At 40.5% G+C, this 144,179-nt stretch overlaps 9 protein-coding genes across 9 annotated transcripts; 5 read left to right on the top strand and 4 right to left on the bottom strand.

Moving 5' to 3' along the window:
* Positions 1-42,056: 42,056 nt before the first annotated feature.
* LOC307253968 (trace amine-associated receptor 1-like) lies at positions 42,057-43,841 on the bottom strand (the record flags this gene model as incomplete). The annotated part of the gene is made up of 3 exons (XM_080032191.1): positions 42,057-42,061; positions 42,630-43,285; positions 43,672-43,841. The coding sequence occupies 3 exons, from the start codon at positions 43,839-43,841 to the stop codon at positions 42,057-42,059; spliced, it is 831 nt and encodes a 276-aa protein (XP_079888317.1).
* A 4,446-nt stretch (positions 43,842-48,287) lies between these two features.
* On the top strand, positions 48,288-53,783 carry henmt1 (HEN methyltransferase 1; the record flags this gene model as incomplete). Its single annotated transcript, XM_080032190.1, has 9 exons — positions 48,288-48,377; positions 48,647-48,759; positions 49,223-49,357; positions 49,922-50,104; positions 50,432-50,618; positions 51,742-51,961; positions 52,365-52,488; positions 52,908-53,065; positions 53,674-53,783. 9 exons carry the CDS (start codon positions 48,288-48,290, stop codon positions 53,781-53,783), a joined length of 1,320 nt encoding a protein of 439 aa, XP_079888316.1.
* A 2,220-nt stretch (positions 53,784-56,003) lies between these two features.
* Positions 56,004-73,044, bottom strand: fam102bb (family with sequence similarity 102 member Bb; the record flags this gene model as incomplete). The annotated part of the gene is made up of 11 exons (XM_080033401.1): positions 56,004-57,716; positions 58,900-58,969; positions 59,785-59,921; positions 60,723-60,957; positions 62,061-62,171; positions 65,583-65,677; positions 66,415-66,461; positions 66,957-67,073; positions 67,444-67,473; positions 68,264-68,384; positions 72,899-73,044. 11 exons carry the CDS (start codon positions 73,042-73,044, stop codon positions 57,674-57,676), a joined length of 1,152 nt encoding a protein of 383 aa, XP_079889527.1. The 3' UTR covers positions 56,004-57,673.
* Positions 73,045-76,617: 3,573 nt separating this feature from the next.
* LOC307254857 (mitochondrial adenyl nucleotide antiporter SLC25A24-like) lies at positions 76,618-99,096 on the top strand. Its single transcript, XM_080033392.1, has 10 exons — positions 76,618-77,126; positions 78,394-78,520; positions 78,748-78,835; positions 80,626-80,737; positions 94,404-94,562; positions 94,964-95,116; positions 95,551-95,658; positions 96,377-96,544; positions 96,775-96,925; positions 97,244-99,096. Exons 1-10 carry the CDS (start codon positions 76,947-76,949, stop codon positions 97,420-97,422), a joined length of 1,425 nt encoding a protein of 474 aa, XP_079889518.1. The 5' UTR covers positions 76,618-76,946; the 3' UTR covers positions 97,423-99,096.
* A 232-nt stretch (positions 99,097-99,328) lies between these two features.
* LOC307254858 (transmembrane protein 69-like) lies at positions 99,329-101,843 on the bottom strand. Its single transcript, XM_080033393.1, has 3 exons — positions 101,748-101,843; positions 100,962-101,006; positions 99,329-100,862 (listed from the first exon to the last, which is right to left on the bottom strand). Exons 2-3 carry the CDS (start codon positions 101,004-101,006, stop codon positions 100,059-100,061), a joined length of 849 nt encoding a protein of 282 aa, XP_079889519.1. The 5' UTR covers positions 101,748-101,843; the 3' UTR covers positions 99,329-100,058.
* Positions 101,844-107,021: 5,178 nt separating this feature from the next.
* On the bottom strand, positions 107,022-110,416 carry tm4sf4 (transmembrane 4 L six family member 4; the record flags this gene model as incomplete). The annotated part of the gene is made up of 5 exons (XM_080032441.1): positions 107,022-107,148; positions 107,637-107,823; positions 108,381-108,529; positions 109,337-109,426; positions 110,246-110,416. The coding sequence occupies 5 exons, from the start codon at positions 110,414-110,416 to the stop codon at positions 107,131-107,133; spliced, it is 615 nt and encodes a 204-aa protein (XP_079888567.1). The 3' UTR covers positions 107,022-107,130.
* A 2,063-nt stretch (positions 110,417-112,479) lies between these two features.
* LOC307254802 (glutathione hydrolase-like YwrD proenzyme) lies at positions 112,480-121,742 on the top strand (the record flags this gene model as incomplete). The annotated part of the gene is made up of 12 exons (XM_080033316.1): positions 112,480-112,579; positions 113,583-113,736; positions 113,825-113,978; positions 114,965-115,162; positions 117,322-117,474; positions 117,563-117,650; positions 118,231-118,402; positions 119,347-119,503; positions 119,746-119,928; positions 120,094-120,178; positions 120,406-120,501; positions 121,247-121,742. The coding sequence occupies 12 exons, from the start codon at positions 112,480-112,482 to the stop codon at positions 121,390-121,392; spliced, it is 1,686 nt and encodes a 561-aa protein (XP_079889442.1). The 3' UTR covers positions 121,393-121,742.
* Positions 121,743-124,015: 2,273 nt separating this feature from the next.
* On the top strand, positions 124,016-131,835 carry tm4sf18 (transmembrane 4 L six family member 18). Its single transcript, XM_080032283.1, has 4 exons — positions 124,016-124,240; positions 128,960-129,028; positions 129,823-129,965; positions 130,550-131,835. The coding sequence occupies exons 1-4, from the start codon at positions 124,061-124,063 to the stop codon at positions 130,746-130,748; spliced, it is 591 nt and encodes a 196-aa protein (XP_079888409.1). The 5' UTR covers positions 124,016-124,060; the 3' UTR covers positions 130,749-131,835.
* Positions 131,836-133,017: 1,182 nt separating this feature from the next.
* On the top strand, positions 133,018-143,311 carry cp (ceruloplasmin; the record flags this gene model as incomplete). Its single annotated transcript, XM_080033273.1, has 24 exons — positions 133,018-133,178; positions 133,759-134,003; positions 134,271-134,483; positions 135,232-135,405; positions 135,623-135,714; positions 136,140-136,302; positions 136,425-136,563; positions 136,708-136,847; positions 137,062-137,202; positions 137,313-137,357; positions 138,226-138,440; positions 138,979-139,129; positions 139,267-139,479; positions 139,974-140,178; positions 140,292-140,431; positions 140,824-140,952; positions 141,165-141,271; positions 141,380-141,435; positions 141,643-141,714; positions 142,023-142,114; positions 142,220-142,359; positions 142,461-142,517; positions 143,077-143,182; positions 143,286-143,311. 24 exons carry the CDS (start codon positions 133,018-133,020, stop codon positions 143,309-143,311), a joined length of 3,222 nt encoding a protein of 1,073 aa, XP_079889399.1.
* Between the last annotated feature and the right edge of the window lie 868 nt (positions 143,312-144,179).

Genomic DNA, 144,179 nt, shown 5'->3' with positions numbered 1-144,179 from the left:
GTAATACTTTACAATAAGCATACATACATGCTTAGTTTATGCTATTAACGGTTAGGTAGTGATTATTAGGCACACACTAACTGTTAATGCTTAGTTATTAACAGTTCATTAATATACCCTTATTGTGTTACCAATTTTGTTAGTCAACTTTACCTTTGCCTAATTTCAGCTGCTTGCCCACCTAATAACATCACTTCTGCCCTGGACTGTGAAAATAATGAGGCTCTGATTTCGTGGGATGGCCATATGAACTCCTACACCGCCACCATGGTGGATGAAGAGGCTGGACTTCTCAGCTGCAGCTCCACTAACACCAGCTGCAGGATACCCAACTTGAAATGCAGCCAGAACTACACTGTCACTGTCCGCTACCATGATGGCATATGCCCCGGCCTGCGCTCCGAGGCCTCCTACATTGATTCTGGTAGGAGCACGTTCTGCTGGAAAAACACAAATCGAAGAATCACCTTAGAAGAGCAAAGTTATATAGACGGTTTAGGCTGCAAGACGGCAACGCAAGGCCAAAGAGGGCAGCTGCAGCGAGATAATTTCTTGATGCACAAGGGGTAAAGACAGTGCCATGGCCTGCTTGCCCCATTTTTAGTTGGAGCCCGAATACACAGTTTGCGAGGGTTAATTGTGGTTTAAATTTCGCTGTTATATGTTTGGATGAGATTGATCAATAACCTTTTGAGAAGATATGCACTTTATCTATCAAGAAAACATCATATTATCACAATAGTTTCAAGAGGTCAAAAATATTTCCTTCCAACTTTATGGGCGACCGTGTATCTATAACCTGATATATAGCCTACTGTCTCTCTTTTCAGTTGCTTGTGGACCCCAAGTAGACGCCGACTTTGACTGTCAGTCACAAGTACTGACCATCGGATGGAACGTGTCAAGTAACCCACAGGAGTACAGGACTGAGCTTTCAGTTGGATCTAATACATCAATCTACACCAGCCCAGCGCCTCCACTGAGGATCAACACACAGGAGTGCGGAGTCGATCACACACTGCAAGTCCGGGCCCTCAATAATGGCTGTCCCAGTCGACCCACCATATTACCTGTCTGGAAAAGTGAGTGAGCACTGAGACAAATGTTCTTTATTGTTAAGTCTTTTCGACTTACAGCTATTATTATTTTATACAGTTTATTTGCTTAATATCACAGCAGTTAAACTTGTTGAAGTTGTGTATGGTCCACATAATGTCACTTTTGGGTGCAATGGAATGTTGTAGACGAAAAAAGAAAGAAAATCTAAAGATATAATGCATTTTGATTTGAGTACAATTTCCTTAAACTGAACCAATCTGATATGAGCTTTTTCTCTTCCCTCAGTACCATGTGTGCCCACTAATGTGGTGGCGACGACAAACTGTGGCCAGAGCTTTGTGCAACTGACGTGGCGAGCGAGCAGCGGCGCCCTCTCCTACCAAGCATTTGCGGAGGACAAAGACGGCCAGCGCTTACTGTGCTCTTCCAATGACACGTCATGCAGGCTGCAGGGACTGATGTGTAGCCAGGTTTACAGGCTTCAGGTAGCTGCCAGGGGCAACGACTGCGTCAGCAATGCAAGCTCTGCGGAGATGCTTCTGACAGGTGAAAAAGGACAGAAATCAATGTTAATCAAGAAATAAGAAGAGGTGCATCTCAGAAAATTCGAATATCATGGAAAAGTTCATTCAAAAATGTAATATATTCTAGATTCATTACACAAGGTGAAATATGTCAGGCCTTCTTTTTAAAGTTTGATTATTCCGGTTTACAGCTCATGGAATAAAAAATCCATTATCTCAAAATGTATGAATATTACATAAATACTAGGGCTGTCAAGCGATTCAAAAAATTCCTCTAATTAATTACAGGATCTGTGATTAATTAATCTAATTTAATCGCATACTTATATGACACTTTTATGCCTGTTTATAAACAACTGTAGGCCTATAGGCCACCGTTCGTCTCTCTCTCTCTCTCTCGCCGTCTCTCGTAACTTCTGTCTCTTCCTCTCAGCCAGGCTTCTACATTAAATACATTTAGGAACTACTAGCGCCGAAAAAAAACACAAAAAAACAAGCAGGCTAAATGACGCACACACACACACACACACACACACACACACACACACACACACACACACACTACAGTGGTGTAGTCTACGTGATACGCAGGTATACGGCAGTATACCCACTAAGAAAGCTCCAGCATTTCCGTATGCCCACTAAGAAATGCGAAATGATACGTAACAATTTCGATAGTGACAGAACTCAACTGTCATACTTTCATTCATAAATTCAACCCGTGCGCTGTGTCCCTGTGGAAGTCGCAACGGACTAATAGATGCGGTACCAGGCATTACCCACGGCCCTTTTCATTACGGACTGTTGGGTAAAAGAAAGGGCGATGTCCAACCCGAAAATACTGGCAGTGCGACGCAACATTCAGCTCAGCAGTCCCCTCGGGAGACGCGCACGGTGCTGTCGGAGCACACCAAAAGCGCGCAGGGACTTATTTTCTCCCAATGAGGAAAAAGTAATATTCTCAGTTTGCATAACCGGGTTGAGATTCATATTAACTTTGGCGAGCACTTCAAGATCGGATCATCAGTGCAGTTTACATAGGCTTAGGTGGCGATTGATTCACCCCGTCAACTCATGCACTGAACATGAAAGAAAACCAGAGCCGGCCCGAGGCATAAGCGAACCAAGCGGTTTTTCATATTATGCAAACATAATGTATCATACAAAAACATTTGGAATAAAATGTCTCACTGCATTTAAATGCATTCACTATATTACAGCGAAATATTTCCATAAAAGAAAAGGAGCACCAAGCCCATCCCAGAGGACTCTGCATAATATTTTATTTTAAATTAATATTTCTATGGAAAATCCAAGTGTCTTTCTTCAATAGCTTCTAATTCACCTGACCCAGCGTCTCCAAGTTCTTTGTTCACACAATTATTCAGATTAAGCCTCTTAATTTTCCTCTCAAAGTGCACCAGATTCATGCATTTCACTTAAAAAAGGTTAAAAAGGATCCAACCCCCGGACCCCTCTAGAACAGACTTGTGTTTATCTATTGTAGAGTCACCAGAAGGTGGGAAACAATGTATTTTAATATAAAAAAAAATCTGGGGGAGCCCAATTTCATTTGGGAATAGAAATCCTAAACTTTGTGTTTCTAAAGGCAGGCTAAGGTATAAAATGTTTTTGCCTTTGCTGCACCTAATGCAGAAACAACAAAAGTGTAAACTAACCACCAGTGATGCCGGTAACGCGTTACTTAGTAACGCGTTACCGGCATCGGACCTCTTTTTTCAGTAACGAGTAATCTAACGCGTTACCATCTCCAAACCAGTAATCAGATTAAAGTTACTCATCAAAGTCACTGTGCGTTACTTTTTCTGTCATTTTCCTTGGTAAAACATTTTACATAACTGCACAAATGACTGCGATTATGATTTAATGTAAATAAATGTGCGCGCATGTGTCTCTAAACGCTCCAACTGCTCCAACCGCTCCTCTCGTCTTTTTGGTAGCGCCCCTCGTCTCTGACATGCAGTGTGTGTGTGTGTGTGTGTGTGTGTGTGCAGCAGCATTACGGTCGAGTCTAAGCTGAACTGTGGCGCAAAACAAACGTTTTCCCCCCATGAAATATAGCGTCTGCTATGGGGATATTTAGGATACGGGTACGGTGACGTTGAAGAGATAGGCCTAGTGATTAAAACTTGGAAACTTATAGTCACGTGGCGACCGGTGGCCGCACACACCCAGTCTATCAACACATGAGACATCGCAGAGAAAAGTCAAATTAATGCATGAGAGTGAAGGGCCAAGCACATTAAGTTTAAAGACACTACTGTCTTTGCACTTTGGAGGAATGCATTTATTTTCATGGGGGGAAAAACGTTTTTGTATTACATTTTTTAAACCATAATTTTTATTATTTTGAAAACAGTATGCCTATAGGCTACTAGCCTACAAGCTTTATTTTATATATTTTCTTTTTCAATTATGATTTTTTTTATTGTTTCCTTCATAGGCAATCAGACATTAATCAGCAGTGTTTTACATTTTGTTTACCAAAGAACGAAAACCTCAGCCTAAAAACACAACACCATCATGTGTTGATAAAATAAAATAAAAAAGGCAAGTCTACCTTCAATTAAATGAGCAAATGAGAAAATAAGAAAATAATCAGAGCAATATCAGTACATTGCACATACACATGTTGTATTCATACATTCAGACCCAAACACGCTGACAACATACGTATAACCTACATGGTAAACACTTTACCTAGAAGAAAACTATTTTCTCCCCCCCATAATTCCCTCCCCATCCCGCCCGCCCCGCCAGTCGAACATGGTGCACTGTAGGTTATTTTAAAATATAATGTACATCAGGTTTATTTTATATATTTTCAATGATTCTTAATATTTGCATGTTTTAAATTGAGATATATGGGTTTCAGAACCTGTAAAGTAACGTTTAAAGTAACTTGTAATCTAACTTAGTTACTTTTAACATCTAGTAATCAGTAAAGTAACTAAGTTACTATATTAAGGAGTAACTAGTAATCAGTAATCGGATTACTTTTTCAAAGTAACTGTGGCAACACTGCTAACCACGGTGTAAGCCATATGTTTAATGTACAAATGCTATGTTGCATATTCAAGAAGAGGCTAGGAGGGAATCATCACAGTATACCCACTACAAAAAGCTAGACTACACCACTGCACACACACACAAAGGAGGAAAAAAGACAGGCATATGCTAGGAAGAGTGAGAGGGGGCGGGTGTCCGTTTAGACGATCGCAACTAGCAAACAAAAGTGAGACACGGAGGAAGATTGAGAGACACTGCGGAGAATGACATAAGACGTATTCCTACCTTCATGCTTATTTGCCCGGAGCAGCCCATAACACATCCATAGAGCCCTCTCTGCTTCTTTCTTTACTCTTTAATCCTGTGCGGGTCGTGTCCGCAAGATACAGGTGCAGCTCTGCTATCATCTCACCCCTTTTGCACCGGGTCAAAGGGCAATATAGAAGTGCGATTAATCTGTGTTAATTTTTTTAATCGCGTTAATTTTTCTGTGATTAATTAATTGAAATTAACGCGTTAATTTGACAGCCCTAATAAAAACCAATCAAAAGAATGTTTTATAATACAGAAATTTCGACCATATGAAAAGTAGGTTTATTCAAGATTCATTTCACTTCATGTGTTGTAAATGATAGAATATATTAAAGTTTCACTTGAATTGAATTATGGAAAAGAACAATATTTTCATTGATATTTAAATTTTTTGAGATGCATCTGTATATCCTCCTCCAGTTCAACTCTAACCGTTGATCTGTTGTGTGTCCTTCCTGTGTGAAGGCCCCTGCCCTCCCTCTCAGCTCAACGTCACGGTGAACTGTGCGGATGACTCTGCCACATTAACCTGGAGCAGCAGCCCCAACGCAGTGTCCTACACTGGCAAGGCCGTGAGCGCAGACGGGCACACCGTCACCTGTGACGCAGGAATGAACCTGGGCTGCCAGTTGGATGATCTGGACTGTGGCAAAGAGTATAACTTCACCGTGTCGGCCTCAAACGGCCACTGTGAAAGTGTTGACAGCAAGTTGGTCACACGTACAACTGGTGAGAGGGAGCAGTGGCTTTGCTCTTTTCATATTACCTTTCTATCTTCCCTTTACTTGTGTCTCCAACTAAACCTAACAGCACTTCTTCATCTTCCTGTTATCATCCCCTCTTTTTGGTTCTTTCTGGACGGGTCACCTTCCTGCTTTACCTCCTCCTGTTGACAGAAACTCAATTCAATGGTGGACTCAGCGATTCTGGAGAGAGCTTGTTGTCAAAATCACTTTTCTTTCAAAGTTAATGTATATCCTCACAATCCGCTACCTGTACGGACTGTGTGTGCGCTGAAAACAATCCAGTGTTAATATACCTGTGTATTAACACCAGTATATTTTTATCAGCGCACTATTCATTGGTTTTAACAAAAAATAAAATTTACAAAAAACGTTCTATAGAATTTCTGACTCCACCTTAAGTTCAATCATTATCATATAATATAACTACTGTCAAACTACCACTGACTCTCACTCTTTGCCTCCTTTGTCAGCCCCATGTGCTGTTGAGGATGTGGTCAACAGTCTGAACTGTAGCACCAACACACTGACCGTCAGCTGGGCCCCTGGACCCATGCAAAACCTCTACAACGCCATCGCCCAGCCCCTAAATGGAACTTCAATCATCTGCGATACACAGGGTTCAAGTTGTTCGATGACTCTAGAGTGTGGAGAGCAGTACACAGTGACAGTTGTAGCTCTCAGCACATGTACTGGACACAGCAGTGTACCGGAAATAGTTAATTCTGGTAAGTTTGCCTGCACTCAACACAGCAGTGTGTAATACTAACCCTAACCCATGTTGAATGTGACACTATTCTACTTTAATCAATGCTTTTTACAACTATCTATTTATACTTAGTCCTCAAACTGTGATGCCCTAATGTTGTACTTTTTAAATGTATTTACTTCTCTATACCGTTTGGTTTTGCCTTACTTTTGCACTATTTAGAATGTATTCATTGTATATATTACTTATCTTTTTTTTTATCCTTTTTGTACGTATTGCACCTTGGGTCGGAGAAAAAAAAACGTATTTTCCATTTTCCTCTGTATGTCTGGCCCATAGTGCAAAAAATTAACAATAAAGTTGACTTGAACAAGGAAAAGGACATGATCTCACCTGATGGTTATCTCTTTATTTTCCCACTACATAATTTCCCTCTCAGTTCCTTGTGTCCCTGTGAATGTTCGCGGCTCCGTGGAGTGTTCCACTAACACGTTGCAGGCGTCCTGGGATGCTGCGGCCGGCGCTACGTCTTACATCTCCACGCTGAATGAAGCGGGCCTTGACTCTTCTTCGCGCCCTACAGCTGACCAGAGCTGCCTCTTCCCTGACCTGCAGTGTGCTAAGACCTTTATGTTCAGTGTGGTGGCCGTAAACGACAGGTGCAACAGCTCTGCGAGTGAAGTCATCTCAGCGACAACTGGTAAATATAGATTTTTTTAGATACAATGTGATACAAGCCTTTTATTTCGGGTATATGTACTGAAAACACTTCAAACAACAGACATTGATATCAATAGTTTTCTTATTTTCAACAAATCCAATTAAAAGACAAAAAAAATAAGAATGAGAAATTGATTATATTAACATGCATTTTACATGTAACTAATGCTTGTTATCTTGTTTTCTCCACCCCCCTCCAGCCCCCTGTGACCCTACAGATGTGTCCGCTGCCCTGAACTGCCTCTCTGGTGTAGTGAATGTGACCTGGGGGGCGAGCTTTGGGGCAATTTATTACACAGCCCTCACTGAGAACAATGGATTCATCCACTCCTGTAATTCCACCGGCACTTCCTGTGAGCTAACCCAGATGCGTTGTGGGGAGCATAACATTGTGACTGTGCTGGCAGGGGACGGGATCTGCAACAGCTCCATACTCGCCCAAACCAATGTAACGACAGGTAAAGAAACAATGGACATTTGACAATGCAATCAAACACAAACAGCTATCAGTGATTTTGAGCTTCACAAAGGTGGTGCTTGTATGCAAGGGGTAGCCAGGATTTTAGAAATGTTGATATCACAAATCCCTTTAAATGAACCCCTCATTACTCTCAGAATATTTTGACCAGCCATTATAAAGCCAGGTTGGCAAGTCAATTGTATGTATACAACACAATTCAGACATACTATTCAAAGTGCTAGACAAATGTTCAAAATGAAGACATAAGAAAAAATTTGAGATATGCATTCAAGAGATAATAAAACAAAGAGTTAAACCAGGCGGACAACATTGCTATAGGCTAAATGAAAATAAATTACAATTAAAAGACGATAAAAAAAGTGTGAAAAACATTTTTTTCTTACTGGTTAAAAGGGAAACAGAAAAGTCTTTAGATTGTAACGTGTGCTGATACCCTCCCCAGCCCCCTGCGCTCCAGTGATCCTGGATAACTCCCTGGACTGTGTCACCCACCACTTCACAGTCACCTGGGCTGAGGATGAAGATGCAGTGAGCGTCACCGTCAACGCAACCTCCAGTACGGGCCACAAGAGCTCCTGCAGCTCTTCCACCAACAGCAGCTGTGTCCTGGATGGGCTGCTGTGTGGAAACACCTACACCGCCCGGGCAGTGGCACAAGGAGTCCAGTGTTTGAGCAAACCAAGCGCTCCTTTTCAGATCGTCACAGGTACGTCATAACTTATCTTTGAGTGGAGGCTGTTGCTAGCTTGATAGTACTCTAGTACAAGTAAAAAGTCCTGCATTGAAAATGTTACACCAAGTACACAGAAAACTTGACTATTATATTTATTTATGTTTTATTTTATTTGTTGCCCAGTTAGTTATTTCCATAGTAACAACTATTCTTCCTTGGGTCCACACAAAAGATAAAACAATGTGTTATATTATTATTACATTATTATTACTTCTCATCATTTATTTAAAGCAGAATTTGTAGCTGGATGAGGTGGATTTTTATAGGACTGAAACTGATGATTATTTTCTTTATAGAGTAAACTTATTCATTTTCATTTATAAATTGATAGTTTGGTTTGTAAAAAAAAAGAAAAAAAAAGAGACAAGAATGAAAAGGAAAAGCCGCAAATCCATCAGATACCTTTGGGGACAATTGATTGGAAGGGTAGAATGTGTGTAAGGATGAGGCGTTCAGGTACTCTCTATTCCCCTTTCAACCAGCGCCCTGCACCCCTGCCAACGTGGGCTACACATACGACTGTGAGACGGGCATCGCCTTCCTGAGCTGGGACGAGACTCTGGGGAGGAGTAGCTTCTACGCGTCAGTCCATTCTGGAGATAACATGGCCTCCTGCAGCACCAGCCAGACCGACTGCTCCCTGCCCTCGCTGCTGTGTGGACACATGTACGACGTGCTTGTGTTGGCGGTGGCTGACCACTGTAACAGCAGTGTTCCTGGGGTCACACATATACAGACAGGTGAGAAACGAGTGGATGATGGTAAAGAGTAACTTTAACCTGAAGAGTTTCTTTAGGATCTGTGAAATTTCCCTTCTTAATTACAGAGTGCTGATGCATGTTTTGCGCGAAAATCAATTAGGAAAGCTTGTGTGTAATAGGGTTGTGAATTCTATTTTAAATTTTTGTCAGTGTGCATTGTTAATGCATATAAATAGCCGAAAAGTGTGACGTTTTATCTTTTAGCAATAATGTTTGCACACTTGATGGTACTCTTCAGACACATTTCAAAGACGTTTCAAGGGTGCATTAATAAATTTTATTTTTGTAAAGATAATTTCCTCATCATATGTACATTCTGGCACTGTGGCAAATCCTTGCTTTAGCTGATGGTCAGCTAATGTGTGTGCAACTTATAAAATGATAGCATGCAGAACTTTAAGCTAGCCAGTGACTGAGATTGTTGCTTAAAAGCTGACCACAAATATGGAATCAGGTGCAATTGAACACATTGTAATTCCACACTCACACAAAGACTCAACAGTGTTTCTCTCTTTGTTTCTCCCCATCAGCCCCTTGTCACCCCCAGAACCTCAGCGCATCTCTAATATGTGAAAACAACACGGCAGCGGTGAGCTGGGCGGCCAGTGCCGGCGCTGTTTCTTATGAAGTGATGGCAAGCGGCAGGGACGGCGATATCAAACAGTGCACCTCAAATGGCACAAGTTGTAACTTACCCAACATGCACTGCGCCGAGACCTACGTGATCACAGTCACCCCATTCTCTCAACGCTGCAAGGGCTTTGTCAGCTACCCATACACCTACATCGCAGGTAAGGCGGCACTGGAAGATTTTATATTTTGTATACTGTGATGAACTCCAAGCATAAATTAAATATTGTAATTCTCTTTTCAAAAACCTCCATTCTATTAGGGTAAAATACTTTATATAGAGTTGATAATTCATACTGAATGTTGATGCAGTCAAGCCACTAGATGCTGGTTTGCAATTTTGTTTTTTATATTTTCCACTGATGACAGCAAACAAGACCGTCAGTGCAAAGCTATTTTAATATATATATTTTTTAATGCCTTTGTCCGGGTATGCTCACCTAGGAACAACAACCGGCGTTGTACAAACACTACTGCTTTTGTCCAAAGGGGCTGCTAGAATCAACACACACTGAAAGTTCCTGGTAACCACTTTGAATGTTAAATCAAATTTGTTTTTGCCACGTATTCACTCTGCCCTTCTGCCCTTTCCCTCAGGCCCCTGCCCGCCCACCAACGTCCAAGTGTCCCTGCAGTGCATTGGTAACGTGGCTAACGTGACCTGGACCGCTGCCCTACAAGCAGATCTGTACGTTGCCACAGCCACACGTTCTGCCGTCGGTGTCCCAAACACCAACTGCACCTCCAACGGCACCAGCTGCTCCTTCACAGACCTGGGCTGTGGAGAGACCGCCGTCGTCACCGTGGTTACCGTAGAGAGGGGCTGTGTGAGCCAACCCAGCCCGCCTGTCCCTTTCCAGTCAGGTCAGGCAACAGTGAATGTACATAATGATGGAAAAAATTATGTTTTTGTTAAACTTTCTTGTTTGAGTTTTTTGTTTGAGCTCTAATAGTCTTCCCATTCTGCCTTTATTGCCTAGATGCAGCATGTTGGGTTGTGTGTCGATAAATACATATTAATACAATATTTTTTTAAATTAAATATCGATCTTCTCATCTACCTTTTCACAAGAAAGCAAATATTTATATTTGCTTTCAAAAAAAGCAATCTATTTTCCATTTTTATTTATAGTGTTTTATTGTCAATAAAAACCTAATGGTTAACTAAGGTCAAGGTTAAACTATAACGATTGTAATTACATAAACAATAATGCAACTTAAACTTTAATCAATTAATCTATATAATTCTGTTTCATGAGTCTTATTATCATCTTATTAATGTATTGAATAATACTTATTTTAATAATGTTTTTACATTGGTTTTAATTTATAAGAATATCTATTTAAAACCAGCGCCATTACAGCATTTTTTCAAAATGTCTGTCCCTTTGTCTCTCTTGTTCTCAGTCATCTGCCCACCGACCACCGTGACCGGAGTGACAACTTGCGCCAACAATGACATCACAGTGAGTTGGGACCCGAGTCCAGAGAGTGGCGCTCACTACTACGTCCACTCTCAAGTGGACGGAGGGGCCAGTGCCAACACCTCCACAGCCCAGACGTCTCACACACTCACCGGGCTGCAGTGTGGACAGCTGTATACGCTGACAGTCGCTGCTAGGGACGACGAGTGCACCAGCCTCCTAAGCCAGCCTATACAAACTGAAACAGGTTAATATCTCACAACAACGCATAGCTGTTACAGTGACAAAAAAGCAATCAGTGATCATCCATTTCTCCAGTACGGCAACGTATCATAAGTTTCATTATCAATTTTCCAATTATTATTTTCACAATTCCTTCGTCAATCAATTTGGTCTGTAAAACATTTGTGAAAAATGCCCACAACAAACTCTCAGAGCGCAAGATGACATCCTGAAAGTGCTCATTTTATATGAGCAACGGTCTAAAACTTGAAGATATTGATATGAAATTGAACAGTAATTTTACAGTAGATCTGCAGTGTTTATTCTTGGAATGGTTTCATGCTTTAAAGTAAGTAAATTAATGCATTTCTTAAAATGATGCGAATTAATATTTCATTAAACTATGGGAGTTGAAAATAACAACATTTACTCTGAGTTGGCTTCTCCACCTACATGTATACTTATTTCCTCCCATCTTTGCTTGTAAATACAGTTGCTTTGGTGTATCTATGAGAAGCTCATACTGAGTTTTTGATCCTACATCTCTTTCCTATCAGCTCCGTGTCCTCCCACCAACCTGACTGCCTCAGCCCACTGTGGGACCAACTTGGGGGAGCTGGTCTGGGCGGCGAGTGCCAATGCTATCTCCTACACTGCTACAATGACCGGTACCCACGGACATGTAGCCTCCTGCTCCTCCAACGCAACAACCGGTGGAGCCAGGCTGGACTGTGGACGTCAGTACACTGCAGTCGTGATTGCTTCCAGTGCGACATGCAACAGCAGCACAGGAGCAACGTTAACTTTCGACTCAGGTAAGCACCAAAGCAGAGTATTTGGCTGTAGCAGGTTTTATTGTAGCAACCATGCTTATTTTACGCAACTGGAAGAGCCGACACAAGCCATAAATGACAAATGGGCTCAAACCAATATAATGACAGAGACTTTTAAAAATATGATTGCCAGTTTGAATAATACCCGAGCCAAAGCTAGACAAATATGGCAAAACAATTTGGTCTAGATTAAAGTTGCTGTGCCTTGGACATGGCTATGTATGTATAAATATGTAATATGTATTTGTAATTCTGTAAAGGTATTTTCACAATAATTAAGATAGGGACTATTCGGGAGGACTGGGGGAGGGAGAGCTGCTTTCTTTTGATTTTATTATGTGTATTATGGCTTAATGAAAGAAAAAAAAACAATAAAAACTTAAAATAACTTTTGACTCAGGTACATTACAACTGTTCACACCTGCCGTTTACCAATAAATGACTGACTCAATCAATCATCTTCTCTTCTTGCTCCTTCCCTCAGCGCCCTGTCTGCCTGACCAGGTGGTGGCAGACCTGGACTGCGACGTCAACTCCTTTGCGGTGCGTTGGAGGGGAAGCATCGGAGACCTCGGCGATTACACCGCCATGGCCATCGGCAGTGACGACAGCCGCGAAACCTGTGACTCCTCCATCACAAACTGCACCATACAGAGTTTGAAGTGCGGCCTCAACTACAGCATAGTCGTCACCACACCGTCAGTAGACTGCGGCACCATCAATGGCTCCGACTACATCATGCAGTCAGGTAGGAAAAGCTCAAGTGCTGCCTGTGCATGGACATGTAGCCACTAGTGGGAGTTGTTGTGGTGTGGACAATGCATCCAGGTATTAAAGGCATTGTGTGGTACAATAACTTCATACACAGTGAAACAAGACTCATAAGATGTTAGGGTGGCTGTAGCGAAGCGGGTAGGGCAGTCGTCCACTGGGTCCCAGGGTCGGTTGTTCGAATCCCCCGCCTCCACGCCCTAAATAGCTACCAATGGTTAGCTTTCACCCTGCATCGTAGCTGCTGATATCGGTGTATGAATGTTTGTGTGATTGGTCTGTGAAAAACAGGGACAAGAGTACATGACTACAGGACACAGAAGCAAGTTCACTACTAAACCAGTGCAGCACCTAATAATGTTGGCCGTCTAAAATAAGCAACGACACATGAAGTTTTGCTGTGATTTTTTTGTCCACAATCATTTGCGAATTCTAAACACTTTATCCCTCTCTAACATATACCCCATCTCTTGATCTTTCAGCTCCCTGTAAACCAGACAGTGTGTCGGTGGATCTGCAGTGCAGCACCAACGTGGCGTTAGTGACATGGGGGAACTCTGGGCCGGACCAGACCCAGGAGGTGCACGCGGTCAACAGAGGAGTGACCACCACCTGCAGCTCCAGCAGCTCCAACTGCACCTTCAGCACTCTGAGCTGTGGCCAGAGCTACGCCATCAGCGTGGTGGGACACACGGAGGAATGCAGCAGTGAACCGGCTTTGGCACAAACGCTCCACACAGGTGCGTAAGAATTATTAAGCAAAGAAGAATGATGTACATGTGATGGCTGCTAAAATCAATCAATCTATGAAGTAGGAAATCAATGTACTGTATTTAATTGTGTTGTTGATTTTTCCCAGTTTCAGTCAAGCAATATTTAGAACATGCTGCAACCATAAAAACAAATGTTAATTCACTGAAAAAGGACTGGAACCCAGGGAGTAATACTAATATAGAGCAGAATTTGAGAGAATTTTTCTTTTCAAAAATCACATTTACAAAAAAAAAGAGAAAAGTTAACATTTAAGATTCTTCTCTGACTATAAATACAATTACTTTGAGTGCAGAAGTTGCTGAATTCCATTTAGCTATTTCAGTTTGAGGGTTCTTGTTTTGTTCCTTGCTGTTTCACTGTCAGACTGTCATGGCTCTCAGGGACATCTGAAGAGAACAACACCATTACTTTTTTTCTAATATAATGAGTCGAAGTGGCTGCTGCAGTACAGTACAGTTACCTTCCACTTGTACTAAACAAAGCTGTGACATACAAACCAGCAATATACAGGTCCTTCTCATATAATTAGCATATTGTGATAAAGTTAAATATTTTCTGTAATGTACTGATAAACATTAGACTTTCATATATTTTAGATTCATTACACACAACTGAAGTAGTTCAAGCCTTTTATTGTTTTAATATTGATGATTTTGGCAAAAAAGTAAAGAAAAACCAAAAATCCCTATCTCAAAAAATTAGCATATTTCATCCGACCAATAAAAGAAAAGTGTTTTTAATACAAAAAAGTCAACCATCAAATAATTATGTTCAGTTATGCACTCAATACTTGGTCGGGAATCATTTCGCAGAAATGACTGCTTCAATGCGGCGTGGCATGGAGGCAATCAGCCTGTGGCACTGCTGAGGTGTTATGGAGGCCCAGGATGCTTCGATAGCGGCCTTAAGCTCATCCACAGTGTTGGGTCTGGTGTCTCTCATCTTCCTCTTCACAATATCCCACAGATTCTCTATGGGGTTCAGGTCAGGAGAGTTGGCAGGCCAATTGAGCACAGTAATACCATGGTCAGTAAACCATTTACCAGTGGTCTTGGCACTGTGAGCAGGTTGAAAAATGAAATCTTCATCTCCATAAAGCTTTTCAGCAGATGGAAGCATGAAGTGCTCCAAAATCTCCTGATAGCTAGCTGCATTGACCCTGCCTTTGATAAAACACAGTGGACCAACACCAGCAGCTGACATGGCACCCCAGACCATCACTGACTGTGGGTACTTGACACTGGACTTCAGGCATTTTGGAATTTCCTTCTCCCCAGTCTTCCTCCAGACTCTGGCACCTTGATTTCCGAATGACATGCAAAATTTGCTTTCATTCGAAAAAAGTACTTTGGACCACTGAGCAACAGTCCAGTGCTGCTTCTCTGTAGCCCAGGTCAGGCGCTTCTGCCGCTGTTTCTGGTTCAAAAGTGGCTTGACCTGGGGAATGCGGCACCTGTAGCCCATTTCCTGCACACGCCTGTGCACGGTGGCTCTGGATGTTTCTACTCCAGACTCAGTCCACTGCTTCCGCAGGTCCCCCAAGGTCTGGAATCGGCCCTTCTCCACAATCCTCCTCAGGGTCCGGTCACCTCTTCTGGTTGTGCAGCGTTTTCTGCCACACTTTTTCCTTCCCACAGACTTCCCACTGAGGTGCCTTGATACAGCACTCTGGGAACAGCCTATTCGCTCAGAAATGTCTTTCTGTGTCTTACCCTCTTGCTTGAGGGTGTCAATGATGGCCTTCTGGACAGCAGTCAGGTCGGCAGTCTTACCCATGATTGCGGTTTTGAGTAATGAACCAGGCTGGGAGTTTTTAAAAGCCTCAGGAATCTTTTGCAGGTGTTTAGAGTTAATTAGTTGATTCAGATGATTAGGTTAAGAGCTTGTTTAGAGTACCTTTTCATGATATGCTAATTTTTTGAGATAGGAATTTGGGGTTTTCATGAGCTGTATGCCAAAATCATCAGTATTAAAACAACAAAAGACCTGAAATATTTCAGTTGGTGTGCAATGAATCTAAAATATATGAAAGTTCAATTATTATCATTACATTATGGAAAATAATCAACTTTATCACAATATGCTAATTATATGAGAAGGACCTGTATAATATAATTGATACTGTTATGAATGTTTATTGATACTGAAGAATATAAAAATAAAATGTCCTTATAAAAAAGAAAACATTAATATACTATAAGACTAAACTGAAAGAGACCCTGCAACATATCTACCTCTCCTCTAGCTCCGTGTGTTCCTGACCACCTTGTGGCCAGGGTGGACTGCCTCACTGGCATCACCGCGGTAACATGGGACTCAGCCAGTGGCGCCACGTCTTACAGCGTTTACGCTCGGGGCAGTCTGGGCCACAACGCAGAGTGTAACAGCACCGACACCAACTGCAACTTCCCTAACCTGGCCTGTGGGCAGGACTACAACATCACAGTGGTGGCCCGCCATGACACCTGCGCCAGCTTGGTCAGCGAGTCTATCCTCGCCACCACAGGTAACACTACTGCAGACGCTTTACTGCATCTTAGAAGGTGCAGTTAGTAATAGTTTACCGGCTTTTGGATCAATACAAGAACTGTCTCCGTCTCATTTTATGGTCTTCACATTTTCTCTGTTTTATTATCAGTTATGATAAGCTACAGTAGGTTTAAAATGTGTATTAAAAAATAAGAAAGATCGTTATCTCTTATTGTTGCCACTAGGTGCTGCTAAAGAGCCACATTTTACACGTGTTAATTGTCAGGGTGGCTCTACACAGTGCAAACTCACATGAGCCTTTATCCATAATGTGTTCCTTTTCCCCACACTCTCCACAGGTCCTTGTCCACACAGCGGTCTGAAGACTTCACTGTTGTGCGACACCAACACGGCTCTGGTGTCTTGGACGCCCGGCAGTGGTATCCGTTACTACAACGCCTCGGCCGAAGCCTTTGATGTTATCCACCAGCAGACCTGCTCCACCAACGAGTCCTCCTGCAACATCAGCTCTCTGCGCTGCGGAGAGAAGTACAAAGTCAGCGTCAGCGGACAGGGACAGAACTGCCAAAGTCCTGCCGTGGACTTTTACAGAATCAACACAGGTTAGTTTGATACACTTTACAGAGTTTGGCTGCTGTTAATAACCGGCTTATTTTGTACAACAGTTTGTCCATCTTTTTAGTTGGCTCATTTAATTTATCCGTAGCAATATCTACTACTTTCATCTCATTATTTCAACAATTTGAAAACGATTTCATCAATGTTGCCATTATTTTTTAAACTTTTTAGAACATTTATCCAGCACTTCTAGCTATGCATTTCAACTCCCCTGCTTGCTTGCTCACTAACTAATGTCAAAATGAAGAATATCAGGTAGAACGTGCAAGCTAAATAAATTGACAGCATGGAAAAAGAATGTTTAATACCAGCAGAATCACGTAAAACGCATAAGCCTCATTACTGGGCTACATTTTCATTCTGTCAAATGTAGTTTGAATCTAAATGTATTTTTGTTGCATGCATGTAAATGATCTTACCAACTCTTCTTCTGTCTCTCCTCCAGCTCCCTGCGCTCCTAGCCATCTGATGGTGAACACTTCCTGTCAATCAAACAACATCTCTGTGTCATGGCAACCCTCTCAGGGCTCATTCTCCTACATGGCCGTGGCTGAGAACACAGCAGGCCTCCACTGGTCCTGTAACAGCAGCAGCACCGCCTGCCAGATATCTGCTCTGCCCTGCGGACAGACCTTCCAGGTCTACTCTGTGGGCCTGGATGGGACCTGCATTGGAGCCAAGAGTAACATTCAAATGATCCATACGGGTAGGTATTTTTTTTAACCTAATTCATAATTGGCACGTTTACAATCTTTACTTAAGACTGCTTATTTAATCTCACAGCAGCCTACTGCATTTAATTTTAATGTAAAGCATGCTGCAAGAGTAGTAACTGAAGTTTGATGTCACATTTAGTAAATATCTGGATGGTGTGACATTCTTCGCAGTCATTCTAATTCAATCTAATTCATGTCTGCTTCCCTAGGTATCGCATTAATTAAAGCCACTTAATAAAGCATTTTTTAATGGTTATTCTTTGACAGGCCTTCGCAATATGTTTTTAAAAAAAAGGACACCATGGTAAAATGCTAAAAACACCAATAAAGCTTCAATTACTTAAAAAAACCCATATGTTAATGCTTTACGTTTATTTACATTCACTCTGAAGCCATTCTAAACTTTTTTTGTTATTATTATATTTTTATGTGTATACGATAAACAAAAACTGAATATTTTTAAAGAAGCACTTGTTTGCGGGCTAGTAAAATGCATTTCATCATCAGACCCGAAGCCATGTTTATTAAAGCATCGGTAAATAATACAGCCACATTTATAAATCCCTAAATAACAACGTAGTTAAAAAAAAAAGACCACAATTATTTGATTTTATATACTGTATATATTGTTTTGTTATTTTAAGTGTATATGCTGATTTCACATATTTGATCTTATTCTTTTCGGGTGATTTCTCTCCTTCCAGCCCCGTGTGTGCCTCATGACATCCATAACCACCTCCAATGTCTGTCTGGCGTTCTCAACGTCACCTGGCAGTCAACGGCGCACGTCGTCCGGTTCCGCACCTCTGTGGTGAGCAGCGAAGGGGAAGTCAGCGTCTGCGAGACCAACCGGCATCACTGCGTAGTTCCCAACATGCAGTGCGGTTTGACTTACGACGTAACAGTGGTGGCTCAAGACGACGCCTGCAACAGCTCCCACAGCGCCACGAAGCAAGTCGTTACAGGTAGGTCAAGCTCCAGCTGATCAGATTACAAATAAAGGTATTTTTCTCTTTTATTATTATTATTTTTATTATTATCTTATAATATTTTTCCAGGGTACCTGCGCTGCATTAAAAGTATCGAATTTAATCTTCTCAAAATAAGGCTTTAAAATAATTAAATTGTACTGCAAAGTGTTGAACGTCCTTTACAAAGGTCTTACATTTTTTGATTTCCCTTTTTAAAACTTGATACATAATGTGACAAATAAAAACTTTTTGTTTTCAAGAGTTTACACAATACTTTACAAGGCTATTGTTACAGTTTATCAATGTTACTATATTAAAATCACCTTAAAATGCATCAGAATCTCCATTTAACCCTTCCTACTTTTGCCAGTATGTCCTGACGTTGGCATTACATTTTATTTTGAGTAGCATGTCTCTATTACTTGTGATAAAGGTTTTGTGCAGCTTTCTTCTGTTTTACACCCTCTTCTTCCACTCTTCCGTCTCTCAGCTCCCTGTCCTCTCCCGACCTTTGTTACTTCGCTGAACTGCACCACTGGCCTAGTTTCTGTAAACTGGAACAACAGTGTGGCGGGGGTTGTCTACACGGTGTCAGCGGTGGACAGCACAGGTCACAAACACAACTGCAGTGGCACAACAACGGGCTGTGATCTCAGCACGTTGGCCTGTGGGACAAAGTACAACGTCACCATCACACCAGCCATGAACGGATGTGTGGGCAGAGACAGCCCCGTGCAAGTCATCACCACAGGCAAGGATCAATTATATTTGAACACTTCTGTTCTTTTGTTTTTATGTTTAATTCCATTTTAGTTTATTTTTATCTTCATCTTTTTAAGTTTATTTTATCAATCAATTACTAAGGAGGAACTTGTTGAAAGGTGCTTGTAAAGACAATACATGTATGTGTACAGGGAGGATGTGCTTTCACTTCCTCATTATTTGATCATTTGTCAATCACATAAGTCAAACCTAGTCCCTAGTTCATAAACTTTGCATTTTAACTAGGCAGCCATTTTCCACTTAAATGTTAAAATGTTTAAAAGGTTTAAAACGGTTTCTTTAAATCACTTCTTCAAATTTGTGATCACAGTCCAAGATGAATACGTAATTGTCAAGGGTTTAAAGCAACATTTGCTTTGTTTAAAACAATATTGATTTCAGATTTTTTCTTTGTCATTTCAATAAATTCAGTACTTAATCATCAAAAAAGGTTTACCCAAAGGACCTTAAGTAAAGCCCATGAGAGTGAGTACAATGCACAACTCATTTTCTGTTCTGTTCCTCGCACCTTTTTAGTTCCGTGCGTCCCTGTCCTCTCTGACGTGGAGATCGACTGCCTAACCAACTCAGCCTGGTTGATGTACCATAAGTCTGCCGGGGCCGAGGACTACGTCGTCATGGCCACAGACAGTCAGGGTGCCGTACAGACGTTTGAGTGTAACTCCACGTCGGAGGAGATGTGCACTCTGCCTCCGCTGACCTGCAGCCAAAACCTCTCTTTCACCCTCAAGGCCCACAACCAGCAGTGCTCCAGTGCACCCAGCAACGTAATCACCACAGAGACAGGTACATACAAAAATATATAAAATGAAGCAACTGTCACCACAAATAAATAACAATAAACTGTTTCTACTGCATGCTATTATAACGTATGAGTAACTGTAATTGTAAAATGTCCAACTGCATTGTTGGTGTTAACCGATTTGCGTTCATATTTTCAGTGTCCTCAAAATATTTTTTAGTTTCAGAATTCATCTCAATGCTATATTTTAATACAATCTGAAATGTTAGGTTTTAATGAATCCATGGATGAATATTTCGTTTTGTAACAGTTTTTAAAAAAAAATCTCCTGAAGTATAAATGAAAGTTCCTGAAGTGTGAAGAATTTGAACCTGAGCGGAAGCGTCATAAAAAGGATGCTCTCGCAGACAGAAATGCATGCCTCCCTCCATATTGGACCTGTAGATTAGATGTAATGGCTGACTGTCTGTTTATAATTTAATTAGCATTCTCTAATAAACACTAACACCATAAGAATAACTATGAAATATGCTCAAACAAACAAATTCTCCTCCCCTACCCCCACCCCCAGCTCCCTGCCCCCCTGAGAACGTAACCCAGACAGTGGACTGTGACAACCACACGATCAGCATCGCCTGGTCGGCCGTCCCCGGTGCAGTGACGTACACAGCCACCATGGAGCAGGGCCAGGGCCACAGCTTCTGCTGCTCCTCACCGGGCACCAGCTGTGACATCAGCAACGTGCCGTGTGGAGAACTCTACTACCTGTTGGTCGTGGCAGAGGGACGGACGTGCAACAGCTCCGAGAGCGAACGGGCCATCGTCAAGACAGGTACACTCGCACACACACATACACACACAGACACAGACACACACAAACAAACACACACACAAACATACACACGCATGCACATGCACATGCACACGCACACGCACACACACACATACACAAACATTGATATTTCCTAATATGTAAACTGCCTGTATTTATTTAATTTTTTTTCACTCACTGCTGCTGCCATTTCTTGTCACCCAAAGTATTGTCTTGTGTCTTGTCTGGTTTACACCGCTATGTGTATACATCACTGAACAAAACTTTTCCAAAAAAGACAGTATGCGTCTCACACAAGAAATCCCACTCTTATTTTTAGAAATGTAGTGGAAAGATTTGTGAAGAGAGCAAAACATACAGTGCACACAGCTAGAATTTTTTTTATTTTTTTTATTTTTTACATTGACCTCTCTTCCTCAGTGCCATGCGTGCCTCAGGACTTGGAGCCCAGTCTGAGCTGCAGTGACAATGTGGCGTCCATGTCGTGGAACTCGAGCAGCGGAGGACAGCGTTACCAGGTGAGGGCGGAGGGCAGCGACGGACACGTGGACATGTGCAGCTCCCTAGGCAACCAGTGTGATCTGACAGCTCTGCGCTGTGGACAGCATTACACTGCCACGGTGCTGTCACAAGACATGTTCTGCAAGAGCAAACCCAGTGACAGTGTGACCATCAGGACTGGTATGTGCAACTGGACTCTTCTGTATGTGTTGATGAATTTGCAAGTTTGTCTCAGTTCTTTTGTTTGTCACAGGGAACACAAGTTATCGAGAGCTACAGTACGTGAAACAAATGATCGGCAAACCTCAGTACTAGTACAACTTTCCACCTGTGCTTTCTCTCCAGCGCCGTGCACCCCTGAAAACGTCACCTCTGTGATGGACTGCGAGGCCAACACTTTGATTACGTCGTGGTCTGAGAGCCTAGGAGCCGACTCTTACCTGGCCACGGTGCAGGACAGTAACGGTCAGACCACCAGCTGCCTGGGCACCACCGAGGGCTCCTGTAATGTGACGGGCGTGGGCTGCGGTCAGATCTACCATGTCTCCGTGGTCTCCTCCGATGGATACTGCGACAGCCCCTCAACACCTGTGGTCAACACACCTTCTGGTAGGAACCAGTGTCATGTGACTGACCTTTATCTTAAAATAGCTATGAGGAACTTTTACATTTTAAATTTTTTTTAAACTTTCAAATGTTTCCTCTGATGATCATCAATTACATCTAGCATTAAACCAGACCATCGATGCAACAAATGCTATTTTTTTATATATAGTTCTTCATAGTTTTTAGTTGGAGTTGAGGAGATTCTTTGACTCTTTATGAATTTGAAACCCATTCAAAATCATAATGTATGAAGCATTTTATTCCACCTGATATTGATGATGGATGTTTTTGCTTTTATAATTTGGGGTTAGGGTTAAAATCTGAATAATGATTTAATCTATTTTTTATATTCCTCATTTGGTAAACATTTATATTAAAGTTTTAATATTTTGGTTATAGTAAAATGTGCTGTCTCTCTATATTGGTGTCATATTGTTTTCATGGTTAAACTATAGACATTGGATTGTACAGTAACAGTATACTGTATAATTATATATATAAACATAATTTACAAGTTTTCTTTTTTAAGTCATGTTGAAATGAGCAACTTAATCTAAAGTCACAACTTGTCTCACCTCTCCTCTCAGCTCCCTGCAAGGCGACAAATATTGTAGCACAGATGGACTGTCACCAACGGGTTGCCGAGGTGACTTGGTACCCAAGTGATGGAGCTTCTATGTACGTGGTCACGGCAACCACCTTGTCAGGCCCCAGTGTCACCTGTGAGTCCAACGCCACCCTGTGTGTTCTGGAAGGAATGCTTTGTGGGCACAGCTACTCCGTCTCTCTCAGAGCCGTGGGACAGACCTGCAGCAGCGTCGCTCTCATGCCAGGACAGCTGGACACTGGTGAGCATTGCTTAACAAAGACCGCATGAGTGCTTTGAAGTCCCCCCTCCACTCCATAATGTGTTTCACTTATCGTCATTTAATTTGAAATGTGCAGAAAAGATATGTGTGCAGTCACAGTTTGACACTAGAAGCCTGTTTTATTTTTTTACGTGAGGGAGAGTTTCTCTGTTCTCATGTGAAATCTGAGGTTTTTATCTCTTGTTAAAGCCAATCATGCTTCAAGGTGTAACTAATGCAATATACAGTAGGCCTACTACGTACACTATGTATATATAAAACGTACCTAAGCTGTACTCTGCCTTGTGGTACTATCAAAACTAAAGCCCACCCTTCATGTTGTTAAGAAAAAATCATACTGCTCAACTAAAGTAACAATTTGCTGGTACTTTTTCGTCTTCTTCCCATCTTTCAAATACAAAAATAACACCATATCTGCCCTGTCCTGTCTTAGAGCACATTACTTACTTCTACCATGATAGTCTTTAAGAGTATTTTGGGTTTTTGCCCGGCGAACCATTTTGTTGAGGTGGAGGGAACCTGTCCCGCCCACTCATACACAATGGCTGAGAGATGTTATGTCCTGCCTTAAGCTGGAGAAAATTAGGTACTCGCTTCGGCATTCCAGTGCAGGGTTTCAGAAAGCATGGGGACCTTTTCTGACCTCATTTCAGGCTCTGTGAATTGGCAGTGACTTGGGAGGGATTATTTTTGGGTATTTTGATGTTTATTTTATTTTACTGTCTGTCTTGATGTAAGTGGCATAAGTTGTTTTTTATTTATTCTTTCATAATACCTGTCTGTAACAAATTAACAACTTGTTTCACTTTTGTATACAAAAAAAATAAAAAGATCTTGAGTATTTAGGGTTTTTATTGCTATTTCTATTTGGTTTTTTTTCTTCCCCGTAAACTAACATATAACGTAGTCTTATTTCCTCATCAACACTATTCTCCGTCCTGTCTCCCAGAGCCGTGCATCCCCGAGGGCATCGAAACTACGTACAATGACGGTATCGGTCAGGTGACGTGGGACATGTCCACTGCTGCTGATTCCTACTCAGTGGAGGGGCTGACAGAGGAGGGCCTCAGGGTCTCCTGCCTCACCAACGACTCCAACTGTGCGCTGTACAACATGGAATGTGGCCAGACGTACAACATCAGCGTCACCGCAAACAATCACGTGTGCCAAGGCGCGTCCACCTCCAACGAAGCGGTTACGATTATGACCGGTGAGAAAACGTGTTTGTCTTCTTTCTCCATTGGTGGAGAAGAAGATGTATCTTTGCACTCGCTTGGTTTATAACAGTCCGTTGACTTTCTTCGATGTTGTTGCTGCAGCTGCAGTATATTGTCACTATCGAGGAGACATGGGTTAAGATGTGAGAGCTTGAGATACGTCAAGCGATTCAATTCTCGCGTGCACTCCGCTCCTCCTCCTCTGTTCACCTCACTGTCCCCTCTGCCCGTCTCACCACGATGGGGAGCAGAGCCTTCAGCCGCTCTGCTCCCCTGCTCTGGAATGCACTACCCCCCGACATCCGCAACACTGACTCCATCCATATCCCTGTTCAAATCTAAACTCAAAACTCTTTTCAAATTTTCTTACCCCTCCTGATTTTCCCATCCCATTTTTGTTTTTAAATCAATTGATTGTACTGTATTTGTCTCATTGTACGGTGTCCTTGTGTGTCATGAAAGGCGCCTTTAAATAAAATGTATTATTATTATTATTATTATTATTATTACTTTATTCACCTCAAAAATAATAATTGGTGCAATTCCATTTTCAAGCTTTAACTAAGCAAAATGCTTATAGCATTAACTAACTGTTATGCTTAGTTAATGCCTAACTAAGCATACATTAACTAAGCATAGTTAATGTTTAACTAAGCATTTACTAACAGTTAATAACTAAGCATCAACAGTAAGTAAATGCGTAATGAGCATAAGTATTATTAGCATTAACTAAACGTTAACTAACAGTTAATTAATGTACCCCTACTGTAACGTGTTACAGAATATTCATAGATAATTTGCGTTTGCTTTAGTATGCTGCTATCTATAGATGAAAGATACAATCTGAATCAATTTCACATCCTTCATCTTGTCCTGTCCCTTCTCTTCCCCTCAGAGCCCTGTCGGCCTCAGAATGTGCAGACCAGTGTGCACTGTCAGAACGACACTGGTACCGTTTCCTGGGAGACCAGTGCCGGAGCAGTGGGCTACAGGGCTCACCTGGCCGGGCGGGATGGCCACTCTCTGTACTGCTACACTGACCAAACCTTCTGTAACATAGAAGGCCTCCACTGTGGAACCGTCTACTACGCAGTAGTCATAGCTATCGGAGAGACGCTCAATAGTAGCTCCTCAGAAACTGCTGTGCTGAAATCAGGTATAGTGGTGTACTCACAGGCTTGTTAAATGCACATTTTCCACTACAGTGGTTGTACTTGATATTGAGATGATATGATATGACTTTTTGTTGAAGAAAATGCTGACCCATCTCATGATATTTCTCCGGGTTAGAAATACTCACAAGGCAAAACTATAAGTTTAAATAATCAAGCTTAAATGTGTTGATATGCAAATAATTTCACAATGATATACTATCCATATACAGTTTGACCATAGTGACTTCTTACGCAGTTCTACATAAAACTCTGGTTCTGAAGCAAAACATATAATATTTTGGTTACTTATATTTGTACCTGCCTGTGTGAAGATCAGTGCAGCTTTAATGTGTGATAAATTAATCTATGTATGTCTTTCCATCAACTGTCTCTAGCTTCCTGTGGCCTTGGAAATGTGGCATCTACTTATGATTGCGAAAACAACACAGCGGAAGTGTCCTGGAGCTTGGCCAGTGGAGCAAGCTCCTACTTGGTGACCGCGGTGGCAGCGGACGGCTACCGGGCTATATGTGAAACCAACGGACACTGGTGTAACTTGACGGAGCTGCAGTGTGGTCAGATGTATAACGTCAGCCTCACAATCATCAGCAACCACTGCCAGATAGAGATGAGCACCAATGCTTCCTTCAGCACACGTGAGTGAAGCATACATCTTGTTGCTGGAGTTCAGTTAAAAGGTGGAGTCAGCTATTCTGGTGAATGTTTGTTGTCCAAATCCTTTTCAAAATCAGTAAATATCTCCTCTCGATCCCCCTACCTGTCACACACAGTACAGACAGGTAGTGAATCGTGAGGTGATAATCACGGATTTTGACAACAAGTGATTTTGACAACAAGCTTTCTCCAGATTTGCTGACTCCACCTTAAATGGAATCATTGGTTTGAAATGTCAGCTTAATGATTTAAATTGTTTAATTCATGTAAAAATAACATCTACTCTTGAATCATATGGGATGAATTTTCCGTACATATTTTGACTCTTAACCCCCCCCCCACCACTCCAAACATGTGATCCAGGGCCCTGTAAACCCGTGCGTGTTGGAGTGGACCTGCAGTGTGGGACAAGGACGGCCAACATGTACTGGGAGGAGGAAGAGGGCGTGGACAGATACATTGCTACTGCCACCAGCAGCACAGGAAGCACCAGGCAGTGCAACTCCAACAGCTCCAGCTGCCAGTTCTCCAACTTGCACTGCGGGGAAACCTACCAGTTCTCTGTAACCGCACACAGTTACACGTGTTACAGTGAACTCAGCAGCACTGTGGAGGTTCAGACAGGTAGGGCTTCTGACCATCAACTAATTCTCTAGATCATTGAAAGATGATGTTTTTAGTTATTGGTTGGCTTATTGGCTTATTTGTTTATTACCCTTTTAAGATATGGGATTGTCCTTCTGGTCGTCCACCCTCATCACAGTTTAAAGCTAAAGTGCGTAACTTTTACATATAATCAAAAGTTACGCACTGGAGCAAGTGCTCAAGATACGGCCACGAAAAAACTTGGATGTACAACGGACGGAAAAAAAACCAAGCGCGATCACCAAAGGCTTACCTAATGTAGATGCACCGACAGGGTTGTTGTAATAACTCAGAATTCCTCATGGGGGCGACAGAAGTTACGCACTATAGCTATAACAACATATTGTTAGTACTACAGTGGACATTATGTTGATGTTTGTGTCTTACTCTTCCTTCTGCAGAGCCGTGCCAGCCGACCGGCCTCAAAGTCAATGGGTCATGTTCCAATGATACGGTGATGGTGGATTGGTCTGAGGCTGAAGGGGCTTCAGTCTACGTGGTGACGGCTTCAGGAAACCTGGGATACTTCACAACTTTCCAAACTAACGACACATCAATAGAGGTGGAGCTACTGTGCGGTCAGCTATTCACCTTCACTGTTATATCTAAAGACGATCGATGTGACAGCCCTGTTAGCCTGCCTAAAGAATTCAAGACAGGTATGTGTCTCATCTCTCTTTTTTTCTAATGTCACGTTTGTTTATTTGTTTATTAAAATTATCCCTATTTACTGATGCCGCAGCAGTCACTCTACTTTTACTTGGGTCCACACTGGACATACAATACATACAAATCACATGATCAAAATGTCTTTACAATATTATGTGTGAATTCTCATCAATATACTATATGCATATATACCTATACAAACATACATACACATGCATGTATATACTCACAAAAACACACTCGTGCATTAGGCCTACCTAAATTATAAGAGTACAAGCTATCAGTCACATTCATTAACCATCATATTATAAATAACCTATTTAAGAACCTGTTTGCACAGAACAAACATTTCATAGTAAAATATTTATAAACTAAATAAGAAACATTTTATACAGTGTAAGAATCATACAATGGTTCACCTTCCCCTCAGGTCCCTGCGTTCCTCGACACGTACAGAGCTATACGCACTGTGAGGACAGTATAGGCGCGGTCAGCTGGGCGGAGAGCGACGGGGCAGAGATGTACCTAGCCTTTGCAGTGGGACAAGACGGCCACTCCCACATGTGCACCTCAAACTCCACCAGCTGCGTCTGGGATGACCTGCACTGTGGAGAGCAATACGACGTTCATGTCCTCGCCGACGACGACCAGTGCACCAGCCCGCCCAGCAACAGCACTTCAATACGAATGGGTAAAGAAGCTATATACCTCCAAGGTTGTGTTAAAGCATGGAAGTGAAACTGAATTAATATACTACAGAATGTCTAGGAAACTTTGCATTTACTGAGGAAATTCAAGGTTATAGAAAAGTCCAACAAGAAATTTAAATGATAAATATGATGATGTGGAAAGTACCAGAAACAAATGCAGCTGAAATGTTTGTCTGCTTATGCAATTATTCGATCAATGAAAAATTGAGAAGTAATGATTTTGATGGTGATCAATAATTGTTTAAGTAATCAAAAAATGCACAACATACAGTAGCTATTTTGTCACCAAAGTAATGATGTGCCGTTTTTATTTGTTTTGCATCATTGTTATGATTTTGTGTTGTTTTTTTATTGTCTGACATTTAATGAAATGATCATTTTTCACTCTGGGAATTTGTGATTGTGATAATATCTTGGTTGTTGTATTTTAATTAATGCCCCTGTAAAGCACTTTGAATGGCCTTGTGTCTGAATTGTGCTATATAAATAGCCTTGCCTTGCCTATCTATGACCAAATCATTAAAAAGTGCATACAGTGCATAATCAGCTCAATAATTGTGAATTAAATATTCATTGTTGTTGCCCTAATTCACAACTAAACTATTGTTTCCTTGTTTTTAGCTCCCTGTATTCCTGAGAACGTGCAATCATCTATAAACTGCTCTATGAAGGTGAATGTTTGACCTCTTCTACAACCTGTTTCTCTCAAACCTCCAGTCAGGAAATCCAGGAAATATTAAACAATCTCCTCTGTCTTCATTCAACTCTGTGAAGCACTTTTAATTTGAAAGAGGCTCTGCAAATTATTGAATTATTTTCTTCTAATAAACTGAGATTAAAATTATATTGCGATATGTTTCTAAGGTGGGATCGGTGACCTGGAACGCCAGTGAAAGTGCAGAGTTCTACACTGTGACGGCACAGACCAACAGTGGCCACAGACTGCAGATTAGCACCAACGACACCTGGACCTTTTTCTCTGAGTTCCTGTGTGGCCAGAACTACTTCCTGTCCGTTCAGGCGGTCGACTCCGAGTGCACAAGCCGTCCCAGTCAGCCTTCACAGCTTAAATCAGGTAATCACAGTCACAGCTTTTGAAAAAAAAAAACATTTCCAGTGGGTATTAAGCCCAAAGAGGGACACACGTTACAGCAAATTATTTTTAAATTTTTTTATTTAACCAGATAAAACATTAAGAACAGTTTGTTATTTACAATATTGATCTGCTACATTCCTATTTTTAAAGTTAATAGATATTTTGTAATAGTTGGATTCATTTCAGTAAAGGTTTAATTACCTCATTCTAATTTCTTTGAATTCAATTATCTATTTCAAAGGTGCTCCTTGGGAACTTTAAAATATTTCTGGAACAGCCTTATTTTTCCTTTTATGATCATAAATGACATGTCGCAGCAAACGAGACCATCAGTGCTAAGAATGCTATTTTTACGTAGTTTTTCTTAATGTCTTTGTCATGGGGGCCTCACCCACCCTGGAACTATAGCTGGCATAGTAAAAACACTACCGCTTTTGTCCAACGAGTGTGCAAGTATTAACAAAAACTGAAAATTCCTCTGAGCACATTTATTCATAATAATAATGACTTTATTCTGTAAGACCTCTTTTGACTTTTCAGTTTTTTCGGAAGACAAGAATGGCCATGCTTGTAATTTTTTTTAAATTCTTTTATACTTTGCCCTTCCATTGACATTCGTTCTATTCCCCTTCCTTCCCTCAGAGCCCTGCTCTCCCACCGGTGTCTCCAGCTCTATGAATTGCGTCTCTAACATTGCTGTGGTGTCATGGACGCCTTCGACCGGGGCGGATTACTACACGGCAACAGTGACACTGGAAGACGGCCAATCAAACACCTGCATGACTGACAGCGATGATGAGTGTGGAATGCCCAACCTATCCTGTGGACAGAACTTCACCGTGACAGTGGTCGCCTCGAATGCAAACTGTCCCTCTGACCCCAGCGAGGCAGACAGCCTGCTGTCAGGTGAGACATACAGGACAATTAGTGTCATTGTGTTCACTAGTAGACTAGTTCTTTGGTTCTGATTTCTTTCATACTAATTTCATTCCGCAAACATGTGTAATTCTTATCTTCCCATACATACCCAACAAGCAAGAGGTCCATTTGTAAGGTTATAAGGGTTGTTGTATCTGGTCTAAATACAACTTTTAAAAATATGAAATATGTATAAAATCAGTAACGATTTTGTTTAATTTTAGGAGCTAACTCTAAACTACCTCTAAATGTATATGTCAGAAAATTGGTCCCAAAGTTGCCTTATTGCTGCGTTGACTGTGATTAGTTTCTATGCTCAGTTCATTGGAAAATTCAATCTGAAACCTATAAAACAAATGCTGGAATCTTTCTTCAACTTATACCTATTGTAACCATTATATAATCAAACCTACTGCAATTTCAGGCCGCCTTTGTATATAAAAACTTGTTCTTGATGACTTGCCTGCAAAAATAAAGGTTAAATATACCAAAGTAAATCAAACATCTCCTTATATGCCTTTCTCCAGTGCCTTGTGTTCCTGCTGATGTGGACGTGAAGATAAACTGCTCTACGAACCAGGCTGTGGTGTCCTGGGGATCCAGCGAGGGCGCTATTTACTACGAAGTGTTGGCTCGGAGCACACAGGGAGCTATGTCCATCTGCCAGAGCACAGACCTAATGTGCACACTGACCAACCTCACCTGCGGACAGGCCTACTTTGTCCAGGTGGTGGCGCTGAATGATATTTGCTCAAGTTTACCCAGCTTGGCTGAAGAGTTCAAATCAGGTATTAAAAACTGGAGGTGCACTATGTAACTTTGGGTGTGACAGAGAAGTGAACATCTTCTAAGACATTTTCTTATAACTGAACAAATAAACCTTCCGCTACAGGGCAATTGGATCCCTGGAACACTGTTAAAAGTTACTGTTTAGCGCTGCTTGTTTAAAGCAGCAAGGCCTACAGTTATGTTAACAAACATATTCTAGTCTTATGTTTAGTTCCAGGGGCCTCAAAATAATTTTGTTTTGATTTATGATGATAGAATTATTCAATACTAACAATTACATGTAGAGTAACTATGTTTTGTAAACTAACTGCAGGCTCTAAACAAATCTCCCTCCTTTTTGATTTCATTATGTTTAATTATGAGTGTGTCGCTGACGATTCTTCCCTCCCTCTTTGTCAGTTCCCTGCACACCAGACATTGGCTCAGTGGTTCTGGACTGCTACACCAACTCTGCCCTCTTGGACTGGGACTGGGCTGAAGGTGCTGTCAACTACACGGCAACAGCCCAGTGTGCTGGCGGCCATGTTTCAACCTGCAGCTCTGAGTCTAACATCACCAACTGCGAGCTAAAGGAACTGCAGTGTGGCCGGACCTACAACGTGACAACTGTGGCCTCAAATGAGATCTGCAGCAGCCCTCCAAGCAGCATGCTACAAGTGGAGTCAGGTGAGCTTTAAAACGAAAAGCAATTTCAATAAATTCATATTGTTTTATTGACCTCTATTGACTACTTACTGTATGTGTTGTAACGGGTGCAAAACAGCGACAGCTCACTAGAACATCAACTGGTCAATATTTTAACTTTACTTTACATATCCCCAAGAAATCCTTGATTTTTTTGTGTTTACTAAATCAATTAAACCAAGATGTGGTTAAAAAGGTGATTTCAAAATACTTATATCTTTGCCAATGTTACTTTGAATATCTATTTTTTTTTTCTTGTTTTACTGAACTCATCAAAACATTATCAGTAGCTAATTTGCTAATTTGCTCCTAACTTCTCTTCATTATATTAGCAAATGCAGGAGGAAATTATTTTCTGTTTATTTGGTGTTCCCTGAACCCCAAACCATTTCCCTTGTTATGCGAAAAAATATTTACTTTTGGAAGCCAAAGGTTTCAGCATCTGGCTACTGACACTGATGAGGAAATAAAAATACTCCTCAACGACTAACTTTCCCTTTCCCTTTGCAGTGCCTTGTCCCCCTGAAGATGTTTCGCCTGTGCTGGACTGCTCTAACAACACAGCCGTTGTGCAGTGGCAGGCCAGTGCAGGGGCCGATTCCTACATTGTCCAGGCCTTCGGGATTGAAGAAAGTATAGCCGGCTGCGAGGCAGACTCAGATTCCTGCGTCCTTGAAGACCTCCTGTGTGGCTTCACCTACAACATCAGTGTGATTGCTGTTAACAGCAAGTGCAATGTCTCACAGAGTGACATAACACAGCTGCAAGCAGGTAAGGAGGATCGAAGCGATTAGACATGGTTTCATGATATATATATGTATGCTCTAGATTGGGCTAATTCAATGCTTAACCATTTAGAACATTTTGGTTTCCTTTAGGCTAGGGGAAGACTGCACATATGCATGTTTGTTTGTGTGTGTGTGTGTGTATGTGTGTGTGTGTGTGTGTGTGTGTGCGTGTGTGTGTGTGTGTGTATATAAAAAAATATACAATATTAAATAAAACTGATATAGGCAAAATATTTGTGTTTTCTCTTGCAATGCTGATGTTGCTCATTATGATCATTAATGGTTCTCCTTGTGTATGTATGATTATTAGACATATATTGATCCTGAATCATTCATTAATATGTGTCTCTCTGTTTGTCTGTGCAGTGCCCTGTGTACCTCAGCAGGTGCAGGCCCGTGTGATTTGCGAGTCTGATGCTGTGGCGGTCTCTTGGGAGCCCAGCAAAGGGGCGTTGTCTTACGTTACAGTCGCCCAGGGCAACGGCGGCTTTGAGGCGATATGCAACAGCAACCAGACAACGTGCCAGTTCAATGACTTGCTGTGCGGCCACAACTACTCCATCACCGTCAGTGCTTCAGATGAGACCTGTAGCAGCGCTGAAAGCTCTGCTGTGGAGATCAACACAGGTAGGACAAGGATTTAAAGGAGGAGTCAGCAATTGTGGATAACGCTTGTTGTCAAAATCACTTTCTGTCAAACTTTCCTCACGATCCACTACCTGTTCGTTCAGTTAAAACCATTTTTTTTTCTCAGCACACACACAGTTTTGACAGGTAGCGAATCCAAAGTAGATATTCACAGGTTTTGACAAAAAAGGATTTCGATAACAACCATTCTCCAGAATCGCTGACTGCGCCTTTAATTATAATCAGAATAATAGCCTTTTTTTTCATATCTGACTCCATTGACACAAGTCTTTCCCTCTGTCTGTCTGCAGCGCCGTGCGTACCAATGGGTGTATCAGCAGAGACAGTGTGCAGTAACGACACAGGCGTTGTGTCGTGGGAAGAAGGAGAGGGTGTGTCCTCCTACTCGGTCCAAGCTGTTGGGCCCGACGGTCACCAGATTGAATGTAACAGCACAGAAACTAGTTGCCAGCTTCCCATGATGCATTGTGGCCAGCTGTATAACCTGACAGTGACAGCTCGGGATGACCGGTGTGACAACAGCAACGCCTACCTCAACCTGCAGTCAGGTAATACACTTACACATCATTTGAGTGCAATAGTTTGAGTTTTATTTGGGTTGTTTGACACTTTTGGTGAAATAATAGCAGATTTATTTCTATTGCATTACCTTTTAACTGGCAGCAGTCACTTTGGCACTTTAGTATATGCGAAAGTAGGATGATAAATATCTTATATCCGTCCATCAGTTTACTCTTCATGCTATTTCAACAATGAACCATTTATTAAAAAAGTAATATTATAGATGCAAACACTTTTTAACCTTTTAATTTAGTCAGGACAGTGAAAGACTGAAAGTATTCTCTCTAATGACAGGTTCAATAGTTACCACTTGTATATCCTCTCTCCCTCCCAGTGCCTTGTAGTCCAACCTACGTCCAGGCTTCCCTACTATGCGACTCAAACTCTGCTGCAGTGACGTGGGAGCGAGCCAGCGGAGCGCTCTCCTACCTTGCAGTGGGTGTGTCAGAAGACGGAAGCCACCGGACCCAATGCAACAACACCATGACCTTCTGCGACTTGACAGACCTGCAGTGTGGACAGACCTACAACGTGAGCGTGTTCAGCTCGGATGAGAACTGCTCCAGTGTGGAGAGCGAAAAGGCTTACATGCGAACAGGTATACGGATGAATTTATTATACTATCTATGGGATGAACTCATTGGAAAGCGTTTTTCGTGTCAATTTGCATTTAAAGATTTATTCGCATAACGTTTGGTCGTCACGTGTGTCATGAGCCGGCTTCTGACGGTGCGTTCCAGTTGGACAGGGAACTCGGAAATTTCCGACTTCACTACATATTGTAGTCTATGGATCTACCGGTACCTGGCAACGGTAACTTGTTAGAGCCTAACGTTTAGTTATTTGGACAAGAAAGGTTGTTGGCGTCCATACTTTCGCGAGCAGATGCACTGGAACACAGACAGGTCGGAACTCTGAAATACCAAGTCGGAAATCTCCTTCTTCCGAGTCTAAAGGAACGCAGCATTCAACTGAAACTGGAGCGCGACTTCGACGTCATCGTTCTCAGCCACTCGCTCTGTTCGCTGATTGGACGGCTGTAGATTTGCCGGAGAAAACTGAGAAATGCACTGCACACCCAGACTGACTACTGAAGGAAAAATTTAATTTGGCCGGAAGTAGTTAGGCGGGCGGAGCCAGGCTAGAAACGTGGTATGAAATGTCAAAAATACAGTTAAAATGGCAAAATCCCTGTTTAAATGAAAATGAAAAAAAAAAATACATACGTAACATAAATACATGGCTGCTGATACATGACACATGAGGAGAAGAAAAGAGAAAAAAAAATATGCTTGTATCCTGTCCAACGTAATTTCATATGATACTGCTTCACTGACTAACTTCCTCCATTCTCGAAGTGTCGGACACAAAGATGATTTCTTAAGCTTAATTTTGACACTAACCGACCTGTGTGCTTCCCTCTGCCTCCTCTCCCCTCTCAGCCCCCTGTGCCCCCCAGGACGTGACTGTTACCTCAGAGTGTGCTGATGGTGCCATGCTGGTGTCCTGGTCCCCTAACCCAGACGCCCAGTACTTCCATGTGTCGGCAGTGAGCGGCAAAGCAGAACGACTCTACTGTAACTCCAGTGACACTTCCTGCACCATCACTGATCTCCCGTGTGGACAGAGCTACAGCGTCACTGTGCTGTCTGTGAGAGACGACTGTGAGAGTAAGCCCAGCGCTGTGCTACAGACTTCCTCAGGTAAACTTCAAGCTTTCACTCGTATGGGTTTTAAGAGCATATCAAACGTAGCACTGGAACTGGCTTTGCAAGTCATTCACTTAACCCCCCTAGCAGCACTTCACAAGGGGAAACTGTGCAGGTATTATAAGATAATATATAAAGTTAAAATGTGCACCAGCGGAGGGCCGGTGTTACAGCAGCAGTTTTTCTTAGAGCTTTTTTAACACTTTTTCCTTTTTATCCTCTTTTTTTGAAAGTTGGATGAGAAGACTGCTATCATGCTCATTAAGGTCTTTCAACAGACGAGACAATTACAAGTAAAACATGAGGAAAGGAAACGAGGAATGATGTGACAATGGCTGCAACAATATTTTAAAACCCATAAGCTGTTCCCTTATTGAATGATATGAGTATATAGCCTCAATTTTGGAAAGGGGGGGTGGTTTATTGTATATGGAGTTCTTGCGATGTTTCACCCACACATCTTGATGCACCCTTGACTCAAGTGTAAACATGATTCTTACTGTACTAAATGAACATGCTCCATTCCATTTCACCGTCCACAGCTCCCTGTGTGCCCACCAACACTACGGCCTATCTGGATTGCGTCTCAAACTCGATCTTTGCGGTGTGGGAAACCTCAGAGGGAGCCCTGGGCTACTTGGTGGTGGCCCAAGGCACCGGAGGTCACAACTCCAGTTGCACCCTCCCTCCCTGTGAGGTCGCAGAGCTGAAATGTGGGACACTTTACACCCTTCACGTCAATGCCTTCAACAACCACTGCTACAGTAATGACAGCAACATCTTCGAAATTGAGACAGGTATTCAACAAAAACCCAGACTCTCAATATAACAATCGTGATGCAAAGTGCTTGTTGTTGTTTTTTTAAAGTCATCTTGTAAGCATTTTACCATACCTATTTATTACCAAACTCTAAATCATAAGTCACAAAAGTACTGTTACAGCCAGTCAGTGTTTCCCAACCTGTTTGGTCTGTGACAACTTAAAAACCCCTTAACAATGAATTTCAATGTGTGTAGCAAACCAATTCCTCTTTTGTGACGCTTTAACTTCATCCTGTGACCATCTTGACAGGGCCCTGACCCCTAATAAAAGGGGCAAAAGTGGGGCGCCTTTAGCTCAGTTGGTAAGGCGTCCCCCTCCCGGGCCGGGCCCAGCAGCAGACCCGGGTTCGATTCCCACCCGCGGTCGTTCTCTGCATGTCACTCCCCTCTCTGCCCCATTTCACCTCTGTCTCTCCGCACTATCAATAAAGCATAAAAATGCCAAAAAATATCTTTAAAAAACATAAAAGGGGTAAAAGTAAAAGCTGCGTGAAGTACTTTAGGATAACAAGTGATTATCAAATGAGTCTTTTCATCTGAGGTAAAGGAGCATCATGGCGTGGGTATTCAAAGGGATATAGTAATACTGATCCCAAAGGTTTATAAAAGAAGCCTTTCAGAACCATTTACTAAACTAGAACAAGAAATAAGAATGAGGCATTGCTAAAATGTTCTCAAACACTTACAGCTGTTTCTAATGTATTTTTTTTAAGTATTTCAAATGCTTATGTTTTCTGACAAATGTGTTACATACTTGTCCCCTCCTGTAGGCCCCTGTGCTCTAGCATCTATTAGTGCAGAGGCACAATGCGACAGCGACACTGTCCATGTTGAATGGGAGCTGATGGGCAACGCGCCTCTCTACGTGGTGACGGCTGAGGGCCACGACCATACCTACGCTTACTGCAACAGCTCGTCTAACTCATGTGACCTGGAGGACTTGAGCTGTGGCATGCATTACAGCATCATCGTGTCAACGTCTTCTGATAAGTGCAACAGCCTCAGGAGCCAGCCCAAGAAGATAGCAACAGGTACTTTTCAGCTCACACTACAGTCTGATTCACTTAGTGACGTTTGAGAAACTCTCAGAGACATTGAGAGGGGGAACACTATGGTGGATCCACAGCACAGATGTATCGAATGGGATTTAATTGGTTTTAATTGTGTCTTAAAGCCGCTGGAAAACAGGTCTAAAACAATCAATATATGAAATCAAAGTTGGGTGTTCTCAATAAGCATTTGCACAAATCTGATTGAAAATATCTAAATTATAAAACTTAGTTATAGAAAAATACTTTTTTACTGTATAGAGTCACGCCCACACGGTCCTGTCAAATGGTAGTCCATTTTTCGTGGCCATAGATGAGCGAATTGTTATGTGAAACCCGGGTAGGAAAAGCTATCTAAATATCCAAACAAACACCTGTGAAAACTATATTGAATGCTGTTCTGTCCTCCTTAGCGCCCTGTGTGCCGGACAATGTGACAGCGGTGCCGTCATGTGAGGAGAGTGGAGCAACAGTGTCCTGGGGTCACTCTCCTGTGGCTACGTCCTACCAACTGACAGCCAGGGGAAGCGACGGGCACGTAGCCAGCTGCAACCCCTCAGTCAACAACTGCACCCTGGCTGATCTGCACTGTGGACAGCTGTACAGCCTGAGCATCACCACCAGCGGAGACAACTGCACCAGCCAGCCCAGCAACTCCTCCTTCAGAACAGGTGAGAGACACATTTTAGTTCAGTTAGTGTATTTCACCTGGATCATTCTTTCAGTATATCCATAAATACTGCTTTCCATGTGTACAGTATAAGAGTATTGGTTTAAGAGTGTATGTTGGGTATGAGTCTTACTCGATTGGATTGTCTTACAGGTGGATTCAGCAATTCTGTAAAATGTATGTTATCAAAATCACTTTTTTTTTAAGTCACCAAATCAGGGAATATTTATTTATTTTATTTAACCTTTATTTTTCCAGATAAAACATTAAGAACAGTTTCTTATTTAGTTCCGATCCGCGATGTGTCCGTATTGTGTGTGCGCTGAAAAAAATATCTGGTGTTGATACAAAGCCTAGGCTCTGTAAACTGGTGTAAACTGCCTACCGTAGTTCGCAACATGCCAGTTTTGAGAGCCTGGTCTGTGTATTAACACTTTCTTTTCCAGCACGCAAACACTACGGACGGGCAGCGTATGGTGATATTTGCTGATAGTCATTTTGACAACAAGCCTTCTCCAGAATCCTCGACTCCACCTTTAATGTATGGGACTTTTTTCTTTGGTTAGTCTCCGTTTATATCTCTGACAGGAGTTATTTTCTCTCTGTGTCAACACAGTTCCCTGTGAGCCCAGTAGTCTGGCTGTGGGTCTGGATTGTGAGACCAACTCGGCCACCCTGTCCTGGGCCGCCAGCGAGGGAGCGTTGGAGTATTACGGCTGCGCCCGATCTATGGCTGGAGAGGAGCTCTACTGTGACAGCGCCGTCAGCTCCTGCACCATCCAAGGCCTTGAATGTGGCCATACTTACAACTTCTCTGTCGAGGCTTCCAACGGCATCTGCAACAGCTCGTTTAGTGCACCTGTGCAGGGGGGAGCAGGTAAATACCGTGTGAGAGCAGTTCACAGAGATTAACAATGCTCAAATAAGATGATTAAACACACATTTAATTGTAATAGAGCGTAACATAAAATGTGTTTAGGTTTTATTTCTAGTCTGACGCACTTAGTTATGTATTTTTATTGTAGTGAAACACTTTTTTTGCTGTAACATGCAGATTTCAGATTATAATTTTTTTATACTGGGTCATTGCGTATAGATGAACATTTACATGTGAATATGCATGATGGTAGCCAGTAGCTAATTACTGTATATCTCTAGTCCCTTTGGCAGGTACAGATACCAGAATTATTTCTGTTTATTGAATATAGTACTTAGATATTAGAAATGTTGTATAGTCTTGCTCAAGTATGATACAGTAATCAGGTTTACAAAGTACTCAGTATATTGGTCGTTACTTCCCCCATTTGGTTTAATACCTGCTGTATCGTACATCTAATCAAGTGCTAAAGATTATGTAAATCCTACCAAAAGGGCTCGGGAGGTAGCTATTCTGTCATTTGAAAACGTTTTTAAAATTACTATATTTTAAAAGTATGCTGGTTCACCGCACCTGAATAAAATGTAATTATATTTTAGGCAAGGCAAGTTTATTTATATAGCACAATTTAGACACAAGGCCATTCAAAGTGCGTCACAGGGGCATACAATACATCAAGATTAGACATTAGCAATTGCATTTAAGAGATAGTAAAAACAATGAAAATACATCTCCTTCCTCCTTAGCCCCATGCCCTCCGACTGGTCTGAAAGTCAGAATGCAACAGATGGACCCGGTTTGGAAGAATCACTGGGCCATGATATCATGGGACAGCGCCACTTGTCCTGACGTTGAGTATCTGGTCGAGATAAGCGGCCGAATCGACAACGACCCCCAGGCGCTGATGGTTGTCTCTTCTTACTGGCAGTCCAGGCCATACTTTGAGTTCCCAATGCCCTGCAGCACAGCATATAACCTCACTGTACGTGCCAAAAACTCAGCCGGCACCAGCGGGCCGTCCAGTCTCTTTACCGGAGTCACAGGTGACTTTACACTGCACTCTATACACTCGCTGACTTTACATGTTTATTTACCTTTTTTTGTTGGGGGGGGGGGGATTAAGGAAAACTTAAAATGTCCTTATATGTGCTTACATCCGTATTAGGGTGTAAATAAACTCACAATGCACGCATTAAGTTTAACACATAATTCAGCAGTCCTCCTGTTAACCGTGTTTTCCCTGTGTTGTTCTCAGTCCCCTGTGCTCCTCAGAATGCCAGAATCGTTGTTTCCAGATTTTCTGTGGTTTCCTGGGATGCGTCTGTGTTGGCCACGACGTACACTGTCTACAATGTGTCGGGGGGCGAGCGCATGGAGCTGTGCAGCACAGCCAGCCTCTCCTGCACTCTGACCGAGTTTGATCCTGAAACCAGTCAATTGACAGCCAGCAACGCAGCGGGAGAGAGTATCCCTCAGCAAAACTTTTCAGGTTAGACACAGGGATGAAAATATCTGCTGCACTACACAGGACTCAGGGAAATAATCTTTCCATTTAATGTTATATATTGCTACAAGACTATAAACAGTATATATTTTTTTTATCTAATTATTGCTCATTCTAATTAATTTCCAATGGTGTACGATAAAAACAAAGGTGCTTCCACGCATACTCTATTGGCATGTGAGTAAGGGGGAATTTCCCTGACACCTCAGCAGATGCCCTATAAATAACAAGTGATACGATACGAGTGAAATGTGGCCAGTGTGAACCAATATTTAACTTCATTTTTTAAAACCCTTTTTCTGTTTAATGCTATTTGAAAATCCAGTTTCTGAAATTTGTGATACGTATTTTTCATTGTATCTATTTCTCTTTCTCGGGTCTAGGAGGAAACCGCAGAAAAAGAGATTTGCATCAAGTCAACAGCCATGTAGACAAAGGTAAGTGTAGTGTTTGTACATGGTGTTGTACATACAGTAGTAATACATACTCTAAGATGCAAGGATGAAAAAGGAATGCAGGGCACATCTTCCATGTACACAAACGTGGGGCCCAAATGGAGTCGGGAGGCCCGTGCATTCTTGCTGACAGCCCCAAGACAACTTTAGCTTTGGCTGAAATGCCCCTCTGACCTCGCGCAAAAATGGACTGTAGAAGTGTCCAATTAGGGCGCCCCTTCAGATCAGTGCACAGTTCAAGTGAGGTGCTCATGTGCTTAGGGTGCCCCCAATGGTAAAAAAAGGGTTAAATAAGTTTGCTCGAATTAAGATTTATAAAAGGGCACCTATACACACTCTGAACAAAAAGGGCAGGTATAGTAGCCCCCCTGCACCCACGCTGTGCACACCACTTTAGTAATGAACCATTAATATGACATTTCCATGAGTCATAGTCCTCATCCATCGTTCTCTCTCTCTCTCTGTTTCTCTCTCTCTCTGTTTCTCTCTCAGGCCTTGAAATCCCTGAGGTGCTGAACGTGACAGTAAGTGGAGATTCTGTGTATGTGAAGTGGACGACCGTGAAGGACGCAGCCGGCTACACACTGGTGTTTGAGGAGGAATCGAGTGGACAGCTAGCCAATCCGCCACCTACAGTGAGAACCGTGGAAAGTGATTTTTACATAGAGACGGACCTCAAGCCGTGGACCACCTACTGCATCAGGCTCGCAGCCAAAAACACCATGGACCAAAGCAACTACTCCAGACCAATGTGCAGAACCACTGGTGCCTCCTAATGAAAATACCACACATCCACTTAAATAGACACTGGACTCAAACATGTAACCAGTATGATGGTATTTCTGCTGTATGCTTCATTCTCTCGCATCCATAACAGAACTGTTACTGGTTCAATGTCTTAAGAACTAGTAACTACAAAGCTATAATAAATTGTTCTGTTTGGGGTATGTCTTTCATGTCACAAATAAATGATGATCAAACCTTTATATTTGATTGCTTATGATAATAGCATACATACAATATATACTGTATCAATATATTTTCATAATTATGGTTGGTATAGCAGCATGTGGCATCATAACTGTCAAACAAAGTATTGCTGAAATTATATTTATCAAACATTGTTTATTTTTGAGATAGGTTATTAGAATATCTGGATGATTGTTAAACTAAAAAAAGTAGTGTAAACAAATAAATAAACTGACAATTATCAAGCAATATATTTAAAACCATGCAGTATATTTTCTTTGTGTGTTATGTGACTTCTCATTTTGTGAACTTTTTTGTTTGATCAATTCTGCAAATTAATGAATTAAAAAGATTATCTGAAACATTAAATCACCTCTGTGTAAATAGCAGCGTTGAAACCTTCCTTTACGTTTAGACAAAGCTCAAAATATTTATAATTAGGAACCAGAAAGCATTTTATCTTATGAAATTACTAATGCAATTAATATATTTTCCAAATAATTGTGTGTTTTGACATTAACTACATTTCTCACATCTCAAAATCTGTCCACTGTGTGTCATAAATAATTGTTATTCGAGAAACTTTTCATTTTCTAATCTGGAGAACACACATAAAGCCACACAACACGTTTTAGTTTATTTGAGCGTTAGCAGCCCCAGCCCACAGTCTCATTTTACACAAACACAATCTTTATTAGTTCTGTTTAAAACATAAAAAGGCAAGATCAAAATATTTGTTGATTCAATAAGAGCGCACAGTCAACTAAACTAAAACAAGGCATTACACTACAAATTTGACTGGAAGAGTCAGTTCATGTTCAGATTCTGGCAACATTCATCCACAAAGGGTCAACTAATTTGTAGCCTTTTCCAGCCAATCATCCATCATAAAACAGTGAACCAGCCTACATCAGATAAAGACTACACAGTTTACAATTAAAATCAGTAAGAATAATTAGACTAACAGTCATGTAAAATGAGTAAAGTGGGCCTACGTTATCTCTACATTATATTGGCCTCAGATGAACCTGGCCGCAGTATCTGCAGGCTGACTATTATTTTAACCGATTTTCTAAACCAACGGTAGAAAAATGCATAGACCAGAGGATTAAAAGCGGAGTTACCAAAGAACATCCAAAGTTGAGGGGAACTATAATAGCCCTCACCAGAATAGACATCTCCTCCTAGAGACGCTGAGTAAAATGGAGATAAACACATTAAAAAGACAAACACGATAATACCAATAGTCCTAGCAGCCTTCATCTCAGATTTCTTAACAATCACAGTATTTGATCCGGCAGCTGATATTTGAGACCGCATGAGACGCGCCTGCGACACTGCCACCGCAAACACTCTCATATAGAGACTTATGATCACAGTGACTGGGCCGACAAAGGTCAGAAGCAAATCTATTATCAGCACAACGTTGTCCAGTTTGATTTGTGCACATCCGTGATGGCAGTAATGAGAAAAGTCTAACTGCGAGAAGTGATGTTTAAGTATTATGACATTGAAGCAAACGGGACATATCCAGCAACACAGAGGCACAGTGATGGTGACTCTTCTTCGGTCCATCATGGAGGAATAGTGCAGAGGATTACAAATAGCCACGTAGCGGTCCACTGATAACAGCACCATGCCCGCGACAGAGGAGCTGGTAAGGATGTAACCGGTCAGATCAAAAACTGCACATAGGATTTGATTTGTCGCTATACAAGACTCCCCGTAGAGCATGGTTAGTATTGGCATCACAAAGAGGCCCACCAGTAAGTCAGAAACAGCCAGGGAGAAGAGGATGATATTGGTGGGAGTGTGAAGCTGCCTTGGAGGAGAGAGACAGAGAGAGATTTTGATTAGTTCCTCAAATTCAGTGCAAATAAAAACAGATTACAGAAGTTGAAAATACAGACATTAAAAGGGAAGGTGAAAGTTTACTTTGCTGCACACTGCAATATTAAAACAAAGATATAAAGGCACATGCCGAGTAAAGCTTTGTAACATCATCAGTCCCACATTATTCTAGGCTTAATTACGACAGTAGCCTATCATGACTATTGTGACAAAATTGTGTAGAAAACCCCACTGAAAATGACATTTAGATTTAAAAAATAGGCGTCAGTAACACAGAATAACATAAACTTCCATCCATCAATTAAAGTCAACAGTCAACACTGATTAGATGCTTAATTTCAAGAAATGTGTCCTTGCCTGAAGTGGGAGATGGAGACGATGACCAACAAGTTGGACATCACAGTGAGAGCAACGAGGCACCACTTCAGGATGAAGATCAGGGCTGCTGTGGGAGTACCAAGCTCTGGATTGCAGGAGATGTTGTGTAGAGGGATCCAGCAGTTGGCCGATTCCAGCGTCTCCACCATCATCCTCTATAGCCGCCCTCTGACTATCTTTGACACAAGAACAATCTAATATTTATCTTCTGTCATCTTCCTTCCCATCCTCTTCTGGCTTGCCCTCCCTTTTTTTCACTAGCTCCTCCTTAGCAACAATAAGCCTGCAACTCTTACATCATTCACTACATCTCCCTTTCTCTTTCAAACAACCACTATGTGTGTGATCCCATCTCCCACCCACCCTGTTTTTCTCTCTCCTGACAATTCTTTATCTAGTTAATGCTTCAACTGTATCTTCTTCGGACAATGTAGGGTTCAATGTATCAAAAATGAATGTAATTTATTATTTAAAAAACTAATATCCTAAAAGTCACAGACATCGGGTATATTTGTATCATAAGTATTTACTATCAAATGAATAATACCTGTTGACAGTGTGTTCTGAATAAGTTATCCAGAGTGGTAACTATGTATTTATATAAACATTTCAATCATTTCATTTATTGGTGAGAAGGAACACATCTCATTGATCTGAAAACTTGGACAAAAACAACTATCTGGCTGGATACACTTGGATTAAAGCTGCCCCAATACATAATTCATATACACAATGGGTCAAATGACTGCATGTAATGTGAAATGAGAAGTCACTGACGTTACAGTCCACAACTTCACTGTTTGGGTTGATTCGATTTGATAGGACAATTTAGATTGCAATTTGGTTTGCATACAGAAAACAATAAAACACATCATATAATTAATAAATAGACATGGACATAAAACATAAACTTACCGAAAAGGCTATAATAAAATACAACTGGATGGGTTGTAAAAGCACAACGAGTCCATTATAATTTGAAATAAGTGCAAATACTACCCCCGTTTGTTCAACAAATAGAACACATTATTTATAAAAATATGTTTGTTTAGGCATTCTTGATAAATGCATAACTTCTTCCTGTTTAGAACCGTTCATGGAGATGATGTTGAGGGTCAGAGGATGAACTTTGCCTCTTACATACTGTACATGTGAAGATCATTCAGGTTAATGCTGATGGTCTTTTGGCAAAGTAAAACAAGTGTGGCTATGATTTATGGTCAGAATGACTATTTCTCTATGTTTCTTAAACGTCTTTTTGGATTTTTTTAGTGCCTTCATTGCTACCTTGTTAAGCTTAAAGTTTTCACTGCTTATGTTGGTGAATATACATCGTCGACCAGAAAATATTTTTGACCTCTTCTCATAAAATGCTTGTGACAATGTAAATTGTCCTTGATAGATAAAGAGTATATCTTCTCTAAAACTTTATTAATCAATCTCATCCAAACAAATCACAGTGAAAATTAAACCACAATTAACCTTTGGAAACTGTGTATTCAGGCTTAAACAACATGGGGGTATTCAACATTAGGAAGGGTTTTGTTAAAATGTTTGAACTTTGGTCAATTGAACACGAAACACAAATTTGAGCGTAAGTCATGCATAGGAATGTCCAATATTACTCCTTCAAATGTCACTCACTCACTGATTTTGAGTATGGCCACCCCTGACAGGCATTACAGCTTGGGCAATAGCGAAATGTTATCCTTATGGGTAACAGTCGCTATACCCTTGACCATATAGATGAAAGACAAAGGGTGCGGCAATTACAGTAAGTGAAGACTGCATCCAGGAAACCACTCAAGCAGGTGGCGTCAGTGATGGTATGGGCCGGTTTTCATTATGGAGGGAAAACGCCATTAGCGCTGCTGGATGGAAACGTCAACGCCGTCCTGTACAGGGACATCCTGGAGAACTATTGCCTCTCACAAGCAAGAAAGGTTTGGGAAGAACTTTAGGCTGCAAGACGACAACACACACCACACGTACAACCACATAGAGCAGCTGCAGTGAGAGAATTTCTCCATGCAGAAGGGGTGTAGAAGATGCCATGGCCTGCTTGCCCCAATGTTGTTTACACCTGAATACACAGTTTGCAAAGGTTAATTGTGCTTTAATTTTCATTGCGATGTGTTTGGGATGATAATGATCAATAAAGTGTTGTGAAGATATACACTTTATCTATCAAGAATAATTCACATTATCACAATCATTTCATGAGAAGAGGTCAAAAATATTTTATTCCAACATTATGGGCAACCGTGTAGATACATTTAGTTAAAAAGAATTATGAAAAGTACAGTTTTTGTTTTATTTACGTATCATGTATAATTTATTTTTTATGTTTTGCCACGGACCAAGCACAACAAACAACCACAAACAAAGAGAAGAGCTATTCCCTAAACAGTTTAAGGAATATCATATTCAGTTTAGGCTAAACTGAGAAACAACATGTCATTAAGTACAACTAATTGGCCATATTGCGTGGCCTGTTCACACCTTGATACATAATGATGCCCTGAACCACAGGGGCATGGCTCCAATCAAAGGTGTTAAGAAAACACTTTCTAACTAAACACATTAGACAGTTCTCCTCATCAAAACATGATGTAATAGTTTGGAAACAGGGGAAGTTGTATCCCCCAAACAATGTGCACATATTAGAGCAGAATTGCCATTCAATTTAATATTTAAACAAGTAATTCAGGATATGACTATAAAAAACATCTTTAAATAAATGAGGCAGATGTTTGAGTACATATTTAAAAGAGAATATAATAGGCCTATTCCCCAAACTGAGAAACAACATGTCATTTAATGCAAATATTGTCCATATTGCGTGGCCTGTTCACACCTTGATACATAATGATGCCCTGAACCACAGGGGCATGGCTCCAATCAAAGGTGTTAAGAAAACACATTGTAACATAAACCCATTAGACAGTTCTCCTCATCAAAACATGATGTAATAGTTTGGAGACAGGGGAAGTTGTATCCCCCAGACAATATGCACTGTTAAGCATTTCACTTGAACCAAGATTGGTTTACAAGGCCAAAAAGTGACCTAAAATACACCCAATATATGAAAACTTTCTATAAGTAATTTCAAAGTTAATTTTGACACATCAAAACCATCATCGTAATGTGCACATATTAGAGCAGAATTGCCATTCAATTTAATATCTAAAAAAGTAATTCAGGATATGGCTATAGAAAACATCTTTAAATAAATGAATGAGGCAGATGTTTGAATACATATTTAAAAGAGAATATAATAGGCCTATTCCCCAAACTGAGAAACAACATGTCATTTATTACAAATATTGTCCATATTGCGTGGCCTGTTCACACCTTGATACATAATGATGCCCTGAACCACAGGGGCATGACTCCAATCAAAGGTGTTAAGAAAACACATTCTAACATAAACCCATTAGACAGTTCTCCTCATCAAAACATGATGTAATAGTTTGGAGACAGGGGAAGTTGTACCCCCCAGACAATATGCACTGTTAAGCATTTCACTTGAACCAAGATTGGTTAACAAGGCCAAAAAGTGACCTAAAATACACCCAATATATGAAAACTTTCTATAAGTCATTTTAAAGTTCATTTTGACACATCAAAACCGTCATCGTAAATTAATGTGCAATTTGAACCCACAAGACAGCACTTAATCTGCTACATTTCAGCAGTGCGGTTGTAGGCTACAGACTTGCACTGGCATGCTTTGCAAATACATTTCTCATTCTGCAACAGTAGCCTACTTTCAAATAAGAGCTGCGATCACCTTATGGCAAACACACGCCTGCATTTTATGGTTTGTTTTGGCCTTTAAAATGTATATCCACAGATTAATAAATATGGCTATACAATTATTCCTTCAATAAATGAATTAGGCAAATAATACATATATAGCCTTAACCTAGCCTATACATTTCTAGTCATTCTACACCTCTGTCTAAAATGTTTCTCTTTACCAGCTTGTTGTTTATTTGTATTGTATATCGTGTTTGAATTGTTGTTTTTGTTTTTCGACATTTGTTTCTCGACATCATTGTAAATGAGGGTCACCCCTCAATGATACCACGAGTATAATTAAAGGTTAAATAAAATAAAAATAAAATATATACAGTGAATGAGCCAATAAGGATCAATATATGGATAAATGATTCATTAATTCATTTTATTCAGGGGACTTTTATTTCAAGTCATCAAGTCAACCTTCAGTCGATAATTGACTAAATGTATGATCATGATCTTAAATTTATTATCCCATTATCTCAATGAAACAAGGGCTCCTTTTCTCAAAGTAAAACGACTCAAATAAACTTGATATAATGGGAAAACAATAGGGGAAAACAGGAAATATAAATGATCACATGTCCTTGATTTGGTTATTTATTTAATTAAATTGCATTCCATATAAAATACCTGTGGTGGTTTGTTGCATGCAGCGTCGCTCCAAAATAAGATACAATAAAAAAGATAAAATAAATCAAATAAAACAGAATTAAAAAACCGCCTCAAAGTTGAATAATAGAACAGCGCCCCCTGGCGTCCGGCGGGACTATAGCTGCTAACACATAAAGATGGACCCGTTGCCGTTCTTTAGTCCGCCGCTTCACAGCCAGAGACATACATTTGTCATCGACTATGTCCTAAAGAACAAACCCGTAAAGGTAAAGCCGTGCAAATGAGAAACACACGAAGCACGGTCGCTGCAAAGCCAACGTTTGTTCGACGATAATTCAGAAGATAGATAACTTCTTCACCGAAACATTTTAGCTAACGTTAGCTGTAGGCTATCCACCTGCGCATTTTCCTTCGAGTTATTGCTTATCATTAGCACCGGTTATTCTTCATAATGGTTCAGGTTCCTTGCAGTGATAATTTAAACTCATTCCAGCCAAGACTTCAGCTTAACTTTTACTTTTCACTATATTACCAGGTGGTGGATTTGGGTTGCTGCGAGTGTACTCTGCTCCAAAAACTCAGGTTTCATCATGCAATTCAATTGCTGGTCGGTGTGGACATCGACGGGGCCACAGTGAAAAAGAAGATGTATGTATCCTTGTCTTTATACAGTCAATCGTTCAGGGCTGGGAACGTGATTAGAAATTTGAGATAGTTTTGATATCAATAAGTGGTAGATATTTGCAAAGCTGACACAATTAAATTTATTTTGCTTTATTGACATGACCAGCAGAGGTTTTCCTGGCTCAGAATGGGCCTGTGGGGGGTCAGTACGCGAGTCCGCGACCGACTTTTTTTTGGAGTTGCGACGGTTTATGTATTTTAAGAGGGTGTGGGGTTGGGAGAGGGGAGTTTCTGTCCAGCTCAAGAGCATTTCAGTCAGCCTGTCAATCACTGCGTAACAGTAGTTTCTCTTGCCCCCACAACAGTGTTCAAAACTTCGCTTAATCTATCTATGTCGTCTAAATCATTTTGTGCCTGTTTGTCATTGTGAAAACTTCTACTACGTGGATTGATAACGAGTAAACTCTGCTTGTGTGTTCCTTTTTAGACACGAATTAACTCCTCTTTCAACTGACTACCTACAGCCAACTTTTGATCAGCTGCGCATTGAGCTGTATGAGGGCTCGGTCACACAGAAAGACGCACGCCTCAAAGGATTTGATCTGGTGACCAGTATAGAGCTGTAAGGGACTTTTAGGCTTTAGACGTTCAGTGTCTTTATTACTGTCTTAAGCCCTGTCCACACGTACACGAATAAAAAATAAAATGCATTTCCCCTCTCTGTTTTCCCCTACACATAAAAATGTTTTAGAATATCTCTCCATATACAGGACAACGCAACAAAAAAAACTTTGAAACAGTGACATAATCATGGCAGGTCAGTAATTGGTGACATGTGCCACATCAAACACCATAGAGGAGCATTGCAGCATATGCATTGAGCTGCTTCTTGAGCGAGGCTGCTGCAAGCTCAATAGACAATTGACTCCAGAGTTTCACAAAAACCTTCACTGTCCCCATAAATACAGAAATGTGGAGTTTTTCCAAAAAATCTCCAGAAATTTTCAAAATGATCCGGTTTTATTTTATTTGCGTTGCCAAACTGCACAGAAATGGAAGATATGTTTACCCACATACCTCTGTATGTGTGGACATGGCCCTATTCTGTTGTTTCTCTACTTTTTCCCAATCTTTACCTGATATCTCTCTGCATTGCTGCCATATGTTTCCCCCTGGCATTCTACAGCATAGAACACCTATCTCTTGCGGATGTGGAGGGCTTCTCTGAGGTGGTGTTTGGTTACATGACCCCAGTGGCGGTTATCGTCAGCACCCCAAACTCTGAGTTCAACCCCCTGTTCCCTGGACTGACAGGTTTCAGACACAGTGACCACAAGTTTGAGTGGACCAGAGCAGAGTTCAGGTCATGGTGAGCTGTTTTTAATGCATTTCTTTTTCAACCTTTTCTGTAGGGAAGGGGACAGCACAACGTTAAGTGTTCAATCCTCAAACACAAACAATATCGATTTAAATTGAATTTTGTTAAGAAATAGTTAAACTTTTTTGATAGTGATAGTAAACAACAGATGGCTGTGGATATGTAGTTTGAGTTTGAGACGGCTTTGGCCCCGACCCTTTACGATTTGAAAGATGGCACTCAAATCTTTCATTAGCAAGTAAGAGGAATGTTCTGTTTTGCCGACCGACCACGGCAAACGTTTAATTTAACAGTTAATCCCACTGTTCGCTTCCTCAGGGCTCTGAAGGTGTGTTTGCGGTACGGTTATGAGGTGGAGTTCACTGGCGTTGGACAGGCACCGCCGGGCACACAGCAGAGCGTCGGCTTCTGCTCCCAGATTGGTGTGTTCAGACGGATCAACGAGCAAGATGGCTGCAACGTGTTGTTTAGTGATGATTCTGACGGTGTGTTTCCATACACACTGGTGAGTGGATTTCATTCAATTGTGAACCTAATAAATACAGGAGTGGACAGATTCTCTTTTATACACATTTCAAGGAGGCTTAGTGGTGGAGTCAGCAATTCCGGGTGCTGAAAAAAAAGTGTGTTCAATTAATACACAGCATAAGTCTCTGGATTTTTTTTTCAGTCCAGAATCGCTCGCTCCACCTTTTAAGGCAAGGCAATTTATTTGTAAGAGATCAAGATCATCATTTTCATATCATGCACTTTAGATTTCAATCCGTATTCATCACGCAACATCAATGTGACAATATAAATTGAAATAAGACGATGAAGCTTTTCTGGACATACAATTGGACAGAATATGATAAAGGCTGGACAGTGTTGAATTTTTTAAACGGCCCTTAAAAGTAATCTTTTACCTTTGTCGACCTCTGCTGGTTACAGTTGGGAAGTACAACACCTGTGGTTTTCTTAGTCAGCATATGAACTGTTAAAGGTGCTGTAAGCGGAATGGTTCTTTTAGCTAACTTCCTGTCAGTTACTGCAGTTAGCAGTCCCCTCGCTCGTCCCTACGTCACCACATTAATGCACTGCGGTCTTCAAGCAGGGAGTTATTTAGCATCATCTCAGATCCATAAGTGTGATAAAACATGATAAAAACCATCAAAACAGACATTGGTAAGGATTTTTACCTGCTCCGCCATTGTAGGCGCATAAACATTCACCCATGTGTCGCTCTGGCGTGCACCGGCAGTGAGACCATGAGTGAGACGGGTGTCGGTTTGTAGCGTTCTCTCTTATGATTGGATATTAATTTCGGGATCCCTGAAAAGTTTATTTGCCGATTACATGCAGAGCAGCTGACTGAGAGATCGGCTTTATGAAACACGCACATTATGCAAGTGATCACTGTATGAATAAAGAGCGATTTAACACTTTAATCTGAGGCGCACACACACATTTGTCTGCACCTTACTAGACACCCAAAGAAGTTTGACAAAACAAAATAAAAGCACAACAAATTGAAAGAAGTACATTCAAGCCGGTCACTAGTATACAACATTGTAAAATGGATAAAATCAGGGTTGACATACATCATTGATATTGTAATCTATGTCTCTTTTTATCTGTTTTTGTATCAGCTGAAAAGTATAGAGTACCCGAGCCTGCGTGACAACAACATCTTGCGGAAGGTCCTGGTGAGTGAGGTGTTGTACTGGGCAGAACAGATGAAGACCAGATGGATTGAGGGCTTCATTGACCGGTCGGACATTGCTAATACACTGTACTATACTGAGGACGGAGAGGGGGATTGTGACAGAGTGTCGGAGCTGTGCACAGCGATGGAGGACAAACTGACAGGTCAACACACTACCAACACTTTCTCTCAGTTCGTAAAAAGCAACCCCTTGTGTATATGATTGGTTGGATATTAAGGAAATCAATATGGAATGCTATAGGATCAGAAAAGGCTATTATTTGGTACTGTCTAAGATGGTAAAGTTATTTTCTCAGTTCCTTTGGTGTGTTTTCTCCAAATCAAAAGTTTTGGGACAATTAAAGCTGGAGTCAGCGATTCTGGAGAATGTTTACCGTAATAATTTTTCTATGAAGAAAAAGAAAAAAATAGTCGGATATTATATTGATAAGGCCTAGTGTTTTTTTTTAAACGCATACAATGATGACAGTATGTATTTATTATTATTACTATTATTTTTTTTTATTTATTTTTATTATAAATCTTTTCAAACCCTATATCTCACAGCAGCAGCATGTGGAGCAGAGATGCAACAGTGTGGCAGAGTTGTGTCAGAGGATCAGGAAGGAGAGGATGGAGACGTGTTAAGGACCAACAGCAAAGGACAAGAGGAGTTCAGCCAATTGCGCAGGTGTGTTTTCTTGAGGAAGATGAGGTGGAACAGCATGGCCATGGTGGGTCAAAAGACAGTTTGTAGCATGAACCAGATCACAAACCCTAGGCCTTTTTTTGTGACATCTGTAGTTTTGACTGGCTGTAAATATGCTGCCTTTCCTCATATATACAGTTGTCTTTTTACATTATATGCCTTACCATGTTACCAACTTCTTAAAAAATATCCCATTTATAAGGTTTGCTCTTCATTTCCAAACACTTTAAATCTTCTTACATTTTATTAGTCACATTTCTGTTTTCATGATGCTTTTATTAAAAAACAACTGTCTCACAAATTATTATTGTTTTTCTTATTCATTCAATCATTCGGCATCCTAACTATTGTAAAAGTTTTAGGATAGCTATTTTAAATTCCCCTTTTGTCTGTTCCGGAAGATGTGTGTCCGTACCTCTGGCTGTGCTGTGGGCTGGTTACCCTAAAGTCAGCGCGTGGAGTGGAAGTCTCAGTAATCTCAGACTCATTCTGATGGAGGACACCAAAGTCAAGCTGAGCCAGGACGGCTCTGCTTTGCTTCTATATCACCAGGAACAAGGTACTGATTACATTTGATTACTTTTGTCCTTTTTTAATACATGTTAACATTTATAACAAGGAGGGGAAAAATATATTATATTAAGATGTGGAAGTTATTAAGCAAGTTATTCTCCCATGGGTGAAAAATGTCCTACTAGTGATATTTTGTTCAAGACATAATATGGCCTATTTTAAGCCGATTTATCGCTACAAGATGTATCTGTGTCAGAAATGTGTCTGACTAGTTCTTAATATGTGTTATCGATGTGCCACAAGCATAGTTGTTGACCTTTTTTAACAATATAACATTTACTTTTAAAAATGGCAATAATGATGGCTGTAACACCACTTCAAATACATCCTTCAAATACATATGTACTATTACAAGTTGCTCAGCAGATGTCACCATTTTGACAATGGCCACTGCAGCACAATGGCTTCACACAGTGGTTTAGTGGATCAATATCCAAAACTCAAATCTAATTTGAATTGTGAAAATAATGCATGACCAGCTGACTTCACAATGTTTCTTATCTTGCTCTTTTGCTCATCCTATGAATTTAATAATTCTACTTTTCCGTTGGTTTGGATTTTTTTTTTTTGCATTTATTTATTTGTATGTTAAAGAAGAGGAGGATCATGATGATTTGAAGGATGATGATTTTGAGGACAGCGGGTGCACAGAGGCCAGCCAGTGTTACCACAGCGCTGAGGAAGACTGGGAGGCCTATGTTTGATCTGAAAGATGCTGTGTTGTTGTCCAGACAAGTAGGTGACTTGTTTAAACTTAACAAGGGAAATCATGAGCAAGCAAAAGCTTTTCCTTGGTCACTACTAGACAGTACGAGATGTACCAACAAATCCTAAGCTGCACTGTGGACGCTTTGGCTTTTGGATTGTTTTGACTGCAACTTTGTGTTTGAATTATGAAAGAAGTTAGGCCAATAAAAATTGCCTCTAAAATAAGACACTCCAAATGTACTGTAAATAGTACAATAAAATTCCAAATGTAAGAAAATGTTCATTGTGTGATTGCTGCGTATTGTATGTTGGTTGAAGTGCAATCTACACATGCTTAAGTTTTTAACCAGTTTATTTCAACAGTGCAGGGTACACATTAGAAACATACACACCGGTTAAGGAAGCAAAAGTTGGCCAAAATAACAAGTCTGTAACAGGAAACACTGGACGGTGTCAGAACAGCGCAGGACATCACTTTACAGAAGAATACATTTGACAGTTTTATATAGACAACAGCTTCACAGAAGAGAAGAAACCATGTTTGTAACAACATGTTAGGTACCAAGATGAACATACCTGTGTCACACAGGTAAAACAAATGATTTCTATCCAAAAAACACAAAAAATCAGTCTCCAATAATTGATGTTTGGTAGCCATAAATCACACACTTAACGCTGGGGTTAACTATGTATTCAGAACACTTTTTTTCCAAAACCAAAACATATTTTCGCAAAAATATGGCACAGTATCAGCAAGTAAATATTCAAAAACAAATATAATGATATACAATAGACTTTACATGAGACATTTTAGACCATGCCAAAAATAAAACAGACAAAATGAGAACACTGACTTTACGTCATACACTGTGCAGATATATGCCTTTTAACATGAAGAAATTAGAACATGATTTCCTACATGCTCAATAGGAAAGTGAAATTAGCTTCAATGTGGATCAAATGATGTCACAATTCAAATTCCTCAAACTTGGAGAAACATAGAGATGTGTCAAGTTCAGCAAGCTAACATACATCTTAAATCATGCTGAACATACAAACATGGAAACGGAACCCTTGACGTATAGTTAAAACTCCATACACTGACGATGCTTGTGCAGATATTGATATAACATGTTAATAGTTGATCTAGAAGAGGAAGTTTTCTACCTTTTTTTATATGGCTTATGACAGAGGTTTACAGATACTGTACAGTCTGCTTTCACAAGTTAGTAGCTTTTGTGTCCATGGTTCTCCTTATGCATAGGCCTGAGAGGGTCCCTGCTAAAAGTATGTGTTGTGTACTTGGGGCTTTTTTTTCTAATTAACTGAATAAAAGATGGAGTCAGCTATTCTGGAGACTGCTTGTTGTCAAAATCACTTTGTCAAAATCAGGGAATATCTCTAATACACACCCTAGAGCCTAGGCTGTGTATTAACACCAGATTTTTTCCCAAGCACACACATTATGGACAGGTAGTGTGAGGAGATATTCACTGTTTCTGACAATAAGCATTCTCTAGAATTGCTGACTCTACCTTTTTAATTGGGCACTTAATGTCCTATCAGGCTAGAAATACAAATCGTCCACATGCATTTAGCCTACTGTTTGACACAGGACTCAGTATTTTAAAAACTCTGCAGATTAATATTGTTATTAATGTAAATGTGTCTATAGCGCTAATCAATCATGTATTGTGTGCGTTGGTTATTTGTTATAAGACTATTCTTAAGTTTAACAGTTGATAAGATGTTAGGAGATATACATACACATACACAAATTAGGACAGCTGCTGCTGAGTTTTTTTTTTCATGGCAGTGGATTACTTATCTAGTCCTTCCTGTGACACAAACAACAGAATGCATCGGCTTCACATCAATACAATGATCGATGCATCACAGGATCTTTCATTTGTTCACTGAAGTTCACGCTTCCTGACCAACAGGCCAGCTCCAAAAAGATGCAACGCAAAGTCCGAAATGCTTGGAATTAGATGTGTGTGTGTGTGTGTGTGTGTGTGTGTGTGTGTGTGTGTGTGTGTGTGTGTGTGTGTGTGTGTGTGTGTGTGTGTGTGTGTGTGTGTGTGTGTGTGTGTGTGTGTGTGTGTGTGTGTGTGTGTGTGTGTGTGTGTGTGTGTGTGTGTGTGTGTGTGTGTGTGTGTTACAAAGGCGGAGAGAATTGACTTAGAAAAGCAGTGAATTTGAGACCAAAGGGCTGGCATACTGTGTAACAGATAAAGGTCAGAAAGAATACCTTAATTTTAGACTGATCATTTTACCCAAACACTAGTTGCCACAAGACCTACATAATAAATTAAAAAGCAGATACTGCTCTCTGCATTTCAATAATCCTTCGAGAATATGAGGGGAAATCACAGTATATACTGACAGAATATTTTCTTTCTCCTTTCTTGTCCTTTCAACTAGTTTGTCTTGAAAAATAAACGTTATAGTCTATTTAGATTATGGGGGTTAAAAGTATTTGTTTGCTGGGTGTCTGTACATCAATTATTAATAATATATATTTATATTGTAATCAAAATAATACAGAGTGGAATACATAAAAAAATGGGATTTGAAGGTACGTATCTTGATCAAACCGAAACACATATATTTCATTTTAGTCAAAAGCAAATATAAAAGTTACTAAGATAGTTACTTTTAGCAGGGGATGGCTCTGTAATCGCCATCCTGATTGGATTGAATTACTGCCACATTTAATTATGTGAAAAAAATAAACTAAATTACCAAGATATCAGTTCATCAAAATGGATATTTTTCATTTAAAAGGTAACGCCTAAGGAACAATGTAGTTGCCCAGACAGAATTAAACCAGAGTTACTACAGTCTGAGGAGCATTACAAAGCCAGGATGCAGTAATCTTAACAGCCAGAGTTTAGTTACTGCGGTTGGATTAGTGTAAAGCTTCATTTTTAATAAAAAGCTTGTCAATTTTTTTTTCTTCTGTTTTGAACAGAAATTACACATTTCTACAGCATTACATTTGATTAAATGGCAAGGCAAATGTCACAACGTTAGATTGTGACGTTAACTTAGTTGTAATATGCTGCTACTGCGTATTACCCTGTTTAGGGCAGATTAGTACTGTGGGATTTTCAAAAAACTATCCTCAAATATGAACGAGGACCTCTATGATATCTCCTCCTTGCAAGTAATAGCTTTCCTTACAAGAAGAGATTATGTCACATCCCCCCACTCACCCAAGATAACATGATAACTTTTACTACAAATAAAAGTGGTCTTAACCAACCACACACGCGCACACACACACACACACACACAGCCCATGTTCACATTTTAAATAGCCTCATGTCTCGTATTTGTGGTAAAATATTCTCACCTTCAAAACACTAGTTGTCAGAGCGCCAACATTTATCGGTACAGCTTTTAAGCAGCGTATAGGCAAATATTGAATAGAACATTCTGTTTGAAAAGCAAGTCCTAAACAAACACTGAGAGACAAAGGAATGTATTGAAAACGTATTGCATACTCCTCTTCAGTGTAGATATCGGTTCGTTCTGATGAAGCGCACACACAGAACCTGTCCTTGTGTCCTCCATAGAGAGAGAGATTAATATTTTTTCCAGTTCGTATCAGTTTAAAGTTAGGTTGTTTGTTTGGATGTTTAATTTCTCTAAACTAACATCTGTATGTTTTTATGATGGCCGACTCCCTCACATACAGAGTGTCACAGGAGGGCACTGTTGTAACATTAACCGTTCAGAGTGATCACAGTGCTGCTGCTGATCCTTTTCAAAGTGTGTGCCGTAGGAATGCAGATTGTAATGGACACCGCCTTGCTTCAGCTTTTTTTTTTTTTTTTTTTTCATGTAAGCAGTGTCAGTCCATCTCAGAGAGGCTAAAGGTCTAACGTTTTATCACAACTTGCTCGTACGCTCCAGCACCAACCCTGGAATGACAAGAAGAAAACACAATTAGATGAGCAGACGACTAACAATGCACAATATTCCCTTATGTGTGTGGAGCCTTCGTGTTAAAATATCCCTATTTCACTATTTTAATCACAGAACAGTTATCAAGACAAATGACATGACTCTGCGCACTAAATTGTAAGGGAAATCGATCTTATAGCTGTTGAGACATTTCACTCGAATCCAAAAATGACAACCGTATGGTTGTACTACTAGAGGATCAGTTTGTAGAAAAAAAATTAGGGCTGTCAAACGATTAAAATTTTTAATCAGATTAATCACAGGATTCTGTGGATTAATCACGATTAATTTTACCATTGGAAATATGCCTGAAAAATTCGAATTTTCTCTGTATATTGTTGTATGAACGTAAAGATAAATGACAGAAGGTGGATATGTACATTTAAAATTAGTAGGTTATGTTTATTAATTGAAAATCCAAATTATGGTTTTAATACTGAAAATAAATTTAAACCAAACCATAATTCAATTGGTCTGTCTCTTTACTATGTCTTTGGGCAAATATAGGATAGGCTATAGAATGCCATTTATTTGGTGAACCTATAGGTTGTGCATTCTTAAATACAACTTGATTACAGTCCGCGGGGTGTGTGCGTGCGTGCGTTTGTAGACGCGACCACGTCCTAGGGGACTGTTCATGTGTAGCCTACCAGGAAGCCGACGTTATGTTGATGTCTGATCACACACACCTCTGAAAACTGCAGACGTTTGTGTCCTCGCGGGCTCTGAACAGAGCGGACAATGTTTCTCCTCCTGTTGCTCCCGACATCAACTGCCAGCCGCGGCAGTTGATTTTATATACTATCTATGCCCCCGACACAGACGTGACCGTTAGCAGTTTAAAACTTTAAAACACGGCACGGGCTAACGTGCTGCTATGTTTGGCTGCGCGCAGCTACTGATCCTGGGTCAGCCACAACGTTAGATGACTGTAGTACAGAGCCGGTGGGATGTACGGGGCGGATCATTTTGTGCATGCGTTAAATGCGTTAAAAAAATAACGCCGTTAATTCCAGAAATTAATCACCCTGCGTTAACGCGCTAATTTTGACAGCCCTAAAAAATATATATATATTTTCCTTGACGGCAGTTATTGTGTACTCTTGATAGCATTGACTTCAGTGTATGTCCCACACTCACCTGGTGGGAAGGTGATGGCTTCCAAGGGCTGTACTTCCCCCAGGGCCAACAAACAGACGTAAGCCTTCCTCTGAAACACACACAGTTGTATTAACATTCATTCAGTGCAGAAGAGCGCATACATGCTCCTGAACAATTCTTGTCATGAGGAGCAGCCAGTTGCTAGGTGATCTAAAAATAATCATGTATTGACAGCAGCATTCTTTTCCTAGCTTTGAGCTGGATGAGACCTTGGAATGAAAAACAATGCCCCACTCCTCAAAGTACACAGTCTGACTCACAGGATAACACAATGCTGTAAAGTTAATTACAGCCCTATGCAAAACAGCTGTGCAGTTAGCAAAAACAATAATGCTCATGATTTGATACCAATTACATTACATTTCTATTCATTAATTGTAGAGCTGAAAGTCCTAATAGATTATTTGATTAGTTGATGGCCAGCAGCTATTGAGATTGATACCAGCTTCCTGATTTTCTTTTATATCATTTAAATGTAATATCTTGAACTGTTGCTGAGACAAAACAAGAACTTTTATAATCACAGCTCAGGCTCTTAGGACAATAACTTCCCCAATTGAAAGGAATTTCTGCACACCTCTCTCCATGTTTTGTTTTTATCCGGTTTGTACGCAACTTCTCTATTCTACTTTTTATTAGAGCCATGTTACGGTTCGTTGCCTATATTGCATCTTCCAATCAAACTACTGTAGTTCTGCTTCCAACTACTTAATTCACATTTATTTATTTATTTATTTATTTATTTATTGCTAAAGATTCTCTTCATATTTAAATGGAAACATAGCATCAGAAACACGAAGAGTAAAACCTACAAATATGCAGTTTCTGATAAAGTCTGTCTGTTATTCTGGACCTGTTGCTTACCTTCAGCACTAGAGTCCAGTAGGTTGGGTGTAAAGTCTTGACTCTGGAGAATCTTTTCAATAACATCATCCGCATCCACCCGTGTGTCGTCCATCCTCTTCAGCTGAGACTCCATGGAGTCCTGCTTCATTGGGTGTCTGAGGGCAGAGAATATAAGGATCATTTTCTGTCCATTTCACCACTAATGGCTTTAACTGGAAACTGAAAATACTATGGCTGCAATTACAATTACATAGGAAAAATACAACAATTTGAATACTATGCATTTTTACTCTTGCTGAGAGTTGGATCATAAGAAGATAACTCGTGTCTGAATGTGAATGGTTTGGTTTGGTTATCTTAGCATAAATTCTGGAACAGGGGGAAACAGTTTTACTGTCTTAGGTGGATTGGCTATCGGTCCCTCTAAAGCTCACTGATTAACACATATCATTTGTTTAATCTTTACAAGTACGGAAGTGTAAAACCGACATGTTGTAGTTTTACGCGTGGTTTTAAGGATATGAGCCAGACTATTTCTTGGCAGGTGCAGTTACTTCCTGCAGTCTATTTGTCATGGTGAGGTTACTATGGTTGGGCATTGTTAGTTCCCCACACACACAATGACAAACATTTGACGCCACTATTGACATCACAATTTGAAACCAGATATTCCTCCGCTGTTCTGCCTCAAAGCTTTTACTGCACAAGAGCCACTTCCTGTAATGTCACACAAGTCTCAACTGTGATTAAATTATATTATACATTAGTTGTGATGAATATATGTTTTTGTTAACTTCCCGAAAATAACTTGCTGATAATTTATTTTGATCTCATTACCTACAAATACATTAGGCTACTATGACTTGAGACTGCTTTATGTTCATTCAGCCTGACTATATAACCATTACATCTTTCTGTACTTTTCATAAATTAATTTTGTTGTGCTTCCATCTCACCTGTTGAGGCGTTCACAGGACGAGGCGCTCCGTACTGGTGTACCGGGTGGGTTGCTAGTAGTTGCTGTGGTAACGGGGTATTCGGGTAAAGCAGGGCAGGGTCTGGCATCTCTGTCCCGGTCCTCGCTGGGCTCCGGGAGGCTGCCAATGCCTGTTGAGGCGCTGCCCACCGAATGGTTCCTCCGATGGCTGTACTCTGACATACTGGAGGAGCGCGAGTGACCTGTGCTGTAGCCTGAGAAAGATCAGAGGCAATGAGTTTATTATGTTATAATATGGTATTAACAGTTAGGGTTATAGGGTGCACAATATATCATTTTTTCGGTAACTTGCGGGAAGAAGAAACATTGTCAATAACAATGTTACATCATGTTTTAAGTTGATTTTGCAAACTTTTAGCAAACTTTCTTATCTACACAAAGGAACATTGTCATCTACTTGGAGTTGAGCTACTTCCCCGTGGTAAATGTTAAATGAGTCCAATATAAACTCTCTTTTTGATCTCTATCGACTCTTGAGAGAAATGTTAGGCTCATAAGCTGCTAAATGCTCACTTTTGTTTATAACTTAGGCACCCCGTTGCTAAGTGTGTCCCTCCCTCTGCTTTTCAGAGTTTCAGTAAAATTGTTTTTTTGACATCCACTTATAATAGGGTTGGTGTCTAATCTACATTTAAATATTAATGACAAAGGATACATTTGAAACATTCACATAATGTGTAATATTATAGAATAGTTTTTTTTCTGGCAAAAAACATTCTGTGCTTTCGAGCAGATTTGCAACTTGTTAAAAGATTCAGCAGTGACTCCCACACAGACTCTTGTGGGGTTTATATCTGCAGGAAGCCTTTTAGAGCAAGGACATCCCAGGGCATCGGTTCACTGCGTCATGCAAGAGCAAACTTCCAACACACTAATTCCTCCAAAGAGTTACAGATGGCAGGAAATACGTTTTCAAAATCCAAGTTAGAGGGCCATTAGAGGTGTTCTCAGTGCATCTCTCCACTTCCTCTGATCTTTAATTACAGCCATCTGATCTGCCTGTAATGGAAACTTGAGCCTCAGATTTGAACAGCTCTGCTCGAGTGTCACTGGACAATTGTTTTATTACATCTCTCCTTCTTAGTTAGAGGTTTTCCTCAGTTTGACCTCAAACACACATTTCCCCAGTTAAAATAATGGTCTTCGAAGACAAAAATATTTGTTTCAATTCTGTCACTAGCACTATATATACATTTTATTTTATCTGCTAAAATGGTTCTGTATGATTGCCTGTCATCCATGTCAGGTCAACAAATGTAAAACAAATCTAAATTCTCTAAATGTGAGGGACTCTTACCTGAAAGTTTGGACTGTTGGCTGCAATGGCTGGCGTAGCTTGACGTTCGTGAATGACCGCAGCCTCCGAGCTCATCAGAAACTACAGGACACTTCCCTTCTCGACTCTCTGCTGTATTAGAAAAAGAAAAGACAGTCAGGAATATTGAGGCCTGTAAACTCTACAAGAGTCCTTTTTATAGAGCAAAAAGGTTCCATTATTTAAGGAAAAACGCTAAATGTACAGCTTTTCTTATGCCTCCTCCTCATATAAGCAGAAAAGAAACCGGTGCCAAACATGGATAGATTCTGTCTAGGCTCTTGCTGTCTACTCTCCATGGCTCATTCTCAGCTCAGTGTGTGTGGTATTGATATGGTATAGTATTTTTTGTGAAAAACAGAAATAGCTGAAACAAAATTTGAGTATGTTAGTCTGCAATGAGAAATTAGTGGGAGATAGTTCTAGAAAAAAAACAGTAAAAATGCCACAGCACTTGTTCTTTTCTTAAATTATTAATTATGCAAGGCAACAATACCATTCTCTTCTTCCAACTATTTCAAACACCATATCCAGTAAAGAAAACTTCATATGAAATGTATGCTGTATAAAACCACAGACATAATAACCCAGTTCTTGTCTCGTTAAATGTAGAATATTTCTTTGTTTTTTTTATACTAAACAACCTGGATTGTGCTACTGGATGTTGGTTTGTAGCTTGTTTCTGCCAACGGATGACAGTTACAACAACAAAGAAGCTCTTGTTTGCTCCCCACACACTGTCCTATTATAGTTCAGCATCACTAAGTTAATGAGTGAATGACCCCAGCTGGAAAGTATCTTGGCTTGTGGGTGGCAAACAAACACATTTAGAAAAATGGAAAGGAATTACAGTTTAAATCCCTATACAATTCTATTACAATATTTTATCCACAATAACAGTATCAGAGCTCAGCTGGTTCTGCAATCAGAGGGGAGTCATGTGCAATACACAATTTCTGTGTGACTGAAGATGAAAATATTACTCCAAATAACCAGTTTTTGGACAGTTGTAACAGCTGAGATGGAACATTGTGTACATCAATGTCTTAAGTCAAAGCCCCTTAAAAAAAAACTTGCAGTGAACTTGCAGCGATATGAACACGTGTGACACCGTTTTAATGTCAAGAATGCAAACTGGAAAAAAGCTGAGCCATCGGAAAACAGAACAGTTCAGAGTTCAAATGTCTGTAGGAAAGGAAGGAAAGGGCTCTTCCACGACAACACAACAGAAACACCATATTAACTCTGAGATGCATAGGTGAAAAAAACTACTGTTTCCTCAAAATTTAGGGTGAAATTTCAGCATTTCATGTTACAGTTATACCTGAAACATCTTGGTTGTGATATTCCCCAAGGGGAAATAAATCTCACATATGATCAAGTACTGAGTCTAGAACAATTGTGTGTGTGTGTGCACATTGCGATGCTCTGACTTATTGGGGCTTATAGTTTTCAGTGACCTATGCATCCAAAGGTTAACAAAATATCTCATGAAATTATTTGTCATATTCCAACTCGTCTCGAAGGATAAACATACATATTTATATCAACAAAGATCCATCTAGAAAACAATCTACCATACTGCAAACATTTACCAAACCTCCTACTTGAACTGATACTCCTCATACACAGCCAAGACATCATTATGCTAATGAGAAATATCATCATCTTCAGCAGAAAACTACACAAATGGTGTACACACACACACACACACCAGAAAAACACAGTTCTATTTTTAACCATTCAACAGCCTACAGGGTCGGTACAGATTGCAGCTCATCTAAAAGAGGACTAGTTTAAATAATACATGAAAGAGCTGCACCAGACTCTGAAGCTTCCAGGAGGAACACACATTCAACACTATGCTGTGTTCACACACACACACACACACACACACACACACACACACACACACACACACACACACACACACACACACACACACACACACACACACACACACACACACACACACATTCAGAACAAGAAATAAGGGGTGAAACAGGGGAGTGTATTTTAGCAGAAAGGGGGCATCTGGAAGAGGAACATTTTCATTGTGCTGGATAAACAGCAGTTATATGAAGTATGATTGCATCACCATGCTGTAGAGACGCAATTTCACACGCATAATTAAAAAAGCAATCAGACACAGGATCATATCATATCAGATCTGCAGCTTAATGCATGAACTTTAATGATGCACTTATTGTAAATCTAAATTACGAAATTTGGTGACGAATAAGGCTTTCCCTCTTGTAGCTCCTCCATAAAAAAAAATCTTCTAGTCATTAGCCTGTGTAAAACTTTGAATAATGTAAAGCAGCAGCAGGCAATGGTCGTTTTGAATCAGCAGTGAGGGCTAGGTGTGTGGTTTCAAAGCTGGAACGCTAGGGAAACAAGGGTGGGGGAGGTGGAATTGTATGTCAAGGAGGAGGCAGGTAAATGAAAGGCAATGCTACAGTTAAAGTGTACATTATGTTTCCAGTACATTTGGATTATAACCACCGTTTTTATCATTGTTGGTTAGTAAAAATTGATACTAAAACAACGGCAAGCGATCAGTTGATGTTGAGCGACTCATGCTAATGTGATCTTATCTTAAAGAGGACCTATGATGCTTCTACAACTTGTATGACCTATAAACGTTGTTATAATGCTTTATAGTCATGTTTAACCATACTAAAGTGTCAAGTAATGACTGACATGCATTTAGACGTATTCCCTGCTGACCGTCTGGGGTGGCTGTGCAGAGCGCTAAACACTAGGGCAGCCGGTCGCGATTCACTTGTTAAAATTTCCGGGATTCGTTACGTAGAGAATCCGGATTTTTCCATGTATGGTAATGCTGCAACGTGCTCCGGCAATGCCCCCACCTGCCTGCTCAAATCTGCCCGCGCACCGCTGAAAGTGTTCTGGAAGGAAGGTAACCAATCACAACGGAGTGGGGTTTGCAGGGGGGGAGGGGGCGGAGAAGGACGAAGCCTAGTGTTGACAGGGAATGCTGAATGCACCCAGATGAGAGGAAGAGCTTCCGAAAATCTACATGGTTTTTTGTGCTGTGATGTTGCTCTATAGTCAGGTTGCTCTATAGGAGTCATTAATGAGAAATTAAGACCAGAAAAGTAGTATAATAGGAGATATTTAATGAAAATGTGTTTTAGTAGGGATGTGTCTATATCCTTTAAATGTAATAATAATAATAATGGATGCAATTTATATGGCGCTTTTCAAGAACACAAAGTCACTGAATGCAAATCTACACCGATTCTCAGCATGAGCTCAGAACAGCAAAGGAGAGTAGACCAGATAAAACAGTAAGGTTGTTACAGAATCTCTTAGATACATATAAAGAACTTGGATGTGAAAGTGAAACAAAACTACTGGTAACCCTGGCTCAGCATGCAATGGGATGGATACAGTGTGGTCTATCAGGAAATGTTTGGAAAAGCCGTTGGGATGACTAAGCAGAGCAGTAGGAGAGTAATGTGGCGTGATAGGTCTCACCAGAGCAGCCTTTCTGTGAGTCCCCTCCCCTCCTCTCCTCCAGCAGACTCTCTCCATCGCCCTGGATCCCGATCACTGTTCCCGTGGAGGGCGGCCTGATGGCAGAGGGAAAGATCAATCAATCAAGCTTTTTCTCCGTTCTTGTTAAATAATTCATTGTGTCAATTATATAAATCGTTCGTTATTAAAATAATAAATAATAAATAAATGCAAAGCAAGGCGGAAAAACCCCCGGAGAAATGGAGGCAGGAGGATTCAAATATTAAAAGTCACCTATTTTTTTAAACGTGTTTTCAACATGAATATGGGTCATCGTGTGTCTAGACAAGACTCCTAAAGTACGAGAAAAAACAACCCTCTCTCTTTCTTCACCTATACCTCTGTGACAAACTGAGTTCAGAAACTCCAGATTTCTCTCCTTTCTAGTAGAAAGACAAATTATATTTATAAGCTGAAAATTAGCATTACATGTGATAATCAAGGTATATATATATATATATTAAAAAAAACTATGCATAAACAGACACTACTGAATAATTTGTAGGTCATATTTTGCCCCTGGGTAAAGCAGTAAAGCAACATTTCTCTCTCTATGTATGTGACACATACACAACTTTTACTGAAAATAATATTTCGACTGGAAGAACTAGTGTGACAACTTGGACAAGTACATTTCTTTCAGAATGAAACGAGTCGTAGTGGTAGTAGAGATACAGACAGAAAAAGTCTGATGAATAATGTCAAATGACACCAAACTGTCAGACTGAGCTAATACAGTATGAACTGCAGACAAAAGCAGATTTAGCACCATATTAAAATGTATTTAACTTACGTTTTAAAACAGGGATCCCCTGACATGAGCTGTGTACTAATGATGACCTGTTAAAAGAAAAAGAGAATTGTTATTTGACTCAGGTTTGACTTGCGTTCAAGGTCTCCAGTAGCATGGATTCTTCGTTTAAAGTAAAAGGAATGTGTTTTGGTTCAGGCATAGTAACAATACTTCATTCCGACATAACAAGAATAGACAAACTCCAAAAGTCACAGCTAAAATGTAGTTTTACCAGCTGATCTTGAAAAGCCACAAGGACTCTGATTAGTGAGAATATCTTTGTTTTTTATTCTTTAGTTTTGTGACAAATTGGGGACTTAGAATTATTCAGGCCTTCAATGGTTTATTTCTGGTTACACTCTAATTGACTACCAGCCATGAAACCAAGCTATGGTTGTTGTACGTAATCCTAGATGTTTATGCAAAAACCCTTTTTCTGTGTGTCGTTTCTGGTTGAGAAAAATACCAGGCTTGTATTCAAAACACCAAGGTATCCTCCCCAGAGCAGTGACATCAGACTGGAGTGTCTGCTTCAATGTTACCTTGAGAATGGAGTTATCCTGTCTGGTATTTTTGGTATCGTAGCCTTCCAGCAGACATCTGCGGGTTGTGTTCCCTGAGCCGGCAAACTCTGCTAAATTCAGATCCGCAAAACCAAGCTGAAGGACAGAGAAATGACACCGGGTTAACTTTGTTTTTTTGTATCAGGAGCCTGACATTTTGCCCTGTCAGCACTGTGACGTATCTGGATGTTAAGAAAATCCCTAAATTTAATTTTCTCGTGGGGAAACAAAATACTTTATCTAGTGCAAAAAGTCGACAACAAGATGTTCAGCATGCTCAGTAAATAATTACTTTCAAACCCATGACATAATGAGCCATCCTGCAGGCAGAGAAATGCCATCTGTTTGCTATGGGCTCACGTGGCTATCTACATAAACATGGCTGATTACTGTAAATCTGGGCGACCTAGAGGTTGGGCTATAAGGGGGATGGGGGTTGGATGACATAAGCATGGGGAGGAGTTACCTTTGCATACGCCTTTCCACCTTTCAGCTCCTGGAAAAGAGACAATTGAACATTTAAATTAAAATATTTGAGTCAGGATTCATTTTAGTGTGATAAAGTGCAAAAGTAATTAACGGTGTGTCTTTATACAAGTAATTAACATTAAACTTAAACTTGAGCATCTTAAATACACAGTCCGAGGATCCACCCAGAAATACTATAGAGTCTGGCGACTGTTTCTGTCCTACTTTAAAAACTGAACTCCCCTAGATTATTTTCATTCTTTGAACTTGTAATTTTATGTGTCGCTATGATTTGAATGGTTATTTTGATGTGTAATTCAGTTTACCTGTAGTGTTAGCTTTTATTTTATTGTTTATTTTTATTGAGTATTGAGTACAGATTTCAAATGTGTGCAAACCAATGAAAATATAATATTCGTAAAAACTAGGTATCACTATCTTGACATGATTGAAACAACTAGAGCAAACTCGCATTAAAGGTTAAAGGATTATCAACAGGGTGAGTGGCGAGAGATTTAACAGTGATGAGTCTCTTCTCTTCAGAATGCTTTGCTTGCTAACTGCTGTTTCAGAGTTCACATTTCACTCTCAGGTTTCAATATGTCACATTAAGTCTACGTAACCAATACCAGAATTTGACCCAGGTACAGCATTCTGTTAGCAAGGATTGGACACTCCTCTTTAATTGCTGCCTTGTTTTTACACTTGCGAGCCGAGAACAATAGTCTTCATTTTTGCATGAAATCCTCACCAGATGCATAACCAGAGCCAACATAGGTGTATATCTAAATCTGAAGCTCAGCAGTCACATACTGTACCTTTCTGACAGACACACGACACACACAAGGGTCCAGCACCCCTGTTCCTGCATTAGCGCTCATCTTGCAGGGGAACGAGAACCGTTTCCTCCATCGAACACTGTTGGCATGCACCGGCTCCCTGCATTTGGAAATTTACAAGAAAAAAAAAAGAGAATTTTTTAAGTACTTTGTTAGGTCCAAATATGCATTTGTTGTCTCCATAGCTAATACGTTACTAGATTGTTGATGTATATTTGGATTTAAATGCGTAGAGCCAAACACAGACTGGATTTGGGATTTCACTCCAACTGTAGTATCACAATTATTTCTTTGAGTGTGTCGTTGTAGAACTGAAAAGCTGGTTCATTTCCTTTTTGAGGTTTGGACAACTCCCGTTAAAATCCCCTGATTGACTATTTGGTTCGGTGCCAGAATCATAATGCATTATTGGGTAAACATAGGAACAACAAATGTTTATTATTGAACATCTGAACAGTTTCATAATCTTGTTTTTTTGCACGGCTGCTTTGGCACTGCATACATTCAACATCCGAGAACTTTGGCTTCTCTTGTTGAATGCAAAAAGGATTTTGTAAAGAAATGTATATATTTCTTAAATCAAGTAATTAAAAAAAAATACATACTGTATAGTTTGCATGTACATAAGACATACGTCTTGAAATTGGCGTTTATATCAAGAGATTTTAAGCAACGACCAACCCTTATCCACAACCATAAAAAACTGTTCACAAAACAATGATGATTTGTTTTTAGTACAGATTTATTGGACTACCATTTATTTCACATCCTTGCTCACTTCACTAAGCTGTCAGACTTAATTTAATCCATTTTAAAATCACTAAACATAACAATGAAAACCTCTTAGTTTGAATGACTACTGGATTAACTATCATGACATCTCTCACCGGCCACTGATTCAGGTTGTTAATACAAGCTTATGTGCTTAGCCTCTGGTTTTTCTTCCCCCTAATAACAAGCTTATTAATAACACTGACTCCTGCTTTAAAATGATAGATTCCTTTTGACTTCGGAATCAAAATGTCACAGCCTTAGATGCAGCTCTTTCGCACGCGCAAAAGGTCAAATTATCACCTCATCAGGTTGATGTTGAGCGGTTCTAGCAACTTGCCATTCTGTTTTATTATTTATTCACTTATTTTATGTTTTATATCTATTCCCCCATACGATCTACCGGTATGTGCCTTTCTTTTATTAGGCCATGTTATTTCACCCTTATACGAGTTGTGCTGTGGTTCATTTCGGGATAAATTGTTTTGTAACATGTTTACCTGGGTCCTTTGACAATATGATGAACTGTTAGCATTATTCTGTGGGGCTTGTTCCCTTTAGTGTCCTTTCTATATTGCAACATTCTGATAAAAATAATTATATTTATTAAAGAAATAGTGAGTGAGGTGCAGCCTACTAGTCTCAGTGAAAGGATGAGATGAGGTGAAAGAGAGAAGAGCTTGTATGCGTGGGCAGCATTACGATACCCCAGATGGCTTTTCTTTCACAGCCGTCCTCTCCTCTCCCACTCACCTCACTTACTCCCTTCTGTGAAGACATCTCACATGCCATTCATTTCTATCAGCTGAACAGGATTTCATCCTCTTCAGTACAGGGGGAAATGATTACAAGTTGTCTCTCATATTAATAACATAATACTCAAATGATTATCAGGATGTGCAGATCCCTGATAAGACGGTTAAGGCCGACTAATTATACAGGCCTGCCTCACAGAAGCAGCAGATGCGTGACCAATGATTTTCAAATGCCGACTTCATCGTGAGGTTGATACTTTTTCAGAGAGTGAACTCCATGAGTAGGAAAGGGAACTCCCAGTCCCAGCCAGCAGGACACGACGTGCTTTGGGAATATTGGCTTGGCTTGCCTACACACACTGTTAACTCCCAGAACTCCTCAGCGCAGCAAAAATATACACTCTCATCGCTATAACGTGGGTCAGATATCTTGTGAAACACAGCTGCTCTCCTTTTTAAAAAGCCAGCTGCGGTCAGAATTCAGGCATAAACTCTCTTACACAAACACATTGTTACACAAGAAAACAAATATTTTTCATGTGTATTTGGGGCAGGGTTTTTTCTAATGTCTAGCTTCAATGAAAAGATCAAGTCTGAATTTTATCCAAAAAATGGATACTTTAAAAAAAACACAAAGAATTAAGTAAAGCACTCTTGTTTTGGGAAAAAACAATGGTGCAGACCTGATGGCGAGCCACACCAAAGGAAAGAATGGCTCATAAAAACAACAATCCTCACTTCCCTTAAACACACAATTGGGATGACTAAAGAGAGGGTGAGAGGAAATAAAGTTTAGGGGTCCAACAAATCAAACTGCTGCTTAAAAATGGAATCTAACAACACATCAGACTTGTGACTAAAAATCAAGCAAGGCTAAGACATTTCAGAGCGAGAATAATGTTTTAGGTAGGGATTAAACTACCTCTTACAGTATTTAAAGGTGCAGTGTGTAATATGGGAAAATGTAGTGGTATCAAGTGTTTAAAGTTTTAGATTGCAATGCTCCCTTGGTAACCCCTCCCTCTCGAATAATTACAGAACCTACTTACTAAAGATGCATTAACAGTACCTCAATTCTTTCCACAATACCAAGTGATGAGGTGAAGATGTATTTATTTGTTTATTCTATAGTACTTCTGCTTTGTCTTCCAACAGGTGCATTGCCCCAGGACTCCCCCACTATAAAAATTAATATTGCCATTAAGTTTGTCAGTTCTACGCTACTGTAGAAAACATGGCGGTGCAACATGGCAGCCTCTGCGTAGGTTGACCCGCTCCTATGGAGATCATTAAAAGCTCATTCTAAGGAAATAAAAGAAACAACTTTTATTTTCAAGCAATTATACACTAATACAATATACTTATGATATTATTATCTATCAAGTCTGTTCTGAAAAATGCGACTACATTCTACAACCTGTACCTTTTTGAATTGATCTAAATGCCATTACCATCCCAAAGCAACCGGATCATAAAGTACAGAACACTGTGACCTTTTTCTATTTAGCCACTTTATAAGAGCAACTTTCTGTAGAACAAACAGAGGGTCTGTTATATCATCAGGGTGAAGCCATCTGATCCCTAGAGCCTCACTCTAAAACAAATGCCTTTCTCATGGTCCAGTGTTAGAAGCCGGTTTAATTAATGAGCCAAATTTCAAAGCAGGTTAAATATGAGGACTGTCTGTCTTTGCTTGTCCCAATTTGTCAGCAGTAATAGCGTTATTATGAAACTGCTGTGGACCACAGGGTGACTGAATAATGGCTGCTACAGTTATTGAGTGTGGACATTTTCCTTTGACAATCCATCTTCTAAGAGTAGTAAACTCTTATAATCAGGGAAATAGACTATACACATTGAAAATGTTTAATAAACGGTTTATTTTTGATTATATTATTTGCTACTTAAACAAAACGATTTCCCTTGGGGCATGAAGAAAGTCTCATCTAATATTATTGTAACTTAAGAGCGTAAGCCTAAAACTGGTTCCAGAGGAGATGCCTGTCTTTACTTGTCTCAACTTGGTAGCAAACACAGTGTCATCTGCTGTGGACGAAAGGTGACTTACTAATGGTTATAGGGTGGGATGAGAGGATAAGAATTAATTGTGAATCGTGAAGAAAAAAACACTCACAATATGTTGATTGTGGTGAATTTCCATTAGTGACTTGAAAAGGCTGTGTAGGATGTAAGGTTACTATTAGGGCCACAGCCAGGAGAGAAAAATAAGAGGAGGACGTGTTTTCTCATTATGCACTTTGAGAAAAAAATAGAAATTTCGAGAATAAAGTTAAGAAACAATTGTGTGAATGCAGGCGAAATATCAAGAAAAAACTTGATGGTTCAAAACTGCACTAATGTTGGCAAGATTGACTCGAACTTCAACTTATTTTCTTTTCACGGTACTCCATCCCTGATCTTAATTCCATTTCCATTTCAATGTAAAGCACTTCGAGCTGCATTTGTGAAATGTCGCAATATATCTGATATGCATTGTGTAGGAGCGATGTATCGCAGTAGGCTATAGCCTATCATGATATATTGTGACCCATATGTATAATGAAGGATTGCCAATACCCAGTAAGCCCTACCTCCAACCTACTCCTATTGCAACATAATGACCGAATAGAGGCCACAAAGACACACACTAGGACAGGAGGACACTAGTGGCATTATTGATCAGGCCGCCATACATAGAGCCAGAGGAGTCATGTTTAGCTTTGTTACAAGTCAGCTGGCTACTCATCATTTTCCACAATCAGCAAGGAAGTTAGCCTACCAAATACAACCACTGCAACACCCTTTCAACGCCAAGGAAAGGCTATCTTATAAGCACCAATTGTCGTTAATTCTACAATTTATTTTCTCGTTAAAATAGCTTTGAATGTAAGGTAAATATGGACAATCAAAATACAGTTATGGCAGCAGACAACTGGCAGACATTAGCTTGTTTTAACATTAGTCCTATAACTAGCCTGTTGGCTGGTCGGCTTATTATGTGAAAGCTCCTAAGCTACTTTATCTTACGAACTATATAAAGCAGTATAGAGTGTACATATAGCTGTATTTAATGGACAACAATCCTTACCGTGAAGACTCCTCGGAAAAGCCTCCGTCCAGCAGCCTGACTTTACAGAAGAGGACACCGTTGACGAAGGGGACAGACGACAGCTCGTCCAGCTCAAAATCCACCCTGAACTTGAATTTCTTCTTCTTCATCATCATTAAATCCATACACTGGTTCAGTATTCTCGAGAAGATGCTGCGATCTGGCCCGGTGTCGCTGACATTACAGCCCCATTGTGTTGTAGCAGAGCCGCACAGTGTTGTGTAGTGGGAGGATGGTGAAGCTGCTGCACAGACCGTCCATCCTTGAAACCAAGCGAGGCCACATAATGGAGAGACACTTCCGGCTTTTCATTTCAAAATAAAATCAAATGCATTGAGGGAGGGGGGCTCAAAAAGACTGTAAAAAAGTTTGTAATTAGTAATGTCATATATATATATATATACAGTGTCGTGCGAAAGTTTGTGAACCCCTTGAGCCTTTTGGAATTTTATTTATTTTAACCATTATTAATAAAAAAAATTCAATACCAGTATTTTTTATATGAAATAACAGATGTTTGTTTATCAATTCAACATTTTTCTTTTCCAGAAATCAATTGTTAAAATAGATAAAACAAATTATTTGACAAATGTTGTATGTGCAAAAGTCTGTGAACCCTAAGCTGCATTGCTTAAATCGAGCAAGGTAAACACAATCAGGTGGGCCAAACTGATTGATGAAATAGATAGACCAATGTAGTGAGAGATCTTTAGGGAAGAAATTGGGCGCCACTAGATAAAACAAAGATAAAACCAGGTCAGTTTAGGCTCACCAAACTGAACCCATACAGGTCAGACATGCTCAAAGGGGAAACAATCTCAGAGGATCTCAGGAATAGAGTTTTGATGTTGCACATTTGTCTGGGGACAGCTATACATTCGTATAAAAAAGTTTGAGCTCCATCGGCCCACCGTGAGGCAAATCATCTACAAATGGAGAGCTTTAAGAGTGACTTAACATCTGCCTAGAAGTGGACTTCCTTCAAAAATATCTTCAAGCACCACAAGAAAAGGGATTTTTCAGGTAAAAGCCAACCCACACATTACATCTGGAGATTTGCAGACCATTTGCCATCACCATTCTTCACTTGGGAGAAGGTTCTGTTGGTGGTAGGCAGAGTTGCGTTTTTGCCCAAACATGGCGGTTTTGGTTATGACCAAACAGATCAATTTTGGACTAATCTGTCCACAGAATAAGACTTCAGGTATCTCCAGGTGCTCTCTGGCAAAGCTGTGACAAGCAGTTTTGTTCTTTTTTGAGAGCAGAGGCTTCTTCAGCAACCCTCCCTTGAAAGCCATGTTGACTGAGTTTTCTTCTTATTGTGGAACCATGCACATCTGTCCCAGATGTTGCAAGAGAGGTCTGCAAATCACTAGATGTAATGTGTGGGTTGGCTTTTAACTAAAAAAATACTTTTCTTGTGGCGCTTGAAGATATTTTTGAAGGAAGTCCACTTCTAGGCAGATGTTCAGTCACTCTTAAAGCTCTCCATTTGTAGATGATTTGCCTCACTGTGGACCGATGGAGCTCAAACTTTTTTTGAATTAATTTATAGCTGTCCCGAGACAAATGTGCAGCATCACAACTCTATTCCTGAGATATTCTGAGATATTTTTCCCTTTAAGCATGTCTGACCTGTATGGGTTCAGTTTGGTGGGCCTAAACTGACCTGGTTTTATCCGTGTTTTATCTAGTGGCGCCCAATTTCTTCCCTAAAGATCTCTCATTACATTGGTCTATTTCATCAATCAATTTGGCCCACCTGATTGTGTTTACCTTGCTCGATTTAAGCAATGCAGCTTAGGGTTCACAAACTTTTGCACATACAACATTTGTCAAATAATTTGTTTTATCTATTTTAACAATTGATTTCTGGAAAAGAAAAATGTTGAATTGATAAACAAACATCTGTTATTTCATATAAAAAATACTGGTATTGAAAAAAAAAAATTAATAATGGTTAACATAAATAAAATTCCAAAAGGCTCAATATATATATATATATATCAAAATTAAGTAAATAAATTAGTTAAGTGTCTAAAGTTTTTATGTTTTAGAGAAAGCTCTCTGTGTCCACTCTCTTCCATATTGCGCCAAATGGTTTAAGTGCAATTTTAAGATATTTGTAGTTTACTCAAATACTTGACTTTATACTCCACCACTACATTTATTTGTGGTAGGTGTTGTTTTTTTAAATACTAGCCCCACGTTCAAAAACTGCAACATTTGATGATAAGACGATATGACTCAAAGGGCCATTCTCCTAGTACAGTGTCTCCACTTTGTACATTTGGATGCTAATACTTTTTTAGGATTTTGAGTCCAACACTTTTCCAACACTATTTTTACAATATAGCCTACCCTATTGTTATTTAAAAAAAAAAAAAAAAAAAAACGCATTCTCTTCCCCACTGGTAGCCTACACAAATTAAAATAGTTAGGGGCTATAATACAAATTTAGAAAGCAATTTATAAATGCACCTTTTATTGTATTAGGCCTAGTCCAACAACGTTCACATTATCTACTTTTAAACTAGGCTAGTCCATCAATAATGCAAAAATAAAAAGTTGTAGGCCTACCTGCTTACTTGCTCTGCACACATAGGCTACAATGTGCCAAGATTAGACTATTTTAACGTATGCCAGTTCAGATGAATTTATGTTACTATTTGACAGAGAATTTGCTCTTTTTATGTCAGATTACTTACATTTTGACTTTTAAAGCGTTATGTCCCCGCTTTTATCTCGAAATATGCATTGCTGAAACGGATGTACAGTAATGGCACCCATTAGCTTGACGGAAGTTCAGTTCAGAGAAGCCCGCCTCCTCTCTGCGTCGCCCCCTGGCGGCCTGGCAGGACGCCAGCAGCTCTAAGTATTGGATTACACCAACACAGTGAAACCAGCTGCTCTTATGTAATATCTGTCGCCACCTCGTGGTACACTCTAAGCACTGCTACAACACTAAAATAAAGCAAGGGGAGTTTATTATAGCACAATTCAGACACAATGGAATTGAAAGGGCTTTAAAGGGGCATATAAATACATAAAAAATGTAGCCTGAATAAAAATAAGACATGAGAAATCATTGGAATTGCATTTAGGAGATAATAAAATCAAAAGGCGAAAATAGGCCAAGAAATGGTTTTCTCAAAACACCACCTGCACCTGGCCATATTTGGACAGTTTTTGGAAGCATTTGATGCTCAACATGAATTTGAAAACCAGAATTTGAGAGGTTAAAAGGCTACATACTTCCAGTTTTTCACAATGTAGTAGAGCAATAGCTTTATTTAGAACAATTAAAGTTTTGGGGGTAGGCCTATAGTTTTACCCGGTGCAGCTGTCAGATTCTTGTGGGTATGACTCATAGAACTGAATGGGGGCAAGGACTCAAGGCCTACTAACTGTGAGTAGGCTATATGAATATCATGCATGTGCGTGTGTGGGTATTACACCACAAAACCACGGCACTGAATTGCTCTGAAAAAGCAGACGTTAAAAGCTTTGGGAATGCATTGGTGGATAAACTAGTTGAAAGAAGGTTAAGAAAATGGGCAGCTTTCTCGAGTAGGCCTGTTTCCCATATAGGAAATACACGCCATAATATAGTAAACTCAGAAGGAGTGTGTTGTTCCTGCTGAAGGGTGTGTCCCTGTAATGTGTGTGTGCGCGCAGTAAAAGAGGAGGTCTTCTCAGGCAAACTACCCCGAGTCTCCCCACCCTTTTGATCAGCGCTGCCAACCTACCTCATCCGAAAACAGCTTTCTGTGAATCTACACTCTAGCTAGGCCTGTCAAGTTATCTTTTTTCTTGAGGACTTTTCCGACTTTCTTTTCCCAGACTCACTGCGGAAATCACACGGGACTATCCTGCTGCATCAAACCAGAAGTGCCAGCAGCCACAGGAATCGGCCTGTGTAGCCTGTATGTGTGAGTGAGTGAGTGTGCGTGTGTTTGCGTGTGTGTGCTTGTGTTTCCTCAGCAGCTGTAGTAGTTCGGTTCTGTGAGACGTTCAATTTGTCACGATGTATCAAGTCGTGAGGAAGCTGTTTTTCACGGACTGTCAATGTGCCGAAGATGCGACGAAAACGTACGAGGATCTGTTCGCCAAGCTGGACACCAACAAGGATGGAAAAGTGGACGTGTCCGAGCTGAAGGCAGGCCTTGCTGCCATGGGCATCAAGACTGGGAAGGGAGCAGCCCAGGTAGTAGCCTTAATAACACAGTCTATGCAAACAACAACACACAGACAGATCCTTAAAGGGAGAGAAAGTAGTCAGGAATGTGCAGTAGCCAACTGCTGCATTTTTAGGCTGGCTGCAGTTTCCCCATTGCACTCAACTATGCTAACCCTGATTCTAAATGACAGGCCTCAAAAGAAAGCAACTAAATACATTTACTCAAGTAGCCTACTACAAGCTTGATATACTGTAGCCTACTCTATTGCCAGCAAATAGTTTCTTTTAAGGCAATACAATGTCCAAAAATAGTGATGACATATTTTAACATATCAGCAATCTGAATATATAGATAGGCTTATTAAATGTATTTTATTATAAAACATTTAATATCTTAATGCAAATCTTAACATTCAAGAAATTGGAACCTGTACATTTTTTTATTTTTTGTTTGATCATTTACTTTAAATTATAAATTCATTACAAAAAATGTCATTAGTCACTAGCTTTCTTGTCTGTACTTTGCACTACATGTATTTCACAGGAATAGGTCCATATGTATCTAGAGATGCACCGATCTACTATTTTTCAGTTCCGTTCGGATTCCAGAACCTGGGTTTTGGATATGGTCTTAACAATCTGGCCTCTCTGGTTTGTCTACAACACTAACAGTAATAGCAAGGCGGTAGGACAAATAAGTTGCACAAGAATGTCCTGAAACGTCCTCAAAGGTCAAGGTGTAGGTGTAGGTGAGCATTTTATTGTGGGCTGTGACATTTAAGAGGAAACTGTCCCACCTCTGCTAATCAAACAATCCCACATTCCTCTCACTCATTAGTGAGACTTGATAAGTTTAAAAGCATGAATCAGGAGAAAAGGTTGGGTAAAGGTGAGTGCTGTAATAACCAGGTGTTGGGAAACAGGAGCTTTCTTCATCCAAAGAGATTATGCGATAATGATATGATATAAAGAAGTAATAAATATGTCCACTGACTTGCAGTAGGATAGTTTCTCTACAAACATGGATACCTTTTACCTACGTAGCACTTTTGAAATAACTTTTAAAGCAGACAAATATATACAACATTTTTCAAAATAGAGCAGGAATTATAAAATGATGAAGAAAGAGTAGAAAGGGCAAGATAATGACAGATAATCAGACCAATTAGAGGACTGAACACAGGAAGAGAAATAAAAACCTCTCCCACCGCCCAGTGCAGAGGCCAGACCCCAGACAGCCAATGTCATGTGACATGAAGCTGCTGGATTTCTAATATTCTGTGTTTTTCTCTAGAAAATAGTTTCCTCTGGAGACCAAGACAAAGATGACGGGCTTGACTTCGACGAGTTCACCAAGTATCTCAAGGAACATGAGAAGAAGCTACGTCTGACCTTCAAGAGCTTGGACAAAAACAACGATGGTATGGTGTAATTATTACAGTATATTACATAGGAATCTTCCAAGTTTATTGATTTAAGCATTATTTGAAAAATATAAAGAGTGGTGTTAAAATGTACCTTAAAAGTACAACTAAAACATTTGAGTATGAGTGTAGTAATAATCTCTAATGTTAGTGGCAGGGAACGTACTGTATGTTCCTCAGCATGTGAGAAATGTCTCCACTACTGTGTTTTTTATGTTCTACAGGTCGGGTGGACTTCATGGAGATAAAGCAGTCGCTAGCCGATCTGGGCCTGGAAATCACCAAAGAGGAGGCACAGAAGATCCTTCAAAGGTGTTTTTTGCTTATTTTTGTTATTCAGGAAGGTTCCCCTGTAGTGCTTGGTGTGCTCTGAATAGTTAGCCGGGAGTTAAAAGTGAAAACAAGATGTTAAAGGTGGTGACCGGTGTGAGGGACTGATAAGCAGCTCAGTCAGACTGTAGTTTGGTTGGGAAGTGGGCGGATCGCACATGATTAACATTCAGAAGTCTGTCTGAGTAGCAGAAAGTAAAAACACGAGATCATTAATAGTATCATATCAAATAAAAGTCTTCAAATGAGGACAACATTTTGTAAAGACAAATGATTGTAGTGTTTTGGGGCTAAACTTACTTTAGGAAAACACTTTTTTTGCATGATGAAGGCCAATGCAAATAAACTGCTCTTGCAAGTTAGACAGTGTGCAGAAGTCTACATTCTTCTGGGGATCTGCTCCTCCCTCTGTGAAGCACCTGTCTTAAGACACATATTTGCTATGTACTCTCCCTTTCTAAATCAGAAGATGTTAAAATGTGTAGGTCCAAGTCATTTCCATACTCACTCACTACGTGTATGGTAGCATTTAAAAAAGTTATTGATGCTATTCAGTTTTGTAAATTTCAAATTCACCTCGCTTCCAATTGCAGTTTAAGAACTACTGTTTTTTTTTGCAGAATAAGAAGTACTGTTGTGGAAATGCTTAACTGAGTTTGATCCTGTTCAACACTTCATATTTGTATGTGCTGTGCAAACCAGGCCCTGTGTGTATGAACTGAGCTCCACATTGTTGTCAGTGTATTTGCATGAAGCAGCAGACGTACAGCAGCACGTCTGACATCCAGAACTAGAAAGAGAAGTAAAGCAGGATGTGCATGACTGTCTGTCTGTCAGTCATACAGAATGATAAGTCGGAAAACCGCAGAGAGTTCTTGATCAGTGTAAGAAAGCTGAGCTGAGAATGAGGAAGTACATGAATGAAATACAAAGGATTTAGGATAATATTTCAGTTATTTAGCCATATTTTTAACCGTTTTATTGTGAAAGTGTACTTCATTTAAGATATTTATTGTTAGAATTAGCAGTGGTTTGGATGACATCAGTCTTCATGACTTGTGACCTAATTCCTGTTTGCATGCTCCCTCGCCACTATCTATGCTTTAAGGCAAATCCCACATCTCTCTCTCTCGCTCTCCCTCCCTCCCTCTCCCTCTCTTTCTGTCTCACGTTGACTTAGCAGACGTAAGGACAAAGTTAATTGGTCTAGAGAGTGAATGTGATTTGGAATAGAGTGTCAGCATAGTTCCTAATCCAGTTGTCCATATTCTTTGGAGGGCGAGACGATGTGACAAGGAGTCCACAGGATAGATTGTTACTTTCATCTGGATAAACGCAATACTATTATAATTCACAGCTTATTAAAGCTTAAAAAGACATTTCTAAACATACATCATTGCCTGACCTTAAATGTATTGTCTTCAGTTTTGGTCCCAAATAATAATAACTGACCATTCTCGTTTTTGTTAAAGATACACAATGTTTATTTGTCCTGGTAGCTAGGGAGATCAAGGCTCTGACCATATGATCAAAAAGTCCACCCAGTCATGTCCAGCTGACAGCCTTTGTTTCATGTCATCCCACATTTCTCTCTTTTTTTCTCTCTCTCTCTCAGCTCTCTCTCTCTCTCTCAGCTCTCTCTCTCCACTCTAAGAATATTCTGTCAGCTCTTTTTTTTTTACATTTTATCTAGTGAAAAAGGCAAACATTTTCGAAAATATTCAGAACAAAAGTAGTAAAATGCTCAATGTCTCCTGTCTCTCCCTGTACAGTATCGATGTGGACGGCACCATGACTTTGGACTGGAACGAATGGAGGGAGCATTTCCTGTTCAACCCGGCCACCAACCTGCAGGATATTATTCGCTACTGGAAGCACTCCACGGTAAGCAGCTGAGAATAACTGTCAAATGGTTTTATTTTAATGAACATAGAATGAACAAAATATTTTCCTTTTGCAACCAAAGATCAAGGCTAATCTTTTATATATTTGAAACATCTTGTTTGCATGATTTGGAGGTACCTTTACAAGCTGTGTCTCTTTTGTTTTGATGAGATGACATATGATTACCATGCATGGATGGCACTGGATAAATAGGTGTTTGTCCAGTTCCCTATCTAAGAAAACAGAAGCATGTTGTACAATATATTCCGTCATGCCCTCATGCTAATGATAATAAAGAAATGAGCATTTCCTACACATAAATCACTAAAATAATAATAATAATAATAATAATAATTGCTTGGATTTATATAGCGCCTTTCATGATACTCAAAGCGCTTTACAGGGTTCCAGACAATTCGTTCACACACAGTCATACCGGTGGTGGTAAACTACCATAGTAGCCACAGCTGCCCTGGGGCAGACTGACAGAAGCGAGGCTGCCATTCAGCGCCATCGGCCCCTCCGACCACCACCTCAAACATACAGCAGTCATACACATTCACACGAGGCAAGGTGGGTGAAGTGTCTTGCCCAGGGACACAACGACCATGACACAAGTGGCCGGGCTGGGATCGAACCGCCAACCCTAGGATCATTGGCCAACCAGCTTAACCACCTGAGCCACAGTCGCCCCACTAGTTAGAAACTTCATTTTATTTTAAAGTGGGGAAGACATGGAGGCCAAACGGTCGACAGTCTGTGTGCCTTCCGTGTCCTTTGACTGTTCTGGACATCACACTTAGAACCTTCGTGCTAAAAGGGAAAGTTGTGAGAGAGAGTGGTTAGCGGGAACAGGATTTGGACGCGCACTTTGTGCCACAGGTTCAGTACCTCTGCGTCAACAGATTACAGTCATTCCTTTACAGTGCAGAGGTGAGGAAAAGGAGGGAGGAGAGGTGATTAGAGACTGATTATGGTCTAGATTGTAAAATCGAAATCTTGAAAAGCTGGGTTATATTAGAAAGGAATCTTGACTTAACATTTTTCACAATGACCTTTTCTTGAAAAAAGAGGTTGTTTAGAGACTGTTAGCAAACCCATTAATAGCCTTATTGGGGGCCTTCTTCCAGTTCTAGAAAATAAGTCCAAATTGTTAACAAACCTCGGTATCGAACCAAATATCCCCCTCCTAAAAATGTTGCAGCTTGTTAGACTTTGTAAAGAAAGTTCAAATCCTAATATTACCGTTTTTGAATGTTCGCTGTATAGGAATGTACCATGGCTGAATGCCAGAGACAGCCAGTACCAGTCAATGGCTTAATCTCTGACATTCGCTGCCTGGGGTTCGCTCGCAATGCCTCTGAGTTCAAATACACTTGTGGATGCAAATCTGAGGCAGTGATAATCTCATTTCAGTCTGACCTAAAGTGGATTATCTTGTATGTCAATGGGAAGTCAGTGAGTCTAGAACAGGGCAGGAGTCAGGTAGCTCAGATGGGACATCGGTGGAGACATTTATGGCAGTGGGAGCGTCCTGCAAACTCCAGTGTTCACGCCGATGGTTACAGGCCACTTTGGGGTTCAGCGTCCCTCCGCTCGGGCTGTTGTGGGTCTGGATCTGCTGGCCCTCAGCATTGGACCGGGCACTTCATTAGAATTGTGTAAAGATTTGTGATGGGTTGGAGAGTTTGAGTTTAGGAGAGTGCTTGTACAAAACTTGGGACCGTATTGCACTAGATCAGCAGCTTTGTTAGAGGCTTGAGATGGCCATGGGTCTGCTGCAGCAACAACAGCAAAAGTTTTTCATCGGCTTTGAAGACGATGGAGCAATCTATGAGATGGAGCTGGAAATGGTAGGTTGGTGTTAGGGATGCACCAAAATGAAAATTCTTGGCCGAAACCGAATAAAATTAAACAGTTGGCCGAAACCGAATACCGAAAGTGGCTTTTGCAGTTTTGTTAAATTATTTTGCCAATTCTTTCAACATTGCATACATGAACTCCCAAATGTTCTCCTCAAACATAGCCTACAACTAAAAAGCAACCCTATAAAGAAACAGTAAAACCTTCAAATCTAAGAGTAAAATGAACATTTTACTAGGAATGTAATTGTGAACCACTCATTGATTTGTACCTTGACTTATATGAGGATAGATCTACAAAAAGAACGACTTATTGCCTTTTTTAATTTGTTTGCAGTGCAGGTTGAGTTGCTCTAAAAAAAAGTGCACCACAGCTCCCACGACTTCAGAATTTGCATCAAAGCCCTAATGATCTTAACAATGAGAGGCTTTAAACCAGGGGTGTCCAAACTTTTTTCACTGAGGGCCACATACAGAAAAATCTACGAAGGGCCGGGCCACTTTGCAAAAATAACACATTTATCAGGACATGTAGCTGCTCTGATGTTTAGTTTCATAGTGTCTTCGTAAATTGTAATCCTTCTTCACGGTAACACTTTCCTTGCACATTAAACAGACACATTTCCCCTCTTGCTTATATGCCAATGATACATCCAGTGTTTTCTGCCTTTGCGTCCAATATCCAGCAGGGTGAAAATAGTATCCAGCCGAGGTCTCGACCCTCCTAGGGGGGTCCGGGGGTATGCCCCCCCGGGAGATTTTTTTACGTTTTTAAAGTGAAATGCATGAATCTGGTGCACTTTGAGAGGGAAATTAAGTTTTAAGTATTAATTTTGTATGAAAAAAAAATGGAGACACTGTGTCAGATGAATTAGAAGCTATTGGAGAAGGACATAGATTTTCCATAATAATATTAATTTAAAATAAAATATTATGCAGGGTCCTCTGGGATGGGCTTGTAGCTCTTTTTCTTTTATGGGACATATTTCTCTGTAATATAATGAGTGCATTTAAATTATTTAAAAATTAAAAGCGCCATATTACATTATATTTTTAAAATGTGCCACAGGCCAATCAATCAGTGTTTGACACCCCTGCACTAGTGGGTTAACTAAGAAATGCAAAAAAAAAAAAAAAAAAAAATTTTTTTTTTTTTTTTTTTTAAAGGGCCATATTACATTATATTCTTAAAATCGGCCGCGGGCCAATAAAAAGCGGGCCGCGGGCCGCAGTTGGCCCGCGGGCCGTAGTTTGGACACCCCTGCTTTAAACGATGTCCATGCTTAGGAGGCGATTGTAATTTTTTCGGCTGAAGACTGAAACTAACGGGGGGGAGGCGGCTTACTGGACATATTCTTTAGGTGCTGTTTATACGAAAACACGAAACGGTGCATCCGTGAAAATACTTTTGCGGATGCACTATATCATTTATATGAAAACAGCAAACGCAGGCATGAAACCGCAAAGTTCTGAGATCAACTGTTTTGGTACCTGCAAAACTGCAAAACCATTTTCCCTGGTAACGTTGACGTCACGGCTCCACTTCACACATGTGTTACTTTCTCAGCTTACGTGCTCCGAACCGTAGTTGGGAGCAGCTGGTATATCTTACTATTATAAAAAGAAAAGGACGAATCGCACCAGTTGCTCGGCTGATACCACCACGTTATCATTTATTTTCTTGACTACCCATAACACACCTGCCACACTACGTCACACATGCGTCAACATATTTTCCCAGCAAGCCACCAGGGGGAGGCTTAGATTGCAACACTACCCCCACTCTGGAGGATGATTAAACCATTATAACATATCTCCAGCATCATTACACTGTACCCAGGAAAATATTAATTAGACAGTCATTAAATAAACATCCCCAACCATAACACGTATATCCCACAGTCCTTGAAGGGGTCCTCTTCCAGGGGGAAGTTAAGGTGAAAAGGCAATGTCCATAAATGTCAATTAAAGCATATTGCGTAGTCCTTCTTTCGTACAGGTAAGCAAATGTCCTAAACATGGCAATTACATCCAAAGGAGAAAAATGTGACTATTATTTTACTCACACCATTTAATGTTTGCGTAAGGTTACTCCAGTGTGCAGGATTTTTAAGTGCAAAAATAAGGCAATATTTTTTTTTATCAAACAAATAACGTTTTTCTTTCTTTCACATTGTTTTCCACACGCATGCTCATTAAGATGCTATAACAAAACTATGCGGCCCATTAGTATTCAAATTACCAACTGTTGAAACAAACAATTATATTACGCCCATACTGTAACTTCACATTTTAACCTACAACAGTCAAGTTAAACTTGTATGACTGAACTGGAACTCTTTGTTATTGTCAAACTGTAACTTTTTTTTTTGTTTTGACAACACAGGAACTCTTTTGTTTTTGTTGTCTTTTATTATTTATTTTACTGGAACTCTTTTCCTCTGAGGAGGGCAGCGATCCGCCTACACCCAACCTCAGGCAAATATGCTCAGTGACCAATCCAGTCACCAAACATGTTAGGAGCTCTGCGGACCCTCCGGGGTCGACGCCGAGGGGTGGAGTTCAAAAGAGGACGAGCAGCTTCTCGCCTGGCCGTATGCGGGGTCCCAGCCTCCTCCAGTGAAGGCTCAGCGGGGTGGCAAGGGAGCTGGCTGCTGCTCGGCGAAGCTGGCGATGATTGTGGTGAAGAGAAGAGACCTGGAAGGGCCTCCACAGCAGGGTCCTCCGTCTCTGGTGATGTGCCCCAAAGGTCGAGGGGACTGATGTCGATTTCTGAAGAGCTAGGGTCTGACGACGGGGATGGCGCCTCCACAGGTGCAGTGTTGTGCCTGAACGCGTTCAATGAACGTTCGTTCATGAACTCGTTCATATTGGGGGCGAACGTGAACTGAACGTATGTATTTCTGCCTCATGAACGTTTTTGCGAACGCGCTCATTCTGGCGTTTGTGAACGGCGCTCTTACAGTCGTTCAATCGTTCATCGAGTGCCAGATTTCCAAAGAAAACCCCCGCTAAAAGACAGCGTAAACAGCCCTTAATATGTAGCTGAAAAACACCCAATCTGGCAACACATGCCACCACAGCGTCGCACCGCCGCTGCGTCATCAAAATGCGAAACACCGCGGAAAAAAACAAAAACAAATGAATGCAGCAGCACTTACTCAGACCATGGACCTAGCCTCAGGCTCTACCTCTCCTTCGTATGATTGTTACCTACCTCAGATTGTGTTTGTGTTAATAAGTATGTCAACACATCTTCTAGAATTTGTTGTTAACAGTAGGCCCTACACTGCAGTTTAGAATGGTCTCCTTGAGGGTTTTACTAGTTTAAGTTGTAGGCTAATTTGTTTGTACAGTAGAACCTACCTGGTATATTTTTCAGTATTGCTTTCTTTGAATGACCTTTCATGTGAACTGTTTCCAGGTTTGGAAAATTATAAAAATGGAAAAAAATTTGCACCTTAACCGTTTTTGTTTGAATAATTCTTCATTTAAAAAAACATTTAAACAGCAACTTTTTCCTCATGTTTTTGAGAATATACTGTAGGGTGAAGAGCTGCAGCTGGCTTCTAGTGTGGACTGAATGTTATTGAAATAATTTCTGTCTGTGGTTCTATATGGAATTATTTAGAAAAATAATAGCCTGCAGCAACATATTTTAAAAAAAGAACTATGAACTAGTTCATTTTTGAACTGTGAACTTAGTTCAGAATTTTGAATTATGAACTATGAACTGAACTAGTTCATTTTAAAGGGTGTGAACTGAACTTTGAACTAGTTCACGTAGAAAAAGAACTTTCCCAACACTGCACAGGTGCCCACGTTTCAGCCTCTTGAAAGACCCAGCCGTTGTCTAGTGTTGTCCTCGAATGGTAAGCTTTAAGCTTGTCGTGGTGAACGACTTTCATCTTCATCCTCGGACCCCTTTTAATCCGGTAGACCAAGTCGTCCAGCACACCCATGATGAAGTACGGACCCTCGTAGGAAGGCAGGAACTTCCGCACTTTGTTCTTTACTCTCTTGGTGCCTTTGACTAGGAACCATACTGCATCACCAACTTTGTATTGGACTCTGCAAACATTTTTGTCATACTGTCGTTTGGCACGCTCAACAGATTTTCCCAGCGCCTCCCGAGCCAACTGGTGAGCTAGCTCCAGCCTTTCCCGGAGCTGTACGACATAGGCTGGAGGGGTAGCAGTGTTGTCTGAGTCAGGTGGCAACCCAGCAACAAGGTCCACTGGCTCTGTAATTTCCCGTCCGAACAGCATCATGTTAGGTGTCAGGCCCGTGGAGCTGTGTTTGGAGGCACGGTAAGCCATGACTGCATATGGGGTCATAATGTCCCAGTCCCAGTGACATCGTTCTGCAGTGGTGGCTATGATTTTCTGCAGGGTGGCATTAAAGCGTTCTACTTGGCCGTCTGACTGCGGGCGAAACGGCGTGGTCCGTGTCTTGTCGATTCCCAGCAGCTCACACATTCCCTGGAACACAGCTGACTCGAAATTGGTACCTTGGTCGCTGTGTAGGCACTGTGGAGCCCCGTATCTACACACCCACTCTGAAACAATCTTTTCGGCCACTGTTGTTGCTTGTTCATTGGGAACCGGGTAGGCTTCCACCCATTTGCTGAAGTAGTCTTGTACCACTATTATGTAGCGGTTGTGCCTTTCGGTTTCGTTTAGTGGTCCCATTAAATCAACTGCAATGCGTTCGAAGGGGGCACCAACTCTCACTGTGCCCATGGCGGCTTGAGGTGTTTTCTTCGGGCGGGCTTTTGCAGCACAGCTGGTGCAGGTGCGGCACCACAGAGTGACGTCATCTCTCATATTGTACCAGTAGTACCGGGCCTTGAGACGTGCGAGTGTTCTTTCTCCTCCAAAATGGCCGCCGACTGGGCCATCGTGCAATTGCTCTGTGACTGAGGTGCGGTACTCTTGAGGCATCAGGATCTGTGGATAGAACACCTTTCCATCTGTGCAGTAGAATTTCCTCAACAAAACTCCCTCTTTCTGGTAGAGCCTTTTCCACTGCGACCAGTAGGCTTTGGTAGCGGGGCTGTAGGGTGCTATGTCAGCCCATGGTGGCCTGCCCCTCCCCTCGTCCATCCACTTTCTCACTGGTGCTATATCTGGGTCAGCTTCTTGGGCACTGATTAACTGCTCTTGGGTCCAGCCACCGAACAGGTTGGTTTGGGCTGGCTCACTCACCCTGTAGACACCTGGACGGAACAGAGAACCAGCTTGACTGTCACTGAAAGCGTCTGCTACCCCCACTGGAAGATACTTAGACTTGACTGCGGGGCTGCCTCCATAGCTATCTTCGGGCACCACTACCCCCACTGGAGGTTGCCCTGCAGGAGTTTCCCCGGCATCCTCTTCAGCTGGGCTCTCAGCCATGTTGCACTGGATCCCCTTATGCTGGAGCTGGTTACTGAGGTTAGGCTCTGGCACTGTGCATGGGCATGACGTCCGGCAGGGTCTTCTGGAGAGTGCGTCCGCATTTTGGTGGTGTTTCCCTGGACGATGGACCACCTGGAAGTCGTACTCTGCTAGTTTTTCCAGCCAGCGAGCCAGCTGGCCCTCAGGCTCCCTCATCCGAGTCAACCAGCGCAGGCTGCTGTGGTCAGTCCGTATGATGAATGATCTCCCTAGCAGGTATTGGCGGAAATGAGAGGTGAACTCGACAGCTGCCAGGAGTTCTCGTCTGGTTGTGCAGTAGTTTTGCTCAGTGGCTGACATTCTCCTGCTCCCATAAGCTAGCACTCTCTCCTCACCGTCTTGAACTTGGGAGAGGACTGCCCCGATTCCCCAGTCACTGGCGTCTGTGTCGAGGATCAACTCGCCACTGTCGAGGGGATAACCCAGCACGGGTGCCGACGTCAACCGGCTTTTCAGTTGCTCAAATGCCTCCTGGCATTCATCTGTCCAGTTAAAGCGTGCATACTTTTTGGTGAGTTCATGGAGGGGCTTGGCAACTGTGGCGAAATCTTTGACGAAACGTCGGTAGTACGAAGCCAGGCCGACAAACTGACGCACCTCAGAGACGTTTCGTGGTGCGGGCCACTCCATCACTTTCTGGATCTTTTGGGGGTCAGTGGCGACACCTTTGGCAGAGACGATGTGCCCCAGGTAAGCCACTCGCTCCCGGAACAGGAAACACTTTGAAGGTTTAAGTTTCAGGTTGGCCGCGCGTAGGCTGTTGAACACTTGATCGAGCCGCGCCAACATTTCAGTGCCGTCCCGCCCCAGGACAATGATGTCATCGAGGTAAACCAAACAGGTCTCCCACTGTAGCCCGGCCAGGACACGGTCCATGAGCCTCTGGAATGTGGCCGGCGCATTGCATAGTCCGAAAGGCATCACATTCCATTCGAATAGGCCCTTACGGGTGCAGAAAGCTGCAGCTTTTCGGGCTCTCGGCGTCATTTCCACCTGCCAGTATCCTGATGTTAAGTCCAGCGTGCTGAAGTACTTGGCGGTGGACAATGTGTCTAAGGTGTCCTGGATGCGGGGCAGTGGATAAGCGTCCTTTATGGTTCTCTCATTTAAGGGCCTGTAGTCGACACATAGCCGTGACGTCTGATCCTTCTTTCTCACCATAACGATTGGGGCAGCCCAGCTGCTGTTGCTGGGTTGGGCCACACCAGTGTCCAGGCTCTGCTGCACCTGCTGGTCTGCTGCAGTTTGTTTGTCTCTAGCCATCCTGCGTGGTTGCTGTTTCACAGGTGGGCCAGGGGTGGTGAGGATGTCATGCTGCACGAGGCTAGTGCGGCCAAGGTCAGTGGGCCCCGTGGAGAAGACGTCACTGTAAGACCGTAGCAGGCGGGCCAACCTCTCATGGTCACCCTGTGGCAGACTAGCACAGCTCTCATTATACAGGACCTTAAGGTGGATGGGTAAAGAAGCAGAGACAGAGTTAATAGGTTCAGGGGCCGGAGGTGGCTGGGGCTCCAGCTCCCCTAACACCGTTGCTGGTTGTAGGATCCCTGCCACAGCGCCTCTCTTCAACGTGACAGGTAAGGCACCAGGGTTGAAGACTCTGATGGGAACGTTGGTGGACCGCTGCGCCTGCACGACGATGTGAGCGACTAGGACGTGGTGTTTTTCGATGAAACCTTTAGTTGGGCTCAGCATCAGGTCTCCGTCAGCGGCATGGCGGAGGTGGACGGTGCCGGGGACTACATACTCACACCCCGACTCCAACACTGTAGTGCGGGCCACTCTAACAATGTGCACCCGGGGCCGATGGCTTGGGTTAAACCGAGGTACCTTCTCTCCGCAGAGGGTTATCTCACGGCGACCATAGTCCAGCTGGGCACTTGTCTGATGTAGGAAAGGGTGCCCCAGTATAACCTCGGTGCTCTCTGCTGTGTCGGCCATAATAAAGTTCACATTTGTAGCTCGGCTCCCAACTTGTACTGGTAGGTTGACTTCACCCAGCACTGCCAGACCACCGGGGCCGATGCCCTGCAGGACCTGTGCGACCGATGGCTCTATTGGGGGTCTGGACTCTGTGGGAATGGAGTTGAAGAGATGGAGGGGCAACACATTCCTCCGAGCACCAGAGTCAAGCAGGGCACACATTTCCAGTCCATATATGAATATTTTAACACACATGTCGTCTTCCTGACTTGCAGTACAGGTGACCACTATACCTGTGTCGGGTGCTGTGTTGTTATTGACTGTCCGAGCTTGCTGTCTGGGTCGACGGGGAGAAGGGCAGTTTCTCTGCATATGCCCTAGACCGGAGCAGTTGTGGCACTGAACATCCCCCATAGGCATTTTGGAATTAGTGTCCCTCTTCTGGCGCCACTGCTGATTGGATCTTGGAGCCCTCTCTGGTGAGTCGATGGACCAAACAGCAACCCCCACTGGCTCCACACAAGCTGGCATGCTGTTATTTTCACGTACCGTGGCGGCCCTGGCTCTCTGATTTAAAAGACTGCGTTGGCCAGGCTGCATGAATTGTGTGACTGTTCTGGCGGCCCTCCTCGTGGTCTCGTAGCTGTGTGCGATGTCATATGCTCTGGACAGGGTACGTGGCTGCTTCTCCAGTAGTTTTTGCACCACCTCAGCGTCGGCCAGGGCGTTGGTGAAGATCTCCACACTGATGGCATCCTGCTCCAGCTCAGTACGGTCTGCATACACGATGGACACTTTCTCGTAGATATCATCCCTTAAGAGGTGCAGCGCTTCGTTCTGCCCCCTAACCCTTTGTCTCAGTTCAATGCCGATAGCTGCTGCATGCTCAGAGCGCGGCCCGTAGGCAGTCTCTATTTCAGCCACAATGCGCCGGTAGTTCCAGCGGTCAGATCTGGGATTTTTATGGACAATAGCTCCAGCCGCGCCATTCAGGCTGAATCTCAGTTGAACCGCCATTGTTGCCTCTGACCAATGGTTTGCTTTTGCACAGCTTTCGAACCGGTGAATAAAGTCTTTCCATGAGCCTGTTCCATCAAAATGGCCTGGCTTCAATATTGGAATTCTCTCTTTATATCCATAATGTTCATCGTCGCTAGTGTCCATTGTTTCAACTTCTGGCGCCGTGTGTGATGACCGTGGCGCCGACCTGGCCTTTCTCGCAGCTGACTGGCCGTATTGGTAGGTGTTGCGGTGTGGGGCATAGTCATTATCATCATAGCTTATTACTCCACAACGTTCAACGGGCTGGGGCATAGAGGGAGGAAAAGGCGTCGATGTGAACTGGGGGAACAGTGCGTGGGCCGGGGCAAAAGGGTTTTGTGCCGTATAGTTCAGGGTGGTGAATGGGTTAGCTTGCTGATTAGCGGCATGTAGGGCAAACGTTTGAGCAGGGCTATTTTCCGACCCGTAAGGTAAAGCTGCAACTGGGTTGGCTGCCATATGTTTTGAACAGTCACAGGTTTGCTGAATAAAGTGCTCGGACTCACCATTTGCATTATAATCCACGGGCGTTAGGAACGGGTTAGTCAACCGTGATGGCGGTGGCGTGGGGGGAAAGCTCATGGGGTAAGCTAGGTTGAGCGGCGGCGTCTGGCCGTGAACCGCCCCTCCGTCCGCGGCTGCCGTTAGCTCCATGCTAGCCGCGAAGGGGTTAGTGCAGTCGGCGTATCGGCCGTCCATGATGTTAACTGCGTCCATATTAGTGTCTCTTATATCCATTAAAAATGGGTTGGTGCTGACGTTTGGCGTGTCCATCTCGACAGGCCTCTTATTCCACGCATTAGCATTAGTGGTACCTTTAGCTCTAGCTCCGAGCGCCGTCATACTGCGTCCGACCGTCCGACGTAACTTTTTCTTTTTCTCTTCACTTTTCTTCTTGTTTTGTTTAATCCCGGACGAGCCCCCAGTGTTACTTTCTCAGCTTACGTGCTCCGAACCGTAGTTGGGAGCAGCTGGTATATCTTACTATTATAAAAAGAAAAGGACGAATCGCACCAGTTGCTCGGCTGATACCACCACGTTATCATTTATTTTCTTGACTACCCATAACACACCTGCCACACTACGTCACACATGCGTCAACATATTTTCCCAGCAAGCCACCAGGGGGAGGCTTAGATTGCAACACATGTGTAGTCTATAACATTTGCTATCAAAATACCCACACGCGAGTTATAAAGTTAGAAGACAACATAACATGCACGGTGTCCCCGCGGCACCATCACTGTGATCAGCGGTGTCATGCAGGGCTCAAATATAACACTCGCCAATGTAGTCTAAGCGATTAGTAAATTATTGAGACCACCCGCCACTTTGGCTGGGGAAAGATTTGTGCTCTGCTGGTTTTTCTAGCAAAATAAACGTGTCACCACCATAGATAGTACCATAGGTCACCACCTATATGCCAGGTACACATCTCTCTCTACATTAAAAAACATGCTGCGTTCCGAATCGCATACTTTCTACTATATAGTATGTAGAAAAAAGATTTAGGATGTCCCGATTCTTGTGACGTCACATCGACGAAGCCTCCATATGAAAACAAACGGGGATGCGACGGATATAAAAGCAAGAGGCAAGATCAATGCACAATGTTATGATGAAATAACAGAGTAAAAGTATGTCCCAATAGTATGCCTACTGCATCCTAACTAGATTATTTTTTATCGTCGGATGTAGTATGTAGAATAGAAAAAAGAAAGAGTATGCGATTCGGAACGCAGGGAGAATATAGTATAGATTGCATGGCGCGCAGCGGTTAAGTTATTGTTCAAACAAAGGCTAAAAAAATTACGGCTTCACAGTAAAAGCATTTCACTGGCTAAACATTAACATTATTTCACTGGACAAACGTGAGTTGACTTTTATTTTGAAGTACGCCTAACAGGAAGCTAGCCGCTCACAATGCCCCTTCACTATCAGCATGTCTAGCTGTTTTCACGAGTTCAATGCCGTGAAATAAGAGGACAGAAACCTTGTCGTTTACAATACTTGTAACCCTATGCTTACACCAACCGCTTTATGAACGTTAGTGGCATTACTTTTCGGTTACAGTAAGTTTTTATGCATCAAATTGTACCGGAAGAGCTATCTACTACTAGGCTAAGTGTCACCGTTGACTATTGGCATGGCATGCGTAATACAGCGATTTCAACCCGTTTCCTCTGAAAACATGTGTACGAGTGAAGATTCCTTATTGTCATGTCATTTAGTTCGTCAATTTTCAGTAATTTTGTTCGGCCTTTTAACTGTTTCGGGCCGAACCCGAAAATGACTTATTCTGCCATTTCGAACATTTTCGGTGGCCGAATGTTTGGTGCATCCCTAGTTGGTGTACTTTGCCAAGTTGTCTGATAATGAGTCGAAACTTGGTTCATGTGGCTTTTATATAAAAACCAACATCATCACATCACTGTGACTGGTATTGCCATTCCAGACACTGGCATCTGTATAAAAATAATGTCGGCCCATATATTATAAGAAACTGTAGCGCAGAAAAGCAAAAGTGTTGTCCGCTTGAGAGCGCTTCCAAGTTTTTTTAAAATCTAAAATCAACTAAATCCTAAACTGTTTTAGTTTTTTGTTTGTTCCGTTTGGATTTTTTAAACTCTCAAATGTTGGTCTCAGTATTGCCCTCAAAGATCCATTATTTGGTAGGGTTAGGGAGGCTCCACTTCGCAGTGAAAATGCAAACAGTTACAACATCACTTCAAAATTATCTTTGAGTAAAAGTCTCAATAAACCAGAACATTTAAAGATTCATAAAGGTAAGATTTCTTACCGGAATATCAGCATTTATAAAAGCTTTATTTTATGGTTTGACAGAAAAGTTTGAAGTAGTCTGGGGCAGTAAAATATGTTCCTATAACTGGATCACTTATACAAGTCTTAATATCACATAATGATTTGATTCCATATGCTTTTCAACCGCTATCAGTTCACTTTGCCGCTTTTGCAGAGTGCTGCAAGAGAGGGAAAAAACTAAATTTCTTATTTGATGTTACTGTAACAACCGGTTTAATTAATGGTGTGCAATGATGTAATTGATCTCACAGCATGGAGCTGTAGTTATGCAAGACTCTGGACGAGGACATGGCGTTTATCCAGGCATTAAGCTCTAGGCGAAGCTGTGAATTGTGTGTGGCCTTGAAGCTGTATAATGCGTGTAAAATGAACTCCAAATACAGCTTTCCATAGGATGTCAATTACATATGGAACATTAATACAAAGCTCTAGTGAAAGTGTTTTGCTGGCCTTTGTGGAACATGTTTTGTAAGTAAGCACATATAAATGTGAAGAACTATGTAACTTTATTTTTGCTCCTTTTTGACACCATTTCATTAACATATCTCTCCACCATCTTTATCATGGTGTTGTGTGTAGGTGCTGGACATTGGGGACAGCCTCGCCATCCCAGATGAGTTCACAGAGGAGGAGAAGACGACCGGTGTGTGGTGGAAGCAGCTGTCAGCCGGGGCTATGGCCGGCGCAGTGTCCCGAACGGGAACCGCCCCTCTGGACAGGATGAAGGTTTTCATGCAGGTTTGTCCAATTCTACTTTTCATTGGTTGTCAGTCAGATCGCCCCTTTATGGGATGTTCATTAACTTCATAAATCAATCACAGTTTTATTTTAGGGTGCAGTTGTCCTAAACTTTGCTCCTTAATGCCCCAACATAACTTATAGACCAAACAGAAACATGGTTTAGCCAAAACAAAATACAGAGTATTCAAAGTTGCATAATCCACATATGATAATGCATTCTTACATAATGGGCCACACTACAGAATTACAATACAATGTGAAGCTGTTCCAGTAGATATTAGTAGCGAAAATATTCCCCTCATTCAATTGTATTTAATGTGTTTCACATGCTGCCTTTTCATGCAATAATGAATTCAACTTTTTAAAGTAATGGCTTATGACTTGTTTGTTATTTCCAGGTGCATTCCTCCAAGAGCAACAAAATCAGCTTGGTCGGTGGTTTTAAGCAAATGATAAAAGAAGGAGGCCTGATGTCTCTGTGGAGAGGAAACGGAATCAACGTACTGAAGATTGCTCCTGAGACCGCCATTAAGTTTATGGCCTATGAGCAGGTAAGAAACAGCAATAAAACCATGTATCAAGTCAATTTCAATGCAACTTTTTACCATGTATCATCACAAAATCGACAGTTGTGTTAAAGGTGCACTATGCAATTGCATGTGAGAGGCATTTGATTACAATTGCAGAGCCTGCAGTAACTGTATATGTTTGTGGGCCCTGCTGAACAATAACAACAGTGAAACAGTAACTTTTAAGGAGGCTTTCTAACTTCAAACAATGTTCCAGGGATCACATTTTCCTTTGAGTAAAGTTGTTTTATTCAGTTGTGAAAATATTCCTTAGAAAACGTTAACTTCTCTGACACACTGTTACATAGTGCACATTTTTAAAGACTTAAAAATGAAATTTGACTTAAGTTCATTACTACTGACACCAACCACTTTGAGTTTTCATGCAACACTCCCTTGTCACTGTGTTCCATCAGTATAAGAAGATGTTGTCCAGTGAACCAGGGAAGGTCAAGACCCACGAACGGTTCATGGCTGGATCGCTGGCTGGAGCCACAGCACAGACTGCCATCTACCCCATGGAGGTAAGCAGAGGTGGAGGCATTTACAGGTGTTTGTATATCCACAGTTTGTTTAGAGTTTGTACATTGGCATCAGGTTAGAGAATGTCTTTTTAATCCCACAAAAATCCCTAATAAATCTAACCTGAAAGCTAAAATGATGTGAATGCCTTTACGGAAGAAAATGCAGATTTCTGTCCTTGATGCTTCACTTATAACGTTTGCATTGCCATTGTCATTCGTCACTTTTCATCATTTTTTTACACACAGTTAGGCTCAAAATTCTGAGAGCATATTGGAAATCTCTTATATTTTCATGAACACCTGGATTATAATCAGAAAGATTGAGGGATCAAGTTAAGAAATAGCAGCATTTCTCCATGGATAACGAAGTCCTATTTACTGATAAATCTGTATCAGAAAAGTGTATGTAAGGAGAAGGAAAAAAAGAGGGAGAATGGTGGTGAGGATATTCAAGTCTGGTTTTTTTCTGCTCTGGAGTTTGACTCAAGAGCATAAATGCAAAATATGAGCATCTTGACTTTTGTACCCCAGATATACTGGACCAAGCCTATAAAAATCAGCCTTTGAATGAAACACCATTGTTAATGCCTTAACAATAAATGTGACTAGATGGATTTCAAAACTGGCAATAAACAGCTTAAAAAAATAAAACTTTGATCACCTTTATAAACCGAATACCGCATGCCTAAATGTGCTGTGATAATCCGGGTCCTCACAGGTGATGAAAACCCGTATGACCCTGAGGAAGACGGGACAGTACTCGTCAATGGCGGACTGCGCCAAGAAAATCCTGAAGAAGGAGGGAGTGAAGGCGTTTTACAAAGGCTATGTTCCCAATATCATAGGCATCATCCCCTACGCTGGCATAGACCTGGCAGTGTACGAGGTATGTGGTCTTGCATCATGTTTTGACAATTAAACACAAAGCTCAATTTTCTGTGTGCCGCATCTTTAAAACCAGTGAAGGGTTTTTCCACTTCTATAAATGTCATATTTCGTGAATATTTGTGTTTGTGAATATTATTATGATATTTTTAATGCTTTTTTAAAAACTTTATTTCTGAAATGATTTGAATTCTCCTTTCACACACGCAAACACATTTCTCTCCTCACCAGAGCCTGAAGAACTTCTGGTTGTCCAAATATGCCAAAGACACAGCCAACCCGGGCATCCTGGTGCTGCTGGGCTGTGGGACCTTATCTAGCACGTGTGGCCAGCTGGCCAGCTACCCACTGGCCCTCATCCGCACCAGGATGCAGGCACAAGGTACGGAGAACCAAACATCTTTCGAATTTCTATTGAAAATACTTTTAGAAAGAAGTGAATCAATCGAGCAGTGAATTAAACAGTACCGGTTAAGAAATAACCATTGAAAGGCACATACTGTTGCTAAGGTAATAATAAAATAGTGAATAGGATCCTGGGGATCCCATTTGTTTTATTTTATTTATTTCCTTTTTTATTGCTCATTCGTTTTATTTTGTGTTTGTATTATTTTTAACATGTTCAATAAAGTGATTAACTCAGTTCACAAAAATCACTACAACTTGTTTTAAATATTTTATTTTTTCTGTCTTGTCCCAGCTTCCCTAGAGGGCTCAGAGCAGCTGCCCATGAACGTGATGGTGAAGAAGATTATGGAGAAGGAAGGCTTCTTTGGACTTTACCGCGGCATCCTGCCCAACTTCATGAAGGTCATTCCTGCCGTCAGCATCAGCTACGTGGTGTATGAGCACATGCGCTCCAACCTGGGTCTTCAGTAGGTAGGCAGAGGAGTTACCCGGGGGCACTGTGTGTGTGTGTGTGTCTTCAAATGCAGCATTTGTTTGTTTGTATGTTTTTTTTTTGTATTATTGTCATTTAAAGAACTTGTTTACCTGTAGTGTCACCAAAGTCTGGAGTCAAACCGCTGCAGTTGGAATCGTTGTAGAATTAAAAAAAAAAGTGACAGCAGGACTTTGGCTAAACTATTATGAATGAGCCATTATGAAAAAAGAAAGAAAATGGTTTACAACAGTGGTTCTCAATTATTTTCTGTCATGCCCCCCCCTAGGGGACAGAATTTTTTTCGCGCCCCCCCTAAATTTAAATACTATTGAGAACCTGCTAATATTTATTTATTTATCTGTACAAAACCACTGTATGAGTTTCTGGCACGAGCATTCTGCATACAATCACCTTATTATCAAATTAGATAACAAAAATTAGCTGAGATAACTTCTGCAGCAAAAAAATTCAAAGTTCAGTTTATTAGCTCAATTTGTAACATTTAAACAAGACTGCTCAGTCTGTGTGAATCTCAGGACAGAGAAACAAGAGCAAATGATTCACTGAGTAATTTTGCATTTCATTCAAAACATTTTCAAACTGTAAACATAGTTAAGGTGGTGTTTTTTTATTATTATAGGCCAATAGGCCTTCTGTGATGCGATAACCAATAATTAATTAATGTTATTATTAGTCTACTTGCTTGATTTCTTTTTAAATAGCCTACAGAGACACTTGGAGACACATGTGGACATTTATTTACTGCAAATCGCGGCCTTTCGCGCTGATATGACCATCCACAAGCACACATCGCGCTTGCTAGCACTTAAAAAAAAAATATATATATATTTTTTTTTTGGTCAGTTGGAAATCAAGGCAGCCCCCCCCCCCCCTGACAACTCACGGCGCCCCCCCATTTGAGAAGCACTGGTTTACAATATCCTGCAGCCCTCACACAAGGCTATCACGTATTAATACGAATTCTACAATGTTTCTGACTGTATGTGGCTTGTCCAACCTGCATTTTGGATGCGACCACAGAATAAAGTACACAAAATATGAATTAAAAAAAAACAAAGACAGTTGAGGAGGTTCATTTTCATGTTTTATTTTTTGTCAAACTGTTGATTTGGGTAGATGTGTCAATGTTTTTCTATCATTATCATTGTGAGTATGTGGTCCTGAAATGTCACTGCACCAGAAACGTATCGCATGTATCTACATTATTTGACCATACAGCACCTTATTAAACCAATCCAAAGAGTGGAACACTTACTAAGTTGATCTTTTCAACCAAAAGTTTGCAGTTTACGTCCAGCTTTTATATCGGTTTCCAAAAAATATTGTGTTAGACGTCCCCTTGTGAGGGGGGAGATGTTTCACCTAGAAATCTGAGGAAACCTTTGAAGTGCAATACCGTATTTTATACTTTGGTGATACACATTCGTGGCGTGTTGAGTCAATTTTTGGGGAAATGTATTGTTGGTTTCTTTCACACGGAATGCCATTGTTTGGCAAAGAGGGGAGTGATGTGCCTTACTGTATGTGTTTTTTTCCTCAGATATCTGTACACTTCTCCACACTTACATTTTCTTCTTGCCTTTATTTCCAATATTTGGTTTATAAGATGCTGGTGTTTACCTTAATAAAAAAAAACATTTGAATACAAAAGTGAGAAGTTCGGAGTGGATTTATTTTCAGCATTAATACAGTATGTTTGAAATGGACTTTCGATTGAGTCACTTGCGCTGAAGAACTAGTACCTGTTATTCTCTAAACTGAGTCTGAGCCTTGTGTTTTGTGTATCCAACCCCCTGAGGTTTTAAGAACAGATTACTCCACTTTAGATCTTATGTAACACTTTTTGTGTGTCCAGTCCAGTGATGATGTTAAATAGTCCTGACTTTAGCTATCTGATCTTGGCCATGTAAAAGGACACGGTCACCCCAGCTCTGCTAATTTGCAGCATTGCACTAAATAAGAGACTGAAAGGGAATTGTATTACACCCACACTTTTCCTACTTAATTTCAAAATTATTTATTTTCTTGATAATGATTTTGATTTCTGAATAATAACTAAAGACAAGCTAAAATACTCAAGATCTCTAGGTTACAGCTCAAATGTGTTTCCTCCTCGGGGTTTCTTGAATAATCTTTCAGGAAACATGACTGAAAAGTCAAAAGAACATGGCATGTTGAATGACAAAGTGCATTTATTTAATCAACAGCTTGTTCCACATTTTTAATTTTCTTTAGTTCTTTTGATGTTTGAAAATATCTGTTTGTCAAATTCTAGTGACACTAGTAGAGTCAAAGAAAAGTCACTTAAAATAAATAATTTCATTGGATAAATTTGAAAGAAATGGTACACTAGCAGTCAAAACTCCCACACAGAGGCTTTAAAGTATGGGACTGAAAATAAAATATGTTGAGAGGAAACAAAACGTCTTGTTTGTACACTAGACAAACAATTCTATTTTACAGACCAGTTTTCGCCATAATCTGTATTTTACACAACTTCTAAAAACAACAACCAGACAGGCTGACTAGAGCAAAACAAATAAATGCCAATAACCCTTGTAAAATGATCACAAAAGATAAATGCATGATGGCTTTACACTTTTAAATACATTTAATCTGAGAATAGCTTCTTTTCGGGGTATAGTCCGTTCATTATGAGGGAACCGAGAAGAGAGAAAAACGCCACCACGGTGAGGACGGAGCGCAGGGCTTTGAACCAGCTGGGGTAGGTGGGCAACAGAGCCAGGTCGTAATGCAGAGCGATGCCCAGCGCCATGACGACCATGGTTGTCGCTGGAACGATGGTGTCGCTCATCAGCATGGTCACCCAGGCCAACAGGGAGGGCACCACGCTGTTGGACAGGTTGATCCAGTCGGGTTTGGCCGGGCTGCTCTCGGGCAGAGCGAAGCCCCAGCGAGCTCCGCCTAGGAAGGAAACTATGGATGCCGCGTATGCTAACTGAGCATATGCTAGCTCTGGGTAGTAGCTCTCAGTCACTGCCATGTACAGAGTAGGGGCGATGAATGGGATAAGCCCAGCAAAGCCCAGGTACAGCGCGGGTTTGGGGCTGTTCCAAAGCTCCTTCATGTCATAGCGGAGCAGGTCCAGTTCTCTGGGCGGAGGTTCAGGCTGTAGGCGCTTCTTGAGTCTCACAGCAGAAGAGTGGAAATGTTGGCTCCTCACTAGAAATGGAGCAGTAGTAGTAGCATGATTATGGGCCCTGTGGAAGAGCTCAGTCCTATTGAGACAGAGGAGGGAAGGGGGTTTGACTAGTCCGTGGTCCCGTTCTGAAAATGGCGGCCGTGCTGTGGAGGCCCAGCAGGTCTGCAGGGAGCGGGATCCTCCAGCATAGGATCCGGTCAGAGTTGATGTCCAGCATCTTTGTGGAGGAGCTGCAGCTGCCCAATGCCAAACCTAAACAGAAGGCATTTGTGTTACAGTCTAAAACAAGAAATGATTAGAAATATGAGGACAAGAGCTTTTGAAGCAAGGAAATATATAAATGGCCCTTACCTTCTTGGCAGCAAAAGTGCTTCTTCTAAGTATAGCAGAGAGCATCTGATGAGAAAAGTGAAGAAATATTAGACAAAGAAAGACACACATACTCAAAATACATTAGAAAATCAGATTAAAGGGATGTAAAATGGGTTTGGGCTGCCACTTATTTGATTGTTGGTAAATATTCTCAATAGTTTCTCCATCTATGATTTGATCTATAAACGTAAAAGTTATATAGTAAAATAAAAATAGCAAAAAAATAAAAAAAATTATAGTTTCCTAAAGCCAAAAATGAAAGTTCAAACCCAAATTCAGACTTCAGAAATCTTATAGGCTATATTAAACCGTACTACTTTTCTTTAAGCACTACAATGTCTGGTATTTTCTAATCTGAAATCAATATAAACATGTTGGCATAAATGAGGATAACACACACTGATAATACAACTATAAGAGACAGTGCGTTATGAAGATGCAACATAAAGACAGACACATGTGTTTTCTACCAAACAGAGGACATTGAAGACCGAAAGGGCTCATTTTAATGAACTTGAAAAATAAACTGTCAGTATGGCTCACTGACTGATCCAGGGCGGACCATGTTTGAACCGTTCTAGTCATAGACATAATAATCATCATCTTTATTATGTCTATGGTTCTAGTATTTAAACCGGGCACAATTGTAGGCCTACCTGTCGTCTCTGCTGCACCCACCACATATGACCAACCTATACGGTACTTCACAGTATGAAACAATATGAAAGCATAAGCCTGTCCCTGAAACACAGACGTTATCATTACCTCTCAGTGTCAGATAGAAAACCTCATTCTTCAGACTTCAATGTTTATCCGAGGAGGTCAGAGAACAGAGTAGCCACGTTGGTGCGCGCTTGGTTCTTTCCGTGTTCACCAAAGGGCTTCCGTGAACTATAGTTCCACTTCCGAATCAAATTTCTGAGATTCATGAATTCGTTTTTTTATTTTGCACGTTTCTTTAAGGGTGCCCTTCTACCTTTTTTAATGTTCTTTTTAAAAACATTTGTTTTTGACTTAGTGGCGTTTTTATTGTGTTCATTGTGTTTATTGTGTTCATGTGTTTCCATGTTATTCCTGTGAAACACTTCAAATTGTAAATTAAGTTTCTGTAAAAGGTGCTATATTATATAAATATACACATTATTATAATTATTAATATTTTCATTATTATTTTGTATTTATTATCTTGCATTAATGTATATACTTTGCCGCTCTGGACCGCGGGCATCAACACTGCAGGCTAATGATCCAGCCCGGCCTTCACCTGGTTGCTCTGCAGCGCAGCAGGGCCGAGCAGCGGAGCTCCAGTGCCTCCTCATTGGCTCATCCATGGTCCGACAAGTTCTCCTGCCGAGGGCGGAGACCTTCTGCTATCCCGGTGCCCAGGTATCCCACATCAACTCAGTGCTACCACACATTATCCACAGTAATCCCGCTGCATCTATGGTCGTGACACATATCGGCTCAAATGACCTTAAGTCAGAAAAGTCAGAAAGTCTTAAAACTGATTTTAAAGCCCTAATCGATTCCGTCCTGACCGCTGGGAAACAATGTATCGTCTCTGGTCCCATGCCTTCCCCTCGATTTGGTGACATCAAATTCAGCCGCGCACGCCAACTTCATGTTTGGCTCAAACAGTATTGTCTCTCCATGGGCATTCCCTTTGTCGACAATTTTAACGTTTTCTGGAACAGACCGTCTTTCTTTGCCAGCGATGGTTTGCATTTAAACAAACAAGGGAAACATCTTCTGGCCAGTAATATGCTCTTAACAATAAAATCGGTTCCTAGCGTCACTCCTCTTGCAAACTCTGTCCAGCATGATTGACTATCTCCACACCTGGTCAGTCAAGAGGTAATTAGCTCACGTGACACAGCCTCCATGACCACTAGTCCCCATGCATCTAGCGCCCCCTCCAGGCCTGGAACATCCATTACTATAAAAACTCACCCAATCCCTGTATGTCAGTCTGTCAGATCATCATTAATCCCTCCTCATAGATTTTACAGGTCACGCCACAGACCACTTGGGATTACAAGTAACTTGAAAAATGTACCTATTATGTGTAATAAGTCAATTGTGTTGGACCACCCCGCTGTTGATAACCTGGACATGAGCATATCAAAGCTAAACTCACCAAACATCCTCAAAACAAGAAAGGGTTTGGGTTTTCTTCACTTAAACATAAGAAGTTTGCTTCAGCACAATAAATTAGACCATGTTAACATCTTAGTATCTCAGGCTGACCCAGATGTCTTGGTTCTGACTGAATCATGGTTGAAGAGCAGTACACATGACTCTATGGTGGCAATAAATGATTATAGTTTATTCAGAATAGACAGGACCACACGGGGTGGGGGAGTGGCTGTCTATGTTAAATCACATTATTCTGTATCATTACTACATGCTGTCTCTGTTCGAAGCTGCTTTGAATTTATTGCTTTGGAATTGTCTTTATCGTTAAATGATTGTGTTATTGTAATTGGTGTGTACAGGCCCCCTTCAGCAGTAAATAGCTCCTTGAGTGAGCTAGCACATTTAATCTCTCCATATGTAAATAGAGAGGTCATTATGATGGGTGATTTTAACATTGACTGGCTTTCTGGTGCCTCTGAACCTTTTAAAGAAATATGTAGCAACCTAAATCTTATACAAATAATAACTGAGCCCACAAGACCAAATCTAAAAAACCCAGCAAAATCAACTTTGATCGATTTAATATTATCAAATCAAAGCAATAAAATAGTTTCTGCTGGTGTCTTTGAGCTTGGAATCAGTGATCACTGCCCGGTGGCCTGTATCAGAAGTATTCATCTTAAAAAATCTCAACCCAAAATCATCATTAAGCGTAATTTTAAAGGTTTTAACGAGCAAGCATTTTTAAATGAACTCTATCAAAGTGACATTCATCTCACAAGTGAAATATCTGATGTGGAATTGGCCTTAGAATTTTTCACCAATACTTTCTCCTCCATTTTGAACAAGCATGCACCCCTTAAAAAGCACAGAGTAAAAAATAGATCAAACCCCTGGTTCACAAATGAATTGTCCGATATATTTGCAGAGAGAAATAAAGCATGGTCCCTAGCTAGACGCTCTGGTGAAAACTCCAAGTGGACTGCTTTCAGACAAATCAGAAATAGGTGCATATCCATGGTTAGGAAAGCTAAATCAGACTACTACCTCGAACTAATTTCAAACTGCTACTCCAACCCTGCACTATTTTGGAAGGCTGTGAATTATAACAAAAACAATTCTAGCACTGTTCCCAGTCAGTTAAAAATAAATGATCAGATTTTAAATGATCAGAAAGAAATTGGTTTAGCTTTCAATAAACACTTTATAGCTGCTGGTAAACTCTTTCACAATGGAGTATCTACGCCTTCTACGCCTACCACCACGAGAAATAAAAATAGCATACCACCTGTCTCTAAAACTCCTCTTTTCAGCCTTGTTCAAGTCCCAACAAGTATTGTTGTAGATGCGCTTCTTGCCATCAACCCCAGGAAGTACATGGGAGAGGACAATTTGGACCCATTTTCAATAAATCTCTCTGCACTTATCATATCAAAACAAATAACCCATATTTTTAATCTTTCCATCTCCTCTGGTATTGTTCCTAAAGTCTGGAAAAAAGCTCACGTCATTCCATTACATAAAGGGGGTGACAAAAGTGATCTTAACAATTACAGGCCAATTTCCAAACTCCCATGCCTGGCAAAAATTCTAGAATCAGTCATTAATACTCAGTTGAAATCCTTTTTATCCAGTGCTTCCATTTTGAGTCCATTTCAATCTGGTTTTAGGGCAGGCCACAGTACTGTATCTGCTGTCACTTTGGTCTTAGACAACATTGTTACAGCTATCGACAAAAAAAAGCACTGTGCAGCACTTTTTGTTGATCTGTCAAAAGCTTTTGATACTTTAGATCACCATTTGCTTTTAGAGAGGCTGCATGAAATTGGTTTTGATTATTCTACATGTAGCTGGTTTAGGGACTATCTCTCTGATAGACAGCAGTCAGTTAAGCTGGGAAGCTACCAAACTGAGTTTTTAACAGTTACAAATGGTGTTCCGCAGGGCTCAATTTTAGGTCCAGTCCTATTCACAATTTACATCAATAACATTGTTTCATCACTACAAAACTGCCATGCCCATTTGTATGCGGACGACACTGTACTGTATTGCATTTCTGATTCAGTGCAACAATCTGTTCAGAACCTACAGAGCTCTTTTAACACCCTGCAGAACTGTCTAGTGGATCTCAGGCTTGTCCTTAATATAGAAAAAACAAAATATATGTGCTTTTCCAGAGCAAGAATTACACATTTTAATGATCTTATTATTCACACAAATAATGGATCTCATATTGAAAGAGTCACTGAATATAAATATCTTGGCATCTGGATAGATGAAAAACTCTCTTTTACATTTCACATAAAAAATCTTGTCTGTCGTCTCCGACAAAAGATTGGCTATTTTTATAGGAATAAAGCCACCTTCCCGTTGTTCAGTAGGAAAAGGATTATTGAGGCAGTTTTTATGTCTGTCCTTGATTACGGTGATGTGGTTTATCGGCATGCATCTCGTTCATGCCTTAAACTCCTAGACTCTGTATTTCACTCTGCTTTGAGATTCATTACAGGAGATGCTTATGATACACACCATTGTGTTTTATATGAAAAGGTTGGGTGGTCCTCCCTTAAGGAGAGACGTGATGCACATTGGCATATTTTTATATATAAAGCTCTGACTGGAAAGCTACCACTATATTTGACAGAAATGCTGCTTATTTCAGATGGGCTTTATCAAACCCGCTCAACTGACATGCTCATGTTAAATGTCCCCTATGCCCGGTCTGAGCTTGGTAAAACCGCTTTTAGCCATAGTGCCCCTGACTCCTGGAACAGCCTACAACATACAATTAAAATAAATACACTCATAACTGTTAACCAATTTAAAATTATTATTTTGAATCAGCCCCTCTACACTTGTAACTGTTTTAATTAGGCTATTATGTCTCTCATTCAATTGATCTGAATGTTTTAAATTGTTGTTGTCTGTGTGTGTGTGTGTGTGTGTGTGTGTGTAAACTTGTTATGTATTCTCATTGTATATTGTGTATCTGTACAAACTCGACGTCATTGTAAAAGAGGGTCACCCCTCAATTGATCTTTCGAGGTTAAATAAAGGAAAATGAAAAAAATAAATAGATGTGACAAAAGCGGCAACCGCCACTTGCAGAAGTTAGTGTGGTCAAATCGGTCGTGCACAGACTAACACAGCAGACAGTGAGTCATTTGGCAAAAAAAGTACAATTATTTTAGTGTGTAAGTGTAAAATATTTTCTTGTGAACACACATCTTGATAATATAGAACACACTAACACCTCCAATCTTTGAGTTACAACTTACATCGCTGACTGAAACAACAAAGGCTGTGGAGAGAGATTCCAATATATGTGCTATGACTACTATAACAGCAAACGTAGGCTACTTTAAGCAATTAAAATAAGAATGTTCCAGTTTTTTGTATTATAATAGAAAGCGTTGTCAGTAATATCACTATTATGTGCGGTTTTTATTGATGTTGTAGACACAAGCTTGCAACACCGGAATTACCACTAGAGGGCAGACGTCACACAGAAATATCCTATTTGAGGAGAGCAACTCAATATCTTGAAAGAGGGCAATTTAATAAGTGATTTTTATCTTTAAACATATACCAATGAACAGCCACCTTTTTAAAGTTTGACAAGATGGTAAAAACATGTATATAAAGCAACAACATGCACCAACATGTTTAAAGTAAAGAATAGGATCTTTATTGACTCTTGTGACTGTTAAAAAATATATATAGCAAGGTAATCATTCATTACAGTGGTAAATGTTAGAAATTAGTTATAAAAACTCTTGATTTAAAAAAAATAATTAAACAATGGAGTCATTAGTGTTTTCTAGAGAGTAAATGGAAAATAAAAGCTCTGTCATTTCACCAGTGTTGTGAAATAGCACACACAATGTAATCAATGAGCTCTTAGGAAAAACAAACGTATAGTTATATGGCATAAAGCAGAGAGACCACTGTGATCCTGTGAAAGCAGGATCAGTAGAGGAACCAGTCGTCTTCAGAACCTCACAGGACGTGTTCAGACGGCGCCATCGCTCTGAAAGACATCATCAGCACTTTTTATTTGGTTTATCTGAACATGTTTCCTACCTCTGTTTACTGACACTAATCCTGAACATATAAGCAGTTAAATAATTAACTGGAACCCAGTTAATGTGTTATTTTCAGCTAACTTTAAATGATCAAGCAAGTAAAAATAAAAACACATCATCAAGTCTACATCCACTTTGTAGATATTTCCTTATTTTATCTTGCTTTATCTTTATATAAGCAGGTAGTACAGTTACTTGTACGTTACAATCTTTATTCCTGGCATTTTAGCAGAACAGTATTACAACAACACAGCATCTGTTATTTTAGTCATATCGTTTCTTCTGGTTTGACTTCTGCTACAGTTTTACAGACACAGAAATAAATAATGAATATATTTTATAATAATAATAATAATAATAATAATAATAATAATAATTAGTGTTATGCACAGACTCAGTTGTCCTCATCCCCTCTCAGTCTAGACATACTGACCCCTCCACAGCAGCCGCAGCAGTCCCCACACAGAGCTCCCAGAAGGCCGTTCACCACCTGCACCGCACACAGCGCCATCTGGACCAGGCCCACCAGCAGCAGCACAGAGAACAGAGACAGATGCCAGGACACCACGCCCACCGGCAACAAACACTTCGACCAGAGAGCTGTGTCAGACAGGTAGTCACTGAAGAGGGAGGGTTAGGGAGAGAGACAGCAAGTTGTTATATGTGGAAACCTCATTTGAAAGTCTTTGTTGCTGTTCTGCTGTTGTGTAAGACATCACATGCAACAGCCTGGGGAGGGGAACACCACATGGATGAAAGGACAAGAGACTGAATTGAATACCAAAATAGACAACATCCAAACTGGTATTTACCAATTACAATTACGTCTGTGGATGTTACAATGCCATCCGCTTTGTTCGTCTTTTATATCAACAACCAACCTGTTAAAGGAAAAGTTCAAGTCTAATGAAGACTTTCCCGCCAAGAGATCAAGATGAGAATATCGACACACTCATCATGTCTGTTCGTTAAATATGAAGCTAGAACTGAGAGTCGCTTGGCTTAGCTTTCGCAGTGGTGAAATACAAGTACACGTGATTTCCAAGCTACTGATGATATGGTTTACATTTTTTCTCTAAAATAAACTACATTTCCTTTTACATGAGTGCCTATTCAGCTAATCTAGAATAAGAACTACAGTAGGCCTACGGGTGTTGATACTTGCTGTGTGCCTCACCCGTCTGCAAAGGGGGTGCTCCATTGCTCGTCTGTGCCGTTTATGAAAGTCACACACTTGGGTCCGTGGTTTATGCCCACAGCAGAAACTATGACTGAGTAACCGGCCCCACAAACACCCACAGCTGCAAACAGTATGGAGCTCAGCATCTGCAGAGAGAAACAGGGAGAGACGGTTACTCACATCGGGAATCGATACCTTAAACAATATCGCTTTTAACTGTGACAACAATGAAGTTATTCTCTTGGTGTGCAGGGACCAGGCTGAGGGTCGTGAACAGAGCACGGCCAACACGTAGCTATGAGTTGTGTGTGTGTTTTTGTGTGTGTGTGTGTGTAGTAATCTGGCAGACTTTTGTTTGCATACTCTTTCCTGGCCCCTACACAGTCTCTCACACCTACACATTCCTGAAGTATCGATCCGTATGTGAGTGTGTGTCTGTACTGGAACAATACCAGCTCTGTGTGATGGAGTCTCCCATGTGAAACTCCCATAAGAGAAATTTCTTACATTTATAGTCGTCGAAATTGCATCAACTGGAATGTGTGTGTGTGTGTAAGTGACTGTATGTTGATTTTTGTTTCTTGGCGTTTATTGCTGTGTAAATCATTCAGGGTGTTTAGATAACGCCATTGTGTTTGCTAAGACTCACCAGTTAACAGGTGACATACAGTAAACACAGTGCATCCATTGGTAAAGGTGAAATAAAACACAGCAATACCTGGTAAGGCCTAATACTCGATTCTCTTTATCTCTCTTATCTATTTTTTATTTTTTGTAACCAAATACAATAGGAAAGTTGTGTTTTACTGAGCCTACTTTTCCCCAAACTAAAAGAAAACACCAGTTTCTTACAGAATTATTTTGGAACTCATTCAAATTTTTTCAATCCTTGGACCTCTGCTGAATAATCACATGGTTATGGTGAGAAGTCAAACAGTGAAACATCTCCTCACCGCAAATCTCCGTCCACAGCTTTCATTGCCACAGCAGCCGCAGCAATCATTGTTCTTCAGCCCCAAGAAGACCAGAGCTGGGAAGATCATCTGTCGCACACACACACACACACACACACACAAACACACACACACACACACACACACAGGTGAGCAGGCGAAGAAAAGTTTGTTCCCCTGCTGTTTGCTGAAGGAAATTGTCCTGCTATTATCAAGATAGACAGCCTTCTATAACTCCTTCCTACTACTGAACCCGTACCATTTGTTTAAGCTGCACTAATTTTCACCAGTATTGTATTTTTGTATACAATTATATACACATATACAGTATGTCTACAGTAGTGGCTTTACTGTTAACAAATGTACATATTCTTCATATGATAATATTTTATTATATATGGAATTTTTGTAATATGAACTAGCTGTGCCATATATCTCGTTACATGTTTTTCGGGTGAAGCCCATTTTTTTTTGTGTGTTTAATAATAATATTAAAATGTTTTTGGGTGTGGTTTTCATGCAAGGTTTCTGCCACACCCACATATGTATTTTTTATGTTTTATCACTATGTGTGTTATATTATTTATATGTCAATTAAAAGTAAACTAAAGCTGAAACAATTAGTTGATTAAGTCATCAGTTTATACATTTAGCCACTTTTATACAAAAATGCAAAACATTTTTTTTTACATTTTTAAATAATCATTATTTGCAGCCCTAATTAATTCTCATTTGTTGTGTTCTGTATTATTTATTGTGTTCATGAGTCTACAAAGACACATGGATATACCCTACTACATATTATACATATTATGGGCTATAGCAAAATTGGCAATTTGAAAACGTTGAGGACTGCTGTGGGTTTATCAGATAGTGAACAGTGGATTTTACCAGCTATGTTGCGCTCACCAGAACTCCAGATCCCAGAATGCCTCCAAAGTACCAGACCTGCTCCGTGATGTGACCGCTGTCCACGGACACTCCATCGGGGAAGAAGAGCAGGATGTTGCACAGCACGCACACAATGGACAGAGGCAACAGGCTGATGCCCAGACACTTGGCAAAGCCGCCGGAACACATTCTAACACTGATGCTTTCACCTCCTGTACCTGTAACAGCTCCTTGTGGTTCAAAAAAAGTATCTTGAGGGCTTCAAAAATCCACTGAAGATGTTCTTTTCGATATTTATGATCTCAAGCTGATTTAGACTTAAATATGGTCCAGTATGTATCCACCCGATATTTGATAGAACACTCCACCTGTTAGCTTTTATAGCAGATGATTAGGCCTATATTTATCTCCACACGCAGCTTCCCAACACTGCCTAACAAATCTACTTAAGCTGGCTGGTTTCTTGAAAAAAACGTAGAAAGGTTTAGTGAATCTTTCAAATGATGCTGTCTGCTTCACCTGTCCGGTATCTTATGATGCTTGATTCTGATGGCTTAGCCTTTATACCCCCTCCTCAAACAACCCCACCCTGAGTTCTCTTCACTTTTACAACAGCCAGCTGTAACATGGCAGGATCCCACACACACACACACACACACACACACACACACACACACACACACACACACACACACACACACACAAACTAATGAAAGGATAACATACCTGTGTGAGCACACAGACACACCGGTGAAGACAGTAGTTAATGTTCTACCATTTGTTTTGTGTACATGGCGACAGAAGAGGAAGTGACTGACAGTAGGTCGATACAGCGGGGCCCTTACAGCCAATCTGCACTGACCACTGGTTTAGTGAGTGACAAAGACTTCTTCATTAGTTCGGACAGTGACACTCTTTTATCTATAGATAATTTGTCATACTTTATATAATATTTCATCACGTATACACCGCCAGTTAGAAGCTTGAGAGTAAAATGTATGCGATTGAGAAGAATCATGTTCATTCAACATCATTCATCGTAAAACCAGAAAAGAGTGTAAAGAATTAGACATCATCTGAACACAAACCTTCCTGGTTGTGTAACTAATAGTTCTTATCAAGCCGCTATAAAGCCTAGTTGGAAGTTGTGGATTCTGTAAGCTTCAGCTAATACTGGTTTAAAAGAAAGGAATCCATTATAAAATGATTGATCCTTTTGAGAGGTTTATTTTATTTGCTCTTTGTGTGGTTGAAATGACAAACCCAAACCCAAATGAGTCATTAATCTGTGGACATTTTTACTAAATTTCTTAGGATTTAAACCTCTCACACAACGAGGCCTCTGTGATTTCAAATAGTGATCATGTTTATTACTTAAATTATTGAGTAAAACTAAAGGGCCCTACTGTCTGGCAGGAGATACCTGCCTTTCCCTTTTTATGAATAGTATTTTTTATGCCTGACATTTTGTAATTTTTTGTGCCTGTGTCCTGAAGAAATTTCTGTGAATCTAATTTTAACCTCTATATATTTTATAGATTGCAAACTTGAAGTAAACTTGAAATTAAAAGTTTGCAAATGAAGTTCTGCTATCCATCCCAAATGTATTAGATTGCTTCATTATGAAAGCAGATGAGCATTTCCAAATGCAATGTAACGTAGGCCAACCACTATTATATAAACCCTATATGTATCCAATCCACGCCTCTGTCAGTAAGTTTTGGTGTATTTGTCATACAAATCCCTGGTGCCAAGTTTATGACCCTGAATATAAAATGGTAATAGCCATAAAACAATAACAAAACAGAAACAGAACAGAAAACTAAAACAAATAAACAGACTTCAGAGAAATTGAATCATTTTATAGGCTGAATCCTAAACTAGAGAGCGTATAGAAGTGTTACTTTCATACCATAACTTTAACTGTAGGCTATATGTAGCCTGCCTGACATAGGCCTATGCAATATGTTTGTCTGTAGCCTATTAATGCATACATTTAAAAGGAAAAACAGGATGCATGATTGAGGTTCCGTTTAGCATTTGACATCATGAAATTCAAAGTTATATCACCTGATATATCTGAAACATCTGCTGCTGAAGTCTCAGCATCCATCGATGTAATCTGTTATTTATTTATCTTTCCTGAGCCCAAACCCAATCGATACCGGAGTAATCGATCAGAAGCTTGAAGTCCACTCCGGTGCAATAAATGCAGCCTTTCTTTATTCTTCCCTGTCGGGAGTGGAAGCGGAATGGACAGCGACCTGACCTTCTCCTCTCGCCGGTCCCCTGTGGTGTGTTTACACGGCTGTGTGGCGTCCAGCCAGCCGCTGGCGTCAGCCATAGGACTGGGTGAGTGACAGGAAACAGTTGCAGTGGAGATGCTAAAAGTTAGCCTAAGCCAGGTCTATTAATTTTTTTTTTTTTTAATTTTTTTTTAGTGGTGCACAATTAATGTACTAGCACGCGCGGTGTGTGCGTTTGCATGGTCATAACTGCGCGAAAGGCCGCGATCTGCAGTAAATAAATGTGCACGTGTCTCCAAGCGTTTCAGCTGCTCTGTGTATGCAGCTTTGCGCGCGCGATTGTACCGCTGTATGGTCCATTATTTGTAGCCTATTAAGTGTGTCTGCATAATATTGCACCAGTAGAACTTTGCTTTGTACTGTCTGCATGTTTGCACAAAATGTGTACCTTCACATAGCAAACAAAATTGCACAACTGTAAAGTCAGTGTCTGTAGTTTTTTTGTATTCAATTAAGCAGTTGTTTATTTCTGTACTGTGCATTGGCATCTTTGAGCAAAATACAGCCAACATTTTCGCTGCGGCGCCCCGGATAGAGATTTTGTCACACATCCTACGTTGTTCACTGGGGTCATATTAGTCAACAGTTGAGATATTCTCCGCTAAATGAAGCGCATACAAAACTTTCCCAGCACCTCCACTATATAGAAAAAACTACCTGCAGTGCATGGTCAACTTCTCCTGTCCATAGCCTACTTTGTCCATGTGCCCCTGAGATAGCCAATGGTAATAAAATGAATTTAGTTTGTGCAGCTCACAAACTTAAAATGTGACATTTGGTTTAAAGGCAAAAATAATGGATAGGCAACTTTGAAAGCGATGAAAAAAAAATTGCACAAATAAACCACTAGGCCCTAACAGAAAATTGTGTTAATGTTTTATTTTTTTTTGGGCACCTGCAAGTTTAAGCAAATTTTGTAAATCGTAAGATTAATTATTTGCTGTTGAAAAGGACTACATATATTTAATTCAGCTAAACCATTGTAAGACAATGCTTGTACAGAGTCTTATCATCAATCATCACTATGAATATATGCTTATGTTCTCCAGATATCTTGAAACGTGGCGGTAATGCTGCGGATGCTGCTGTTGCCATAGCAGCAGCGTTGGCAGTAACTGAGCCAAACAGCACAGGCCCTGGTGGAGACACGTTCTGCTTGTTCTACGACGAGAAGACCGGAGAGATCAGAGGAATTAATGGCAGGTGCTGACTGACTCCTCTTAACTGTCACTGCATTGGTTGTTTTCATGTTACTGGACGATTATCTTAACTAACCTACCTCTGTCCTCAGCGGCCGTTCGCCCAGAGCCCAGACCTTGGACCTCCTGGAGGGACGTGGTTACACTGCAGAGGCCCCTCCTTCACCTTACCATGCTCTGAACGCCACAGTCCCAGGGGCCCCGGCATGCTGGTGTGATACCGTACAGCTGTTTGGTAGTCAAAAGGTTCAACTGTGTTTGTTTGTTTGTTTGTTTGTTTGTGTATCCATCTGTGTAGAACTGTGTGTGCTGGAATGCGTTCTATGTTTATAAGCCCATCTACGCACATAGACGTACCGTAAACACTGACACAGACCACCAACACACACAAACATACCTGGAAGAAGGTATTCCAAACACTTACAAACAGGAAATGGACACACTCTCATTGGGCTCTGTGGACAGTATATTTTTTGGGGTCAAAACAGCAGTAACGTTACCATCTATGGTAGGGTTTCTACAGGTCCACGGATATGTGGGTAGGATGTCACAATAAAGGTCCGAAACTTGAATTATTTGGGGTTCAACAAACCCGACCTGTTTGTTTTCACCTGGGGTTGGGGACTTGGACTCAGCAGAAAGAAAACTATATTGGAGGCTTTCTCTTTGTCAATGTTAACATTACACTATACACACAATATAATCAGTCTATGTCCTTTGAAACTGTCAGTTCCCCTACAACTAATGCTTAACAACTAAAGTTGGAGTCAGCGATTCTGGAGAATGCTTGTTGTCAAAGCTTACTTTTTGTCAAAATCAATGAATATCTCCTCACAATCTGCTACCTGTCTGTACTGTGTGTGTGTGTGTGTGTGTGTGTGTGTGTGTGTGTGTGTGTGTGTGTGTGTGTGTGTGTGTGTGTGGAAAAAAAACCAGTTGTCAATCTTGGGGAGATATTCACTGACTTTTACAAACATTTATTTTGACTATCAAACATTCTCCAGGATCGCTGACTCCACCTTTACAGAGGAAGAAATCAACTACATCCTGAAGTGCCCTTTCCCTCACACAGATTGATAACAAATATTACATTTTCCCTTTTTTCTTTGGATGGAAAACCCTCCTAGGAAATGACAAACCAGTGTTAACCTCCTTTCTCAAAACAATGAGTCACACTTCCTGCTCAGTGAGGTAATGAGTGTGTGTTTTTCCTCTTCCTGTTTCCCCCCTAGCTGTCCATGCAGGAGGTGCTGAGCGGGGCGGCCGAGCTCGCAGAGGGGGGGTTTCCTGTTGCCGAGGTAACGGCTCACCACTGGGCCAAATGGCTCAGAGAATCGGGGAAGGAACTGGGTGGAGACCTGCTCATTGACGGCCATCCGCCCAAAATGGGACAAGTATTCAGAAACCCTAACCTGGCCCAGGTCCTGAAGGTAAACCTTTGAAACTACTAAAAAAAACAGATGTTTGTAGTAGGTCATTTAGGGAGCATTGGGTTTCTATATTAGACGAAAAAAGAAACGGAACAATGTAGAAGCCCAGAGAAAGGACTTTGCTTGTTCCACGTTTCTCCAAAGGTTATGAACTTTTGGACATCCTCTGTAATTTATCCTGAACCCATTTACGTTTTGGTAAGGACAACAAGGTCATTACAGAGAATATGTATCAATATAGATTGTGCAGGGGTGGGAGAAATATTTACTGATTTTCACAAAAAGTGATATTGAAAACAAGCTGTTGTGTTCTCCGCCTTTAAATGAGGCAAATAGAGGAAGGGGTGCAGTTGAGGGAGTGAAAGCCGGACAATGAAGGCAAACAGGGACATGATAGAATTGCAAAGGTGAAGTGGTCAGAGGAGAGTAGGAGGAATGCCTGGACTGTGTGCGTCATACAGACGTCAGCCAGACTGTACACCTGGCCATCGACTGGATTCCTCATAGTTTAACGCACTACTTGAAAATAGTTTTGGACATAACTTGGGTAGAGGTGATGTAGAGGACGAAGAGATATGACCAAAAAAAGTCATAAATAATCCAGGTCCAGGCACTCAAAGTAGGTTTCAAAAATATAAAAGCACTTAAATTCACAAGGCAGCTTCAAGGCTCAAGCCGACACGCGTTGGTATACTTTTAATGTGTCTAGCCTTATGAATTAAAGGCCATTTTATTTTTATTATATATTATATATATATTTTTTAATGCCTGGATGCTTGAATTATTTATGACTTTTTTTGGTCATAATTCTTCCTCCTCTCCTCTCCTTTACCTTTATTCCCTTCCATGAGCACCGGTGGGTTGAAGGATACCTTACCTTATTTTTCATAAATAAAGATCTAGGTTAAAGTTCAATTGTTGACAAGATTACAAGACTTGGAGGTGGGATAAGCAGCAAAACATCGACAGACCACTGGCACAGCACTAATTCCCTTCTCTACCACTGTAAGAGTAAAGTGTAGCAAACAGCAGCTGGATACAATGCCTCTGTTTGTAGCTTGCAGTGTAAGCAGCTTAGACGTTTGACAAACCAACAAACAAACAGGAGCATTTTATTCTGCAGGAGAAGTATGAACGTTTTTTTTGCAACACCATGAGAATTCAATATAAATAAAGTTTAGATTTTGTATTTGACTTTCAATAATTGCTTGAGTTAAAGCTTCAGTTTAATGGAATTTAGATATAAAATGAGTAGAATAACCCGGACTTGAAATCATGAGTTTGTCAAGAATTGTTGTTACTTTCATTACTTTCACTGAAATGCTTTAGAATATTATTTGAAACATACATTAGATGTTGTGTGATGTGATGCTACAAATCTCCACTTAAACCAGTGAGTAACTAAAGTGTCAATTGTTTTCCAATTCTGCTACTTTCCTCTTTCATGTGAATGTGTGACCATGAATGTTTATGTGTGTGGACAATGTCATATTCATAAAACCACACTCATTCACTCAGTTTCCTGTCAGCGAGACCTCACTAGAAAGAAGACTGACCTCACTGTGTGTGTGTGTGTGTGTGTGTGTGTGTGTGTGTTTGTGTGTTTGTGTGTTTGTGTGTGTGTTCGTGTATATCAGGGTCACCTTCAAAGCATGCGTAGCAAATTTGCTCTTTTGTATATTAATACATCAAACACTCAGTCTTGAGGAATGTAATAATGTAGGAACACTGCCAACTAAGTCCGCCCAAGATACCCCCCCCTCCCTCCCACACCCACACACACGTTTCCGAGACAGTAGAAACAATAGCAGTGAGCTCAGCTTCATTGATGGAGGGTTTCCATGGTCATAGCGGTCATTCCTCTGCAATGATGGTGTGTGTTACTCCCTTGGGGTGAAAAGTCACACATTCACACACGTACCCTCCTGTTCAATGGATAACTTTGATTTAACTGGTAGATAGGCTCAATGGTGGACACGTCACCCACATGACTTGAGTGACATTACATCATGAAAAACCTCATATATTTATTCTGTTTGTGTATTGTGCTGCTGTTTTGAAACATGCATTGCGGATGGACGAAAATTTAAAATAACGAAATTCTATAAAAGGTTGATTGATTGAACAGTTAATTCATTGATGTATTGACGTATTGACAGGAGTTGGGTGAGCGTGGCAAAACAGCTTTCTACAAGGGAAGAGTGGCCCAAGCCATCGTTGACATAATCACCCAAAACGGAGGCGTCATGACGATGGATGACCTCAGCAGCCATGACAGCGAGGTGGTCACCCCCATAAGCACAGAATACAAAGTGAGGTAAGCCACCATAGACTCTCATTGTATCTGTGTATTGATCATATGGTGGGCCGAGGGAGTGACTCAGTACTGTGTGTGTTCAGGGTGTGTGTCTATGGGAGCTTCCACCTAACACTCAGGGATTGGCTGCTCTGCTTCTGCTCAACATCCTGGAGAACTTCCCTCTCAAAGGTATTCACCGGCATCTTATGCGACGTACCAGCAGAAAGAATCTCAATTTTGGATTATTGGCCAGGGGATGTGGATGAGTTAAAATTCAATTCATGGCAAAACTAAACCATTAGCATAATTGTATTTAGAATGTATTCACTCAACCAGATAGCGTTCTTTTTAATTTGATTTTTTCTACCTCCAGCCCATTATTATGAATTCAGTTTGTGCTTCTAAAATCAGTGAAACCGTCAAACTTGAAACACCTTCTTACAGTACCAAAGTCCCAGAATCTCTGGATAATCCATTCATGTAACATTTTCCATGGTAGAAAGTGGTTCTAGTGAAAACTCAGCTTTTACAAAACTGTGAGATTTTCCAAACTGAATTTTGAGCTCTACAGGTAGTTGTTCATTCATTTCATTATGTAGGCTACACCAAAACCCCTGACCACAGGCCGTTTGTCACAGTAGACGAAAAAGAAAAACCTGAATCACACAAAAAATGAAATGTTTTGCATCATAACATTTTATATGCACTCATCGTTGTATCTGTTACTATTAAAACATGACTCTATGTTTGTGTGTCTATATGTTCCTAGCCGTGGGCCATAACAGCTGTGACTACATTCATGTCCTGGTGGAGGCTGTGCGCTTGACACTAACAGACGCCTTCCGTTACCTGGGAGACCCAGATCACATGACCGTCTCTCTGGAAACCTTACTGGACAAGAGCTACAGCCGCAAGCAAGCGCAGCGCATCAGCATGGACAGGTGTTTGTGTGTGTGTGTGTGTGTGTGTGTGTGTGTGTGTGTGTGTCTGTTCGTACCAGTGTGTACCAGTCGTGCTCTGTTGACTTTAGATAGGACTGTATACTTTTACTTCCCTCCAGACCTTAACATCAGACCATGTATGCCACAGTGTGTGTGTGTGTGTGTGTTTCTGTATTTTGGCAACAATGTGTATTTACTGGGTTGTACTTAAACTCTGAACTTTATCATTTGTAAGACAAACAGTCTATAAAAGTATAAAACAACAAAATGATATCTTAACATACGCGCAGGCACACACACTCACTCACACGCATGCACACACACACACACACACACACACACACACACACACACACACACACACACACATACACTTACTGTTTTCATTCTTTGCATATGGTTTGTTAGTGAAACATGACGCTACAGGCTGAGGAGCCTTATTTTTCGGTTGGAGTGAGAAAGCACAAAATTATAAAGATTATCGAAGTGATAGTTGGTGCTTGCAATGTGTGAGTTCTGAGGGTGGGGCCTTTTGCCTCTAGTTAGCACCTTTTATTTTTAATATGTTTGATGAAAACAAACAATTCAGATTCCAATGAAAAATAAAGGTGATTTCAGTGGTTACCACTTTTCCCTCATTATTTATCTTTCAGTGCATTTCAAAACATTTCTGCATTTCTTCATAGTCACTTTTTTGCTGCACAGCCTTAGCAAAAGAAAACACTTAAGGAACAGATCAACTTCTGTATGTATATTATCTTGTCTATTATTTCTTGTTCATTTGCTTCAGACTAGATGTTTTGGATCATACCGTATATACATTTTTAATTCTAAATACAATTTGATCTTTTGTTGGGATATTTTTAAAGGCAACAACAAGGCTTTATGTGTGTTTCAATAATGGTTTGATTGTGTTTTTAATCATTGTTATTGTGTATCTATAGGGCCATGGAAGAAGTGGAGCCTGGCCTGATGACAGGAAGTGACACAGTCTATTTCTGTGTGATTGACAGCCAGGGCAATGCCTGTTCATTTGTCAACAGCACATATATGGGCTTTGGGACTGGGCTGGTCCCAAAGGGTTGTGGATTCTCACTACAGGTATGAGGGGTCAGGTAGAGTGTGCGCTTGTTGGCAATAAGCGCTATATAAGTGCAGTCATTTTAACAAAATGTAAGGTGACTCCAGTGTGTTTTAGAGTCATTTCAATAGTTTTAAAGAATATATTGAGGTTGATCGAGATATCATGATTCACAATTATTTAGGCCAAGATAAACGTGATGACATTTTGATATTAAATTATGCATCAAAATTGTGAAATCTCTTTTCCCTGTCTGTCACAGAATCGTGGTGCTAGCTTCTCTCTGCATCGTAACCAGGTTAACTGTGTTGCCGGGGGGAAGCGTTCGTTTCACACCATAATACCGGCACTGCTCACTGACGCTACAAACAAGTCAGAAAAACCCAGACTCCTTGCTGCACTGGGGGTGATGGGGGCTTTTATGCAGTCGCAGGGACACGTCCAGGTACGCTGTAAAAATAGACTGATTCGACTATACAGTTGGTCATTGTGTTTTAGTCACAGATAGAAGTATTCCAAAGGACTTGAATATTCCCCATTTTGATCATGGTTTAGTCCCACAAATGTAACAAGTTAACGTTTAATTAACTGGTGTTGCTCTTGTTTTTAGTTGTTGTTGAACATGTTGGAGTTCGGGATGAATCCTCAACAAGCTGTGGACGCACCACGACTCTATGTACATTATGACCAAAAAAGTATGTTAGACACACATGCACGCACACAGACACACATACTCACATACACACTTTTTGTTGTAATTAATTAACATGAACTAAATACACAAGTTTTTGTGCAATAACTTCAATTGCACACAATATGAAAGCTATGGTAATTGTATGCCTATGTAAAGCACTTGTTATACTGATTAAACATTGTGTCTGTGTGTTTGTGTTTGTGTGTGTGTGTGTGTGTGTGTGTGTAGCTAAGCAGTGGCTGGTTAATCTGGAGGAGGGCTTTGACCCGGAGGTAGCCAAGGAGCTGCAAAAACGGGGCCACAAAGTCAACTGGCCAATCAAAGGTACTTTTTTATTTACACAATTATTAGTTTGCAGTAACTGCGTTGTGCTTTTTAAAATTTACATAGGTTGGGTATTATAGGTATTCCATGAAAGTAGACTCTTTCATTTATTAATAAAACATAAATGGAAAACTGAAAACAAGGGACAAAAAGACTTCCCTAGTTCTTGCAGCCTATTCTTAAGTTAATATATTACATTTATTGTTATACTGATGTACAGCAGCGACCATAAAGACCATGGCTTAGAACAACTGTCAAATCATTGGTAATAAACCACAGTTCCCATTTACCCTGTTGCTTCCTGCAGCAAACATGATACATTTATTTGTTCCTTTACGCTATGTCTCAAACTTTAGGCTGCATTATATGTATAGATTTCCATGGGAAATATGTAGCACATTTAATAAAGTCTATTTTCAAACGAACAAGGGAGGCAACCTTGAAGGAACGTGTGAGAAGTAAGGCCTATTGATCTCAGGTTACGACACATCTGGTTTTACCGTCACTCATTTATTAACAAACAAATACAATTTAAGGAACCAAACGGCTTCCTGCTCATCACTTACATACACTGTGTATCTAATTTACTGCCTAACTGCCATATGATCATCAGATGTTATGTTAGCAAAACTCACACCTGTTTCACCTCATGACCTTTGGTTGATGATGGTTTACAGTGCAAAATAGTCAAGCTTTAATATATTTTCAAAAAAATTTGTAATTTATATTTTTATCTCACACACAGGCCACAAGAGGTCTCAGTTTGGGCGGGGACAGATCATCACAGTGGGCGATTGGTGGAACCCATCTGTCAATCAAACTGATCATCCATCCAGGGTGCTTTGGGCCGGATCCGACCCCAGAGCGGATGGGTGTGCTCAGGGATACTAGACAGTCATGTCCTCCTCTCCTCTTCCCTGTAGAGATATTCAGAAAAATCAATTTTTATTGTTATTTTATTGCCGGATAAAAATTTGACAACAACTCATTATTGTAACAAAATCATAGCACAAGACATAGCACCTTTATAAAATGTCTTAAATTCATTATTTTCCTATATCAATGTTCACTAGATGTTCCTGTTCTGGTGTACAGTTTACAACTTTTTCCTGCATTTAATCTGTGAAATACACTTGGAGCACAAAAATATATCAGTTTAATAAGTCAATATGCAAAACTTAAACTGTTTAATTGAAACTGTACACTATACATTTTGATGTAATGTTTTTACACTTTTTAAGTATCTCAACATCTGCTTTATTTCAATTAGATTTTATACTGTCCTTCCTCAATAAACTACATTTTACTAAACATTGATTAAACCATCTGTAAAGCTAATGATCAATGAAATAGGTTGGATCTATTCATGATTTTGTACTTTTTTCCAATGAAAATAAATCTAATTTATTTTCCTTAAATGGTGTAGTTGTCATTGTTCTCTGACTCATCAGTGCTTTAAGATATCTTTGTCATTACACAAAAAACTAAAGTACAGTGTTTTAACAGAAGTAGTTAATACTGTCTGGGAAGTTAAATTCAGTTACCGATTTTTGGACCCAGCCCTTTGAAAAAGATAGATGTGCATCAACACTGTTGTAATTGTCGCGGTCTTTCTTTCCAACATTATTTTAAAGGACTTCAATGTGCGGATATTCAGGGTCCCCAAACAATGATTCCTAATCATGTTTTGTTGCTCTACTACTATAATGTTAAATTGTACATTTTGTACAAGACATCTAACAACTTGATTTTATAACAGTTTGCTTTGTTTATTCACAGTCCCCAAGAGGCTGAATCCTCATGCCATTTTCTCATTCTCTGACCTTTTCCCTTGAACCACTATGGACACATTGCCATTGCATTCATGTAGCTCTGGTCCAGCATCTGCAAACCAAAATATATCTCACGGTTTATCGGCATATTACCATGACGGTTTTCCAACTCACTCAAGACTATTTTGATTTTGACGACTACGTGGCCTTTTCCATTGGCACAACTCTTAGGAAATGTGATGTTGTATGGGGCATATGATGCATCCCACTGTTTCCAGCAGGCTGGATACAGTGGTTGCTTTGCCTTTGTGTATGTGTATGAGCTGCTCTATATTTTGGTGAAGTTTTAGCTGTTGGAAACACCCTGCTGTCCCTCAATGCACCACTCATACGGGATAAATACAGAGTTGGTAAAATAACAGTGTCTGAACAACGATGTTGGACTTTGTTTAAATGTTAATCTCCTTACAGCTCCAAACCCCACCTGGTACCAACCATTTACTCCCATAACGAGCCACGTGTCTCTGCCACCACACTCTGTTTTACATTATCTGGCCTTAATTAACACCAGTTGAAACAGCTTGTTAGTGGCCAGGTCTAGTTTACAGCGCAGTTTATCTGTATGTGGTGCATTCCAGCTGGATTATCAAGGGGCTCACAACATGCTGAGCCCCCTGAAACACACATATGTATACATACATTCACAGTGTTTATGGCTATCTGACACAGCACTAAGAGGCGTCACGTTGTTTCTCATTGCCCTACATAGACCGGCTGAGCTGTTGTATCATTTTGACCTAAATATGAAAGTGGCTTTGCCTCCAGACGTGATGATGAAAATCTATGAAACTATTTTGGATCAGATTGGTCCTTGTAAAGCATGACAGTTTTGCTGTTGGTATATATGTTTTAACATCTATAATGCATTCAAATGATATGTATCTGATAATACCCTTTAATCAAGTTTCAATTTAAAACAACACAATATGTTGTCATCAAGGTTTGTCTTATAGTTTTTATCTCTCATTTTGGAGATATCAATCAATCAATCAATCAATCAAACTTTATTTATAGAGCACTTTTCATACAAGTAAATGCGACTGCAGCTTTCACAGAACAACATAAGTGTAGAATAAAGAATTCAGGGGGAATGATAATATGATCAAAATTATAAATAATAGATGAATAGTACTGATTGCAGCCCTAGTACAGATGTTTGTCTGATTATGTCAACATGTCGACCTTTTATAGAAATAGTGAATTAATTCTTCAGAATGCAGTGAGAGGCCTTGCTTTGAGAGCCCTTGCTTTCTAAGACACACACACACACACACACTCACACACACACACACACACACACACACACACACACACACACAAAAACACACACCCGCAAACACACACGTACACACTCGTGGGATTTTTCATATTTCTCGCTGAGCTCTGTGACACTATCGGTCGGTCAGCCCCCCTTTCCTGTGAGTGTTTCCTGCTTCACGTTGTGTCATGGCAGAACTCCCTCTGTTAGGAAGGAGAATCTCTCTCTCTCTCTCACACACACACACACACACACACACACACACACACACACACACACACACACACACACACACACACACACACACACTCGTCACTTGTTTTTTGTTTCCTGGCTCCCCCAGCTGCTCTGACCCTTCCCTCCCCTCTCTTTTCTCTCTCCTTCTCCTCGGCTCTCCTCAGCCCATTCCAGTTCTGTCCTCTCCTTCCTGCGGTCGTGAGTGTGTTTTTGGGTGAGAGCGTTGGTAGTGATGTGTTGTTCGGTGGGTTTCGCGCGGTCCCTGGGCCTGGCTCTGCTGCCTCTGGCCCTGTGCTGTATAGTGGCCAACCTGCTGCTGTTGTTCCCTATGGGAGAGATCACCTACATGCAGCAGGACCGCCTGGCCAGCTACATCTGGTACTTTGGTGGTCTAGGAGGAGGGGGACTATTGGTGAGTAAAAAAAAACTCTTATCTAGGGCTATACTTAAGGGCAAGGTGAACATATTGGGTTGTCTGATCAAACTTTTCTTCATTGTAAGTCAGATCATCAGCTTTTTCTGGAGGTGGTGGTAGCTCAACTTTCGATTTTTTGGTGGACTTACGATGACAGTGACAGCAAAAAGCCACATTACTTTATTTTATCATCAATCTATGCACTACACTTTGACCAAACAAAGTGTATTGTGGTCATCCATTCTTTAAAATCTTTAGCATCATGGGATAACTTTTCTTTAACTTTATGCAGTCCAATGAATTCAAGTTTTGCCTTACATACAAGTTTAAAATATGTTTACCAACAGTTGATTGTTGAAGTTTTTCTACTTTTGATATTTAGGCCGATAATCAAAAAAATGCTTTAGACAAAACCATGATTCAATATTCAAACCATAGAAGATATTTGTCCACGTGGTGCACATACTTCCATTGGATCCCATGGCCAGCTGCTTGGTGATGCTTGGTGTATTAGAGCTGGTGTTTTTTAAATTTTTGAGAGAAAATCAAGGCTTTGAAACTCTTAAGAATAGACATGTACAGACATGGCTCATTGAAAGTGATTGAATTAATATATTCTGTTTGAGAAAATAAATAGAAGTTTACTTAAAGTTAGTAAATTGACCCTGTTCTGCATGTGTGTCTCCCACCATTTGTGTGTCCTTGTTCCATGTGCCAACTGTCTCAAGAAACTGCAACGGTCATGTGTAGTCCAATGAAGCTGTCTGTGAGCTTCTTTATAGCTGCTTTTTCTCATTCTAACAATTCTGAGTTTTTATAGTTGGTAACAGTGATCTATGTCTGAGATTTTGTCGTGTTGGGTCCTTGACTTTGAGGGATTTGGGCCTTGAAAGTTCTTAAAATTTCTTTGAATTTGATGTTTAAGAAAGTGTGGGAACCATGAATTTCTTTACATAAAGTTTATAATCAAATAGTATTTGAGGGAGGGTTTGGTCTTTTATTTGGTAAATGTTATAACTAACTGTTAGCAGTTTCGAAATTCATAAAAATCTGAGAATAAACTGAAAGTTTTGACCTCAGAGGGGTAAAAATTCCCGTGGCTTTAACGTCCATATTTGTCATCATGTCAGTAATGATTTCTCATTCTGTATAAAGTTTACAACCTTTCACTTGGATTAACGTGAAAAAATTCCTCATTAATCGTAATGACTCAAGAAAAGTTGATGTTACAAAAGTGGACACTTTTTTTTTAATAAAGGGGGACATGTGGCAGCATCTTTCGAAAAATAAATAAACCGTTTGGATTATTTTGCCTGGCAGAGGAGGTATGGACGTAGGTTGAAGTGAGGTCAGTGGCACCACCTGGTCGAACTCATCCCTACAGCGTAGAGACAAATTCACAGAAAATAAAAGTATTGAGATGTCATCCTTTGATTACATCAACTTTCTCAGAAAACACATTTTATCTGCTGCACTTGTACAAACTTATCTCTCATTCAGACCAAAATGAATGAGATTTTTTTTTTTTTTTTTTTTTGGCATTTCTATGCTTTATTGATAGTGTAGAGACAGAGTTGAAATGGGGCAGAGAGGGGAGTGACATGCAGAGAACGACCGCGGGCTGGAATCGAACCCTGGTCCGCTGCTGGCCGAGGCCCATGGGGGGGGGGACGCCCTACCAACTGAGCTAAGGGCGCCCCATGAATGAGATTCTTGATAGTGTTTCAGCCTTGTGATACTAAATCTTTCCACTAAAGTACTGTAAAAAAGGCATTTAATGATGCAGCCACATTCACTGAAAACCAGTATCAACTCCCTCCCTTCTCTTTTCAGTGGAGACAGACTCTGGTACATAAAGACACAGTGGGTGTTTATATTGCCTGTAATATATTGACTGTGCTATTATATACAGACAGAAGCCTATTCTGTTCTTGTTCATGTTAAATATCTACAGACGACACTGAATCAAACTCATGTATGCTTGCTGTCTTGCTTTTCACATCCATTTGATTTATTTGTTTGGTTAGCTGTGTGCTAGGAAAGCTTTTGACTCCTTAAAAAAAACATTATTTTAGACCCAATGATGATTAAATGTCAATTGTCTGCCCTTCGACACCGTTCAGTGTGAGTGTGTGTTTGCAGTTGTTCTTGGAGAACAATGGAGTGTTTTGTGGGAGTTCCCAGTTAATCCTTCTGGTCTCCACGCCGCTGATCTGATGGGTTTATGCTCCGACCGAGCAGAAAGGAGCTGTTCTTTTTAATGGAGGCACAGAGGAGAGATTGTAATTTACCCGACAAGATTAACCTTATTGACCAGCAGAACGCCTTGGTACATAAAGCTTCACTTTCTAAGATATTTTGATTAGACGGTTTTAAGATTGTAATCAACACAGGCTCTCCAAAGAGGCGACTGTGGCTCAGTTGGTAGAGCGGGTCGGCTGATGATCAAAGGGTTGGAGGTTCGATCCCTGCCCTGCCACCTGTGTCATGGTTGTTGTGTCCTTGGGCAAGACTCTTCACCCACCTTGCCTCGTGTGAATGTCGATAGTTAGCCTGCTATTGGTGTATGAATGGGTGTGTGAATGGTAACGTGGGAAAAGAAAATATTTGGTCTCAATGGGATTTACCTGTATAAATAAAGGTAAAAAAAAAAAAAAAAAAAAAAAAAGTGTCCACTCAAAAGTAAATTATGTGCATGATCGAGCTGCGGTGGTCGTGATGCTCCAGACTTTCTGCCCAAATTAACAAGCCATGTGAACACTTCCCAGCCACATAGAAATACAAAAGAAAACACTTAGTAGATGGACAAAGAAATGCCTCCTTACATTTAACAAACCATTGCCTCTTTGTGTCCTCGTATTTCATTTTCTCACTGAGGACAATTTAATCGTTTATTACTGCACAAGTTTTGTGTAAAATCAAAGAAAAAGTACAATACATTTTGACAATTTTTTTTGCCACAGTATCTCATTGTTGGAAAACTTTATTTATAGGGGTGATGAATCAGCACGCAAACAGGCGACCAAGCCTTTCAAAACCGGAAGAGGATGCAGAACAATGATCGCGTAAACCGTTAAGTCCAGTCTAGTTATGAGAGAGAGAGAGAGAGAGAGAGAGAGAGAGAGAGAGAGAGAGAGAGAGAGAGAGAGAGAGAGAGAGAGAGAGAGAGAGAGAGAGAGAGAGAGAGAGAGAGAGAGAGAGAGAGAGTAGTCGGAGCCTTGAAAATTTTCCTTTCGCATTCTGTAAATGACACTTCCTGCAAATGTTGAATGGTTTACGCCTCTTAGAAGCACTGGGTAGTTTGAGTTTGTAAGTACATTAAAACAGCAACACTAGAAAATGGGAGCCAATAACTAAATTGCGAGGCTTCTTACTGAGAATCAGGGGAATTAAGAAATACAAATGCCTCTGCCTAATTGGTCTCAATTAATGGCCTGGATCTTGCGCCAGTTGACCTAAATAAGGCCAGTAACAACTCAGTAATACTCAGTGGTTAATCTGTGTTTGGGTTGTTCTGCAGGCCACACGTTCTCGTTGCATCTGATATTAGGAGAAAGAGCTTTTCTGCAAGCAGACTGTTTTCACAAGATTTTCAACCTTTCATTCATTTGTTTTCCTCTTTGTCTAAGATTGCTAGTCCTTGGTTGGGCTTTTTTCTTTCTTTGTGGAAGTGACAGAACACTGAAGAGTCAAAGAGCAAACTGAACCCCTCTGAGAGTAACCTATCTTTAGCTCGCTCCCTTCCTCTCCCTAGCTCCTAGCTCTTCCTCTTGCTAAAGGACAGTGCTTTGGGGGGACATCCAGGATGTGTATGTTACGATGCCTATGATCTGTGTGTGTGTGTGTGTGTGTGTGTGTGTGTGTGTGTGTGTGTGTGTGTGTGTGTGTGTGTGTGTGTGTGTGTGTGTGTGTGTGTGTGTGTGTGTGTGTGTGTCTGAGAGAGAAACCTTGGGAACTTCCGTCCCTGGGTGAGGATGTGATTGAAAGACCTTGACTGCTGGGACAGAGACAACTGGACAGGAAAAAGGATGAGAGGAAGAAGGGAGGGAGAGTAGAGTAACAAACAGATGTGGGATTGGATTGGCATTATTTCTCTCTTTTGTCCTGAAATTCTCCTGCAGTCAGACCTTTCATAAAAACTACCTTACAAACTTACGAACAAAAACACTGCACTGTTTTGTCTGACAATTCTATATTCAGGACTGAAATATTCAGAATTCTGTATATTATGGTCCCAAGAGCACGAATCCTAATGACTTTGGTGAAAGACCAAGGAATTGTATGTCGCATTGCCGACAGATCAAAATCTTTACAGATGCAAATTGTTCAGGATCAGAATCTCACTTCACAGTTTAAGACTGAAGAAGTTTAAACTGAAAGGTTGAGCCAAATAATCTGACAATGTGATGCTGAACCTGGCTGAATTTGAAATGTCCTAAAATTGTCCCCAAACTCATCTGATTTATAAAAAAACATGGGCAACAACATCAGGCCAAAGTTTACATTAACACTAGTATGAAATAGTGTTTTCTGTTTTATTCTATCCAACATGTTATTCTTTTGTAAAAGCATTACAGCCTCATGTTGCTACCGTTGCTATAGTCAGGGATTTTTCTGACTATAGCATATAGTGGTGGTACAGGAGCACTCTTATCTCAAACCTTTATCAAATGATGGCACGTTAAAATTAAACAATATTCGTCTCTGTGCTTCCAGATGCTGCTTCCATCTGTGGTCTTCATCACTCTGGGGAAATGTAGCTGCTGCTGGAATGACATCCTAATGGTAAGAGGCCGGGCAAAACAAAACGAACCAACACTAATAGTCAACGATGCACAGATAGGTACATTTTGCTGAGCGAAGTCTGTACCAAATACCTATTAGGGACTAGGAGTGATGCTAAGCTAATGCCATTGTAGAGGAGCCATATACCATGTTTATGCTGGATAAGTACAATACTATTTCACATGTCTCACCATAAACAAATATAAAAGCAATTGAAAAACAATTGCTTTTATATTTAAGAAGTTGCTTGATTAAATGTTCATATATTTCAGTTTGTTACACACTGACCTTTAGTCATGAATGTTTTTCAGTGTCATTTGCTGTTTTTTTCCCCCATTAAATCAAAATGATAAGGACTGTTTAGTCCAAAAATGTCTTTCCCCTCTGGGAACTCTTCACAGCGTTCCTATTTTCCTGTTGTTTTTCCTCACCACTTGTAGGATAACACAGTTGCCATTAAACCAGCTAATACTGTGTCTTAACGAGGTGGAATGCTAATGCTAATCCAGATACGACACTTAAACAAGGGTCCCATTGTTAGTCAACAGCCAACAAAGTTAGCTCGGCTCAAATCACCCGAACCACATGCACAGCTGCAGTGCTTGTGTGTGTGTGTGTGTGTGTGTGTGTGTGTGTGTGTGTGTGTGTGTGTGTGTGCAGCAGCTGCCTTTACTGAATATGAAACAGCTTTACATTCATACAGACAGATAGTTACACACACGCTCGCAAAGGGATCCAACCACGTGCATGTTGTCCCTAAAACACCCTTTGTGTGTGTCTGTGTTTCCCTCCAGATGTGTGGATCAGTGTTGGCAGCTCTGGTGGGCCTGGTGGGGTCTGCTTACTGTTTCGTCATATCAGGGCTCACTCTGGTGCAGGGACCCCAGTGCTTCACCACCCTCGGATGGTCGTACCCCTTTGCAGACCAGGGGGGAAGGTAAGGAGAAACTTTGTGTGTGTGTGTGTGTGTGTGTGTGTGTGTGTGTGTGTGTGTGTGTGTGTGTTCGTGTGTGTACGTGTGTGTGTCAGTCTGTGATTTGTGATACAAAATCCGTTCTGTAAAAACTTTGGACACTCATACTGTATGTTGTAAAAATACAGATGTATCCAAACTCGCACATATAGTGTGATATTCCCAATACGTATTCAAACATTTCTGAAAACAAATATTGTTCCAAATTTTACCCTATTCACCTGCAGTGTTTCACCTTAAAAACAACACTCTGCAGGGCACCAGACTTGGGTGCCAATCATATCTATGTTTTGGGTCTGAGCTGAACACGGTGGAAAATACAACCTTGGCATCTACACAGAGATGAGACTTTATCTTTACTGCTGACCTCACAGTGTCTTCTAACAGATAAAGCTAAACTTTTTTCTATGTGAGGCAATACGTGTAATATTAATTATTAACATACGGCAAAACTAGCCTAAAGAACAACATTACCCTCACAAAACTATAGTGGATTGATTCTGATCTCTCTCTCTCTCTCTCTCTCTCTCTCTGTGTGTATCTCCCAGGTATCTCTTACAGCCAGAGACTTGGTCGCGGTGTCTCCAGCCGGTTCATATCGTAGAGTGGAATGTGACTCTGCTGTGTGTGTTACTGGGCCTGGCTGTGCTGGAGTTCCTCATCTGTGTCTTACAGCTGGGAAACGGTTTAATCAACGCTGTCTGCCGGCCCTGTTGTTATAAGCAGGAGTATAGTCTTAATGCTTAGATACACACACACAAACCTAAATACAGCATGTGTACTGTATATTATTGTTAACCCACCTGCCGAGACACGAGTGCATCTGCAGTGCAAACGAAAACATTCACACACTCAGCTTGTATGCAAGCATACAGGACATTTATGGACACAGTCTGCATACACATCATCATTGCCTAATGTGTGCGTGTGTTTACGTGTGTGAGTGTGAGTAAAACACATACCTTTTACTTATACCCACTTACACATGCATTACATGGACACCTGCCAGGCTTTCAATTTGCATTGTTAAAGCTGTAGAAATCCCTATGCAGTAATTTATGATTATTGATGATATTTCAAAGGCAACAGCTCATAAGTACATACTAATGTAGGTGTGTGTCTGAATATTCCATAGAAAATTTGAAAGATAATGCAATTCTCTTTGTGCCTGATGAAAGGACGCTATGGGATAGTAGGTTTCACAATGAAGTTGTCAAAAAACAATGTGTAAATCAAATAATACAGAAACTTCTAATGGCCTATCAGTTCTTTCTCTTCTTTTTTTTAACAGTGTTTGATGAAATCTGTATTCCTAACTTCTAGGTTGCTCACTTTCATCATCACCATTATTTACTGTATACTTTCTTTGTGTACAAAGAAACTACTGTTTTACTGCATAAACAGATGATATACTGCAATCCAAACCAAGGTCACTGCAATACTATACATAAAGTGTCAGTCACACACGGTTTGATAATGTTAGAAATAACATAGGCTCTTTTGTGGAAAGTCATTGTTTATGGTGTCTTTATAAGAAGTGATACACATTTGAATTATTATTATTTTTGACAGTATACTGGCTCACGTGATTATTGTGATGCACCAAGTGTCATTCCTTTTCATTTTTTTTAAACATTTATACACTGTGTTGGATCACTTAAGGATTACGAGCAGATTCTTTTTGTGTTTGTACATTTGTTTTAATTTTCAGAGCATTTTGTTGTAAATTGTTTTTCCCTATGTCTTTCGGATCACTGTTAACAGACATTTTATATATATTTTAGTGACATATTTTTATAATGTTTGTTTGTTTGTTTGTGCTGCCTTAAATAAAAAAAACACAACTTAAATTTTAAACATCCAGTGACTCATTTAGTCGAAAGTATAACTTTGAACTTGTTTGTGTGTAGATAAAACAATATGTACAGAGACACAGAAGATGTGTTTGTTTATGTGTATGTGTATGTGTGTGTGTGTGTGTGTGTGTGTGTGTGTGTGTGTGTGTGCCTCTCGTGACTCCCTCCTGCATCTCCCCCAAACTGTTTCAGGAAATGTTATTATATCCATGAACTTATCTGATTTACTCTTTTTAGTTCAAATTCTTACTCTTAGGGTCAAAGACACAAAATACAAAATTATCTTAGTTATAATACCATACGAAATAATTTTTGTTTGTGTATGTGTGCAGGCTGCTCTGTGTGTTGTAATCAATTCCCGTCCTGGGAGTTTCCAGCGTATATCCTGTTAATGATCCATATCATGACCCAAACTGGAAACCAAGCCAAACCAATTTTTTAAGCAAATAAAACTTGATCTTGGAAATACCTATCACAGTGTGGCTGTGGGAAGAATGTAACATTTACTGTCCATAGTACATGATTAAAAAATTGCTTTATAAAATGTTAACACACAAATGTAAGGAGGTTAAAATCAGTAGTCAGCATTGCACTGGATTAGTGTCCGTTGCAATCATTTGCAGTCTTCAGCGGGCAGCAGTATTGACTGGCTCAAAAGTCAGTAGATTTTCATCATTGACAAAACACAATTTTTATCTGCATTTCCACAATAACAGAGAAAAAGGGCTGTGGGACGGATCTGGTTTTGTATATATTTTCTTACTTAAAAGAGATACACAATCATGATGTCTAATGTAACTTAAAATCTGATCACGTCATGTTTGGACAATCCCACATGGGTGTTGCATCATAAGAAAAATGCCTGTTCTGATGCAAGTCTAACCTTTTGATCAAATGGAGAGTTCTGGTGGTCAGTGACCCCGCTGTCACGCTGTTCCCACATTTCAGTCATCTGAGGGAATATAAAGACAAACACAAACACAGGGTCTAAAGTCTCTCAGACAGTCTGACTGATAAACGTCTGTCTGCTTTCTGCACTATTGGTCTTCACCATTACCATCTGCTGGAGTTAAAATAAAGGGCCATCTTTCTCCTTGGCAGTTTTACGGTGGACTAACTTGCGTTGGTGACTTGCCAACGCTACTGTATATCTTCACAAAATGCTTCGGTTGGAGTTAAGGGGAGCGCTGCTGCTGTGTTGTGCAGCAGCATGTGTGTCTGCGATGAAGAGAGAATACTTCCTCAGGATAGAGGAGGTGTCTTGGAACTACGCCCCGAGTGGGATGAACATCATTCAAAACCGCACTCTCCAGGAAGACGAGTAAGTATAAAGATGGTCCATTTTCTTGATATATGTTGGAGTCAGTCAGTCAGTCAGTCGGTTAGACGTCACCCTCCTGGAGCTCATCCAAAATGCAGCAGCTTTTGGTATTTAGAAGAGTGACCATATTTCTCCTAAATGGCCCTCCCTTTAAATGTAAAAATATCTAAAGCAGCTCAATGGATCATAATCCTCATTTTACCTAGCCCCCTTCTCCACATTTCCAGTAGCCACTCCACCTTCATTATTTGCTCTCAATTCAATGGAAAGTCAATGGATGATTGATTGCGCATTATCAATTTTGCCCCAGACCCCTTGACAGTTCACTCCTCAATTTCAAGCCTTCCTCATCTATGTAGAGATACACAGTTTTTCTTTGGACATCTATGTGTTTCTGTACATATTATTCAATGTAACCTATATTCAATTCTATGCAACAGGCCTATTTTACCTACTTTTTTTTCAACATTTGAATTTTAGTTTGAATTATTTATTGTAAAAAAAACCTGTAGCTTTGCTAAATGCAGATTTTTGAAGTATTTTAACTGTAACCCATGATCCACTCTCTCTCTGTCTGCAGGGAAGCGGCAGTCTTTTTAAAGAAAGGCCCCCAGCGTATCGGCTCCACATACAAGAAGGCTGTGTATAAGCAGTACACCGACTCCTCCTACAGGACAGAGGTGACCAAGGCGGACTGGCTGGGTTACCTGGGACCCCTGCTCATGGTCGAGGAGGGGGACACTCTGATGGTTCATCTGAAGAACGCAGCATCCAGGCCTTACAGCATCCACCCACATGGACTCAACTACAGCAAGGGCAATGAGGGTGAGGAGTTCAAGCTGAGCTGATGCAAACAATCAGTGAATGTGCATGGATAGATAGATAGATAGATAGATAGATAGATAGATAGATAGATAGATAGATAGATAGATAGATAGATAGATAGATAGATAGATAGATAGATAGATAGATAGATAGATAGATAGATGGATAGATGGATAGATGGATAGATGGATAGATAGATGGATAGATGGATAGATAAATGGATAGATGGAAAGATGTGAATCTGTGTTCATGTGTGTGTCTCTTCAGGAGCCCTGTACCCAGACGGCACTGGTCCGGAGCTAAAGGGTGACGACTCAGTGGCCCCTGGTAGAATAGTGTCTTATGAGTGGACCCTCCCAGAGAGCCACAGCCCAACGACACAGGACAGCAACTGCATGACCAGATTCTACCACTCCCACGTGTCCCCACCCAGAGACATCAACTCAGGACTGATAGGACCCCTCCTCGTCTGTAAGAGAGGTACTGAAACACCTTCTAACGGTATCCATTGGTGGAACTCAGTAGATTTACTCACAATTTAGAGCTATTTAAAGGCCTACTTCACCGGTTGGAATATGAAGGTGTATTGAACTCGGAGATCCTATTTAGTATAAAAGTGCAAAAAAAAAAATGAAATCGGATCATCTTAGCCTGAGAAAAGGCAGAAAGAGTGTTTTATGGTCTCACTGTCTAACCCTACAGTTTCCTTCTTGTGACATCACAGTAAGGGTTAGGATTAACAGGACAGCTGGGCCAAGGGAAGACTAAGGGAAGACTGAGGGAAGAAAAACCTCATTCATTATATTAATATAGTTATTTTATAATGATAGAACGCTGGTTCCGTATGGGTGAAGTACTCCTTTAAGTTTCATTTTCTTCTACTATTTATTTCCACTGCACTACACTTTTAACAACTACTGTACGGCAGCAATATCTACAACTTACTTTATAGATATTGATTGACCATTCAAAACTTGTGATCCTTATGTATAATAGTGTGCATTATACATTAAAAAACTTCAAACTAAAATGAAAGTAGTAACAATTAGAAGTACCTCATTATGCGGCTTGCATGTTAAAGTAGCAGTTATAATAATCTATACAATACTAACACTGCTTGATGCCATTTGACTGCAGAATAACAGTTTTACTTTTGATACTGCAAATGCCTTGAAGTGGTTTTCATCCGCAGTACATGAATACATGTGCAATGTCCTCTCTTCTGCAGGAACTCTGGATGTGCATGGAGACCAGACGGCAGACTATATGTATGCTCTGCTCTTCATGGTGTCAGATGAGAACTTCAGCTGGTATCTGGATGAGAACATCAGAACTCACGTCACCACCCCTGACAAAAACCTGAAGGAAAACGAAGATTTCATTGAGAGCAACAAAATGCACGGTGAGCACCCATGTCCATCTATAGTACAGGTGTGTGCTGTAGGCATACTCTTTCTTTACCTATATACGTAAAGAAAAAAGTACTGCACACCCAGTGAAGCTACATTTCTTTATTCACCAATGTTTTGACATATCTATATCTGTTTATCAATGATGTGTACACAGATACCCATACACATACACATAAACACACCTTTAACTCTGAGTCTGGATTGCAGGTATCAACGGTTTTCTGTACGGCAACCTGCCTGGACTGAGCATGTGCCAAGGCAACAAGATCCAGTGGCATATGTTTGCCTTAGGCAATGAGGTAACTATTGTATTCAAAATATTCAGTTTTCAAGTTTTTCTAAAGATTGCTCATTAAAACCATTTTGCAGGGTTTATATTGACATTGTACTAAAGTCTGCTAATGCTAAGACCATCAAGTACCTGTTCGTTCAAACATTTTTAGGGATGAAAGTTGTTCAAATGTATTAACTGGAAGTCTGTCTGTCATTTTTACCAGTGATCTTATATAATTTGAGCTCATAAAGAAGCTTGTTCTCCTCCTACAATAATTCTTATTTCTGGTAATAGCTTGTGAGTTCCTTACTATTAACCTCAGTTGCAGGGCTGCTAACAGAAAGTGTCTGGGTTGCCAGCTGGAATTACATTATCCTACTACATCATGTCATTGTGATAGCAACAAACATTTAGTCTAATACAAGTATAAATGCTATTTATCTACAACAGGTGGACATGCATTCAGTTCACTTCCACGGCCAGATCCTCACAGTGGATAACCACCACACAGACACAGTCAGTCTTTTCCCGGCATCCAGCACCACAGCTGAGATGGTAGCTGACAACCCTGGGCACTGGCTGCTGACCTGTACTGTCAATGACCATCTCATGGGTGAGCTCCTGTCCCCCGTTCTTAATACGAAGTTGTTCATTTCACAAAGTCACCCAACTTCATTAACAATTTGGTTTTGCTTAGTATTGTTTTTGAGTATTCTGTGCTGTGGGTTTGTCCAGCTGGAATGTCGGCCATCTTTGAGATCAAGAAGTGTTTCCCTAACGTCCATAAGCCCCGGCCTCACGGAGAGGTCAGACAGTTCTTCATTGCTGCTGAAGAAGACATCTGGGACTATGCTCCTACTCCACCTACTGACAGGTTGGCAATGACATAGACACAAATAAAGGCACTCACACATACACAAAAGTACACACAGATTGAAAAGGTCTTCATGTTTCTGTAAGATAATTATTCCATTGATATGTTGTGTGTGTGTGTGTGTGTGTGTGTGTCTTTGTGTAGTGAAGCAGACTTGTTTGTGACCAGAGGTCAAAACCGTATTGGAAGCCGCTACAAGAAGGTTCGCTATGTGGAATACAGTGACAACACCTTCATGACAAAGTTGCTACGCAGCCCTGATGAGCAACACCTTGGAATTATGGGTAATCCAGGCTGGGCTGGGGTTGGTCGCATATGAAGCAGTCATGAAGTTATATCACAACAGCTAAAAATGCCCTCGTTACTAAATAGAAATGCATTTTATTGACGTATTTTATGCAACAAAAGAGCTTACAGTGTTGAAGGAAGTATATGGATTGTTTTTAATTCTAACGATATCTATTACCTTTGTCCTAAATTCTTGGTCCATGTCTACAGGCCCCGTGCTGCGAGCTGAAGAGAAGGACACTATCAGCGTGGTGTTTAAGAACAAAGCCAGCCGGCCTTACACTATGCAACCACACGGCGTTCAGTACGACATAGAACAGGATGGGACGCTCTATTTCAATGAACTCGAAGGTTAATACATGCATGTACTGTACACACATACTTTTATCAATAACTAGATTATACATTATAAAGCTTCCGCAAACTTTTTTATGTCTCTATCTTTGTTGGCCAACACACAGAGTCCCATACAGCAAAGAAACTGCGCGAGCTAAAGAAGTTACCAAGTGAGTAAAAAGCTGAAAAAAAGAAAACTAGTCTAACTCAGCATGCATTAATATAATTTTTAGGGCCCGACCGATATATCGGCCGGCCGATTTCATTTTTATTCAAGCAATCATGTTGAGTGAGATGCATTGCTGCCCGGGAGGTAGCCTACACGCATAGCATTAAAGTTATAGCCTAGCAGCAGCAGCAGGTGTGTTGTAATACATTGGATTAATTCACACTTGACAGTTCCCCCTGACACCAATAGCAGAGTCATTGGTCATCTCTTGACTGTTAATAGTAATTGATAGAATTTATAAAGTGCTTTATTGGAGGTCATTCAAAGACACTTTACATCACACATATAGAAAATCCTACTTATAGAAAAAGAAAACAAAATACAGACAAATTAAAGATAAAGTTTGGAGTGGAGTCAGGTGTAATTGTGCTTGAGAGGTGAGTTTTGAGTTGACTTTGGAATGAGTTTATTTAGTCTGAGATGCTGATGTTTGGAGGGAGGGAGTTCCAGAGGGTTGGGTGCAGTTACATAAAATGCTTAATGTCTGAGTTTAAAAATGTGTCATGTCACTTAAGACATATTTGTAAAAAAATGTTTTTTTAGATAATACATATTTCAATACATAAAAAGTTCCTGTACACCTATCGACACTAACAAGTATTTAAATACATTTAAGGGTTCAAAAAAGTAAATTTTTTCAATATATATTTTGGGGATTTAAAAAAATAATAATCGGCCGATTTAATCGTTATCGTAATTTTTCTCTGAAAATAATCGGCATCGGCACTGAAAAATCCATATCGGTCGGGCCCTAATACATTTTCTTATTATAATATTTCTCATTCTTTATCTGAATGTAATGTATTCAGGAGTGGTGACGCCTCCCCCAGCTGCTCTGGTCAAACCTGGGACAGTGCACACCTATGAGTGGATGGTGCCAGTGGGTGCTGGTCCAACACAGGGTGAGGCTGACTGTCTGACCTACATGTATTACTCTGGAGTGGACCCCGTTAAGGACACCAACTCTGGTCTGGTTGGACCGCTGCTTGTCTGTAGACCTGGATCTCTGAAGAAAGGAGCGCAGGTGAGAAGAAGAACATAACATTGTGTTTGATGACACACAATGTTTGTCATGTAGAACTAATCAAAATGGATGTATTTAATATTTATTTATTTATTCAATACATTTATGTGAAAAGTGCCACCCATACTGAGATGTTCAATGGTGGAAAGTATATTTACTGAAATGCTGTACATAAGCACACTTTTGAGGTAAAAGTGCTTCACATACTGTAAGTGTTTCCATTTTATACTGTTTTATGATTGAACTCTACTACATTTCAGAGGGAAACATTGTACTGTTTACACTATGTTTATCTGACAGCTATAGTAAATTAGTGCTTTTTAGATTAAGATTTTACTTTGTTGAAAATTATATTAAAAAAAAGAAAATCAGTTGATGACATTGCCCTCTAATCAAATAGAATTGATGACATTGCCTTTTAATCAAAAGATATAAAGACTACAGAGTGTGTGAAAAAAGTGCTTTAACTGTTAATGTTAAGATGAAACAACAACTTAACACCTCCCTCTTCTTATGGCTCTCCCTTCTCCTTATGTAGAGAAACTATGACAAAGAGTTCCACCTGATGGCCACAGTGTTTGATGAGAACCTGAGCTGGTATCTGGACGACAACATTAGGAGCTTCATCACGGCTCCCACCACCGTTAACAAGGAGGATGAGGGCTTTATGGAAAGCAACAAGATGCACGGTTTGCAGGCCACACAAATTCAAACGCATAACGCTCAGAGCTCTTTGGATGCGATTGTCTTAGCAATCACCCACTAAAGATGAACATTCTTCAACCATATTACTGATCGTATTATTTATGTGGCTTTCTCTTTATAGCTCTCAATGGGTTTGTGTACAAGAACCTCCCGGGTCTGACCATGTGTAAGGGAGACAAAGTGACGTGGCACCTGTCAGGTCTGGGGTCAGAGCAGGATATCAACAGCCTCTACTTCCAGGGAAACCGCTTCATCTTCCGCCAGAACAGACGAGACACCATCAACGTCTTCCCTCACATCTCACACACTGTCACCATGGAGCCAGACAGCATGGGTATGCAGCTTGCAAAGCACACATACTGTATATACTGCACACGTGCTATCACGTGACATTGATACAACCTAAATAAGGTTTCTTTTGAGCAGCAGGTCAATACCAACATTTAAATAGAGCCATGATTAAGCAGGGACATTTAATTTTTGCTTGTATATTTTATAAAAATAAAACATTAAGAGCGAAACTAAACTCAAAATAACTGAGGATGGGAAAACAGGCAGAGCACCTGGCAAGATATTGGAGAAAGAATAAAGTTATGTTTGGTTAATTGGGGACATTCTTATATGTTTATACTACTTTTTTATGGCTAGAACAGCAAAGTTTTGGACTTATTTTCATTGTGGTCTCTGGTTTTTGCATTACATTTCTGCGATGAGGTAATATGCCATTCAGAATAACACTATTGCCAAGTAACTTTACACATAGGCCTACAAGAATTTACTTTGGTCTGATGCCAATTGTCGGCCATTACAATTGTGTCTGTGTTTCAGGTCAGTTTGAAGTGTCCTCACCTACAGTGAACAACTACCGTGGCGGGATGAGAGCCAACTACACGGTGCAGAAGTGCAGCTTCCTTCAGCGTCAGGGGGAGATTATGCTCCATTCCAAAACCTACTACATCGCTGCCATGGAAACGGACTGGGACTACTCTCCCAACCGCACCTGGGAGACGGAGATGTTCCGTGGTCAGGAGAGGTACAGAACCACCTCCACACGTAGGCCTACAGCATGAAGAGTGAAAATTACTTGATTTAAAAAAATAAGCTCTTCTATAATCTTATATTAAAATAATGTAACTCCCTCTGCAGTCCTGCTACTGTCTTCCTGGACCAGCAAGGCGGCTTTATAGGCCACCGTTACAAGAAGGTGGTGTACCGCCAGTTCACTAATGACAAGTTCACCAAGGAGGTGCCGAGACCAGCTGATATGGAACACCTTGGCATTATGGGTAGGCGTTCAGAGCAGCAGAAATTTACAAACTGATTGTATTGTAAAAGCTGGAAATATTTTAGAACGTTTTTTTTTTTTTTCAATGACAATCGTGTGTTTTAACTTTTTTTTAATGTAATTTTCTTTCATGATTGTACCCTATATTATTACTTTTTATATTTTTTATTCAATTAATAAACTTTGCATTTTTATTGTTATGTAATTGTTTCACTTATCTTAGTCCTGTGAAACGCATATGATATTGTTAATACCTCTATGAATGTATGTTGATGCTAAAATAGTAAAAGTAAAAATGTAATTTGAAATTATACTATATACAAAACATCATGGACTTATGTCTGACCAAACTTTGATTGGTTGTGTAATTTGAACCCTTTCCCCTTTCCCCAGGTCCAATGATTCATGGCGATGTCGGTGACAAGGTGAAGGTGGTGTTTAAAAACCTGGCAACCCGGCCTTATTCTATCCACGCACACGGAGTCAAGACAGACACCCCTGATGTACACAAGACCCTTCCAGGTACAGAAAGGCAGACAAGTGACAAAAGAAAATCCTAAAACTGCTTTGTTTTAATATTTTATTATTATTGTGTATGACAATTAGTTTTCAGGATCGAGACCTTAGATATGTTCTGTAAATGCTGTGTATAAATTGGCCTCAGTACTATCTTAACTTATAACAAAGCATGGGATTCAAAACATTGAAACATGTATGTATAATGCTCTCCACAGGTGAAACTCACACCTACAACTGGTACATTACAAAGAATACAGGACCAACCCCAGAACAGGAGCAGTGCACTGTGTCTGCATACTACTCCACTGTTGATGTTGCCAAGGTACGCTAATATACAGATACTACATATGCACAACATACACACACAAACAAACAAACAAACAAACAAACAAACAAACAAACAAACAAACATGCAATTTTGTTATCTCAGGACCTGTACAGCGGTCTGATTGGTCCGTTGGTGATCTGTCGCCGAAGCTGGGGCAGGTGAGTGTTTCTCCATCTGTACGTTAATGCAGTTTTAATATTTATACCAATTATATGCAGTAAATACACAGACTGTATGCAGCATGCTTTAAGGATTTCCAGGTCTGGCAAGCCAGGTGGATGATTTACAATGTGTTTTGTACTGCACCTCACAACAAGTTATCAAAGAGTGCTAATGTCCAGTTTTGTAAACTGTGTTGAATACAGGTCTTTAGGTATGAAGAAAGAAATAGAAGAGTTTGCCCTGCTTTTCCTCGTATTCGATGAGAATGAAAGCTGGTAAGTAAAGTCCAACCTTTAAATGAAGCATTTATCAATATCCAATGCTGAATAACTAACTTTTTCCAAAAATATTCTCACATGTAGTCAGGGGAATCAATGGAGCTTACTGTAAACATTTTCCATCGGTAATTCATCTTCAGTAAAAATAATTCAAGTGAAAAACATTATGTTACCCTCCAAGTCCTAGCCCTCTTATCTGGTCTGGCTACATAATACTCTGCACAGTACTGTCTGTGATATAGGTATACACACTGATTTATATTTATTGTTTAGTATTTGGCAAATTATTACTTTGATTATTCCAGGTATCTGGATCAAAATATCAGGACCCACATTAGAAGTCCTCGCGCAAACTTGAAGGACGATGAAACCTTCATCGAGAGCAACAAGATGCACGGTGAGATAAACATTCACATTAACCGTGTCATTTTGAGAGATGGAATGACATTTTTGTTTCTTTTGTTCATTCATTTTATGTTTGTGTTATTTTCTGTGTATGCAGCAATTAACGGTTATATGTACGCAAATCTGAATGGGTTGAACATGGAGGTGGGCGATAAGGTTTACTGGTACCTGATGGGAATGGGTAACGATGTGGACATACACACCGCACACTGGCATGGACACAGTGTGGAATATAAGGTAAAACAATATATAAAACATTCAGAATCAGGATATGTCTAATAAATCACATTTAACCAACATACTCTGATGCACACAAATACAAACTCCTCTCTCACCAGCTGGGCGGAGGTCCCCATCAAACCGATGTGTATGAACTGTTTCCAGCCACATTCCAGGTAAATCATGACTCATGAGACACCCTGACTTAGCTTCAACTGATTTTGTGTTTTTCTCATCAATAAAACCACTATTATACAATTCACTTATAGGTAGCAGTGTTACGTTTAGGTTGTAAAACCTTCATCGTAAGATGTTTTCCTTAAGATATTTTCTTAAAATAAGTCAGAAAAAAATCTGCAAATAGTTTCAGAAAAAAGTTAACTTAATTGAAATAGGAAATAATAATTAATGTTTTATTATTATTATTATTATTATTATTATTATTATTATTATTATTATTATTATTATTATTATTATTATTATTATTATTATTATTATTATTATTATTATTATTATTATTATTACATAATTATTGTCAAAATTGAGATGCTACACTTGTGTAATTTTGTACATTGCATCAAGCTTAACAATGAGTGTCATTTTGCAAATCCTGCCTTTTCAAACAGAAATTAATAGAGATTTTTAAAAAAAATGTAAATGTCCAAATATTAGTGTTTTAAAAATCAAACTTGCATCCAGTGAATCCTGTGCTGTTCCCATCTTCTTTCTGTTCAGACAGTGAAGATGCGTCCTCAGTATCCTGGAACCTGGCTGCTCCACTGTCACGTCACCGACCACATCAAAGGCGGCATGGAGGCCATGTATAACGTCAATGAAAAACGTAAGTAAACTAATTTGATGGGGAGTCATTCAGACTAATTGAAATAGAAAAGGATGAAAATCAGAAAGCCGTCTAAGGTCAAATGTTTCTGTCTCTTCAACAGCAAAGAAGAAGGGAATCTTTGGCTGAAGAGTTGAGGAAAATAGATCCAGAAAGAAAACAGCCGAGACCTGCTATGAATGTAATTTCAGTGATCAATTCAAAAGTATTTTCTTTTGCAAAGCTGAGATAATTACAACTCAGGATAAAAAAATCTAAAGGTCATTTTATATTAAAATGTGATTTTTTTTAAAATAATTCTCTGACCGCTTTGATATTTTCCAAATGTTATACAGTGTATGACTACTGTAAATAATAAAGAATAAAATTAAAATTGAAAGTTAGACTGAACAAGTTTTCTTTTATGAATCTTGGATCCTGTTGTGGGACAGCTGGTGCAGCAGGATGTGAACATGATGAGCGGGACTCCCCGACCCCATTTTGTCACGGTTTGGATTTTCTGAACATGACCTGCTCACTGTTTGTAGGCCTGAACACAGCTCTGATTACTTTGATTCCTAAACTCGGTACAACCATACCCAGAGGCCACACCAAAAATATAACCAAGCCAACATCGCCTCAGGTGGCACCTGCAGCAACAACGGCTAGATTCTGTCCCCAAACTGAAGGCACTGGCCTCGAGAAAAAAATCAGGACTGGCATTTCAGGGGGACTAAGCCTGAACACCTCCTGGGGGTGATTCAAACTAGAATACACTCCCTCCGTAAACCAATGGTAACATTAAAATGGACAGTTATCCAAGGTTAACTTTTACAATTTCTTAAAACACACAGACACAGCCCACACATAAAGTTAGGGTTAAATTACCCTGATATTTTTGTACAGCTCATCCGGATAAACTGAGGATAATTTCAGAGTCACGGTGCATGTTTAAAAGGAGTTTAGGTGTTTAAAACATGTCTAAATGTTGCCCACTAGATGGAGCCAAATGAATTAC

Source organism: Ammodytes marinus (genome assembly GCF_949987685.1).
Source record: "Ammodytes marinus genome assembly, chromosome: 8".
NCBI lineage: Eukaryota > Metazoa > Chordata > Actinopteri > Uranoscopiformes > Ammodytidae > Ammodytes > Ammodytes marinus.
This window is presented reverse-complemented; position numbering and strand designations above follow the sequence as displayed.

Bases quoted from the DNA above. Each gene is read 5' to 3' on its own strand.
- LOC307254858 (XM_080033393.1), bottom strand. From the start codon at position 101,006: ATGCTCTCTGCTATACTTAGAAGAAGCACTTTTGCTGCCAAGAAG. The intron at 100,863-100,961 runs GTAAGGGCCATT...CCTTCTGTTTAG, and splicing joins GCACTTTTGCTGCCAAGAAG to GTTTGGCATTGGGCAGCTGC.
- tm4sf18 (XM_080032283.1), top strand. From the start codon at position 124,061: ATGTGTTGTTCGGTGGGTTTCGCGCGGTCCCTGGGCCTGGCTCTGCTG. The intron at 124,241-128,959 runs GTGAGTAAAAAA...CTGTGCTTCCAG, and splicing joins TAGGAGGAGGGGGACTATTG to ATGCTGCTTCCATCTGTGGT. The intron at 129,029-129,822 runs GTAAGAGGCCGG...GTTTCCCTCCAG, and splicing joins GCTGGAATGACATCCTAATG to ATGTGTGGATCAGTGTTGGC.
- LOC307254857 (XM_080033392.1), top strand. From the start codon at position 76,947: ATGTATCAAGTCGTGAGGAAGCTGTTTTTCACGGACTGTCAATGTGCC. The intron at 78,521-78,747 runs GTATGGTGTAAT...TATGTTCTACAG, and splicing joins CTTGGACAAAAACAACGATG to GTCGGGTGGACTTCATGGAG. The intron at 78,836-80,625 runs GTGTTTTTTGCT...CTCCCTGTACAG, and splicing joins GCACAGAAGATCCTTCAAAG to TATCGATGTGGACGGCACCA.